The sequence below is a fragment of the Melanostigma gelatinosum genome (genome assembly GCF_949748355.1).
Source record: "Melanostigma gelatinosum genome assembly, chromosome: 18".
NCBI lineage: Eukaryota > Metazoa > Chordata > Actinopteri > Perciformes > Zoarcidae > Melanostigma > Melanostigma gelatinosum.
This window is the reverse complement of record NC_136651.1, coordinates 21272591-21416769: the sequence shown is the minus strand read 5'-3', so window position 1 is coordinate 21416769 and position 144179 is coordinate 21272591. Positions and strand designations below refer to the sequence as shown.

Genomic DNA, 144179 nt, shown 5'->3' with positions numbered 1-144179 from the left:
CCGGAGAATCTCAGTGGTTATATTGCTCCTGCAAGAAAGAGTCGCCCTATTGTGCCCTGAACAGCGGCAAATTTACTCACGGGATCTACCTTGAGAAAGGCTGTAAGTTTGAGTTGTCAGGACTTCCAAATCGGTAGCGGTTTTCTAACCACCTGTATTTAATACTTCTATGTTTGGTCATTCTTTCTATTGGTCATGATCACATTTCACATGATCACATGCCGGTAACATCCTTGAGAGCTCGCAGACCAACTGTTACAGTGATGTAGACGCTTATTAAGTATATCCAGTGTGTTCGGTTCCCTTAGACTTTCTGAGCCTAAGGAATAGTGTAGTCTGAATTTGAGCTTAAAAGCAACCTGAACAAATAGTAGACACATTTTTGTGATTAAACATAAACTTACGATTATCTTTGAGTTGTTTCTCAAATACATTGATACCTGTGTCATTAAAAAAACACCATCTACTAAAAAATGAAGCAAATAAGATGTGTCTGGGTTGTCTGTCTCAATGTCAGATCTTCCGGGGAAGCCTGAGAATCTGTCCTGTGTAGCCGTTCAGGAGAAGAAGGACATCTCTAGAATGATCAGCTGTAAGTGGGACCCAGTAGGACGTCAAACCGAAAACGTCCATACATCATACAAACTGTATGTCTCAGTGAACCCGTGAGTATACCCCTAGAAGCTTTTATGCCTATGTGGCAAAATAAATGTTTTTTGGTTGTCTGTCCGTCCGGTCCATTCTCAGGAACAGGATATCTCAGGAACGTCTGGAGGGAATTTCCACCTTAACTTAAAGATGATTAACGACAATATTTTATTTGACATAATTCTGCTCATAAAATGAAACACTGAGCAGTTTTAAAAAGTCCCTTCACTCAGTCTGTTAATCCTGCTTGCCCTGCCAGATAGTAGTGGCAACAAGCTTTTTCCACACCCTGTGCAGCAGTGATGTACCAAACCACTATAGCACCATTCTACATTTGAGCTGACTTTGGTTACAAGTAGGGGTACAACGGATCACAAACCTCACGCTTCGGTTCGGATCACGGTTCTTGAGTCGGGGTTCGGATAATTTTTTGGATCCGCAAAGAAAAAGGGAGGAGACAAATATAACTGCTTTTCATTTATTTATTTAAGAGCTTCAAGAACACTTAAAGCAAAGAACTTTGGGCTATAGTCTTACATAAAAACAAAGATGTTGAAGATGTCCAATGTGAAACAAAATGAAATAAATAACAAATAAAAATAAAACATTCAAGAATACTCAATGCTGATAAGTTTAAGTGCAACATGAGGTACCGTAAATTCTGGCATATAAGCCGCTACTTTTTGTCACATGCTTTGAGACTGCGGCTTTTACAACGGTGCGGCTAATGTATGGATTTTCATAGGCTAACTAGCTTTGCGCCGCCATAGTCGGATATGGATGTCTGTTAGAAAACATGAGCCCACACACGTGCTCGCTACTGGATTGGTCATTACCAGCCATGACGTCTCCGTCCCTGATTCGTCACACTCACTATCACGTGACCCGTACCCGGAAAAAAACAAACAGGCAGGGCGACCAGTAATTCATTTCAACATGGATAACTAATTACAAGCGTTGCTGCTAGCACAACAGCTAGCAGCTGTTGTGCAGTAAAAGTCTGCATTTCTGTGGAGGAATCAGCTGTTATTGGAGCGATTAGCGAGCCCCGTGACCAGCGGCGTCATCAGCCCTATTAAGCAGCCAAGCCAGTTAGCCGTAAATGCTATTCAGAGCTACGAGTTACAACAACAGTTATTGCCTCGTTGCTTTTAGATTACAATGAGAAGACACGCTGCTTCGTTTTACTTCTTCAGTTTGGTAGCCTTGAGAGACCGTAGTCTGTAAGTATGTCTGCATGAAAAGATGTACGAATATATATTATATTCGCTAATGCTAATCGCAGTTAGCATTTCCCCATTGGCGGCAGGGTAGGAAATTAACATATTTTTTTGGGGGCAATTTTTGCCCCCACTGACTGAAATCCAGGGGCATTTTCAAAAAATTGGGGGCATTTTTTGAAACTTGTGAAATAACATTTAACCTTTGTTCAAAATAATACATATACTTATTTAGGCTTACAGTATATGAGCAATATTGAGCAAATGGCAATAATAAGACTATTAGGCAGTAGCCTACAGTTTCAAAGTGTTTTCTTAGATTTATTTAACAAAAAACAAACAAATCAGACAATCATATTCAATTTTATTCTTATTTCTTTGTGGTTATTTATTGTTATTATTAAATGTTTTAAACAACTATTAACAAGTATTAAGTCAACGATGCCTTGATTACATATATATCAGTCATTGTATGGAATTATTGAGAAAAAATATTTTTGTAGCACCTCAAATATTGTGATATTACCATATGCATTAGTTATTGTGTGGAATTTTTGAGGAAAACATTTTTATACCACCTTAAAATTTAAAAAAATGTGCCATTTGAAGGTACAAATTCAATTCAGAGTTTTTACTTAGTAAAATATCTTAATTGACTGTCAGTCAGGTATTATTCATTTCCAGCAACCCTAAAATCAAAGAATAAAGACACTTTACGCACAATTTAGGTGTATTTTACCTTTAACTCACGAGATGCAGGTAGCATGTTTTGTACTTAATGTGAATATAATTCATTTAATCTAATTTGCATTATGCAATATGTATACTTTGTTGGCATCTTATTCTGAAAACCGGATGTTCGTCTTAAGACACCGGATGTTGTCTCACGTTAATCTTTCCGTTAACTTTCAAAGTCCTTCGATCGCTCCCGATTTGCACCGTTTAAATGCGTTTACCGTGAATGTCAGCATATAGGTGCACTAACATGTAAGTGTCTGCTGAGTTGACCGCAGTCACAGGTCTGATTAAGAAGCGCTCCATTTTTTTCGGGGGTATTTTTTGCCCCTCTCCTAGTGATATCAGGGGCAAGATGATATTTCTTAGGGGCAGTTTTGCCCTCGTGTATTTCCGACACTGATTGGCGGTAATGTTAAAATTAGCTTAGAAGCTAGCGAGTCGGACATGTTATGATGTTCAGAGAAGAAGACAACTTTAGTACTGTTAAAAGCATCTTGTCGTTCAACGGGGACACCTGCGGCTTATTTATGTACACGCTATTTTTTCTTTTAAAAATGAGCTGGTGCGGCCTATATACAGGTGCACTCTACAGTCCGGAAATGATACCCTCGTCCTTTGATCAACCACTGTTTCAACTGAACTGAACTGCTCGGCAACAACTTGGGTCAATGTTTACTTCCTGTCAGGTTATGTCATTCAAGAAGAAGAAGAAGAAGAAACATTGCTTTATTAGTCCCACAGTGGGGAAGTTATTCTCTGCATTTGACCCATCCCTGTGTATATGTAGAGAGCAGTGGGCTGCCAATGACAGGGGCCCGGGGAGCAGTTAGGGGTACAGTGTCTTACTCAGGGACACTTCGACACAGGACACGGTGCAGCCGAGGATCGAACCGGTGACCTTTCGGTTGGCGGACAACCCTCTCTACCCAGTAAGCCACGGTCGCCCCCAAAGAAGAAGTACAATTACAATTACAGTGCATTATAACTTAAATGCACTGTAATAATGTTACATTACTGTGAAATGGTCTACAACTTAGAATATCTGCATTGTCTGGGGAGAGGACTGTCTGTGGTGACTGGAATATTATTGGGCCTGTCTAGCTTCCACTCTACTGCGTCTGTCAGCACCTGCACCAGGTGTGTGTCTGTCTGTGTGACTCTCCCAGAGGGGGCGTGTCTACAGCACCGGACTATGAATCTCCCACTCCGCCGCGTCACAATCACGTAGCTCTCTGTGAAATCCTTTGTTTTCCACAACGGAGTATGGCCTCATGTCTGCAGCAATAAAGACCCCAATAGATGCTGTAATAGCTTTAGCCCGGTCTGATTCTGCCACAAACGCTTTCTTAAATGCCGCGATGATACCTTGTTGTTGTTGTGGCTTGGCCCCCGTCGCTGACAGACCGATGGTGGAGCTTCATATGTGTGGACATGCCGGATGTATTGCCGTTGTCGTGTCTCTCTCTTTAAATAACGCCTACATACCGTAACGGTTTTGTCCACCACCCTCATCCGTCATAAGTTACATGGAAGACAAAATGTTCCCAAACTTGCGACTTAAATGACGCCGGGAGCTTCTGACGCTCCTCCGCTCGCCATGACTTTCATCGTTAAATGCTTCGAACACGCTCCGTTCACGTGAACACACTACTGCTTTATACCTGTTCACTGACACTCTGCATTGATATTCAGGGATTTGTTACTTGAAAAGGAGCAGCAGCAGTAGAACTTAATTACACACTATGATGATTACACTGTAAAAAACTAAATTAATCCGCAGTTCACAAGTGTGATCCGAACCGTGAGGTGTGAACTGAATGGATCACGGATCGATCCGTGAACCGTTACACCACTAGTCACAAGTGCAACAGACCTCACCGTTGAACCCATCGAGGCCAGTGCAGCTATGTTTTTCCTTCTTCCAAAATCAAGTGTTGACGTGTGTGTGAAGGGCACATTACGTTTTCCGTTGAACAAAATTCTCCCCGCACTCAGCTACGTAAAAGGACGTGATGTCATAAATGATCAAACTCCGACAATAATTGTCAGTCAAGGCACAGAGATAGTTCAACTACAAGTTACATTTTACATTCGATCACTGCTGCAGCCAATGAGAGAACTTTTTATTTCAAGTCATCACGTTTGCTCTTGATCAACAGGCAGATGAAGCCAGCAGTGTTAGAGATTTCATGTCTGAGATGGACATATATATGTGTTATAGTGAGAGGGCTGAAAGGTTGGAACTTGGAATATGTAAAAAAGTGTTGGAAGAATTCCATTTGTATGTATCACTGTGTAAGCCTTGCTGTTGAGTCCTCTAAATGGTATTCAAATCTTTTATCAGCGGTCCTAAGCACTATAATGTGTCGACCAAAAACAACAGTGCCCAAGTGGAGTTTGAAGCCACTTTCCCCAATCATATGACGCTGGAGATCTGGGTGGAGGCACACAATAAACTGGGGAAAATACAGTCTGAGCATCTGGATGAGGATGCCGGCATGTTTGGTAAGTTTGCATCTTTCTGTCTGCGTGCTCTGACCTAGTCTGGTCTAAAACGTGTACATACCAGTCACAATGCTGAGATGTGACTAAGGACGACAGCTTGTTGTGTCTTTTGTTACAGTGAAAACAAACCCGCCATCAGATGTCAAAGTCATTTCCGAGAAGAGTTTTCCCACCTCCCTTCTGATAAACTGGACTCATCCTATTCCTAAAGAATATGTGAGATTAACATATAAAATAAGATTCTGCCAACATGGATCTCAAAGTTGGACTTATGTAAGTATGTTTTTCTCATTCGAACACTCAAATAAACTTATTTTTCTTCAGGTCCATATTGTTGTTATTTTCTACGTGTAGATGCCTGGTCAACTGACAAGTTTGCTGTTTGTCCTTTCTAATTATTAGTTGACCAAATCAATAAAAGAGTTGTGTTTAATGTCCTTTTAGGTACCTCCTAATGACACTGCCATGGACATACAGTCCTTCAGACTCCAGAACCTTCATCCAGACACAGTATATTTCACTCAGGTGTGCTGCAAAAACGCAAGAGAGGGCCACGGCTACTGGAGCAACTGGAGTACCAACGCTACCAAGAGAACACCAGAGGACTGTGAGTTTTATGATATGACATGTCAGACTGCTTTGACTAAGTAAAAGTGTTTGGCAAACAAATACAACATGGTGTTCAAAGACAATTGACGAACGTCAGATAAATGTATTGTCAAATATCTGTCATACCTGATGGACACAATAACTGTATTTGTAGTCAGTCACATATTTGGATGCACATTTTGAAGTACTGCATTAGAAAAGCTGTATGGAAACAGCAAAATGCTTTAAAATTCCTGAACTGGGAAAAAAGGTTGTTTGCTCACTTGAGGTAATTCGTGGGTGAGGTGCAGTGGTGTAGTAGCTAGCACTGTGGCCTGGCGACCTGTCCGAGATGCAGGGCTCTGCTGTCGGCGTCGCGTTTCTATTCTCGGCAAGACCCGCCCTGTGCAGTATTCAAATGCTAGCGTTGGCCACTGGCCGAGGTACCGGCAACATGATTTGTTCGGGTCCCATGCGCTGACCAGTGGGCTTTCCTGACCCTCTTATACTTGAGGTCAAGTATAATCCAATCATCTCATCCTCACCTTTCTCCCAGCAGCATGAAACATGTCCAATACTAGCTGACGTGAAAGACCTCTCTGTTTTTCTATCGTACGTGGCCACGCCGACTTGGTTTCCGCTTCGCAGTCTCTTGTTCTTCTACTATTTACTGATGAATTACAGCCATGCAGAGCCTATAGCTCCAACTACGATGTAGCGATGCGGTTATTCGCTCAAAACCAGTTGATGGAACCGGGCCTAATTTGCATTTCAAAAGTTTGTTTGAAATTTGCTTGACAATTGAATGGAAACACGGCTAATATGAGTCCTTGTAACGAAGTACTTGAGACCTTCCTTGCACTCGGTCAGTACTTAAAGCACTGATATTAGTGTCTGGTGTAGATTTGCACTGAATGGGGTTTGACTGCCACAAGGTGCAGCCTGGTAAACACAATTTGTGCAAAATGTCTTGCAGCCTCATTGATCACTAACCTTTAAGATGACAAACATATTTTAAATGCAAATTTACAGCGGTGAAAGGAATTGTTGAACCGCTGAATCTGCCGACTCTAATGTTGTAATGTAGATTTGTAAGATGCGGTGTCATGATTTTGAAATGTCATTTTGGTAAACGAGATATTTAAGTTTTAGTTTCCTTTTTTCTCTTTGTCCTAGTACCAGGTAAACCGGATGTATGGAGAATCATTGAAGGTGACGGCATAAACAACCGACGAGTGCAGTTTATTTGTAAGGTAAATAACCACATCACATTCAATTTAACTCTTAAAAACGGTCACACCTAATAATAGAAATAGCACCGTTTGCTTTGGAAAACATAGAACACCAAAAACACTGCAATGCCTACACATGTTCTCTACAGCTTTTTTCTATACAGTTCTATGAAGCTAAGCTTGGAGTTTCCCCCTACATATACATGTAATCCTACATGAATACAATGTTGATTTTTCCTAGCTTTCACACCTTGAACAAAACGGACGTCAGGTCGAAACCTACACTATAATGTAACCAAGGGTTATGACGGTCTTGACCACATTGTAACCCATAAATTGCGAAGACTTGCAAAAGCTGTTGTGAGACTCGCTGCCCGTCAACCTAAACGACTCAGAGCTCAATGTCTAGCCTTAACCGTTAGGGGTCACTGTCTAGCCTTAACCGTTAGGGGTCACTGTCTAGCCTTAACCGTTAGGGGTCACTGTCTAGCCTTAACCGTTAGAGGTCACTGTCTAGCCTTAACCGTTAGGGGTCACTGTCTAGCCTTAACCGTTAGGGGTCACTGTCTAGCCTTAACCGTTAGAGCTCAATGTCTAGCCTTAACCGTTAGAGGTCACTGTCTAGCCTTAACCGTTAGGGGTCACTGTCTAGCCTTAACCGTTAGGGGTCACTGTCTAGCCTTAACCGTTAGGGGTCACTGTCTAGCCTTAACCGTTAGAGCTCAATGTCTAGCCTTAACCGTTAGAGGTCACTGTCTAGCCTTAACCGTTAGAGCTCAATGTCTAGCCTTAACCGTTAGAGGTCACTGTCTAGCCTTAACCGTTAGAGGTCACTGTCTAGCCTTAACCGTTAGAGGTCACTGTCTAGCCTTAACCGTTAGAGGTCACTGTCTAGCCTTAACCGTTAGGGGTCACTGTCTAGCCTTAACCGTTAGGGGTCACTGTCTAGCCTTAACCGTTAGGGGTCACTGTCTAGCCTTAACCGTTAGGGGTCACTGTCTAGCCTTAACCGTTAGAGGTCACTGTCTAGCCTTAACCGTTAGGGGTCACTGTCTGGCCTTAACCGTTAGAGGTCACTGTCTAGCCTTAACCGTTAGGGGTCACTGTCTGGCCTTAACCGTTAGAGCTCACTGTCTAACCTTAACCGTTAGAGGTCACTGTCTGGCCTTAACCGTTAGAGGTCACTGTCTAGCCTTACACCATACACTTCATCACAACAGAGGTTAGAGCAATAGGTCTAAAATCATTATTCTCCTGTGGACAGAGTTTCTTAGGGACCGGTATGAGGATTGCCTTTTTCCATTGTGTTGGTACAGTGCGAGAATCTAGGGACCTCTGGAAAATGGGGCACCAGGCAGGTGTCAATTCATCTGCACATGTTTTTAATAGAAAAGCAGAGATACCATTTGGACCTGTGGCCTTGTTGACATTCATTTGCTTAAGGACCTTGTTGACGGATTCATGGTCAATCTCTAGCCTGTCAACATCATCAATAGCAATACCATCAAGCACCATGTCACATTCAGCAGAGAAGTCATAATTGTCAAACCGCTTGTAAAATACATTCAGCTCATTTGCTTTAGCCAGTTCATCTACAACATATATGGATTTTGTTTGTGGGTTTCATGTTGGTGGCTGTTTTCATGGAATCCATAGTTGTTTTTTTTAGTTTTTTTTTTTAGAGTTGATAGCCTGGAGGTTTTCCTCTATTGCCTCCCTATGGCGTTCCCGAGCTTCTTTCAGCCTCTGGTTAAACTCCTTTTGTACAGTTTTTAGTTGTAGGTGGTCGTTGGTCTTAAATGCCAGTTTTTTCTGTTAATACAGTCCTTTACGTCCTTTGTGATGTAAGGTTTTTTGTTAGGGTAGACTTTTATTGTCCTTTTTGGAATCACAGTGGCAACACAAAATTGTATGTAACTTGTGGTAACTTCTGTGGCGTTGTCCAGGTTTGGCTCTCCAGAGAAGGTATCCCAGTCTGTACATAGAAAGCAACCTTTCAGTGTTTCTGTGCTGTCATCTGTCCATGCATTGATAGATTTAACCAGAGGTTTACTGCTCTTCGGTGCTGTTTTGTATGTGGGGATCAGGTGAACGGTGTTATGGTCAGAGTTAGACAGGGGTGGTTTAGCTATGGCTGTGTATGCATGTTTTACATTACCATAGCACTTGTCTAAAGTCCGATTCTTCCTGGTATCACATTTAATATACTGTTCAAAACCTGGCAATGCAATGTTTACGTTGCAATGATTAACATCTCCCATGATGAAAATCGGGGCGTTTGGGGTGCGCTGTAGTTGTTCGTGTCTGCCACCTGTGCCGCAGCCCTCGAGGCATTGCCATTGGGAGGTACATAAACGGAGAACGGCCTGAGACTCACACATAACAGTTCCACATCAGGGTTTCAGATTTTCTTCCGGACTGTGTGCTGTCTGTACCACTTGTCATTTATGTACAAGCAGAGCCCGCCCCCTTTGCTTTTCCCTGACAGAGCTTCTGTCAGAGCGAATGTGTGAGAACCCCTCTATACCAACACAGCAGTCAGGGATCTCGGGGTGTAACCAAGTCTCAGTGAAAAGCATGATACAGGACTCTCGGTACTCAAAGCATCCCCTTGTCAGGAGTCGGAGTTTGTCCATCTTATTCCTCAGCGACCTTACGTTACTCAGAATCATAGATGGCAGGGGCGGTCGATTGCCTCTTCTCCGTAGCTGTTGTCATAGGCCTCCTCTCCGGCCTCTTTTCCGCAATCGCTGCCGATGTGCAGCTCTAATATCTTCCGGCACATTTTTGAGGAGCGATCCGAAAGGATCTGCTGTGAGCTTATCTCCATAGTGGCATAGAGACAAGAGCGCTTCCCTCGTGTAAGATAGCGCCTGGTTGCTACTTGCCCAAGCCGGTATAGCCTTGCAGGTGGTGAAACGTTTGCAGGAGCAGTAACGTCACCAGAAAAAAACCGATCGTTCACAAAAAGCCAAACAAACAACAAACAAACAGCAGCACAGGCACGTGCATCCGTGTCGCCTGCAGAGCAGCGCCACAAAGTGCTTCTTTCAAAGGTGTTTCACCATAAACTCCACTCACTGTGTTGAATGAATGTGTTTTTTGTTTGGAGGACAACAGAGTTCTGTTGAACAAAGCCTTAACCTTTGAAGGATAAGGGTAGTAAAGGCCTGAATACACAGCGCACAATGGCATCACAATAATAGTAACCAAAACAATGTTAAAATGTATGCAGTTGTATTTCTGAGTTGATGCAGAATAGTAACATACAGTGTGTGACTTTGTTTCTGCCAGGATCCTGTGTTTGCCAATGGGAGGATAACAAGATTCAATGTAAAGATTCAAGACCCAAAGGATAAAGTGAAGAATGGGAGTTTGGAGTTGGGGAGTTTCGCAGTCAACAGGTCAGACAGCGGCGCTATCACTGTCCTTCAACAGATTCACCTGGCTGACAAGAAATCTGTTAAAGTGTACGTCTCTGCTGTCAATTCTGTGGGGAAATCTGCTGAGGCATCGTTGGTCATCTCAAAAAAAGCACATGGTAGGTGTTACACTCTAAAGGCACACGTACATAGTATAATCTAAACCGCTGCATTTATTATTAATGCTGTAACTCTGTACTCCACTGACATGTACATAAAGCTGTTTTATTGTGTTTTCATTTATCGACTTCCCGGTCCAGCGGGTCAGTTTTTATCGGACTTCCCAAGAACCTATTGATCAGTGATCATAAATGTATTTTCTTTCATCTCTCTGTAAATGCTGACCCCTTGTGTCTTAGACAAGCACTTGGTCCCCACATTGTTACTCGGTAAAAAGTACAGCTGATCAGTTCTCAATGCATTTTTGCTGTGATATTAACACGAATCTTAATGTTGAATTTTTTATGCAGTCTTTTAATGAGCATTTCACCACGTTGCTGGACAAAGTGGCACCATTTAGGGATAGGACTAGGGCTATCTGCAGCACTTCTCCGTGGATGACAGATGCTGTCTGCAGCCTGAGACCAAAGTGAGGCAGGACCGAGCGGCTCTGGAAAGCCACTGGACTAGAAGTGCATCGCACATACCTCAAACATCTCCGAGATTGTTTTAATGCTGTATTAAAGGAAGATAGAACTGCTTACTCTTCAAACTTAATTTCTTCTTCAAAAAGACGTCCTAAGATTTTATTTAACACTATTAATAACATTGTTTCACCACCACTCTCTACATTACAGTGTTTTTCTATAGATGATTGAGACAAGTTCCTTACCTTTTTTATTGATAAGGTAACGACTAGGTCCAGTATTCATCCTGGGACTTGTTCATAAAACTCTAGCCCCTCTCGTTGTCCTACTGTTCTGTTATATTAACAAGACAAAAACCTAATCCAGGTCAGTACTCCAAATTCATTTATCCTTAAAACTGGGCTACGTCGTCCAATCGGTATCTTTTGACTTTGGACATGCAACAAAGGTTCCCAGCTGGAACAGAACCCAGGACGCTGAGTTTCATGGTTGCTGCCTCAACCTCCGAGGACAACTATTTCTCATAAATGTCTTGAAATCTGTGTTAGTGAGAACCTCTCCTTTGCCAAGATAATCGACCTAACAGGTGTGGCATGTCTCGATGCTGATTAAAAAGCATGTTTGATACACAGGTGTGTCTTGGGCCACTCTAAAATGAGTTGTTTTATCTAGAAAAGAAGACTTTGAACGATGGATTTCACATGACTAGGGCAACAGATGTGCATGTTTTGGGTCACACTGGATTCATTCATGAAGAGATTGCATCCAAAGTGCCAGATTCCATCGAATGTGAGCCGTTGCCCACTGAAGTCGGTTACGACAACAGACTGCAGTCAGGTCAAGACCCTGCTGACTTGTTGCATCGGCTCTCCTGGTAGCTATTGTCAGACGATGTTACAGGTGAAGAAGCCGGATATGTAGGTTCTCCTGTCAGGAGGATGGATTATCTTAACAAAGAGGTGCTCACTAACTAACATGATTTTAACAAATGTGTGACAAAGGTTGAGTAAATAATCCTTTAATGTGCATAGAACAAGTCTTAGGTCTTTATTTTTAACTTGTGAAAAATGGAAAAAAACAGAAATGTTGGGTTTATTTTTTAGTTCAGTGTATGTAGTCCAATTGACATCCAAATATTCTATATGACACAATATGATGTGCTGCTGCACCACATGGCCGTTGTTTTTTTGGAATGTAATGAGCTGATTCGCGAAGCCTCCTACAACTTACCCTCAGTCCAGAGCAGAGACTCCAGCTGTTTATGGAACTGCAGCCGAGATCTCAGCTGCAGGCTGGACTGTAGTCCGCTGCTGCTTCTGGTCTGACCCTGTGCACACAGACGCATGCTGCTGCACAACACAGCTAATAATTACATTTTCTGAGTGTTGTGAATGCTCAAAGTAACAATGTGACATTGTATGTATGTATGTGTGTGTGTGTGTGTTCCAGAGCTCGCTCCAGTTGGAGAGCTGAAGGTGTGGCCCCATGGGGGCCGTCTGTGGTTGCAGTGGAAACCCCCCAACAGCACAGCTCTGTCAGAGTACGTGGTGGAGTGGGTCAGTGGTGATCAGACGGACTGGCAGAGGGAAAACAGAAACACCAGGCACACTGCCATTAAAGGTAACCCTTTTCCTTTCCAACGTGCCATCAAAGTGATATTTCATACAAAATATGTCCTCATTGAGAATGAACTCATGGTCTATACAGTAGATAGATAGTTATTAGGGGTGTAACGGTACGCGTATTCGTATTGAACCGTTCGGTACGAGGCTCACGGTTCGGTACGCATGACGAACCAAATACGTTTGAATAAAAAAAAAGAATTTTTTTATTTTTTTTTTAAACCTTTATTTAAGCAGGTAGTCCCATTGAGATAAAAAAAAAATCTCTTTTGCAAGATGTAAGTAACAATACAAGATGTAAGTAACAATACAAGATTTAAGTAACAATACAAGATGTAAGTAACAATACTACATAACATTAAGGAGCAGTTTTAGTTTTTTATGCTTATGTGTTGCTAAGAAGACACCCCTGAAGATGAGTCACTCAGGTATAGTTCCATCATTGTTCAAAGTCAAAGAATAACTTTATGATATTAGTTGTAATGAATAAATATATTTTAAAATCAAGTACATTTCTCTGGCATTTATAGTTTTCTACTGTACCGAACCGTGGCTCCACTGTATCGTACCCAACCCAACCGTGACTTTTGTGGTGTGATCCAGTCAACATCAAATCTGCATTCATATTCAGCATAGTTATGTAGTTTCTGTGCAGATTACTGCACTACATTATGTGACGATGTGTAAATCCAAGCTGACATGGCTTTTCTCCAGCCACCCTTCAAGCCCACAGGGTGTGTCTTACTGTAAAGCTGGATCACTTAATTGATACTCTGCTTTATTCTAATTACATGGTTTCGACAGGCCTTCCTTTAAACTAACATTTCTTTCTGAAATCTAGGCAACCTTGAGAAGTTTGTTTGCTACAATGTATCTGTGTATCCAATATACTCTGGACGGACTGGGAAACCAGCAAGCACAGCAGCCTATCTGCAGCAAGGAGGTACGATAACACACACACTCATCAGTGACTCATTGTAAGGAGTGAACCATTGTATTGTGAATATTAAAAGCAGCAAGCAGAGACATACCATTTACAAAAAAGTGAGACAGAAAAAAAGCCACATACTTTGAAGCTGGTAACTGTGGGGTTTATAGAAGGTACACGTTGTTGTATGAGTTTCCTTTTTATGTTTGCATTTTGTCATATTTAAATGATAAACATCCGTTCAATAACTATTGATTTTTCTTTAATAACTCAATGAATGTTTTTCATTGTGACATGAATTTTCACCACAAACAAAGTGCAGAGGTGTAACACATTTCAGTGTTGTCCAGCCAATAATACTGTACATGCACTGTGCAGTGGAGATGCTCCTCTTCACGTTGCTTCCTGTGTTATGTCTCAAGGAACAAATGGTTGTCATTGAACACCCAGAATGTGAGCGTGCCCACAGAGCAGTCACAGGGGCTGTGGTCGGCCTGCCATCACCTTCACTACTGTGAGGAAGAGCCTTTCTTGTCTGTGTTTTTCACAGCCGGCTTTAGGCTCGTTAAGTTTAGCAGGAACAGAACCTCTGCTGCTAACTTATCTAATCTTTTTACTCCCATAGGGACGTTAAGAAACCACGAGCAAACAGACACCACACAAGCAGATGATGTCACATTTGACGATACACGCGCAGTCCTTTAGAAAATGAGCTCACAACATTGTTTCCAGGGGACCCTACAAAGTGATACACACGGCTGGAAAACGCTCGTTGCCATGATGTGTGACTTATGAAGTTGTTGAGGTCTGCTATCCTGTCATGTGATTGCATGATTCAGATATTATAATAATGAGCTAAATGCTAACGCTAGGTTAACAGCAGATATATGCGATCATATCTGAATCATGCCGTCACAGTGTTAAAATAAACCAACAAAACATCAACTTGAGGTCATTTTCCAACACCAATGGCCGTGTGCATCGCTTTCTTGTTTCCCCTTGATACTTTCCTTGCGCCACTTTTTCATAATTGCTGTGGATGTGTCTCCAAGTTGGTGAAGATACTTCTTGGATTAGTGCTGGCTATTAGGCTCATCTGAGATGAGCCGGTCCTGTGCAGAATCGATCACCGCACAATGCATGCAGGTTAGATTTGTTGATGAACACGTGGGCAATGAGGTGAAGGCAGTATTTAGAGCCAGATGCCGCAGTTGCTGTCCACCAGACTGCAAGACCCAGGGCATGATGGGAAACGTCTGATTCAAGAGTTGATTGGCTCTTAGTTTTGACAACAAATGCTACGTTTTGTATAAAATCCTATTTTTCTCTGTAATAGTAATATTTAACGCTAGATTGTTGGCTATTCGTCTCATGTTGTGGAACAAAGGTTTAATCTAAAAACATATCTTGTGTGGTTGATTATAATAAATCTTCTTCATACAACACTTATCAAAACGAGCATCAAAGTGTTTCCCAGGTAGACATTAAAAGAGCAAAGGATAGAATATTATACCAGATAGACGCACATTTCCACATAAATCTATGTTTACATACTTGTATAAATAAATCTGAACGAGGTCTGCAAACTCTAACAGGATGTTACTGTTTCTTTGACTTCCTGTTTTCGCAGCATTCAGTGTTAATGAAGAGGAAGAATACAGGAACTGTATGCAATATTCTGAACGAATAATGGGCCACGATTAAAACGATTTAGTTTTGTTAGACTTGATAAAAGGACAAATTTCAATTCTCAAGTTTTTTTAAATTTCAACTAGTTCCTCCAGAGATGTTGCCACAAATCATCAGTACAAAGTCAGGATGTATCTGAATCCAGTTGCATGATTAGCTACACGATGATGTTGCTGTGTTGGTTGCAGCTCCGGCGGCAGCCCCCGCTGTTAGATTGAACGGTAAACCGGGACATAACAAGGCCGAGCTGGTCTGGAAGGAGCTCCCCCAGAGCAGTCGGCAAGGCTTCATCACAAACTACACCATATTCTACACAAGTGGAACCGAAACTCACGGTACGTAGCTCTGCCATGAATAGAACGAGACGGCTCTCTATTTAGTGTCGGACCACAGGAAGTGTTTTCCCTGACTGTACCCAAACGCCACTCTTATTTGCTCATTTCTATTTTGCTCATTTTCAGCAATAACCGTGCCAGCTGACACCACCTCATACACTCTGACGTCACTGACAGGCGACACCAAGTATGACACTTGGATCAAAGTCTCAACCATCAATGGCTCAGCCACCAGCATCTGTCACTCATTCACCACTCTAAAATATGGTGAGTGGAAACCTTGGTGGCTGTGATGAATGATCCCATGATGATTCAAAAATGTCCCAGAGCCAATTTCGACTTTTCCATAAAAAGATTAGACTGTGACACAACATACAAACACACACACAGTCACAGCCAAAGTTCAGTTTAGACATCTAGCATACTGATACTGTTGATACCTTATTGACACGGCCTGGTTCACAAAATCCTGTTTTGAGAAGAGGCATCATTAAATTATGAGAAAAAACCATTCAGGATTCATTGATAATGTGATGAAGAAGTTGAGGATCTGTTGAGGTTATATGACAATATAGTTCTTACCAGTGGTGGCTGGTCAATAGAGGGCTATGGGGCCTGGCCCCACCATGAGCCACACAAAAAAATGTATTATAATAATCATAAATTATAGAAATTGTCAATATTTGTGTTTTTGAATGATGGAATGTACCCAGTAATGTGTGTAAAATATGCTATCTGCGCAAAATATATGCTTTTCCTGCTCGTCCTCTCCCCCTGTGTGCTCTCTGCTCGTGCTCTCTGTCTGTGTGCTCGACACTCTGAGAACGCGCAGCTTGGGGGGCCTGATCGTTTTGGCCCAAAAGAGGCGGGTCTATGAAGCAGTTTAGCCAATTGCTGATTGAAGATATAAATGAGTGACATACAATTTAGCCAATCAGCGCCTTCAAATAGATTCAGTGTGGGCCAGAACGATCAGGCCCCCCTCGCTGCTCGTTCTCGTCAGGAGAAGTCTCTACAGGCGAGCGCCAGCGCGAGCACTCCTCCTCCAAGACCCGTTTGAGAGGAGAACTTTGGCGGAGATTCTGCAGCCAAAGAGCTGATATCAGATCAGCCTGACCTCACAATCAGACAGCAGACTAGTGGGAAAGGGAAGCAGTACATGAAGCTTCTGTACTAGCTGTACACCAGACAGGTTTGGCTAGCTGGATGACGTCATGCTAATCATTTATTTAGCTTTTTAAAACAACGGGGACGGATCCAGCACGGACAGTTACAGGAGTGAGGGATGAGGAGGTAAGGAAACATGAGAACACCAGGGTAGGGAGTGAGGGATGAGGAGGTAAGGAAACATGAGAACACCAGGGTAGGGAGTGAGGGATGAGGAGGTAAGGAAACATGAGAACACCAGGACACACATGAGAACTCTGTCAAGCTACATATTAGACAAAGTGAACATCTTTTCTTCTACATAGCTGTCCTCAGTCTCATCTGCTTAACTTGGTCATGGAGGCATCAACATGTAATAGAGATGTTAAATTAACAGTGAAAACTCATCATAGCTTAATTTAACATCAGTATTCATAATTACACTTCATGTTTACTTCTCCTGATCTTCACCTCCTATAACAAGGTCCATAGGGGCATCTCAATAAATGAACATGTTATATTATATTATATAAGTGTTATTTACTGATTGTTTTCGTGTTGTAATAAATGTTAAATATTTAACTGCAAAGTAATAATGCTTGTTTGATAATTCATTTTTTTTGCATTAAATCATACTGGGATGTTTGCTGAAATTGACAGGATGGCCCTACCTAGAACATGTTCCACCAGCCGCCACTGGTTCTTACACATTTAAATGGTACTCCCTCTCGACTGCCATTGATCTATTTCTTGCTAGACATGCGCAAAGAAATGGCATGAGATCTTATTTAGCTGCACATGAACTGTGACTGGGCTCATTTGCATCTGTCGTCTTTGTAAATACCCCGATGACTCAAAATATTGCCGTGATACTATTTTTCAATCCTAATAATTTGTGTCATGCTCAGGAAATTTTCCTTTGTATGTTTTTTGTAGATTATTTTTTTCCATTCCTCAAACATCAAGTTTAGATTTGATCTCAGGCTTCTGACTCTGCACTTTAATATGTTACCAGCGCTGACAGAAAACATCCAGCAAAGGCTGCTTTCACAAGAGATAAATAACTGCACATGAGGGAGGGCTTTGTTCGCGCTCTCTCACACACACACACACACACACGTACATTGATCAGCTCAATTTATTTCCTTCATTGTGGAGACTCGACCACAGCTGGACTGCTATTATGAAGTCTACTGACGTGACTGTTTCTCTCTAGCTTGGCTTGTGTGGTTGTTGGTAGAATGTGGTGTTCTCTGTGTTTCCCTCAGCACCAGGAGAGATGGAGGGCATTGTGGTCGGAGTGAGCCTTGGCTTTCTGTTCATCGTTGTCGGGACCATGCTGCTCTGTGTCTACAAAAAAGATGCGTAAGTCTGAACACCTAAGCCGCTGCTCTCAGAGCCGGGTTTGATGCAGGGTCCCCATTTAACCCTTGTGTTGTCCTGGGGTCATTTTTGACCCCAGAGGACGTTTAAGGTCTCTAAATAAATGAGACATCATATTTTTGGCTTAATATTTAATGACTTTTCCTAATTTAATGGGGACAACTGCGTAAACACAAACTCAACATGTTGATATGTAAAGTGATATTTAAAGCCATTAAAACACCCAAAAAATATCTCTTTCCAACTTTAGGTCAATCAGTGAGATTTGATGGTGATCTGCATATTTCTCCAAAGTCCCATAACAGGGATTCTGGATGTGTACGGGTTTGGGTGCCGGGGGGGGGGGGGGGGGTTGTTTTATTTAAAGGGCTATTTAGGTAGTCAACAAAAAACTAAGTACCTGACACATAAACTTTGGTTGCAATTTTAATTCAAATAATGTTCTGGAGGTTCAAATTGCTGGGGTCAAAAATGACCCCAGGATAACAAGTGTTAGTAAATTTGAAGGTAACAGGAGGCTTAAATGTTGCAGAAATGAATGTTGACATGTTTTAAATGTCAGGTAATGAGTTGGAATAAAGTTAAAAGACTGAGGAGTTGAAACACAGAGGTGGGTGATAATTTATACTGTATGCTTTATAAACAGTCAAACCAGACGGGGTCATTTTTGGCCCCAGAGGACAACAGGCAGTGGTGTGTAAAGTACCCAAAAGCCATACTTGAGTAAAGGTAAAGATACCTTACTGGAAAACTACTCCAGTAAAAGTCACCTATTAGAATACTACTTGAGTAAAAGTCTCAAAGTATCTGATATTTATTGTACTTAAGTATCAAAAGTAACTTTCTGATATTAAATGTACTTAAGTATTGAAAGTAAAAGTACAAGTAAATGCTGTGAATAAAAAAGCAAAGGGTCAGAATTTTGAGAATGATGAAGTTTATTATTTTAAGTGCTGTGGCACCATGACCAAGGACATGGAGCTGTGTTGAACATAATTGGGTTGCTGTGATCCATCCAGGAGCAACAATGTTCAACATAATATATTGTACATAAGTATACTTTTGCATCGGCTATGAACTTATCATCATAATTCTCCGAAAAGCAATATGACACTATGAAGGAGTTGTAACAGTGCGTTTATAAGTCTGCTCATTAGACTAGAGGATGTAGAGGACCAATGCATAATATTATGTTCAGCAAAACATATCCACTTGATGCATCAGGTCAGTGTTGTGAGAAAGGACACCTGCCTTGTAAACTCCTATGGGCCTGATTTGAACACAACAGACAAAGGTTTTGCTCAAGCTGAATCTGCAATTGGGCGACTGCTACCATCATAACTCCATCTGATCATCCACAACATGACTCAAATATCAAAACATGATCAATACTAAAGCAGCACCCAAAGTAACAACCCAGTCATTACTTGAAACTGAAACATGTCCTGTTCATCTTCAGAAGACAATTCTATTAGAATGTGAAGAAGTTACAGTGTATTAGAATGTAACTTCTTTACATTGTATTAGAATGTAAAGAAGTTACATTCTAATAGAATGTAAAGAAGTTACAGTGTATAGAATGATTCTATTGAAGTTATTCCTTTTTTAAATGTTTTAGACGAGTCACTAATTACTTTAAAAGAGTGATTATAGCTGATTTAACTTACAGACATGAGATTGGTCTTCTCATGTCACTCTCTTTATACAATGATATAAATTCATCCCCGTTTTATTGATGTCTTATGAAAAGTTACTCCTCATTTTTCGTGCGTTTTTCCTGCAAACGTCCAGCAACATGAGTCTGTTTTCACTTGTTACATGCATTCTGTCTTTTCAAAATAAACTTCCATCTTCGCAGGAAACAACTAAGGTTTAGGCGATGAAACTACTTAGTTAGGTTTAGGAAAAGATCGTGGTTTGCGTTAAAATATCTACGGAAGTGGTGTTGCTTAAGTACGGAAGTCACGTCACAAATAAATCAACATTGGCTTCTCGTTTCACACACGGCACAAACTGCGGCCTCCTGGAGGAAACACAGTGTTAGTTTGACCATCCCCCTCCTCATCCCACCCGTCCTGAGTGGAATTATACTCATGTAGTCGCTCGCTAGCTTATAGCATGTAGCATCCTGGCATCACTGGGAATCACAACACCGCGGCTTTGAGAGCACTTGTTTGCAATTGTGCATTAACGTGATTAACCAATGATTTAACTTGCTGCTTGGACCACTGATTCACCAAACCTGCTTGCTTGCAGTCTGTGTTCCACCGCAGTCCCCGACGCTGCTCTCATGATTCATTTTGTTTCTAAAGATAGATTTGATTTTGTAGCGAGTAACGAAGGTTTCAGGGGAAATGTATCGGAGGTAAAGTATCAGTTTTCTTTGCAAAATGTAGTGAAGTAAAAGTAAAAGTCAACAGAAATATAAATAGTAAAGTACAGATATCCAAAAAATCGACTTAAGTACAGTAACGAAGTATTTCTACTTCGTTACTGTACACCACTGACAACAGGTGTGATTATGTGCTGCCATTCGAAAAATTAAAATGATTCAAAAACAGCATCCTCACTAAACTTGGATACATACCTCTCTGTGATCAGTCAAATAGTTAAAGTAATATAAAGTCAAAATAATTCATTGTTTCATTGTATTTTCACCCAAAAACAGGGTGTGCTTTTATGCAAACAAGGTCTATTAGCCCTAAATTCCAAAATAAAGGGAAAAATGTGTGGTAATGGGTTGGACTGAAGTAAGACTAAAGGTGTAAAACAGAATTGATTGACAATTTATACTATATGCTTTAAATAACAGTCAAACCAGGCGGGGTCATTTTTGACCCCAGAGGACAAAAGGTGTACGGCAATCGGGAGGACATTACACAAGGGTTTTAAACAAATGTGCCTCTTAATGATGGCAGGCTTTTCATCACACTAGTGTGTGGTCATTCATAACAGCTGTAAACCCTCCAGTCCTCAGACGTGGACCGTCTTATGAACTGGTCCATCTGAGCGTACCCCGAAGAAATAATCGCTGAACCCCATTGCTCAGATACATAGTGAATGAAAGTGTTTGAAAAGATCTTATGTGGATCCACAGTCGCTAAGCTGAGACATAACCCTCAGTGTTTCCTCTCTTCCTACAGGATCATGGAGAACTTTTGGCCCCAGATTCCAAACCCTGGAGAGAGCACCGTTGGAAACTGGTCTCCTGATTGTCCTTTGAAAGTGAGGACTCCTTTTGAACTGACACACATGAGGGTGACGGCATGTATAGTATTCAATATGCGACAAATCAACATCCTATAACAGTCGGACCCGTCAAAGGTTCGCTTGCACAGAGCAAATCTCTCAAGCTCCGTGTTGTTTTCCAGCTCTAGCCTGCTTTCATTCTGCAGTGGACCAGTAACACTGGGCGGGACCACTGGGGAGGGACCACTGGGGAGGGACCACTGGGGAGGGACCACTGGGGAGGGACCACTGGGGAGGGACCACTGGGGAGGGACCACTGGGAGGGACCACTGGGGAGGGACCACTGGGATCAGGAATATTCCAAAAGAAAAGTTTATGCTTGTTATTTTTATGCCCACTGATAAGATGACTAAGAAGTGTCCTTATTCTCACCACGCCATCACTGCTCTCACTAGTGAAACTAGAGGCCTTAGACTCCAGTCACTTTTCAGTCTGATCATAATTAGACTTTTCTTTTCAACTTGTCCTCTACAGACAGAGACACCAAAGGAGAACGGTCTGTGTGGCGTCAGCGTGCTCGATGTGGATGTGTGTGATGGGAAAGGCATGTTCGAGGAGGACAAGGCCAGTCTGGCCCTGAAGAAGGACAAGTATCTGTCCGAGGAGCACAGCAGCGGCATCGGTGGCTCCTCCTGCATGTCCTCTCCTCGCCAGAGTGTGTCCGACAGCGACGAGGGTGGCGACATGGCCGACACCACGGCCAGCACCGTTCAGTACTCCTCGGTGATGGCCTCCAGTGGTTACAAGGGTCAGACCCCGAACTCCCAACCCCAGCAGGCTGTCTTTTCACGGTCCGAGTCCACGCAGCCCCTGCTGGACTCTGAGGAGAACCCAGACACGTTGCTGCAGGAGGGCAGCAGACAGTCCCAGCGTTTCCCCCGCCTGCCCTGCGCCACACACACTGACATCATGGAGCAGCAGGAGGTGCTGGAGCCTCTGGACTTCTGTCCCCTGGAAGAGGACTGTGAGCAGGCGACACCGACAGACGGCCAGTCAACATCGCCGGCCTCCAGCTACATGCCTCAGCTGGGTGGCTACAGGCCACAGTAAGCGCAGACGAACCTAGAGGTGTCATCTATGTGAATGCTTCTGTGCCTTTTGTTAAAGTGGCAATGGGCAGGATTTTAGCTTGAACTTATCATTATGAAGTAAATGTTGATAGCACGATGTACTGGCTATAGAATATTGTTTCCATTGATTCCCTATAAGCCTGGTTGTCACTGTGCAGTTCTATCTGCCACCGGGTTTGATCTCCAGGGAAGGTGAAGGCTTTCGACAGTGTGTCGACAGCTCATTTCCAATGAAAGTAGCTAGCAATAGCTCCAACGTCATACCAAGCCCCCAAGAAGAGCGCAGACTTTGAGGCAAATTTGACATAGTGGCCAAACAACTTCCGTATCCGTAAATTGAACTCTCCTCCCTACGATGGCCTTCAGGTAATGTTAAATTACGTATCTGTAATTTAACTCATTCGGTCCTAGAGGTGCTAAACCTTCCTCGGTTGGTGTGAATAAGAACGAGGCAGGGCCTGGAGGCGGGGCTAAAAGCAACGATAGTGTTCATGCTCTATGGATCCAGTGATGAGGAAGATTCACGTATTTTTACCGGAACTCTATACTCTCAAGTCAACATTTCTTTGCTTCATGCGCCACTCTGCAACTTTTCATAGGAATGAACGGCGTGCCAGCTCTCTTTATACATTCATCATTCTCTCATTTGCATACCGGTGACATCATGGTGCATTCATTTGCATAAAGTGTACCCCGTACTGTTGGCAGAAGAGCCTGTGATTACTCTGAGCTGCACTGGGATTGAATAGGGTTATGTATTTGAATATGTCTTGCTTTTTTCCCTCTGATGGTCGCCAAATTTGTTGCCAGTTGTAATCTCGGAAGAAAAATGAAAGCGATCCTGTTATCTTTGCAACAACAACAGCAGCAGCAACAATAATAGCATTTGGAAACGCTAGGGGGGGAATTGAAAAGTTGTGTATTGCCACGTTTGTCACAATGTTCTTTTCAAGTCTTTGAAGCAGTGAAGAGTCTTTCACGCGTAACCAAGTGTGAATATTTCCTGATGCTGTGTGAGAGCACTCTTCAATGTGAATTACAGCTTGTAGGGGTAGTTTACCAGCTTTGCGCTCACATAGAAAACTTCCACAGCCACATCTTTACAGTAGATAATACCCAAAACATACTCACACATGTATGTTTAGGAAATGTCACATGTTTAGGGAGTGATCGGTGCTACAGCAGGCGGACTGAGGATGAAGCTGTTTCTGACTTGTGTCTCTGTAGCGCCCTCATGTGGACGGGTTTACCTCTGCAGGGATGTTACAGTTGATCACCTGAGCATTGTCACTTAAAATACAGGAAGTGTATTCTCGGTTTAAGTACATACTCTGTACATGAATGTAATCAAGTAACAAAAGATCACACTGGCACGTACGTGTTGTCAGTGCAGGTTCAACAAAAAAAGTACATTCTATAGTACCAGTGTGTAGGATTTTCATATCTACATCAGAAGCAGGTCCCCTTGGAGTCCGCCATGTTTCACTGTCATGTTTCTACAGGAGCCCAGAAAGGACAAACCAAACACTCGCTCTAGAGAGGGACATTTAAGTTGTTACGTTACCTGAAGGCCATCGTAGGGAGGGGAGTTCAGCCTCTCCACTAGATGCCACTAAATCCTACACGCTGCTGCTTTAACTGCCTTTGGAAATCAAAAAAAGGAAGTGAAATAAATATTTTAGTAATGTACAGTTTGTAGCTCACGTGACAATTATTTAGTTTGAAGAGCTGGTTACAGTCGGCAGTGGCAGAGTAAGGTCAGTCTCACGTTGTTTACAGTGGTCATGACAACTAGGAAAATCCACAACTGAGTATTATATTTTTTACTTTTTTAAAGCACGATTTCATTTCAATGCAAACTGTCGAAAAAGGGTTTTGCATTCATTACCTGCTGACGAAGTTTAAGGGTTTCTCTGTTTTGAAACGCTGTAAATGATCATTATGAAATAAATGTTTTAACTAATGTGTTGATGTCAGCTGGAAATATGCACTCGCATGTACTATCGTGCACTCACATGCACTAACATGCACTCGCATGCACTAACATGCACTCACATGACTTGTAGAATTGTCTGACAAAGGATAAAGAAAAAGAATGAAGATTCCATTTTGATACTGAGTCCAACTGTTTACTTTTGGTGTGGTATCTAGTAACATCTCATCGAATTCACTTAACGTGTTTTATTTCTCTCATGCAACTCGTTTTTTTCTTTCTGCCGTAAATGGGCTAGTATAGTAGTGTAGTATTGTAGTATAGCTGTGAAGTATAGTGGTGTAGTATAGTGTAGTAAAGTATAGTAATGTAGTAAAGTATACTGGTAGTGTAGTGGTGTAGTATAGTAGTGTAGTAAAGTATAGTAATGTAGTAAAGTATAGTAATGTAGTAAAGTATAGTGGTAGTGTAGTATAGTGTAGTAAAGTATAGTGGTGTAGTAAAGTATAGTAGTGGTGTAGTATAGTGTAGTAAAGTATAGTAGTGTAGTAAAGTATAGTGGTGTAGTAAAGTATAGTAGTGGTGTAGTATAGTGTAGTAAAGTATAGTAGTGTAGTAAAGTATAGTGGTAGTGTAGTGGTGTAGTAAAGTATAGTGGTATAGTAGTGGTGTAGTATAGTGTAGTAAAGTATAGTAATGTAGTATAGTGGTAGTGTAGTGGTGTAGTATAGTGTAGTAAAGTATAGTGGTGTAGTAAAGTATAGTAGTGGTGTAGTATAGTGTAGTAAAGTATAGTAGTGTAGTAAAGTATAGTGGTAGTGTAGTGGTGTAGTAAAGTATAGTGGTATAGTAGTGGTGTAGTATAGTGTAGTAAAGTATAGTAGTGTAGTAAAGTATAGTAGTGGTGTAGTATAGTGTAGTAAAGTATAGTAATGTAGTATAGTGGTGTAGTATAGTGTAGTAAAGTATAGTAATGTAGTATAGTGGTGTAGTATAGTGTAGTAAAGTATAGTAGTGTAGTAAAGTATAGTGGTAGTGTAGTGGTGTAGTAAAGTATAGTAGTGTAGTAAAGTATAGTAGTGTAGTAAAGTATAGTAATGTAGTATAGTGGTAGTGTAGTGGTGTAGTATAGTGTAGTAAAGTATAGTAGTGTAGTAAAGTATAGTGGTATAGTAGTGGTGTAGTAAAGTATAGTAGTGTAGTAAAGTATAGTAATGTAGTATAGTGGTGTAGTATAGTGTAGTAAAGTATAGTAGTGTAGTAAAGTATAGTAGTGGTGTAGTATAGTGTAGTAAAGTATAGTAATGTAGTATAGTGGTGTAGTATAGTGTAGTAAAGTATAGTAATGTAGTATAGTGGTGTAGTATAGTGTAGTAAAGTATAGTAGTGTAGTAAAGTATAGTGGTAGTGTAGTGGTGTAGTAAAGTATAGTAGTGTAGTAAAGTATAGTAGTGTAGTAAAGTATAGTAATGTAGTATAGTGGTAGTGTAGTGGTGTAGTATAGTGTAGTAAAGTATAGTAGTGTAGTAAAGTATAGTGGTATAGTAGTGGTGTAGTAAAGTATAGTAGTGTAGTAAAGTATAGTAATGTAGTATAGTGGTAGTGTAGTGGTGTAGTATAGTGTAGTAAAGTATAGTAGTGTAGTAAAGTATAGTGGTATAGTAGTGGTGTAGTAAAGTATAGTAGTGTAGTAAAGTATAGTAATGTAGTATAGTGGTAGTGTAGTGGTGTAGTATAGTGTAGTAAAGTATAGTAGTGTAGTAAAGTATAGTGGTAGTAAAGTATAGTAGTGTAGTAAAGTATAGTGGTATAGTAGTGGTGTAGTATAGTGTAGTAGTGTAGTAAAGTATAGTGGTAGTGTAGTAAAGTATAGTAGTGTAGTAAAGTATAGTGGTAGTGTAGTGGTGTAGTAAAGTATAGTGGTATAGTAGTGGTGTAGTATAGTGTAGTAAAGTATAGTAATGTAGTATAGTGGTAGTGTAGTGGTGTAGTATAGTGTAGTAAAGTATAGTGGTGTAGTAAAGTATAGTAGTGGTGTAGTATAGTGTAGTAAAGTATAGTAGTGTAGTAAAGTATAGTGGTAGTGTAGTGGTGTAGTAAAGTATAGTGGTATAGTAGTGGTGTAGTATAGTGTAGTAAAGTATAGTAGTGTAGTAAAGTATAGTAGTGGTGTAGTATAGTGTAGTAAAGTATAGTAATGTAGTATAGTGGTGTAGTATAGTGTAGTAAAGTATAGTAATGTAGTATAGTGGTGTAGTATAGTGTAGTAAAGTATAGTAGTGTAGTAAAGTATAGTGGTAGTGTAGTGGTGTAGTAAAGTATAGTAGTGTAGTAAAGTATAGTAGTGTAGTAAAGTATAGTAATGTAGTGTAGTGGTGTAGTATAGTGTAGTAAAGTATAGTAGTGTAGTAAAGTATAGTGGTATAGTAGTGGTGTAGTAAAGTATAGTAGTGTAGTAAAGTATAGTAATGTAGTATAGTGGTGTAGTATAGTGTAGTAAAGTATAGTAGTGTAGTAAAGTATAGTAGTGGTGTAGTATAGTGTAGTAAAGTATAGTAATGTAGTATAGTGGTGTAGTATAGTGTAGTAAAGTATAGTAATGTAGTATAGTGGTGTAGTATAGTGTAGTAAAGTATAGTAGTGTAGTAAAGTATAGTGGTAGTGTAGTGGTGTAGTAAAGTATAGTAGTGTAGTAAAGTATAGTAGTGTAGTAAAGTATAGTAATGTAGTATAGTGGTAGTGTAGTGGTGTAGTATAGTGTAGTAAAGTATAGTAGTGTAGTAAAGTATAGTGGTATAGTAGTGGTGTAGTAAAGTATAGTAGTGTAGTAAAGTATAGTAATGTAGTATAGTGGTAGTGTAGTGGTGTAGTATAGTGTAGTAAAGTATAGTAGTGTAGTAAAGTATAGTAGTGTAGTAAAGTATAGTGGTAGTAAAGTATAGTAGTGTAGTAAAGTATAGTGGTATAGTAGTGGTGTAGTATAGTGTAGTAGTGTAGTAAAGTATAGTGGTAGTGTAGTAAAGTATAGTAGTGTAGTAAAGTATAGTGGTAGTGTAGTGGTGTAGTAAAGTATAGTAGTGTAGTAAAGTATAGTAATGTAGTATAGTGGTAGTGTAGTGGTGTAGTATAGTGTAGTAAAGTATAGTAGTGTAGTAAAGTATAGTAGTGTAGTAAAGTATAGTGGTATAGTAGTGGTGTAGTATAGTGTAGTAGTGTAGTAAAGTATAGTGGTAGTATAGTAGTGTAGTAAAGTATAGTAGTGTAGTAAAGTATAGTGGTAGTGTAGTGGTGTAGTAAAGTATAGTAGTGTAGTAAAGTATAGTGGTTGTGGTGTAGTATAGTAGTGTAGTAAAGTATAGTGGTAGTGTAGTGGTGTAGTATAGTAGTGTAGTAAAGTATAGTAGTATAGTGGTATACATACGTAGTATAGTGGTATACATACCTGCAAACTTGTCACTTCGGTGAAATACACCGTTTTGAATCAGAAATATATCATAGTGTAGTATAGTAGTAAAAGGGGCCATCTACTGAAGTGTGAATGAAAATTGGTACATTGCACATTTGAGGCAGCACTCACACACCACCTACGTGTAAAGGTTGTTTGGGTCGTGGAGGTTCCGTTGCTGCTGCTCTACTTCCGTGGCGCTCAGCAAACGTATAAATGTTTTTATGAATTGTTAATTAGCTTTAATAGTACAACAACCTACAGAACATCTCATATGGCGCTAACCAGTGGGGCACGCTCACATGCACTAAAAGGCACTCGCATGCACTCACATGTACTAACATGCACTAAAATGCACTCACATGCACTCACATGAACTAAAAAGCACAAACATGCACTAAAATGCAATCACATGAACTAAAGAGCACTAACATGCACTAAAATGCATTCACATGAACTAAAGAGCACTAACATGCACTAAAATGCACTCACATGCACTCACATGAACTAAAAAGCACAAACATGCACTAAAATGCATTCACATGAACTAAAGAGCACAAACATGCACTAAAATGCATTCACATGAACTAAAGAGCACTAACATGCACTAAAATACAATCACATGAACTAAAGAGCACTAACATGCACTCACATGAACTAAAAACCACTAACATGCACTAAAATGCATTCACATGAACTAAAGAGCACTAACATGCACTCACATGAACTAAAAACCACTAACATGCACTAAAATGCATTCACATGAACTAAAGAGCACTAACATGCACTCACATGCACTAAAAGGCACTCGCATGCAAGAGGCCAGCTATGTGAACAACACACAGAGGCAGAGGGACTTCCCTCTCTGCTCAGGGAGACATTACTACACTAGATCTTTACACAGATGATGGTTATTGATGATATATTAATGCTCTGAATGTGAAATACAGCTCATTCAACCTGTCACCCTATTTGCTCATTGATCTTCGTTTTTGTGTGACTTGATGGACAGCTGTACCGTGTTAATGGTTAATACACCTGTGTAACCATTTCCATATAACAACAGTGACTGTCTGCTGATTAGAACTAACAGTGGATTTATTTGATGGTGGAAATGTATTCTTGACTTTTTACAAACTGTGTGAAACAAACAAAGCTACGCTCAGCAGACATGTTTCTTACTCTTAACAATGGCCAAACTCCAAATGACTCCTGGGTCACATTCACCATGTGTTTCAGTGTTTGTGGTAGTTTAAACACAGATTTATATAGGACTACAGGACAAGTCACCAGTATTGTTTCATAAGATGATGCACTTTTTGATTTGCAACAAATACAATTTTTCCAAACAGATGGCACACATTGAATATGGGGCTGTGTGGGTAACAGATGAGAGATTGTATTACCTGTCGCCAAAGGTTGGGGGAACACTGTATCTAAATCATGTAGGTTTGACCTGTGTTGATTTCATTATTTGACTTGAATATAATATAATATAATAATTGTCTGCCAAAAATGTGAATTATGTGATTAGTGCATTATGGTGCACTTATTCTTTATTGCTGGATAACTGTTACATTTTAAATAACTAGGCTATTATGAGTTGCTTTCAAAGCCATAATTACGAGACTATAAGCAAACTATTTCATCTTCCACAATGGGCTCATTATTAGGGGCTGGCCGTGTGATCTGAGGCATCTTTTCCTCATAAATCGATATTCCTGTTCATAATATCTGCGGACTGAGCTCGATGCAGCTGAGGCGAGTGTGTGAGAACCACAGCGTGTCTCTTTAACTGAGGTATTCTCAGGACGGGTAAGGGGAGGAGGAGGGGGGATGGGTTCATCGGGTTCATGTAGTATTGGACGCCTCCTCCCATTTCAGGTTGGCTGCTTCCCTGGCTGCCTCGGTGAAATGGGTAGCTGTGAGGAGAGTAGGTGATGGAAACCGATGGAAGTTTGCAGTGGAAACGGTTAGATAGCCGAGCTTGACCTTTTATTCGGGACACAGACTCGATCAGCTGGTGACACCAGACGAGCTGCCATTTTTAGGTCATTCGAGGCATCAGGCTAACTTGTCTTGTGAAAAAAAACAGCCTGCTTTATTCGTCTGTTAGTCGCCCACTGGGATGGGGGGGATCGCTTTGTCCTGTGCTGTCTAGTGGCGGAATATAAATCATGATGGCTGATGGATGTTGCAGAGGGATGGAAAGAGGCAGGGGTAAGATTGCATCAGATTCTGTACCGAGACCCACATATTCTCAGCAATATGTGCAGACCGGACCCGTGCAGCAGCAGCAGCAGCAGCAGCAGCAGCAGCAGCAGCAGCAGGGCAATGACATCCAGGAGTTAGCCTCCAAACGCGTCGACATCCAGAAGAAGCGCTTCTATCTGGATGTCAAGCAGAGTGTGCGCGGGCGCTTCCTGAAAATAGCCGAGGTGTGGATCGGTAGAGGCCGCCACGACAACATCAGGAAGAGCAAGCTGACGCTGTCTATGTCGATGGCTCCCGCTCTCCGCTACAGCCTGGGAGACTTCATAGATTACTACGCCCGAATCGGACTGCGGGGGGGCCTCGCGCCTCCGCAGATCGAGGAGCACAGCGGCGGCAGCAACAACGGCCAGGGCCGCGCGCACGACTCCCGCAGGAGGGCGCAGGAGCCGCACGCGGTGCCGTCTCCCACCGGCTCCCCGGTGTCCGACGACCATGCCCACCGCGTCCTCAAGAGCGAATTAATCGAGAGAGACAACAGGAAGTACTTCCTGGACCTGAAGGAGAACCAAAGGGGTCGGTTCCTCCGCATACGGCAGACTGTCAGCAAAGGACACGGCACCATGGGCTACTACGGCCAGGGCATCGAGCAGACCATCGTGCTGCCCGCGCAGGGGCTCATCGAGTTCAGAGATGCGCTGTCGCAGCTGATCGAAGACTACGGCGAAGAGGACAGCGACGATCGCGGGCGAACCGGCTCCAGGAATCACGACGACAACCCCGAGCTTCCAGAGGCCGCGTCTTTCCGGGTGGACAACAAGAGGTTCTACTTTGACGTCGGCTCCAACCGGTACGGTGTTTTTTTAAAAATCAGCGAGGTGCGGCAGCCGTACAGAAACACCATCACGGTTCCCCTGAAAGCCTGGTCCCGGTTCGGAGAAAATTTCGTCAGGTACGAAGAGGAGATGCGACGGATTTTCTCCTGTCACAAAGAGAAGCGGATGGACGCGCGACAGGACAGCGAGGAGCAGGAGGACTGACCTTGGCAGCAGGCTGGCTTTGTGCATGTATTCTAGGGAGCGTGTTAACGAGAGATCCAGACGTGACAGCACCCTAAATACCCCCATGACAGCGTGTGTGTGTCTGCAGCCTCCTGCACGAGACGCAGTGTCCACCTTCACTTTTTGGCTCATGTCACCAAAGGGCTGGTAAACCACCAATGAATAACTTGCCAAGAAGTCATCCATTCACAGCCCAACGCCTACATCTGTTTCAGTGAGAGAAGAAAATGTCATTGTCAGTGCTATTTAATCCACTTTAGCCGGGGACCACCCGGGGATAATGACCCCCCCCCCCCCCCTCTTAAATTGAAGAGATTATAAATGACAGCATTGTTTTCGTTATGAGTTCCATTGAAAGGTCACAATGGTGTGCTAATCCACTTGAATCATTCAGCACATTGGTAATCACTTGTATGACGTGCACATGTGCAGAAAAGCACAGCTGCTCGCTGAAAGTCAAATTATCTTAATATGTGTCCATTATAGATTGTGCAAAAAAGAAAACAATTATTTTCATCTTTGCAACTGAAAAGGAACAGAAGACCTCACATGTAGATTTGTAGAACAGACGCTGTCGACATGCAGCACACTGCTGGTGTCTGTTGCCCTTCAGTGGACTCCAACTACCATTACTTCCTACACAGGAAATTTATCGTTCATCTAAAGAATTACAATGTTTATTCCAGTTGCCACTGCAGAACACGCACGCACGCATGCACACACACTAGGTGTTGCCATGTAATATATGTCATAGAGGTTCGCATTTCACATCATAAATGATCTGCTTTTGCGTTTGTTTATAATGACACAACAATGGAAGAATGTGCACATGACCGGACCAGGTACCCTGCAGTGATGTAGCATCGTGCTGATCTGCTGCTTTCCTCTGTGTCATCGAGACGAGGGCGGAATGCCAACGTGCTGTGGAGTCCAGCCTCAAAGGAGAACCAGGACTGGTTTCTGATAAGCCTTTAGACTGGACTTGCTGCGTGCTGATCCTTCACAGCCCCCCCCCCCCCCCCCCGCTCTGTTCTGCCGTAGTGCTGTCAGCAGGAAAGCGCCAACCAGTTTACAGCGGTTAACCAAGTTGGCAAAGGAGACAGACATGAATCCACACATTTATTAGTGAGTGCAATACATCTTCTTTATATCCAACACAGGCACTTAGTCCACAAACACAGGGCCGTGTTAGTCTTATCTATACTTGTGTCGCATTCAGATACTATTTGATTTCTTACTTTCTTTGGACCTCAAACACTTGAAGAATAATTGACTTGTGGCATTCATAGATCTCTGTATGAATATATCTTTGAAGAGATGTCCTCTCTCCATCCAGGAACGTTGTGTTGTTGCCACATTATTTGTACGTTTTGGTAATTGTAGCCAAACAGGTGAGACTTACATACTCTGTTTGCTGAAGGAAAGGTACTTTACATGTGTTCTGCTGAGCACACAGGAGATGAGTACAGGGTGCTGGTCTTCAGTGGCCCTCAGTGCGGCGGCACAGTCATGACAGGAAAAAGAGCTGAAGCTCCGGGTGGCGGTACCACCAGTACACAGTCACACCACAGAAACGAGCTGAAACACATCCATCACAGACGAGGCACGGAGCTGGAGGCAGACCTAACATAAATGTTGCTTTCCATTTGTGCGTCATCTGTCACCACTTTTGAACAATTATCATTTTGTTTTGTGATCACTTCACCAAAGATGTATTTCCTTCTCAGATTTCTTTATTATTGATTTTCTTTTTCTTTTTGCGGCATGAGGAGGTCCAATTTTCAGTAAAAAGGAAGAATTAGAGCAAAGTATGGAAAAAATGTCTTACAGAAATATATATATTTTCTATAGATTGCTTTTCTATGCTGTTAATCCTCTTATGAGCCCTCACAGACCGAGACGGTCCAAGTACCAGTTGCATAGTGATGCCTTGAAAACTCTTGTGGATACTTGAAACATTGAGAATTATATTTCATATTATTTTACTACATGCCCCTTAGACCATTACTCACTGATAATATTTGTAATGAGTTATTTTCTCATGTTATACATTACACTAGCTCCAAGGTCTTACTACTTAATGTCTGGCTGAGTAATGGATTTGATTCTGGAATGTGTGGTGCTATAGAAATGTGTTCATACGCTTTCTGTGTGTCGTATGAAGTGGTCTTTTGTCCTCTGTGTTTTCAACATGTCACACAGAGGGGTGATGTTAGAAAGCAGACTTGTGTCCTTGATGTCAGTGAACGCCTCCCTGCTCATTGGTACAGCGGGTAGAGAGCCGGGTGGTAGCTCAAACAGGCCTTTCAGACGCACCGATATGCTCGTCTCTGCTGAACCCTGTATTTTACCTTTCCCCATTATCTCCTCATGAGGAAGCGGTGACGTCTTAAAGTGTCCACGTCTTACTTGTGTGTTCTTTTTTGGCTGTGAGTCCCTAAACATCCATGAAGTGCTGCCTCCACAAGAGCTTGCAAGAGCTCAATGGTTTGCTGTACAATGAGCTCAATGGTTTGCTGTACATTGAGCTCAATGGTTTGCTGTACATTGAGCTCAATGGTTTGCTGTACATTGAGCTCAATGGTTTGCTGTACATTGAGCTCAATGGTTTGCTGTACATTGAGCTCAATGGTTTGCTGTACAATGAGCTCAATGGTTTGCTGTACATTGAGCTCAATGGTTTGCTGTACATTGAGCTCAATGGTTTGCTGTACATTGAGCTCAATGGTTTGCTGTACATTGAGCTCAATGGTTTGCTGTACATTGAGCTCAATGGTTTGCTGTACATTGAGCTCAATGGTTTGCTGTACATTGAGCTCAATGGTTTGCTGTACATTGAGCTCAATGGTTTGCTGTACATTGAGCTCAATGGTTTGCTGTACATTGAGCTCAATGGTTTGCTGTACATTGAGCTCTGTGTTGTGTGAGAGCTGGTCACCAACGACAAAGAACCCCATTCAGACTTTGACTTAAACCTTGGATCAGTACAAGATGGTCCAAGGTCTTCTGTGAGATCATTCTGGAAGCAGAATCAAGGACTCACAACCTTTTCCTGATGTAACGGAATAAGCGTTCCACACATATACAAAGTGTAATTTAATGTACTTATACAAGGCCAGTGTTGAACTAGGAACGGTTGGTTAACCTAATGGTTAATTATCCAGAGCATAAACTCCTTGGTTTGCAGACACAGTGCCACCAGCGTTTTTTAAGCCATGGCCATGGAACACACTTGTTCTGATAGACTGGCTGGTGTCCATTAAGATGTGCATATTGAGATTTAAACATAGTTTTGGTTAACTGTATAACCACCGATCTAAATCCGTGTGCAAGGCGTCTTCAACTGCAGGTTATCATAGCAGGTAATCAAGTAATCAACCATGGCCTCAACTGATTCCAGATCAACTTTTAAACAGTGTTTGACAAACCTTTTCTGGACAGCCGCTTTCTTAAAATGACAAAACAATCATTTTGAAGAGATAGTTTGATAAATCACTACTTTGTTTTATGTTAAATACTTTATTAATGAGACAGAATTAATGCATTTCGGCAGAGTCAACAGACTCATTATTTTCATTTTCTCTCATCAATCAATCAAACAGAATGTACACTCACCTTTCATATGAGATTCAATGTTCTAACAACTCTCAGAACAAAAAGAACATCCAGGTGGTTCAAAGGTGTACTGCAGATAGAAATGTGAAGTCAAAGACTGGAAGAAATTCTGCTCATTTATTTGGCGACCCTGATCAAATGTCCTACGACCCACCTGTGGGTCTCGACCCGGTCTTTGGGAAGCACTGCTTTAAAAGATGAAGCGATGAGCACTTTTATCAAGCTGATGTGTAACGATTCACTTTGAGGTGTCCTGAGTGAGTGAATGAATCCTGTGGTTTGTAATGTAGCATTCTTGTACTGTGCTCCCCTGTGGTTGGATAACACTGAGCTGCAGCACTGAGGTTGCAATTGAGTGCTCTTGTACTTATTCATATGATATGCAGTTGAAGCAACTACTGATTGAAAGGCAGTGTAAAATGTAAAAGAAATCATAATGTGAGTCCACTTACTGACTAGTCCATGTCTGAACAGTAGCAAGACGATTCGGGTCCTTTGTCTTCGTGTAGCTCGACTGCGTACTGACTGCGCTCAGTGTAATGGTGTCGACATGTAGTGACATGACTGATATTGGTGTCGGAGGCAAAAACAAATGTAAAAACAGTTCTAAAATATTTGTATTGATGGCAGCCAGTTCTTGTGATGCCTTTAGGTGCATTAAAGCACAGGACTAGTGTGTTTGGTGTGTTTGTTGTCTGCTGTAGGGCATGAAACGTATTGATCTCGTGAGTTGTTTTATTTTCATATGAATGGCAAAAGTTATATAAAGCAGTGTGGGAGTATAACTCCAAGCACAATATATTTCAAAAATGACGTGCAATCAGAATATATATCCAATTCTTTACATTGATTTGATTCACCATTGATAGCCAGTGCATTTGGCTAAAGAGGCTCATTTTAAATCTTTCCTCAGTCGAGATATAAATAATTATTATATTATTATAAAGACGTGATATTTATTCTCCTGAAAGTAGAATGAGAATTCCTTAAAAGGTATGAAGTCATCCGTCTTTTGTATTCCAAATATCACTCCAAAAAGCACTTTAAATAAAAGCTGCACTTTGCTAATCCGCTGACGTAGAGGGACCATTTCTATCCATGCCTTTGGCATGAAGTGACAATCATGGATCCCTGCTTATAGACTCTGATGAGCTGCAGCTAAACACAACTCCCATCATGATCTGTGTCCCTTTTCACAGCTTCTCATCAAGATGACAGTCTGGAGTTGAACATCCTGTGCAAACGCCATATTACAAATGCAAACGCCATATTACATAATCATTGTCAATGTTCTCAGACACTAAAGTCTCACTGATTTTTGTGAAATGAGCACAACATTTGAAGCACAGATTTGTGGACTTGAACGACGTGAGAGAAAGTAGCATGAACGCTGTTGCTTGGCAACAGCACACGCTAAGGCTGATGCTTTTTACATGAAATTACAAACTACAGGTTCAAAGAATTTGAAATGTTCAATGTCTAGTCATCTTCTTCAATTCAAAATTCACATCTTATAAAGTCAACAGACCTGGCACTGCATCAGGGGACATCTTGTAAAGTGCACGGTGCATCTGATCGGTGAGCAGCTGTCAGCAGACGTACGAGCTGTGCTGAACTCATTCACACGGCAGCGCAATGAACCAACATTTATACTACCATGTGGTTCAACATTAGATTACATTCGGACAAATGGAAATGAATTAGGTGTCAGTTCTGATTCGAGCGCAAAACAGGACGTTGTACCTCACATAAAAAAAGTTCAATGTTTTTTTGCATGGATTCTTTTGGTTTGGTGCTGATGACAACTGTTGTATCACACATCTAATGTTTCCAACCCTGACGCCTTAAAGCACCTTTACAAGTTGACTGTATCTTTGCTTTTTGCAATTGTGTCTTTTATTTTTAGCAATTGAGATATGATAAAAAGGTTCAGTGGTCAAAGCTAACAGAAAACTAGTTCTCATAGGATTGTGACTATACATCTGGAGGATACACTCACTGATGAAAATGATCATTTTCATCAGTGAGTGTTCAAAGGAATGAGGTGGGACTCACCTTGACAAAGTGTGTGTGTATATCTGTGGTTGTGCAGGTAGAGTGATGTGAATGTGTGCACACTGAACAAGACGTTCTGGTTCTGGAGGGAAATATAGAGATGTCCATGTTGGCTAATCATTTAAAGATGAAAAAGTGTATATTTACATAAGTGTAATGTAATACATTAGTGTGTCCTGTAGGGTAACAACAAAAAACAAGGAACTATTGTACTCTAGCACTTTCTTTGATGTGTACTGTATTCGTTCATCCTCTACATGTAAAGTACTGTATGAATATTCATTATTTGCCTTGTAATGTTTGAGCCATGCTACGTTTAGAAATGGTAACCAAGAAAACAAAGTTTTAGAGTGTATGCATGCCAATGGTTGGGTCCCAGTATAATAGGAAACTATATGGTGCTATGTTATATTATATAAAGGTGCTTTTATGGACCCCAGCTGAATGCATGCTAAGAGGAACTATCAAGAGAAGAAAAAAGAGAAAAGTGATCAAATGAGTGCTGCCTCCCAAAGATTTTGGAAATTTGGAAATTCCAACTTTCAATTTGTTAAAATGCCGCAAGTTAGTATTCCAACTCTGGTGTACGATACAGAAGTCTGACAACATGTCAGCAGGCTCTGTAAACCTGAGCACACAGTGTTTCTTCATCCTGTTGAGTGATGTCGGTAATTACTATCTGCCAGCAGGGAATTACCGACTGAAGATTAGAAATGGAACACATAGTAGCAGAGATACCTGATCACAAACGGCAACGTCTAAGTGTAAATGTCATCATAACCAGCATCCACAGCTGTCAGACGTACCAGAACCAGGCTGCAGGCTGAATGTTTGTAGCCCTGAGCTATTGACCAGTTTTATGAAGGCAATGTAAAAACCAATCGTATTTCAAACTAAAGAAGCATGTCATGTCTATTTACAGTTACACTGCCTTGTGACAAAGGTCTAAAAGATCTCTAGACAATCTATGACATCATTTTGTACTCTTAATTCTTCAGATGTTTATGTGTTTAAATATGTTTTTCATGTAGCAGAGTTATAGGACAGCAGATATCAATATAGTCTTTGAAGGGTCAAAGTTGTTTGAGTTTAGAAAACGTGCTGATTGTTGCTGGAAAAGAATTTGGAAAAAGAAAATGTATGTTTATTGGTTGTATTGATCATCTTTATTTTTATGTTCATTAAATGTTTAACAGGATTATCAATGCTTTCATTTGTTTTTCATTTTAAGGCTCCAGCCAGTACCATACCATACGAATATACTGTACTAATATACTGAACTAATATACTAATATAATAATATACTAATGTACTAATATACTACACTAATATACTGTACTAATATACTGTACTAATATACTAATATAATAATATACTAATGTACTAATATACTGTACTAATATACTAATATAATAATATACTAATGTACTAATATACTGTATTAATATACTGTACTAATATACTAATATAATAATATACTAATGTACTAATATACGATACTAATATACTGTACTAATATACTGTACTAATATACTAATATACTACACTAATATACTGTACTAATATACGATACTAATATCCTGTACTAATATACTGTACTAATATCCTGTACTAATATACTGTACTAATATACTATACTAATATCCTGTACTAATATACTAATATAAGAATATACTAATGTACTAATATACTATACTAATATACTGTACTAATATACTGTACTAATATACTAATATAAGAATATACTAATGTACTAATATACTATACTAATATACTGTACTAATATACTGTACTAATATACTAATATAATAATATACTAATGTACTAATATACTACACTAATATACTGTACTAATATACTGTACTAATATACTACACTAATATACTGTACTAATATACTGTACTAATATACTACACTAATATACTAATATAATAATATACTAATGTACTAATATACTATACTAATATACTGTACTAATATACTAATATAATAATATACTAATGTACTAATATACTATACTAATATACTGTACTAATATACTGTACTAATATACTATACTAATATGCTGTACTAATATACTGTACTAATATACTAATATAATAATATACTAATGTACTAATATACTGTACTAATATACTGTACTAATATACTATACTAATATCCTGTACTAATATACTATACTAATATCCTATACTAATATGCTGTACTAATATACTGTACTAATATACTAATATACTAATATACTAATGTACTAATATACTATACTAATATCCTGTACTAATATCCTGTACTAATATACTGTACTAATATAATAATATACTAATGTACTAATATACTATACTAATATCCTGTACTAATATCCTGTACTAATATACTATACTAATATCCTGTACGAATATACTGTACTAATATACGAATATAATAATATACTAATGTACTAATATACTATACTAATATACTGTACTAATATACTGTACTAATATACTATACTAATATCCTGTACTAATATACCATACTAATATCCTGTACTAATATACTATACTAATATACTGTACTAATATACTATACTAATATGCTGTACTAATATACTGTACTAATATACTAATATAATAATATACTAATGTACTAATATACTATACTAATATCCTGTACTAATATCCTGTACTAATATACTGTACTAATATAATAATATCATAATATATTAATGTACTAATATACTGTACTAATATACTGTACTAATATACTGTACTAATATACTGTACTAATATACTAATATAATAATATACTAATGTACTAATATACTATACTAATATCCTGTACTAATATACTGTACTAATATACTATACTAATATGCTGTACTAATATACTGTACTAATATACTGTACTAATATACTACACTAATATACTAATATAATAATATACTAATGTACTAATATACTATACTAATATACTGTACTAATATACTAATATAATAATATACTAATGTACTAATATACTATACTAATATACTGTACTAATATACTGTACTAATATACTACACTAATATACTAATATAATAATATACTAATGTACTAATATACTATACTAATATACTGTACTAATATACTAATATAATAATATACTAATGTACTAATATACTATACTAATATACTGTACTAATATACTGTACTAATATACTATACTAATATGCTATACTAATATACTGTACTAATATACTAATAATATACTAATGTACTAATATACTGTACTAATATACTGTACTAATATACTATACTAATATCCTGTACTAATATACTATACTAATATCCTGTACTAATATACTATACTAATATACTATACTAATATGCTGTACTAATATACTGTACTAATATACTAATATACTAATGTACTAATATACTATACTAATATCCTGTACTAATATCCTGTACTAATATACTGTACTAATATAATAATATACTAATGTACTAATATACTATACTAATATCCTGTACTAATATCCTGTACTAATATACTATACTAATATCCTGTACGAATATACTGTACTAATATACGAATATAATAATATACTAATGTACTAATATACTATACTAATATACTGTACTAATATACTGTACTAATATACTATACTAATATCCTGTACTAATATACTATACTAATATCCTGTACTAATATACTATACTAATATACTGTACTAATATACTATACTAATATGCTGTACTAATATACTGTACTAATATACTAATATAATAATATACTAATGTACTAATATACTATACTAATATCCTGTACTAATATCCTGTACTAATATACTGTACTAATATAATAATATCATAATATATTAATGTACTAATATACTGTACTAATATACTGTACTAATATACTGTACTAATATACTAATATAATAATATACTAATGTACTAATATACTATACTAATATCCTGTACTAATATACTGTACTAATATACTATACTAATATGCTGTACTAATATACTGTACTAATATACTGTACTAACATACTAATATAATAATATACTAATGTACTAATATACTATACTAATATCCTGTACTAATATACTGTACTAATATACTATACTAATATACTATACTAATATGCTGTACTAATATACTGTACTAATATACTAATATAATAATATACGAATGTACTAATATACCATACTAATATCCTGTACTAATATACTGTACTAATATACTAATATAATAATATACTAATGTACTAATATACTATACTAATATCTTGTACTAATATTCTGTGCTAATATACTATACTAATATACTATACTAATATCCTGTCCTAATGTACTGTACTAATATACTAATATAATAATATACTAATGTACTAATATACCATACTAATATCCTGTACTAATATACTATACTAATATACTATACTAATATACTATACTAATATACTGTACTAATATACTAATATAATAATATACTAATATAGTAATATACCATACTAATATACTGTGCTAATATACTATACTAATATACTGTACTAATATACTGTACTAATATACTGTACTAATATACTATACTAATATACTGTACTAATATACTATACTAATATACTGTACTAATATACTATTGTAATAATATACTAATGTACTAATATACTATACTAATATCCTGTACTAATATACTGTACTAATATACTATACTTATATACTGTACTAATATACTGTACTAATATACTATACTAATATCCTGTACTAATATACTATACTAATATACTATACTAATATGCTGTACTAATATACTGTACTAATATAATAATATACTAATGTACTAATATACCATACTAATATCCTGTACTAATATACTATACTAATATACTAATATCATAATATACTAATGTACTAATATACTATACTAATATCCTGTACTAATATTCTGTACTAATATACTATACTAATATACTATACTAATATCCTGTACTAATATACTGTACTAATATACTAATATAATAATATACTAATGTACTAATATACCATACTAATATCCTGTACTAATATACTATACTAATATACTATACTAATATACTTTACTAATATACTGTACTAATATAATAATATAATAATATACTAATGTACTAATATACCATACTAATATACTGTGCTAATATACTATACTAATATACTGTACTAATATACTGTACTAATATACTGTACTAATATACTGTACTAATATACTATACTAATATACTGTACTAATATACTATTGTAATAATATACTAATGTACTAATATACTATACTAATATCCTGTACTAATATACTGTACTAATATCCTGTACTAATATACTGTACTAATATACTAATATAATAATATACTAATTTACTAATATACTATACTAATATACTGTACTAATATACTATACTAATATAATGTACTAATATACTGTACTAATATACTGTACTAATATACTATACTAATATAATGTACTAATATACTGTACTAATATACTATACTAATATACTGTACTAATATACTGTACTAATATACTGTACTAATATACTATACTAATATACTAATATAATAATATACTAATGTACTAATATACTATACTAATATACTGTACTAATATACTGTACTAATATACTGTACTAACATCCTGTATTAATATACTGTACTAATATCCTGTACTAATATACTGTACTAATATACTATACTAATATCCTGTACTAATATACTGTACTAATATCCTGTACTAATATACTGTACTAATATACTGTACTAATATACTAATACAATAATATACTAATGTACTAATATACTGTACTAATATACTATACTAATATGCTGTACTAATATACTGTACTAACATCCTGTATTAATATACTATACTAATATACTGTACTAATATACTGTCCTAATATACTATACTAATATACTGTACTAATATCCTGTACTAATATACTGTACTAATATACTATACTAATATCCTGTACTAATATCCTGTACTAATATCCTGTACTAATATCCTGTACTAATATACTGTACTAATATACTAATATAATAATATACTATACTAATATACTACACTAATATACTATACTAATATACTGTACTAATATACTATACTAATATACTGTACTAATATACTATACTAATATTATGTACTAATATACTGTACTAATATACTGTACTAATATACTGTACTAATATACTATACTAATATACTGTACTAATATACTGTACTAATATACTGTACTAATATACTAATATAATAATCTACTAATGTACTAATATACTATACTAATATACTGTACTAATATACTATACTAATATCCTGAACTAATATACTGTACTAATATACTGTACGAATATACTATACTAATATACTGTACTAATATACTGTACTAATATACTGTACTAATATACTGTACTAATATACTAATATAATAATATACTAATGTACTAATATACTGTACTAACATCCTGTATTCATATACTGTACTAATATCCTGTACTAATATACTGTACTAGTATCCTGTACTAATATACTGTACTAATATACTGTACTAATATACTAATATAATAATATACTAATGTACTAATATACTACACTAATAGACTATACTAATATACTGTACTAATATACTGTACTAATATACTATACTAATATACTGTACTAATATCCTGTACTAATATCCTGTACTAATATACTGTACTAATATACTGTACTAATATCCTGTACTAATATCCTGTACTAATATACTGTACTAATATACTAATATAATAATATACTACACTAATATACTATACTAATATACTGTACTAATATACTGTACTAATATACTATACTAATATCCTGTACTAATATACTGTACTAATATCCTGTACTAATATACTGTACTAATATCCTGTACTAATATACTGTACTAATATACTGTACTAATATACTGTACTAATATACTATACTAATATCCTGTACTAATATACTGTACTAATATCCTGTACTAATATACTGTACTAATATCCTGTATTAATATCCTGTACTAATATACTGTACTAATATCCTGTACTAATATTCTGTACTAATATACTGTACTAATATACTGTACTAATATCCTGTATTAATATCCTGTACTAATATACTGTACTAATATCCTGTACTAATATACTGTACTAATATACTGTACTAATATACTGTACTAATATCCTGTACTAATATACTGTACTAATATACTAATATAATAATATACTGTACTAATATACTACACTAATATACTATACTAATATACTGTACTAATATACTGTACTAATATACTGTACTAATATCCTGTACTAATATACTGTACTAATATACTAATATAATAATATACTATACTAATATACTACACTAATATACTATACTAATATACTGTACTAATATACTGTACTAATATACTATACTAATATCCTGTACTAATATACTGTACTAATATACTAATATAATAATATACTATACTAATATACTACACTAATATACTATACTAATATACTGTACTAATATACTGTACTAATATACTATACTAATATCCTGTACTAATATACTGTACTAATATCCTGTACTAATATACTGTACTAATATCCTGTACTAATATACTGTACTAATATACTGTACTAATATACTATACTAATATCCTGTACTAATATACTGTACTAATATCCTGTACTAATATACTGTACTAATATCCTGTATTAATATCCTGTACTAATATACTGTACTAATATCCTGTACTAATATTCTGTACTAATATACTGTACTAATATACTGTACTAATATCCTGTATTAATATCCTGTACTAATATACTGTACTAATATCCTGTACTAATATCCTGTACTAATATACTGTACTAATATCCTGTACTAATATCCTGTACTAATATACTATACTAATATCCTGTACTAATATACTGTACTAATATCCTGTACTAATATACTGTACTAATATACTGTACTAATATACTGTACTAATATCCTGTACTAATATACTGTACTAATATACTAATATAATAATATACTATACTAATATACTACACTAATATACCTTACTAATATACTGTACTAATATACTGTACTAATATACTATACTAATATCCTGTACTAATATACTATACTAATATACTGTACTAATATACTGTACTAATATACTATACTAATATCCTGTACTAATATACTGTACTAATATACTGTACTAATATACTGTACAAATATCCTGTACTAATATCCTGTACTAATATACTGTACTAATATCCTGTACTAATATCCTGTACTAATATCCTGTACTAATATACTGTACTAATATACTGTACTAATATACTGTACAAATATCCTGTACTAATATCCTGTACTAATATACTGTACAAATATCCTGTACTAATATCCTGTACTAATATACTGTACTAATATACTGTACTAATATCCTGTACTAATATACTGTACTAATATCCTGTACTAATATACTGTACTAATATACTGTACTAATATACTGTACTAATATCCTGTACTAATATACTGTACTAATATCCTGTACAAATATCCTGTACTAATATCCTGTACTAATATACTGTACAAATATCCTGTACTAATATCCTGTACTAATATACTGTACTAATATCCTGTACAAATATCCTGTACTAATATCCTGTACTAATATCCTGTACTAATATCCTGTACTAATATCCTGTACAAATATCCTGTACTAATATCCTGTACTAATATACTGTACAAATATCCTGTACTAATATCCTGTACTAATATACTGTACTAATATACTGTACTAATATCCTGTACTAATATACTGTACAAATATCCTGTACTAATATCCTGTACTAATATCCTGTACTAATATACTGTACTAATATACTAATATAATAATATACTAATGTACTAATATACTATACTAATATCCTGTACTAATATTGCTCAGTGAATCACTCCTAACCCGGAGGGAACAATCAACCGTTTTCTGGCAGAGAACCATGGCCATAGATTTGGAGGTACTGACTCTCATCCCGACCGCGTTACACTCGGCTGCAAACCTCCCCAGTGCTGCTGAAGGCCACATTCTGAATGAGCCAACAGAACCACATCATCTGCAAAGAGCAGAGATGCAATTCTGATTCCACAAACCGGACACTCTCTTACCCCCGGCTGGGCCTTGAGATCCTTTCCATGAAAATCACAAATTTCTAGAAAAGGATCTTATTGATTCTTCCACCTCGAGTTACAAACAGAATCTGAAAACTGGCAACATTTGGACAGGGGCAAGCTGTTTCACCGTTATTAATGCACATAACAGTCTCATCTGGCTCTATGTTGTTATTATAATGTTGTGTTGGTGCTTGCAGATGCCAGGCTATTTGGAGGGGAGACATTTCAAGAGAAAGTATAGGAGAAGATAAAGCAGTTCATTTGGTTTGAACTTTTCAAATTTAGTTCAATGTTTTCTGTAAAGAAAGAAGAAAAGGCAACAAAAAAACAGTAGAAGAAAGAATGAATAGCAATTTGTCCACATAACATGAAAATAATGTATTCGTCAAGTCTACTTACAGATAATGCTAAGATGGTTAAAAGAGAAGTAATGGGGAGCTCATACCATATAACTGAAGATCATAAATTAATAAATAAGCATATTTGATTTAGGTATTGTGTTATATAGCTCAGTATCTAGCAATGTGCTAAAAAAGCTGGATGTTTTTCAAAACCTGGCCCATACATTAATATCTGCCAATTCCTATGTGAAAGAAGCAGATCTCTTCCAACTTTGGAAGAAAATTGTGTTCATGAAATACCCCTTCAGCTTAATAAAAAAATAAAAAATAGCTGCAAAAGTGGTGGAGAAGTACTGCGTTGTTTGTGCTGGTAGTTCTGTTAGCTGTTAGCCAAACACACTGCAAACTCTTGTCCTTTATTATCAGCAGATACTGGGGGGTGTAGATGCTCTCAGCTCTGTCATCACTAGTGGCCCCTACCAGACGGGGGCCTTTAAGAGTAGTGAGTGATGAGCAGCAGGCAGTCAGTGGCAGTATACAACTTGTTCTGTGAAAGTGTGAGTCACATTAACCACTAGAGTTCATGTCAGTCATTGTGTTCATTACAACTTGTCAATTACATTAGCATAATTAGAATTACATTTTTAGTTAAATTCTTTTCTCTTTTTTTCAAATTTTCACACCATGTTATTTAGTAAATATAGAAAAAAACAGCTGCATCAGAGGGTAATAATAATAATACAGATACAAATGACAAAACTAAAACATTTGGTGACAGTTATCTTCAGACAAACATCTTGAAGTATATTTAGGCATTTCTTATTTGTTACAAATTTAAGAGACTCAAAATAACCTTCAATTGAAATGAAAAACAACCTGAAACATGGGGTTGAATTAAGAAATTTACTTTTATGAATATGAAATGTCCCTAATATGATAAAAAAGTGAACAATATAACGAAAGTTACGGACGTAACTACGGTTCTATGAATCCTGGATGACCGCCAGAGGCAGTGCTTAACACTGAATGTATTCCGTCGCGCGCATGCGCAGGTCGAATATTTATATCAACAAAGTCACGTGTGACCTCGGATGACCACCGTCATCTATAAGTTCCGGTGTCATCCTGAGCTCAGTCCTATGGAATCTTCTCGCGAGTTCACGGGATTCCGAGTGACCAAGAACTCTGGCGGTCATCCAGGATTCATAGAACCGTAGTTACGTCCGTAACTTTCGTTCTATTTCATACTTACTGACCGCCAGAGGCAGTGCTTAACACTGGATGACTTATACCAAAAGAGTCACGAGGAAGCACAGTAACTACCCCTTATAGCTCCGGCAGAGAAAATTGGCCAAGAACCCTCCCCAGTGGGTGAGGGCCGGCAACGTTAACTCTGTAGTGTTTGGTGAATGTGCTCGGCGATGCCCATGAGGCCGCCCCACATGTATCCCCCACAGGCACACCACTCAGGCTTGCCCTCGGTGTGGAGACACTCTTGGTAGTGACCCTTCACCCCGGATGGCCGAGCGCAGCCGCTCGCCTTGTATGTATCGGCAATGGCCTCCACTATCCAGTGGGACAGGTGCCGTTTTTCCTTTTTTTCCTTAAAAAGGAGCACAGCCCTTCTTAGGCTCACCATAACTGACTATGCAGGCGGTGGCTGCCATATAAGCTCTGAGGGCCCACACTGGGCACAGCAGCCTTGACCTCTCCTCTCCCGATGGGGGAGGGGGGGGGGTCAACTTTGCCAGCTGGATAGGCCGGTTTATATGTGAACGTATCCACCCCCTTGGGAGAAACACTGCCTTAGGCCAGAAAGTGACACCCAAGCCATCTGAGTTCCACCTCAGACATGATTCTTCCACTGATAGGGCATGCAGCTCGCCCCCACATTGAGCTGAATTGACAGCAAGGAGAAAACCGTCTTGCTGATAGCCATCTAGGCTCCGCCTGTGCCAGGGGTTCAAAAGGACAAGCATAAGATGTCCAGTACCAAGGGTAGGTCCCATGCAGGGGAGACCGGCCCTTATCCAGGAGAGACTGTAGAAACTCAGTACAGCAGGCACGGGGCGCTGTACTGGGACCTTGTTCCGAGCCGCACACTAGTCGGAGAACAGCTTCCACCTGTTTCTTGTACTGCAGGCAGGTAGACCGCGCACTGGCATTCAGAATAGTCCGTCAGACTGGTTCTATGCAGCCACTCAGCATCCGGTCGGGCCCCCCCGTGACCCCTAATTGAAAGCGGCAGGGATTGGAATGCCAAATCCGACCCTCTAGTTGCGACAGGAGATCCCTCCTGTCGGGGAAGAACTCTGACAAGCTTATAGCAAAAGCAGAGGGACTGGTGGAAAGGCATAAAGAAGATCCTCTGGCCACGTGTGAGCCAGGGCATCTTGACCCAGAGGGCTGGTCCTCTCCGTCAGGGAGACCCAGTGGGGGCAGTGGGTCGACACGTCTGGATGCAGCCGCCACTCTCCTGGTGGAGGCTTGTAACAGAACAGGAAAACCACAACCTTGTTCCATTCCCCTGGTGGGTACATTGCCCACAGGCTGGTCAGGCGAGGGGCCTCCCAAGTCAGAAGGCCACGGTGATCCCCGTAGCAACTTCTGCAGATCTGGTGCCCCATCGATAGTTCATGGGAAATCACAGCAGAGGTGCTGTCCACCGGACAAGCACATGCTTTCCCTTCAACATGGAAGGAAGTGCTCAAGCGCTAGCTCTAGAACCTGGACCTGCGGTCTTTCAGCAGACAACTGCCCCCAGGCTGTCCCGTTCTGTCACCCTGCACCCGCCTTGAGAGGCAGGTACCTGTTGTGACAATCTCCTGGTGGAATGGAACCGAGCCCCTGGGGCTCGGTTCCTGGGACACTGTTCGCCAGATATGCACTCCCTCCATGGGGATAGTGAATAGATGAATAGACACTGTTTCGATAATATTATTGCCCTGTATCTGTGCCACTTGGCATCCAAGTGAAGGCTGTTCAGCCATCCGCACTGGGGCGACAGACAGGCCCTCATAGGGCCACCCTAATGAAGGTTATGCTCTGAGAAGGGCTCAGGTAGCTCCTCTCCATGTTCACCTTGAGGCCTACCGGGCCACGTGAGAGAAGGCGAGCAGTGTCCTGTGGCGCCTGAAGCCGGGACGGCACCTAGGTCAGCCAGTCGTCTAAGTACGGCAGTATGTTCACGCTCTGCGATTGCAGGGGGAAAGGACAGCAGTAACACACTGTGGACACCCATGGGGAGATGGGAGAGTCCGAATGGAAGCACCCAGGACTGAAAGTTGTGGTGACGCACCATGGGAACAGGCGTCGATAGACGTGAAGCACTCTCCCTTGGAAATCCGCTGATGGGAGAAAGAACCCTGACAGCCGGCCTGGAGACATCTCCTGGCACCCCTGCCGGGGGGGACGGGGATGTAAGTAGGGTTGTATAGGTAGCGGTCCGGCCTCTCAGCAGGACGCCGAGGCCTGTTGCGCTACTAGGGTAAGCTGGAGGCTGAGAAACGGCCTTGTGGGCCAAAAATGGGACCCCTAGGTCTGGGGGTGCAGGCATGTCCCTGCAAAGACCAGAGAACTGCTGCCAGGTCTGGCTAGCTCTAACAGTCCGCTGAAGCGCCTGTACAGCAGCTGACTCGAACAGCTCACCAGGCTCCACTGGGACAGTATGGAGGGTCCTCCTACATGTCTCAGATAGGGGTGACTGCGCCAGCCAAACCTGGCGGCGAGTCTGAACCAGGGTGGACATCATACATCCACGTTCCCTCGATATGAGCGCAAACGCCTGCAATGAAGCATCACTGAGCAGAAGCGTCGAAGTAGCCCGCTGCAGAGAATCTGCGAGGGAAAGCATGAGGTGGGAGAGGGAGTTGTCGATACGGTGCACAGCACTGCTGTGTCCTAAGCCCTGGATAGCAGGTCATCTTTGACCCGACATTGGGTCGAGGGCACCTGGTATCGGGCCTCAGAGTCTCCTCAGGGGAAACTGATGGACGCCATAGTCGTCTAACTGGCTGGCATACGTGCAAGGCCAGATTTGCCACCTCCTGCATGGTCTGATGTAAGGCGGGAGAGAGCCCTGGTGTCTCCACCATGCACGCAACTCCCTCAGATATTCCTCGGAGGGAGGAAGAAAAGGTGGTGAGGGCGGGAAGGTGCCTGAAGAAGGCACTCACAGGTGGATGTTCCAGCTGCTGTGTATGCCCGGCGTGCAAGCGCCATACAAATGACCAGGGTAGGTTGGTCTGGATTCAGCTGCCCTGACAGGGGGAGGTAGCCCTCCCGCATCAGGTGTTCCACTTCGGCCAGCCTAGCAGACCTTACTGCTCAAGGCGTGATGCCGCAGGTCCTGCCTGGGTTCTCCCTGCCAGGGCAAGAGGTCAGGGCCGTCCTCCGGCTGAAGAGGAGCTATACAGGTCCTACAGCCGGGAGAGTTTAACATGGCCGCGATTCTGGTGGAACCCTTGTCCCACTAGTTTATGCGGAATTCCAAATCAGTCCGAGCGGGAGCGCTCTGCTGAATGTTAAGAGAACAGGCAGGGGGCAGTCAGTGGCGAGTGATCCTTCGGACACTCTTCCCTTAGCCAGCCGCTGCGGATATTGGTGACCCACCAGTTAGCCTGAGCGAGAGCACTCTGCAACTGTGGAAACAGGTCAGGCAAAGTCCTTATAGTGAGAGGGGCGAGGGCACTCTCTAAGCCCACTCTCTTCACTAAGATAGTTGCTGCAGATATTAGTGTCCCCCCAGTTAGCTTGAGCGAGAGCACTCTGTCACCGTAAAAAACGGACAAAACAGAACACAGTCCGTACAGTGAGAGGGGAGCGAGGCCACTCTTCACTAAGCTAGTTGCTGCCGATATTGGTGTCCCACCAGTTAGCTTGAGCGAGAGCACTCTGCCACTGTGGAAACAGGTCAGGCAAAGTCCTTATAGTGAGAGGGGCGAGGACACTCTTCACTAAACTAATTGCTGCAGATATTGGTGTCCCACCAGTTAGCTTGAGCGAGAGCACTCTGCCACTGTGGAAACAGGCCAGGCAAGTCCTTATAGTGAGAGGGGAGCGAGGACACTCTTCACTAAGCTAGTTGCTGCAGATATTGGTGTCCCACCAGTTAGCTTGAGCGAGAGCACTCTGCTACTGTGAAAAACTGACAAAAAGAACACAGTCCTTACAGTGAGAGGGGAGCGAGGACACTCTTCACTAAGACAGCTGCTGCAGATATTGGTGTCCCACCAGTTAGCTTGAGCGAGAGCACTCTGCCACTGTGGAACAGGTCAGGAAAACAGTCCTCATAGTGAGAGGGGAGCGAGGACACTCTTCACTCGGATAGTTGCTGCAGATATTGGTGCCCCACCAGTTAGCTTGAGCGAGAGCACTCTGCTACTGTGAAAACGGACAAAAAAAACCAGAGTCCTTACAGTGCGAGGACACTCTCCACTTGGACAGGTGCTGTAACTCTTGGTGTGCTACCAGTTAGCCTGAGCGAGGGCACTCTGCTAACTGATATCCGCTACCGATATGTCCATAATGTTTACAACAATCAATGGACCCACCGAGTATTAGCTTAGTCTAGTTAGCCGGAGCGAACTCGACAGCCGTAATGCGTAAAAACCATCAATGGGCACAACCTCGATGTTGATTTAGTCTAACTAGCCTTCACCGAGTTAGCCTGAGCGAGCACATTCCGCTAACTGTGATCGTTGTAATGCTACAAAGTTGATGGCCAATACAAAGTTGATGGACGCAGTCCCAGCATCAGCTTTTGTTTAGCTAGTTTCCCACTGAGTTAACCTGAGCGAGGACGCTCTGTTAACTGTGACAGCTGTAAGGATACAAAGTTGATGGCTACAGCCCCAGTATCAGCTTTGTTTAGCTAGTTTTCCACTGAGGTAACCTGAGCGGGGACGCTCTGTTAACTGTGACAGCTGTAAGGATACAAAGTTGATGGCTACAGCCCCAGTATCAGCTCTGTTTAGCTAGTTTCCCACTGAGTTAACCTGAGCGAGGACGCTCTGTTAACTGTGACAGCTCTGTTAACTGTGACAGCCGTAAGGATACAAAGTTGATGGACGCAGTCCCAGTATCAGCTTTTGTTTAGCTAGTTTCCCACTGAGTTAACCTGAGCGAGGACGCTCTGTTAACTGTGACAGCTGTAAGGATACAAAGTTGATGGCTACAGCCCCAGTATCAGCTTTGTTTAGCTAGTTTCCACTGAGTTCACCTGAGCGAGGACGCTCTGTTAACTGTGACAGCCGTAAGGATACAAAGTTGATGGACGCAGTCCCAGTATCAGCTTTGTTTAGCTAGTTTCCCACTGAGTTAACCTGAGCGAGGACACTCTGTTAACTGTGACAGCTCTGTTAACTGTGACAGCCGTAAGGATACAAAGTTGATGGACGCAGTCCCAGTATCAGCTTTTGTTTAGCTAGTTTCCCACTGAGTTAACCTGAGCGAGGACGCTCTGTTAACTGTGACAGCTGTAAGGATACAAAGTTGATGGCTACAGCCCCAGTATCAGCTTTGTTTAGCTAGTTTTCCACTGAGTTAACCTGAGCGAGGACGCTCTGTTAACTGTGACAGCCGTAAGGTTTACAAAGTTGATGGACGCAGTCCCAGCTAGCATCCAAGTTAGCCTGAGTGAAGACACTGCTAACTGCGAATTACGTCAGATGTAAAGATTAAATCTCCATGTACACAACGCCAATGCGGACTAGTGTCTCACAAAGTTTGCCTGAGCAGGAACACTCTGCTAACTGTGATAGCCGTAACACTGTGAAGGGCGGGCCGACAGCGTAATTCTACGCTCTCGTTAGCGCGCCACTCGATTACTAGAGCGGAAGCGCTCTGCCAACCGTGGAACAAACAACTGTTATAGAAAACAATGTTAATCGATCTTACCGATTGCTGTCATCACGACTTAGCTGACCCTTATCAGACTGGTGACGACCGATGATAGGGGCGTCCACCAGTCCGGGGCTCGATGTCCGCACGGCGAACACACCGTTCCCTCCGAAGAGGGACAGCTCGTCGCAGCCTTTGGAGGGCGAGAGAACCGCAACTCCGACCGGTAGTCACAAGGCTACAGCGACGAGCTCTAATATGTCTTGATCGTAGACACATCCTTGTTTAAGCTACCATGGTAGCTAACCTGCGACGCGAGAAGAAAAAAGGACTGAGCTCAGGATGACACCGGAACTTATAGATGACGGTGGTCATCCGAGGTCACACGTGACTTTGTTGATATAAATATTCGACCTGCGCATGCGCGCGACGGAATACATTCAGTGTTAAGCACTGCCTCTGGCGGTCAGTAAGGATGAAATAGAACACATAACTGTCATCATAGCATTTAAAATATACTATTTTGACCTTTAATCACAATTGCTTTGTTTTTCACAAAATATAACTCTCAAAGTTTTTTTCCAAAATGTAATAAAATAATAATGATTGAATTATGCTTTCTTGTTCAGTCTGGCAGAAAGTACATTTGTTATCAATATTTGAAAACATTGAACTGTACATGTTTCTTAGATATATTTGGTGTAATATTTTCAGATGTGTTTCTCTAATTTGGTTTTTGATGCAGAATCTTAAAGGAACACGGCCTGCCGTGTAAGATGAGAGTTTGTGTTCTTTTCATGGAATTGTAGAGACATTTTCAGCTCTGTCTGTGCAGCCATTGCTCACAATATCAATACCATTTATACAGAGAGTGCATACAAATAGGCTCCTCTTGTTGCTTTTCATAGATTTGTAAAGCTAAATATGCTTGGTGCTCAAACAGTCAAAGTTGATGGACAATGTTTTCTTCCTGTTGAATTTTAATGTAAAGAGGTCGGCCATATGATCTGCCCAGAGAATTGTTTTTGTTGCTGTTTTTTACATTCCTTCTGATACAAATTCAAAGTTTTTATTTTGTATGTCATGTGTTTGTTGTGTTAGAAATGGGCTACATCCTTGTGTTGCATGATGACAATAAATTATCCTTGAATCCTTAAATTCTTTGATCGTGACACGGAATGCTTTCTCTTTTAGGAAAGCCGCATATCTCAGTGGTGGAACGGTGAGATTCATTATTGTATGAAGAGATTTCTCTCACGCGCGTTCCGCTTCAGTTCAGCAGGTGGCGGTAGTGCAGTTTAACGCTCTATGCAAACCCCGAGAAGAAGAGGAAACACCAAACGAAGGAGGGGAAGAAGAAGAAAAGGAAGACCATCGGTAATAACAAGAAGACAGCACAGCTCGTCCCTCATCAGTTGGAAGTAGAACCTCTGTCATTCCACTACCTCTTCATACGGACTGCGGACACGTTAGTTATCATACTGCGACAACTTATTCTGGAACAGTAGCTTACTTTACCACCCTCCGCTGTGTGTTTTATTTAATTTATTATTAAATGTTTAATCCACGTTAGACCAACTTGCTGGTTGTACCATTCGCTGACACGGCAAACCTGAGATGATCTGAAGACAATAGGAAGCACTTCACTGCAGACCTTGGTACGGATTTGAACTTCTGCTATAACGTTAACCTAACTATGCTAAAGTACCTGTGTGTCTCTGTGTGTAGTGTAGTGTAGGGGGGGGGGGGGGGGCTAACATTCACCTACTTTGGGTACGAAAATTGGGAAGAAAGCAGACAGGAAGTGTCTGTCCGGTGAGACTAACGTTCCACCTTCTAATTTATCTGTCACTACCACTAACAGCTGGTTTCTCACAGTAAGCTAGCGTTAAGTCAAAGAATTCAACAGAATATCTATCTGTGTGGTCACGTGCCGTCTGGTTTGACGCGTGAGGTGAGGTTATCTAACGTCACTGCTGAAGTGAGGCACTAGCTGTACGGCTGACTGTGGCTGGTGATGTGACGCTGGTGATATATATATATATATATATATATATATATATATATATATATATATATATATATAGATATAGATAGATAGATAGATTACTATATATATATATATATATATATATATATATAGATATAGATAGATAGATAGATTACTATATATATATAGTAATCTACAATAGTGTATGCCGAGTCAGTTGCTACGGTACCCCCCCCCCCACCTCATGTTACTTCAGCTGCGGGTTTATACATGACATTTGCTTAGTGCTGAGTCAGTACTTTGAATCATGGTCGGGCACTGAATTGCTTTTCCTGAGCAAGCATATGGACCAGTTTTAATTGCAATACCAGCAACTCTCCACATAAAATAGAACTAATAAACTAATTCTACCCCTATTTGTCCAACCATGTCCATCTCCCACAGTAGTACAGATGGTTTGGAGTTTCAAAGGTCATGGTTTTCTGTGTGAGACGTGGTGGAAGTAGCCTCCCAAAACTGCTTTATTAACTGACGTATAACTGCATAGTGTTGTGACTAAAAATGACAACCATATTGGCAACTATTTTTAAAAGTTAATGTTGAGCCCTGTTAAATAATATATTAAAGATGACAGTTAACTACAGTCATGGGATGGAGAGAAATTGTCTCTGTGTTAGTGAAGCCTTACTGCTGCTCACCATGAACAGGCAAATAATGTATATCAAGGCAAGACGATGTTTTGGTTCATGTCTCGCATCTCAAGCAACAATTAATGTGGCTTTGTTTGCATAAAAGTTAAAAAAAAAGCAATGTTGCCAAAGCATCAAATAAAAAACAAAGTGGGCACCCCTCTGGGGGCGAGTTTCAGCTGATTTTGCATGGTGCATATTTCTAAATGAATTAGTTTCAGCAGTCTTGGGGCCATGTAATGTTCCAAGGAGGAACGGGTCAGACCCAGCAGCTCATTTCTATCCCGGGGTTAGCAAGCAGGTTAAGATAGATAGATACTTTAATTTGTTTGTTTAATATGGTCAAATCTGGTTTTGCCTGCTTCCAGAGATTTAATACTAGCCTGTGACAGATAATCCAGTAGACATAATATTCACTCTTCTGGATTACCCAGTTTCCAAGTCTCTACAGGATAATTTTCACAGAATTCTGGAGTGAGTGGGAACCAGTGGCTACCTGGAAGGTAGAACAATACATTCACAAATCAGAAACACAGAGCTTTATAATGTCAACTACATTTGACTGCAGTTAACATCCGCACTTCACAAATATTGTTTTATGGTTGCCCTGTGACAGACACTGATTCGATTTTACAACATATTTGCTCCCAGTCAGGTGATGAGCGTTGAGAGGCTTTAGCTGAAAGTCAGAGGTATCATGGAGGACGACTACAGGCCTCTGCTGAGCCCAGAGCAGACTGGAGAGTGCTACTCGAACCGAGACTCCACAGACTCGCTGGACTTCAAGACTAAAAGGTAGATTACACTGAAACACTACACCAATCAATATGCAGTGTTTACCAGCACCACCCGTGTGTGTGCGTGACGGGAAAAATAAGTCTCTCCTGTGAGATACAGCTGCACACAGGTTCATGTTCAATAGATGTTAGAGCCAAATATGGTGTTGTAAATACAACTGTATTTCTCTATGTGTACATTGGGTGGCGCTGTATTCATGTCCTGGGCTCAGGTATATAGGTCCTGAAATTGCCGTGGTTGTCAGGAGTTTGACCCCGGAAGGGCAAAGGGTTTTGACCGCTATACGCTAATGTGATGTGTGAATGCAACTGGTGCATTTACTGTGGGTGGAAAGAATGGGATATTTTTTTCTGTTGTGGAACAACGTACAAAATGTCCCATTCTTTCCACCAATGCATATTAAGTGCAAATAGAAGATAGGCCACAATTCTATCAGCTTTACAGTATAAGTTAATAATAACTCATACAGTAACAGTAGAAGTTAATAATAAGCCATACAGTAACAGTAGAAGTTAATATTATATATATATATAGCTCCAAGTTTATGTATTAGGAACTTTTTGCTTGTTTGTTGACTACCTAAATAGCGCATTCAATTTGAAAAAAAAAGACACCCACCCCCTTAAACATCCGGGAATACCTGTTAAGCGACTATGGAGAAATATGCAGATCAGAATAAAATCTCACTGATTGACATATCATTTAAAAGAGATAATTTGTTGGTGTTTTAATGGCTTTATATTATCTCTAAGTACATATTTTTGTTATCTGTAAAGTTTGGAATGAAAAACTATTTATGTTATTAAGACTAGTAACATTCGTTATGTTCGGGGTCAATTTGACCCCAGGAAAAACAAAACCAATTTCCAACATTTTGAAGGATTTTATTTTTTTTAAAGAACATCATCAGAACATCAGTAAAGAACACATAACACTTCTGTATATACAAAAAAACTATAAAAAAGACATGTGTGCATCAGGGATTGTTCTATGCTACTAATGCGAATATGTATGTGCGACATAGTAAAAAACAAAGTTGCATGGTCACTAAAATTAGTTTGACAGAATACGAACTGACAGAATATGAACAGTATGTTATTTTTCCTTCAGGCCACCAGAAGGTACATTCCAGCCTGTCGTTTGCACAACTGTACACATGATGTGCAGAGAGTGCATGCATGTTCCTTGCAGATGTATTTCTTGCATTTCACACAGGTGTTGCTGGTCTTGGAGTCATTTCTGTTGGGACAGAGCTGGCACCTGCCACGTTTCTTGCCTCCAGTTTGAACCACTAGAGGAGTTGGGGTGTATGTCTCTGTTTGGATGTCCTTCACAACGGTTGCAGCAGCAGTTGATGCTCTTGGAAGGCACCGTCTTCTCTCGATATGAGGTTTCACCAAACGTGTAACCCAGTTGCTCCAGGAAAATCCTCCTTTGACTCAGTTTTCCGCTGTTCCAGTCCTTGTTCATTTCCCTCCATATTACAAAGGCATTGTAGGCGCTCACATCAATGATGTTGAAGAAAATTACAAGGGGCCAACGGGCAGTCATGCGTCGGCAGCTGTATGTGGCTGTGACCTTATCCAGGTTATCAACACCTCCCTTTGTCTCGTTGTAGTCCAAGACCATTTGTGGTTTTTTGTCTTCTCTGGTGCTCAGGACAGCATCTTTGTGCATGGTGCTCATCAGCAGGACATTTTTCCCTTTCTTGGGGCAGTAGGAGACGACAGTGGCTTTGTCAGTAAAGGCAAAAATTGAAGATGTTACCTTCCTGTTCTTCATCAAAAGCAGCTCAGTGGGAAGCTCTGGCTTGTTTTTTCTCACTGTCCCCAACATGGTAATCTTCCTTTTGAGAAGTTCTTCACCCAGGGCGTACGATGTGAAAAAATTATCACATATAATGTTGTGACCATTCAGTCCTTCAGCCATGTCATGCCCTGATTTTTTTTTTCAGGCGCTTCTCCAGGGGATTTACCAGTGTACACCTGCATATTCCAAGCATAGCTAGACTGTGCATCACATGCTGCCCATATTTTGATTCCATATTTGGCCGGTTTGCTCGGAATGTATTGTCTGAAGGGACAGCGTCCACGAAATGCAACCAGACATTCATCCACAGTCACGTAGGGGCCTGGATTATAAAGAAAGGGTAATCGTTGAACCCACTTGTCCCATACATCCCGTATTGCTGCAAGTTTGTCACGCTCTCGTCGGCCCTGCCTTGTTTCTCTGTCATCAAAGCCTATGACACGTGAGAAAACATGGAAGGTATTTAGAGACATGGTGGCTGGAAATATTGCCCTTCCAGTGTCAGCAGCCCAAAGGCTTGCTGTTGCTTCGCCTTTTGACTTGTACACTCCTGCCAAAATGAGCAGCCCAATGTAGGCTTGCAAGTCGGTCACATCCAACTCTTCCCATACACACGCCTGCCCTCTAAATTTGTCATCTCAAGTATATCCTTTTCAATTGATGGTGATATGAAGAGCTCAAATGCTGATTTTATGTCATTGACATGGCTGACAGCGTATCTGGTGGACCTGGAACCATTTTGATGACATTAGAAGCACTAAGTCTACCCTGTTGTTCAAGTGGGGAGACTGACCACAATAACTTTCCATTTTTGGAAGGTAGAGTGTTTGCTGGTGGTTGAGAGACAACAGGAGGGTCAACAATGAGTCTCATTCTCATCAGAGGAGGATGCCTCATAATCAGGGTCCTTCTCAACATCATCCTCTGTCTCAGAGACATTCTCCTCCTCTGTTACTTTCATGGTCAAAGAGCTGTGACAACACCTCACTGACAGAATATCTTTCTTTAGAAGTCATTTTCAGTTGAGAGAGAGAGAGCAGAAAGAGAGACTACCCAAAGAACCAAGCTTTTATAGCTCTCACAGTAGCACCATCTCCACCCCCACCAAACCCAAATTGGTTCAAATGTGTTACTTTGTAGATTGTTTGATAATATACCGCAGGTGCAAGTACTTGTGCTTGCACCTGCAGATTTTGTATCTGACCTGTGGATGACCTTATATGTTTTACATCGCTAAAACAGCCTGGGGTCAAATTGACCCCAAAAGTAACTGTGTGTGTGTGTGTATGTATATATATATATATATGTATATATATATAAACTATAGTTTGTTGCATTTATGAAAATATATAACAAGAATAAAGACAATTCTTTACATTTGTTTTGCAATTTTACCTGATATAACAATATCAAACTCTTATGAAGAGGAGAGTTTTCTGCAGCAGCTGAGAATTTGCTCTTCTCGCTCATCTCCAGCGTGACACTGTTCAGCACATGCTGTGTGCTTCTTCTGGAAGCATACAGGTAAGCCAGCATCGTTGGCAGTGAAAGCAATTTAATACGTCCACGCAGAGTTAAACTCTATTTTCCTCCGTGACTTTTCTTTTTTTGGATTTATCCATTGATTGTTTACCGAGGGTGGGGGTCTGAAAATCATGATTAGCCGTTCGCAGGGAAAAGCGCTTGACAGAGGTAGAGGATTTAACTGTGTTTAACCGAAAGTCCTGCTTGTGTGAGCTGACCTGGACTGGATCATGCATGTTCCTCATGTCTGGAAGGTTTATGTTATCTAACAAACTAGCTGCTTTCTGCATGTTAGTCCTGGAATTCGCTTAACAAGCAAATACTAAGACGTTGTGCTAATGTGTGTGTGTGTGTCTTTGGCACCAACCTAATATTAACAGTTTGTGTGAATTTTAATCCAGTTAGGTATTTCACAGTGACCGACTAGCTTTCTAGAAATAATGCATTACAAACACTCCCTTCCAGTAAGTCACATACATGTGTATGTTTTCTTTAGTGTGTACAAGTTCCTTCAGTCAACACGTGTTTCAGGTTCAAAACAAATGTCTTTATTTCTGTTCTGTACAATTGATATTTTGGGATGTTGAACTGTTTGAATTTTCTATTTCTTTTATAATTTTTTGATCGTCTGTATATAACAGGGGTCGGCAACCTTCACCAAATAGAATTTGTCTGGAGCCGCAAAAGCTATTTGATATCACATCTTATGAAGTTTTATATATAGTTATATTAAACATCGAACAAAAAGTTCGGAAATTTGTGTTTAGTAGACTATTTCTTTGTTTCTTTGTACAATGCTTCTTGGCAATAAATCTTATACCGTAGGAGAGAGTGATGAGAGAGTGCAGTCGCTTTGCTGCTTGCTCTTGCCTCTGCTTGCCTCTGCTTGCATTTTCTTGCTTCAATTTGCCAGATATTTCACATATATCTTTCCAGATATATCACATATATCACTCTTCAATGTTTGAGTGAAGACAAATCCAGAAAGTCGTCGAGCTATTTGGATTGTTGGCTAATGCTAACTAGCAGCTAAGTTAAAGCTAAGTAGCTGCAAGATGCCTCCCTTCTCCACGGATGACTACTACAAACTCCTACAGAAGATTGCAGTCTTGGGAACAAAAATCTACCGACTAGAAGTAAACGTGGAAGTAAATGGACTTTGTGGGAATGATACCACTCTACCATGGACTCAAAACACTGGACAAATGCAAGCTAAGACACAGCTAACTAGCATAACCAGGCCTACCAAGAAACAGGAGGAGAGAGCAGATAATGAATCTTCAAATGGTAGTCCTCCCTGGAACTCTCTCAGTGCAAAGCCGAAGAGAAAATATATGGGAGGACGACTAACAGACAGAGCCCAGCGCCCTGAGATTTGTGATGCGACTGGCTGGCCTGCACTAGCACACGGGCAGAACTCCTCCTCAACCCCTGCACCCAGATGGACAAAGCCAAGGACAGCTGAGGAAAGTAAAACCTGCAAAACACCTCCACAACAACCAAGCCTACAACTTCAAAACAGATTTGCTCCATTGTCGCAGGATCCTAAATCTCCATCTGATGACCTGGATAAGCAGCTATCTCCTCAAAGCGGGGTAAGAACTGAGAGTCAATGTGAGAGTAAAAGGCCGCAGGCAAAGCTAGTGACTGGGCCTGAGACTGATTGTTGGTGACTATGCTGTAAAAGATGTCAGAAAACTGTGCAGCAAGAACACCAAAATACTCTGCTTTCCGAAAGATATGGTCTCTGACATGAGAGACAAATTCCTGGACATCGTGGCTGACTATCCCACAGCGAAAAACATCATCGTGCATACAGGAAGCTGTGATATTGTGAAACAACAGTCTGAAGTTCTGAAGCGAGACTTTATTGATCTGTTAAACACGGTCAGCTCTGTCAAGGCTGAGGTGTTTATCAGTGGCCCTCTTCCACCAGTCAGAGGAGGAGATGAAGGATTCAGCAGGCTGTTTGCACTGAACAGATGGCTGTCAACGGCATGTGCTGACCATTGCGTACATTTTATCAACAATTTCTACCTTTTCTGGGAGCGCAGACATCTTTTTGCAACGCATGGAGTTTGCCTGAACAAGTCAGGGGTAAAACTGTTTACCTCGAACTTGTTTTTCTCCCTGCGTCACTCGTCTGTCCCTACTGCCAAGGACAAGATACAAGAGGAGTCTAAACAAGAGATGACCACACAGCATCGCCATGGAGACCTTACGGGAAGGATGCCCCCGCCTAACGACAGCCAAAAGGAGGAGTCTCCAACCTCATCATCAGGGACCGCCTTCGCCTCCGATCTCCCACTTTCCCCACTCTTCCTAGACGCGGAGTCTTTACCTCCCTCCCCAGCTATTTCGGGTCCATACTTTGGATCGCAATCCTCTCTCACACTCTCCCCATCCTCCCCCCACCTGGAGTTCACTGACAACATGAAAAAGCTGGTCATTGCTGGAACCAAACACACACCTCTTCACACTCCCCAACGGCTCTACAACCGTCCTCTGTCTCCCCTACCTGATGGAGGAAATAATTGATATCTTCTGGGTCCAGGCTACAAGGCTAATGATACCAATAACTCTCTCCAGGAAAAGTCGGGGCCCTGTATGCAGCTAGCAGTTTCAATTCCTGTCTTGCAAGTTTATAGAAAAAGAAAGATGAGGCTGCGAAGAAACAATAGTAAACATGCAAACTTATCAAACTTAGCATATTCAAAAATATTTCAAACTGCATGACTACTGATCTTTTACAAATTGTAAACACATCCCTTCTCTCAGGTGTCTTCCCACAAGCCCTAAAAACTGCAGTTATTAAACCACTCCTAAAGAAAGCTAGTTTAGACTCCGCAACGATGAAAAATTACAGGCCAATATCAAACCTCCCATTTTTAAGGAAAATAATTGAAAAAGCTGACCGATTTCTTGGCCGTAAATAACTGCTTTGATGTTTTCCAGTCAGGCTTTCGACAGCACCACAGCACTGAAACTGCTCTTGTTAAGGTTTTCAACGACATCCACTTAATCATAGACAATGGCAGAAGTTCAGTCTTAGTGTTACTAGATCTCAGTGCTGCATTCGACACGGTCGACCATGCCATACTCCTAGAAAGACAAAAAATCTGGGTGGGACTCTCTGGCACAGCACTTAACTGGTTTGAATCCTACTTGAAGGGCCGAGAATACTTTGTGTCTGTAGCTGATTACACATCAGAGCTGACTAAAATGACATGTGGTGTTCCCCAAGGTTCAATACTGGGGCCTCCTCTGTTCAACATCTACGTGCTTCCACTAGCTCAGATTATGGAAAACAACAAAGTGTGTTGTCATAATTATGCAGACGACACACAAATCTACATAACTATGTCACCAGGGGACTATAATCCCATACAAGGGCTGGGTAACTGCATTGAACAAATCAACAACTGGATGTGCCAGAATTTTCTTCAATTAAACAAAGATAAAACAGAAGTAATTGTTTTTGGTACCAAGGACGAACAATTGAAAATCACCACTCTGCTTCAGTCACTGATGTTAAAACCCACAAACCAAGCCATAAATCTAGGTGTAGTTATGGATTCAGACCTCAACCTGAACAGCCATATCAAGACAATTACAAAATCAGCCTACTATCACCTGAAGAATATATCAAGGATTAGAGGATTTATGTCTCAACAGGATTTGGAAAAACTTGTCCACGCATTTATCTTCAGCAGACTGGACTACTGTAACGGTGTGTTTACAGGTCTCTGTAAAAAATCCGTCAGAAAGCTGCAGCTGATTCAGAACGCTGCAGCTCGAGTCCTCACTAAGACTGTTCATCACTCCAGTTCTGAGGTCTTTGCACTGGCTTCCTGTCCAACAAAGAATTTACTTTAAAATCCTGCTGTTGGTTTACAAAGCACTGAATGGTTTGGGACCAAAATACATCTCTGATCTGCTGCTACCTTATGAACCATCCCGACCCCTCAGGTCGTCTGGGACCGGTCTACTTTCTGTTCCCAGAGTCAGAACTAAACATGGAGAAGCAGTGTTCAGTTTTTCTGCTCCACATATCTGGAACAAAGTCCCAGAAAGCTGCAGGTCTGCTGAGACCCTCAGCTCATTTAAAGCAAGATTGAAGACCTTTCTGTTTGCTGCTGCCTTTAATTGAACCACGTTCAATTAATATATCAATCAATTTCCTGCATTTCTGCATTTTACAACTGCATTTAATTTCTTACACTGGTTTTTAATTGTTTTTGAAATCTCTTTCTTTTGCCTTGTGTTTTGATGCTTTTAATGGTTTTATGTGAAGCACTTTGAATTACCTTGTTGTTGAAATGTGCTATACAAATAAATTTGCCTTGCCTTACCGTTGGAAAGCCTGTTTATTTCCCTTTTAAATGGAGCCACATTGTAAAGAACATGCATTTGTGGGATGAGGACATGAAAAATTTGCCAAATCTTCTCTGCCAATGCTATGTATGCGAAATATCCTCAGGCGAGTATTTGACATTTCTGTTTATTTGTTACGTCCCCGTTGTGTGAAGGCCTATAGGATGAAATGAACAGAGAAGAACAGCAAATCCTCACATTGGAGAAGCTGGAATCAGAGAATCTTTGGCATTGTTGTATAACTTAAAGGTCTCATATTATAAAATAGTGAGACTTTCTTTGTCTTTTTATTATAAAGCAGGTCAAAGTGCATTATAAAACTGTGAAAGTATCAAAATACTCAATCCTTAGAGAAATACACACAGCGCGTTTTCAGAAACTTTGCCTAAAAAGCTTTCAGGACTTCCATATGGTTATGATGTCCCAACTATACAATATAGATGTCACAGATTTAAACAAAACATTCTCAAAGTGTCTCCATGTATTTCAGTGCATGTGTATGTGATCGACATAGGAACTGGAAGTAAACATGGACCCCAGCTGTTGCTTAGCAACGCAATTCCGTTAAAACTTGCTAAAATGGGTGAATACAGGTGCGGTATGAGAGTTCTTTGAACATCAAAGCATTTTAACATGTTCTAGTATCAACCCAAATACAAGTACGAACGTGGAAATGAGCATGATATCCTTTAAACATTTAATGGATTATGAAAATTGTGTCATAGGTTGAATACTGTTAGAAATGACATGACTTTATGTCTGCTTCTTCTAGGCCTTTCCACGTTGAGCCCAGGAATATCGTAGGTGATGATCCGCAGGAGAGGGTCTCTGCTGAGGCTGCCATCCTCAACAGCAGAGTCCATTACTACAGCAGACTAACAGCCTCTTCTGACAGACTGCTGGTAGGTCCAATCACGACCTAGTTAGTTGTCACAGCTATGTACGGATTATCATGACCGTTGCACTAATGCTCTAAGGCAGCGGTTCCCAAACTTTTTAGGCCGCGCACCCCCTTCTACATCCCGACCGGGTTCGCGCACCCCCCCCCCCTTAATAAAAAAAAAAAAAAAAAGAAGCAACAGAGCCTTTTAAGCCTTCATAGCCGCATAAGAATCGGACCAATGAGAGAACAGTTTGCTCGCGCGTGGCATTTGTTTACAAGATTTAGTCCGCTGTTAAATGTTGCAGTGTGAACACAAACCGAACAAAGGAGCAACTGCAACAAAGCAAACGAACTGAAGGTGTGAAAACGCCCTGAAACACTGCAACAAAGTTTCAATAACTTTCAGTGACACAAGGCGTCACTTTTAAAGAGCAATACGGATGCGAGCACACACGCACAGGCTCAGAGGCAGATTATCACATTTAATTTACAATTAATGACCGACTAATGTAGCCAGGATGTCTTCGGACAAAGCATCGATGCGGCGCGACACAGTGTTGTTGGACACCGGGATCATGTCCAACTTTTTTGCTTCTTTCTCCCCAATCATACATTCCACCATCTCTCTGGCAGCTGGCAAGCTCACGTCTTCAGTGATTGTGTGCGGTAGCCCCTTTCTCGCTATTCTGTAACCAGATATGAAGCCCGTAGTGCGTCATTTATAGACCCAACACATGAATGAGACTCCAGTTGTTTTTGGCTGTTTTGTAACTCCTCCAATTTGGATATAAACAATGTAAGGGGCTTTTGACTTGCACTGGCATGCTTGGTGTTCAGGTGGCGACGTAAATAAGAGCTTCAGACTGTTAGCCAGAACCTCACTGCACACCACGCACTGTGGCTTTGGGGAATCTGCGTTGCCAATCCAAGTGAAGCCCAGACACAGAGACTTTTCATCATATTTCCTCTTTTTTTCCCAGTCTGATGCTCACTCTCGTTTCCTCTTTTTTCACCTTGACTCCGCGATGGGCCGATGTGCTCCCGATTTGTCTGTGCTATCCCTTCCTCCTTTTCGGTCTCCTCCGTCTCATCTTCCTCTGACTCTGGCTCGATTTCTTCTCCCGGTCTCTCCCCAACGCACCTCTCCGTTCCCCTCGCCTCCGATTCCTCTCTCTCTCTCTCTCTGTCCCTCTCCTCTTTTACGACTGATAGCTTCAGATGTCCCACCTGACAGTTTTTAAATTAAAATTACATTTTTTTTTAATATTTAATATTATTACACCATCAGACCGCCATTACACTTTTCCTCTCGCGCACCCCCTAGAGGCAGCTCGCGCACCCCCAGGTTCCCACTTTGGGAATCCCTGCTCTAAGGGTACCTTACTCACACACGACACATGGTAGCAATGGTCCAAATGACCTTGACACACACCATGTTCTGGCCTTTATTGCAATCACTGTATGTTTATTATTTTGGTATTAACCACATTTTTGTTCTGCTATGTTCTATGTATACCATGTACATCACACATTATTTATCTCAAATGTAGTACAGACTGCAACCAAACAGTCGCACAACAATGGTGAAATCCAGCTTTGTTCTGGCATCCTTATAAAGAGAAGTCATCAAAACTCCTCGACAGTTCAAATCTGGGCCATAAGCATGTTCAGGCATATTTATTCTTGTTTTTAATCACCGCATTTGCTTGCAAAACATCATCCCCTGTTCACACAATAGCGGTGCAACACGCTGCCATTTATTGTGAATATAATCCAAATAGTATTCTGACATCTCCTGTGATTAAAGACTGTCAAGTCTCCGAGGAGGAGAGTAGGAGGAGTTGAGAGAGGTTCAACTTCATGTCGATTTTTTTCCTGATATGTGGGAGCGACAATATGGATGTAACCAATCATGCATCTATTTAGTTCCCCGGGGAAGGCAAGCACAATAGTTGGCTGAAAAGATGTTAGCTCCGACTAAACTATGTAAAAGCATGTGGGAAAAGCCGTTCATCGCGGTCATTGGCTCTCCCATTAACAATGATATGATTTTATATTGAGGATCAACTGGAAGCAAAAGCCTGCTATTTTCAGTTTGTATGTGACAACAGCCTGTCATATACAGATACGGTGCAGTGTGTAGCATTTGGTGTCATGTAGCAGTGAGGTTGCAGATTGCAATCACTTAAAACCTCTCCTGTGTGCCAAGTGTGTAAGAGATCTATGGTGTCCGACACGAAAAAGTGGAAACGCAGATGGCCCTGTCTTCAGTGTTTTGGTTTATATGTTCTGGGCTACTGTAGAAACATGATGGCCGGCTCTTTATACACTAAAGAAAACATACTTATTAATATCATATTCTATACCTGCCAATACATCTCCCTAAATGCTACACACTGTTACTTCACGACAATGCACATGTCAAGAAATGTTGGCAGTAATCCACAACCCAGTCTTCAGTAGCTCAGATGGAGATGCACTCTGTTTGCCAGCTTTAATCGAAGACCTGTTTATCAGAGAGATCTTACATTTCCATCAGAAAGAATCCCACCAAACCGTGTGCCATCTCCTCTGTAGCAGTCAATAAGCCCACACTCTTGTGGGCACTGTTGACAGATCTACAGCAAAAGGCACACGTGCTGACTCATTTGTTAAACCTTGCTACCTGGTAAGGAGCTGGCTGTAGTCGAGGCACCTGGAGAGGTCTGTTGTGTTGGGAAAGATATTGTTGGCTAAAGGAGAGTTGGTAAAGCCACTGTGCAGAAAAGCTGTAGTCTAATTAGACTAGGGCAATCGTCAATGAACAAAATAACATGATTTCACTGTGATTGGTGACGTGCGGTGAGGTTCGTGGCTGGTGAGGCACTGACTCGATCTTTCAGAGTCCGATTTACAAATATATGAACCCAATATAGAGTATCTTAAATCACCATTCAATTGGCAGCTTGCACATTGACTACTGGTTGCTTTCCATATCAGCATTCTTTACACACACATAGGTAAGGTACATATTTGATTGCACCAGGAGCGTGTGTGCAGCAATCTGTGACCTGCCCCACCAACCTGTTTCAGAAGCGGAGCGAGCGAAAATCGCGAGATCCCGCCATAATCTGTGTAACAACCACGGATTTATGAAGAGAACAACAAACACATAAAAGGTTACTTTACCTGTCCGACGTTGAATTGCTGTTGATTTGGTCATATTTCCCTGTTTTTTGAGAATTGTTTAAGCTTAGATATTTAATCTTAAATGTTTGCGGTCAAAGCTAAATATAAGAAGAAGAAGAGAAGTGAAGAACAACAACGGCAGGGCAAGCATAATCCCGACCTGTGGGCTCTCGCACGCCCCCTTCATTGAGGCAGTGGTCTAACCCTCTGTCAAAACAGCAAGACTGAATATGTTCTACACATACGTGAAATATGGATTAGAAACTAATCAGTCGATATGTGGTTGAAGTTTTGCTGAAGGGGGCTGCAGTAAAAGGTCTGGCAAAGCATCTCAAGGGAGGAAACTCACTGTTTGGTGATGTTTATGATGCCAGACTTCAGGCAATCATTGACTGCAAATGATTTTCCTCAAAGTATTAAAAATAATGATTATATTCACAATTATGTGAGTTTGTCCAATTTACTTTTGAGCCTGTGTAGAAATGGCTGTAATTCCTAAACGGTTATTGTGATTATTTTGTTTTATCCATTGAATTAAAGCTGAAAGTCTACACTTCATCCACATATTGACTGATTAGTTTCAAATCCATTAGAGTGTGTAAAGAGGCAAAATTTGAAAAATTGTGTCACAGTCCAAATACTTATGGCCCTGACTGTATGTCATTTAGAACATAGCTACAGTAATATCTCTCAAAATGGTGGACAACATTGCTGGGGCAACAGTAAGGATGCTTTTAATGTGTTTGTTTTATTTACAGAGCAACTAATGTCAATAGATGTTAAAGCATAGGAAACGTGACCAGTGGTGATGCACATGCATTTGACAACACATTCCATCGTCAGACATGGCTCCATCTTCACCAGTGTTTACAGATAATTTACCAACATTTTCAACCTCTTTCATTTAACAAAAACAATGAGCATTAGTGCCCTGTACCTTGAAAGGAATGCGGTCAAATGGTGGTCGTGTTAGCAAGCGTTCAACAGTAAACAACAGCTCTTCTGGTTTGATGAGCTCATTTTTCAAAAAGGCTCATGTTGCGGTCCCTGTGAGGACTTCATCTTTAGTATCTGGCTGTTTTTTCCTCAGAGTCCACCAAACCATGTGATCCCTGGGCCGGAAGAGCTCTACATCTACAGCCCACTGGGGACAGCTTTCAAGGTGACAGGCAGCGACCCCTCCTCTAAAAACCCCAGTATCATCACCATGTAAGCCCTGTCAGTGAAACAGTCTGCAGTGTAATTGGGCAGGAAATCAACCTGTGCTAAATGTTGTCTTCGTACTTGTGAATGTCTTTAACTGCTGTGATTAATACTTTGCTTTTCTCTCCTCACAGATTTGCTATATGGAACACAATGATGGGCACATCCATACTCAGCATACCTTGGGGTATAAAGCAGGTGATTTGCTTCATTCCACACTCTTCGAGTGCTTGGCTCATTCGAAGCCACTTAAAGGACGAGCTCTGTATTGACCTCAGTTATTCTTGAATTACTGATTTGCAGTACCAATTGCTCATTAACTTTGCCTTCCAGTACAAATGTTGAAATATGAACAGTCAGTGGTGTCTTTGTCCCGATAGGCTGGTTTCACTTTGGGGGTCCTCATCCTCATCTTCACAGGCCTGCTGATGCTCTACTGTTGTTACATCGTCCTCAAATCCCCCAAGTCAATACGTAAGTCCAACAAAAACAGAACATTGAAACAAGTAATAAATGGGTATTATTCTTTTATTCTTCTTTCCCAGAACTAATTGACAGCAAGGCTCTGGACTATTTTTTGTGCGTGATCGAGGGATGTTAATAATATAACGTTCAACTGCCAACCTTCAATAGGAAATTTCACAGATTAATGCTAGCAGTTTAATGGTTAAAGTAATATTAAAATCTAATTTTAAAAGTTAGGCAAAATTCTTAACAGGAGAATAGCTGGTCGTCCTTAAAGGTCAGCCCACCTGAAATGAACCTGATTCGGAGTTGTTGCTAATGTCGAGGCAAACCTCCTTAATTTGAATCAGCTGCAGGTGACAAGTAAGACACGGAAGTTAACGTTGGTCTTCAGGAGTATTAGCATTTATTCACTGACAAATAAACACACTGCACTGCTACGTTCACTCACAGCTATAACGTTTCTGCTGAGTCATACTCATTGTCACACACGCTCTATCTCTCTCACTCTCTCGGCCGAACACTTGCTAATGTTAAGCCGGGCCTGCAGTACGCTGGTGTGAACCCTAACAGAGTATACTCCGTACTGTCGGCAGTCGAGCTGGTCACTGTGATTACTCTGAGCAACATGCCTGGGAATGAAAAACAATATAACAAGTCTCTGATCAAGAATATTAAATGTCTTAAGTCTTAAATGTTGCTTTTCTGGGTTATGTGCATGGGAGGCTGTGACGTTACTGTCTGTTCGTGGTGTAACGGACCACGGTTGATCCGTACGGAGCCTCCACATCCAACAAACCTCTGATGTTCAGACAGCTGGTGGGATATCAATGAAGAAGACTGAACATCTCTCAGCCTTTTTAAAGATGTGGCGCTGACAGAAGGCGGGGGGGGGGAAATAAAGAAGCCTCACTTTTATGACTCGGTGGTTGCCAGTCTCACCGAGTGCTTTCCGGACTCAGTAGACCTGGGATAGACCTGCTGTGCATAAGCTAAATGTTGTACAGCGATATGCAAATGTGGGTATGTCAGGTTCGAGTGTGTGTCGGGTTAGAGAGAGAGCGAGGCCAGTGTATTCAGCTTTACTTTAGCCGTGGCAATGCGTGTGCTGTGCAAAGCGGGTATAGCTTCTTGATTCTCTTGGCAGTTCCATCCATAAACTCTTGTTTTGAGTCTGTACAAGACTTCAACATAACTCTGGAGCATGAGGTCAGTGTTTTTTTTATTGTCTCTCTGCAAGGTGCTGATCCTGCGGTTGGGATCAGCTACAATAGGGAGCTTTCCAGGGTGCTGTCTGTCTCCTCCGCCCACAGAAGTGGGAAGATTTGGCCAAATAAACAGACAAAATATTCATTGTTCCTTATTGTTGAATAGCAGCAAAACAAGTACCTGTTCATTAAAGACACTTATAGGGGGGACTGCCACTGCCACCGGGTATTTCGCATACTGCGCAAAACTATCATAATCGGAAATATGAGACGTGGTCACCAGCTGCTGAACGATCGTGCATCTCAGGGAATACGCAACTGTTGTCAGCTAACCGGTACAATAATGAGTATAGTGAAAGTAACTGACACTATATTCTTTGCCCTCGTTAAGCCGTGGGTGCTTTAATATTATTATTTGTTTTTATTGTTTGTGCTGAGCGTGGAGGTAACCTTCATAGCTTTATCAATGACATTTGTTCAGGCATCGTGACGGAGTCAGCGTGAGAGCTGGCAACAATGTTGACGTTATGAGAGAAAGTATTTAGCACATTATTCCTACTGTTTCTCAGGAAGGGGAAGTGCCTCCATTGTGTGATGTACTGATTCAAATTAAAGGGGCTATGTGAAATTTTCCAATGAAAGTTTCTGTTAACATTCAGTGTTTCTTCATAAGTGTATCATTGAGGTCTAATTACAAGGCAGTTTTTTCTAATTAGTTTTAAACCTGCAATGTTAACATTCATTTAGACTTCTCCCCTGCCTTTGTTGGTGCACTGGTTTGTTTCTCGGCATGTTACCACCCACTCACAAAAACATTGCTCCGTAGCGTTAGTAGTCCTCTTTACAATAACCTGCTTCTGCACATAATACCATGTGTTCTAGTTTGGAGATAATATATATATACTCGTACATTATGCTTCGGTTGGTTCAGTGTGCCCCCATCAGCCGCTGTCTATTTCAAAATCTAACCTATGATCCATTTAGCTGTTACCATGTTCCAAAAATGAAGCTGATTTTTTTTAAAGTAAAATGAGAGTAGTGGAGTTGTGTTGGGTGCTTGCAGGTCTAGTTTGTGTCTATTGCACATTACTAATGGTAATTATTCTTTTATTAATAACCTCTAGTAGGTGTTTGTGATGTCTACATGTTCCCACAGAGGAGGGGCTCCTTTAGCATGCACTTGCCAACCTTTCACACTTCACAGCAGCATGCACACGTCACAGTTCTTAGGCTCAGTTCTTAGGATTATACTTAATCGTAGCTGAAATTCCTTCCTCCCTTCACTGCACATACAAGTGGTGCAAATATAAACAGTAAACATGTGTTTTACAAATAGGCAAAGTGGGAGAAGCTGCAGGTTGCAGAAGTAACATTTTTTTCACTGTAAAATCCACATCCAATTTCTGTAATAATGAATATCCTCAGCAGAGAGGGTCGGAGATCTCCTAGATCAGCGGTTCCCAAACTTTTTAGGCCGCGCACCCCCTTCTACATCCCGACCGGGTTCGCGCACCCCCCCCCCCCCCCTTGCGCGAGAGGAAAAGTGTAATGGCGGTCTGATGGTGTAATAATATTAAATATTAAAAAAAAATGTAATTTTAATTTAAAAACTGTCAGGTGGGACATCTGAAGCTATCAGTCGTAAAAGAGGAGAGGGACAGAGAGAGAGAGAGGAATCGGAGGCGAGCTGAACGGAGAGGTGCGTTGGGAGAGACCGGGAGAAGAAATCGAGCCAGAGTCAGAGGAAGATGAGACGGAGGAGACCGAAAAGGAGGAAGGGATAGCACAGACAAATCGGGAGCACATCGGCCCATCGCGGAGTCAAGGTGAAAATCCCGGTCGGGATGTAGAAGGGGGGGCGCGGCCTAAAAAGTTTGGGAACCGCTGCCCTAGAGGCAGCTCGCGCACCCCACTTTGGGAATCCCTGTCCTAGATCATTTAAGTTTGCGCAGTTGTTTTCCCCCTGTCAGCTTGGCAACATTACTTTGTTTCAAGTAATTAATCGCAAATGGAGATAAAGTTATTAATGATATCTGATATCGTCTGTGACATGACAGAAAGAATCCCACATGTATCTATTCATTCTCTGTGTCCTCTCCAGCCTACGTGGACGCATCCGACTGGGAATTCCCTGATGTTTGCAGGTACTACTTTGGCAAGTTTGGCCAGTGGTCCAGCTTGGTCTTCTCGATGGTGTCACTTATTGGAGCCATGGTGGTTTACTGGGTCCTCATGTCCAATTTCCTCTACAACAGCGGACAGTTTATCTACAGTAAGTCACAATACAAAGATGTCATTGTGTAGTTCTGTTTAGTTGATTATAGAATCAAAGGTAATCCCGCATTTTACAGCACGCATCCGAACACTACTCTACCTCGGCTACTTCTATCTGTACAATGCGTTTGGTTTGTAATTCAAATGACCTGACGCTGGGCAACATGGCTGATGTGTGTTGCCCTTTAGTCTGCCTTGCCATGTGCTCACCATTGAGTTCACTGTCATGTCTTCAAAAGTTTAGTTACATCTTTGGTAACATTAAGCCATGATCACAGTGGTAAATATATGTTCTCCACAACAGCGAGCTGAGGCTGGATGTGTTGAAAATAGTCAGTATATCTTGTCCCTATTTAAACAGACACCTAGCAAGGCAAGACACAATGACTGAACAACTGGATATTTGCAAAATCTTGAGAATGTGATTGTGTATTGAGCTGATATATAGCAGAGAATTCTAGTTCATACAGTCAGGATCCTAGGTTATTTGTCTGTTCTGTAAATATAATGCGAATACACATCAGTCTTAAGATTTTTCAAACCACTTTTGACTTGTAACTTCTATTTTACAAGTAGACCCTTTGGTTGTAAGGGTATGCATTCTTCTTGGCACGATAACCATCTCAGAAAATATTACGCCATCGTCATCGTCATCATCATCATCATCATCATTTACAATAATGTCCTGTGATTATTAACATGAACTGTAGGTGCCAGAGTGCTCCTGGCTAAAGCTTTAACTCTCACTCACTCACTCACTCACTCACTCACTCGCGTCAGTTTACCCGATACCGTCGATAAAGAAATGTGCACGTGATGATAACTGTCTAATTAAACACCGCAGTATACTGTGATACCGGAATAGCTTTAGAACAGCTGCTCGTAGATCATGGTTATTTTCTGCAGAGATGCTTCCAATAAAATGTGCTAGAGCTTTGGCTTTGATCTGATGGTTTCTTTTTCTGTCTCCAGACTATGTTCACAATGTCAACGTGTCAGATTCCGAGTTTGGAACAAACGGCTCAGATAAAGGTATGTCACTTACGCTATACAATGTTCAGCTCTGAATCTGTTGTACATGTGGGGTTTAGCAGGAGTCAAATTGTGAGAATTTGGTCCTAAATCTCTCACACAAAGAATGTCTTTGGTCCTCAAAGCACAGATCTAGGACCATTGTTTTAGACTGAGGACTACGTTTCCTCTCACGAATGTCAACTTTGGTCTGAGACAGCCCTGAATCACAGCGTAGAGGGGCCTCTAGTCTTGCTAAATTGTCTGTTGGCAGACGATGGCTAACATGAGATTCTAAGCAAATAGACAGGAACAGGAAACAAAATTGTACTGTACAGTTTTACAGCCTATGCATTTCATTATAATGCCGCGACTGGTTACTGTGCATGCCACGTAACTACAATGTCACCAGTTCGATTCCAACTTTGAGACCTTTGTTGCATGTCATGCCCCCTCTCTCTCCCTGTTTCCAGTCTTGCCACTAAACTCTTCACCAAAAATGAGAAAAAATCTAAAAATGAGTTATATTTAGAATAACGTTACAGTCAGAACAGGAACCTGACATCGCTGAACTTGCTTTGGTGCATTTACTCACATGCACACAGGCATCTGCTTTAGAGACAGTGGTGAAGCTGATGAAGTTGTTTGACTGTGGGGTTTATTTTGGTTACAGTAAGCTTTCATTGTTTTATGTCACCCTTTCATTGCTATGGTAGTAGTAGTTAAAGTATTATCACTCAAAATATAAGGTCACTAAAAATGTTAATCAGTCCTTTTTTAAATGATCTTATGTAGGTGAATGCACTTGTTGTGTTGTGCTCTGCACACTTCATATTATAAAAAATCACTAGCTGTTTCCTCAATCTCAAGTAGGATAAAACCCTTTTTCAGTTAGTAAAATGACTGTCCGGATGGTTGTTGTTGTTTTTTTACCAGTCATCTGTCCATTTCCAAACACTAACCCTGGAGGGAACTCTACCATCGGCACACTTTACCTTGGTAACAGTGGAAATGAAACTTCTGATGTCTCTTTTGATCACTGGTGGAGCAAAACCAACACCGTCCCCCTGTACCTCATCATCCTGCTGCTGCCGCTGCTCTGTTTCCGCTCAGCCTCCTTCTTTGCCAGGTTCACGTTCTTGGGTAAGCTAAGATCAATGATATGAAGAGGGTGTAGCAGTGTTGGAAAAAAAGCTCTTATTGTGACACCAACATTTCTTTCTAACTCCTTTGGTGTTTTGAAAGTCAACACAGCAGTGGTGTGGGGATCACAGTGGGCTTCTTTAGATCTTTCATTGTGTTTGAACCCTAGATAAAGATAAAAGCTGCTTTCATTGTTTGGCAGCCAGGCCAGTGTGTTGGATTCATGACTGAAACACGCTTCACTTCTGTTTCAAGAAACCTAACATCTGAGTGTGTGGGCTCAGCAAGCCAGCATGTTGAGGATAAATAGTAATCAAGTAATATATGCAGAGCTCTGTTCCAGTAAGCAGGTTTGTTGAGTTGAGGGAAACTCTTGTGTTTTCAATTTCACAAACGGAGATCACTTAAACTCTGGGTCAGTTACCGTGGTAACATGCGCTCTGAGCCTAACCTGCACAGCTTTTCATAAATAACCTGGAGGACACACACTGTCTCAGCAATATCCCTCACATTTAAATATCACAGACTGTGAATTCATTCTTCGCTCAGAATAAAATCTGTGCATTGTCTGTTTTGCAAGTTTTGTGATGATGTGATTCTGTGCACGTTGACAATCGTCAGTTATCAGTTCCTGTGCACAGACAGTAACAGTTACTGCACATTTCTGTAATAATCTCTGTTTAAATGAACCAATTTGTGTGAAGCCTTATGCTGCGTTCACACCAAATGCGTCGAAAATTTTGCGACTACACGCGTTGGACATTTCGCGTCCAACGCGCCGCCGGTCGTGTTCACACCGCTTGATTTGCGCGAGCCGCGCCGGAGAGGGGCCGTGGTTTATCGACCTGGATCCGTTCAACTGTCCGCCATTAACCATGGAAAAAATAACCTATATTTCTACATGTTGTAGAAGTCACAGATATCCCGGGAAACGGAACGCCGTCATGTCTGGTTCATAATATTGTTCAAAGGAGCTCCGTGGATTGTATCGAGCTGTATTCACTGTGTCTAGCAAGCCACCGGTCGCTGTTTACTACAGCTGTAGGAACACAAAATAAACTGATTTGGCTGTGATTCAACGGCAATAAACCGACAAAAGGAGACTCTGAAATAACTACGTAATGATGCCGATTTGTACTTGTCTTCTCCGACAAAAGGGGACTCCGAAATAACTACATGATGATGAAATGAAAGCACACATGTATACACATAGTTTGGTCCGGTCTCTGTTGATATGAGGTATCGTAGAGCTCTGGGTGAACACAGACGGCTACAGGATTTATTTCCTGATTCAACAACGGCAGGAAGCCAGTGATGACAGGGGGAGCAACTCAACGCTGATAGGCTATCGCGCCACAGCGTCACGCGATTATTTCACAGAAGTTGAAAAATTTCAACGCGATGGACGCGTCCAATGCGCGCACCATCGCAAAATCACGGCGCGCCAGTCTCATCGTGTCTGTGCATAGACTTTGTATGTTGTAATCTCGACGCGCGTCAAATTTTCGACGCGTTTGGTGTGAACGCGGCATTAGAAGCATACGACACTGATCTATGAATAATCATCTTATATTTCTCATCACACTTGGTCACACTGATTGGACAATTCTATCATAGTTATCATATAATATTAGAAATGATGTGAATATATCTCAATTAGCCTGATTGTGGTAACCTGAGCTGCCAGATAGTTTGTTACACAGAACCATTTGAGAAGGACGGGCACTTTCCTACTGATTATGCTGCACCATTCATCCATCCATTGTTGCATCATTCCATCTTGTCTAGGTACCATATCAGTGGTCTACTTGATCGTGCTGGTCACAATCAAAGCTGTCCACCTGGGCTTCCACCTGGAGTTCCACTGGTTTGACACGACCCAGTTCTATGTTCCAGGTAAACCTCCTGCAGATTGGAATGCTTCTTTCTGTATCTTTCTACAGCACCTCGCATGAGCAGCGAGCGGCATGTTTTCATTCAACTGAGGTTCGCTAGTCTTCACGCATCCAGGATTTTATTAATCCTTATTGGATCATTCAAATGAAGATCTTTTTTCTAAAGCCAGCCCTAATCGTGATATACATTGGGATATTGTATTTGGCTGATCAGGATGTTCATGGGAGAGTTTATTACTGTATCTGCTTATGTAGTTGTTGGATGAAGTGTTTTTGTCCTGCTGGCATAGGGATGGTGATATTGGTCAGTCCTTTGGTTGATGCCCAACTCTTCCAAACAGACACCTGTTATGGGAAAATATGTCAGAGTCTTATGCTTTAGGGTTAAAGCCAGGTGTCTTGTTAAGTCTTTAGAAGTGCAGGCACCAAACCTTGTTCATCTTGTTATCTGTTTGTTCCTGTGTATTGTTTCTGTCTTTCAAATACGGAAACACACAGAGGGTCTTGATTACGGTATTTCCTTTGATGAGCATTAGCGGAAGGGCATGACCCTCTTTAGGTATTTATGATGTGTGATGGTTCACAGGTTTATTCCGTCTCTGCATACTGTGACTTAACTCTTTGACCAGGTCACAGTGACATCAAAGGAAGCATCTGGCTGGGTGTATCCATGGTTTATTGTGGGGCATTAACTATTACTGACCCAGATTGCCGCAGCTTGATATTATCAGTTTTCTTGGTTCCCTCATAGTAAACTAAATCCTTACCTTCTCCCTAGCTCCACCATCTTGCTCCCTTGATGACTTTCATAATAATTCAGTTAAATGACATTAAATGTACTCTGCCCATGGGTGCTCCCCAGACCAAGAAACTTTTCCATTCTGTGCACTGTGTGAGCTTTCCTCTGGTGCCACCCTAGGGCCAAAATATATATTTTTGCATACAGTGGATCTCATAATCTGAAAGTTCTGTTTCTGTACAGTAGCAAATGTATAATTTCTGTCTTTCAGAGTTCAGACTGCTCTTCCCTCAGTTCACTGGTGTCCTCACTCTGGCCTTCTTCATTCACAACTGTATCATCACGTTAATGAAGAGCAACAAGCACCAAGAGAACAATGTGAGCCCTGTCCACCCATGTTCCTGCCCAGCTTCACAAACATATGTTTGGCATGATAGTATTCTAATGTGGTCTCGGCTGACTTTGTTTTTTTTGAAAGTTGTTTCTTGTTATTTTTGAGTGAATTATGCGAGTCCTCGTCAGTGCTTGTAACGTCCCTCCAGAAATGGGAAGGAAAGAGTCTTCACTTAAAATAGCAACCACATTCAGTCACAACATGTTTTATTGACCTGAGAATACAAAGTAAAGGTGGATGTGTTTTCAGGTGCGGGACCTGTCTGTGGCCTATCTTCTAGTGGGGCTGACCTATCTGTACGTGGGAGTGTTGATCTTTGCTGCCTTTCCCTCACCTCCTCTCTTCAAAGACTGCATTGAACCGGTGAGATTGATTTTTTATTATGGTTTTTGCCATATCAATTTGAACTATAACTTGTCCCTGGCCAAGAACAAGTGTATGCTGCAGATCGGGATCCAATAGTGCCACTATTTCACCATTTTACTTCTGTGTGAAAAGGAGAAGCAATGCGCTTTCTTTTTCCTGTATTTCATACATTTAGTTGTGCCTGGAAAAACCTCAATGGGTTAGTTGTGGCTCAGTGGTGGCGCAGGGTCGTCCTTCTACCAGAGGATCGACAGTTCGATCCCGGCTCCGCTAGTCCATGTCGATGTGTCTTTGGGCAAGACACTTAACCCTTTACTTCCGTAGGCTGTGTGGTGTATGAATGGGTGTGAATGTCAGATAGTGTGGCACCTTGCATGGTAGCCCCTGTCATCAGTTTATGAATGGGTGAATGATGACATGTATGGAGACTGGATTTACCAGACTCTCCTAATGTGGGATTACCCAATCCTGTAAGCACTTGCTTCAGAGTGCCGCTCTCTGATCTTCCAGTCTTTCGAAAAATTTGAAGGCTGTCCGTCATTTTTGTCATTATTAAATAAAATCCATCAAAAATATTTGGTACACACAACCTCTGCTGCATACTACATACTCAATCAGTATGTGCTGCATACTGCCTATGAAAAAAGCATCACTTTAAATGTTGTGTTTACCAGAGATGTGCTCATTAGTTTCTAAGAAATATGAGCATGAAATGAACATTTAAAAATCGCGTTAAAGTCATATTGTTACCTACCGTGACTAGCTTCCGTACAGATTCGTTACAAACTCCACTTTGCAAACTCTCCACCACTTTCTTCTCTCCTACAGAATTTCTTAGATAACTTCCCCAGCAGTGATGTGATGGTGTTTGTGGCTCGGACTTTCCTGTTGTTCCAGATGATCACAGTCTACCCCCTGCTGGGATATCTGGTGCGGGTTCAGGTCATGGGCCAGATCTTTGGCAGCCATTACCCCAGGTAGCATTGAAGGACATTATCATTAAAATCTTGTCATTTTCATGGAAGCGGACCTGCACAGCAGACTGATGATGAGAACTTTTTTACAACAATGTATTTATCTTAAAGTGTTGTAAACTATAACAGATTTACATCAAACAAGCTGGATGGGAATAACAAAACGGAACAAACGCCTAAATATGTGAAATTTGGCTTTCATAAACCTGCAGTTTGTTGGGATTACACTGGCTACAGATGAACTTGCTAACAGTATTTTCAGGCTCTCGTTTCCAATCTTCCAGAGTATCAGACGTTTTCACATTGTCTCTCTTTAGTTTCTTCCACGTTCTGGCACTGAACATCTTAATTGTTGGATCTGGTGTCCTGGTGGCCAAGTTTTATCCCAATATTGGATCCATCATAAGGTTTGTTTGAACTTGTTTCCCTATTCACATATCAGTATGACAGCAAATAATTCATTAATCAAATAGAATTAGTCCAAAAGATAGTTTTTATGTTCTTAAATAAACTGGTGTCTGACATTTGTATGTTGATCATGAACGGTATGAAAAATGTTTGGCAGTTGTGACAATATTTCTGCATGTAGATGATGTAGCCAAATCTAACTGAGCATGTCTTTAATACTCCTTTAAAAAAATCTGTGCAGCATTTCAGCATTGTGCTTCTGTAGATCTAGAGCAGCGGTTCCCAAACTTTTTAGGCCGCGCCCCCCCCTTCTACATCCCGACCGGGTTCGCGCACCCCCCCCCCCTTAATAATAAAAAAAAAAGAAGCAACAGAGCCTTTTAAGCCTTCATAGCCGCATAAGAATCGGACCAATGAGAGAACAGTTTGCTCGCGCGTGGCATTTGTTTACAATATTTAGTCCGCTGTTAAATGTTGCAGTGTGAACACAAACCGAACAAAGGAGCAACTGCAACAAAGCAAACGAACTGAAGGTGTGAAAACGCCCTGAAACACTGCAACAAAGTTTCAATAACTTTCAGTGACACAAGGCGTCACTTTTAAAGAGCAATACGGATGCGAGGACACACGCACAGGCTCAGAGGCAGATTATCACATTTAATTTACAATTAATGAGCGACTAATGAAGCCAGGATGTCTTCGGACAAAGCATCGATGCGGCGCGACACAGTGTTGTTGGACACCGGGATCATGTCCAACTTTCTTGCTTCTTTCTCCCCAATCATACATTCCACCATCTCTCTGGCAGCTGGCAAGCTCACGTCTTCAGTGATTGTGTGCGGTAGCCCCTTTCTCGCTATTCTGTAACCAGATATGAAGCCCGTAGTGCGTCATTTATAGACCAACACATGAATGAGACTGCAGTTGTTTTTGGCTGTTTTGTAACTCCTCCAATTTCGATATAAACAATGTAAGGGGCTTTTGACTTGCACTGGCATGCTTGGTGTTCAGGTGGTGACGTAAATAAGAGCTTCAGACTGTTAGCCAGAACCTCACTGCACACCACGCACTGTGGCTTTGGGGAATCTGCGTTGCCAATCCAAGTGAAGCCCAGACACAGAGACTTTTCATCATATTTCCTCTTTTTTTTCCCAGTCTGATGCTCACTCTCGTTTCCTCTTTTTTCACCTTGACTCCGCGATGGGCGATGTGCTCCCGATTTGTCTGTGCTATCCCTTCCTCCTTTTCGGTCTCCTCCGTCTCATCTTCCTCTGACTCTGGCTCGATTTCTTCTCCCGGTCTCTCCCCAACGCACCTCTCCGTTCCCCTCGCCTCCGATTCCTCTCTCTCTCTCTGTCCCTCTCCTCTTTTACGACTGATAGCTGCAGATGTCCCACCTGACAGTTTTTAAATTAAAATTACATTTTTTTTTTATATTTAATATTATTACACCATCAGACCGCCATTACACTTTTCCTCTCGCGCACCCCCTAGAGGCAGCTCGCGCACCCCCAGGGGTGCGCGCACCCCACTTTGGGAATCCCTGATCTAGAGGGCAAGATGGGTCGTGATGATATGAATAAGATAGACAAACAAATGTTTAAATTGACAATAAATGAAATCATTTTTAATGATGAAATGTATTCAATTATCTCTCACTATGTGAAGAATTTGCTAACTTTTTTTTTTGACTTTAAGTCCATAGTATGGGGCAATGTAAAAACACTGGATCCTAGATTTCTCATGATGCTACTTGATTAGTTTGATTCCTCCCGGCCTAAAGGTGCGTTCACACCAAACGCGTTGATATTTTGACGCGCCGCAAAAACGCGTCCAACGCGCTGCCGGTCGTGTTCACACCAAACGCCGCAAAATCGCCGGAGAGGGGGCGTGGTTTATAGACCTGGAGCCGTTCAACTGTCCGCCATTAACCATGGAAAAAATAACCTATATTTCTACGTGTTGTAGAAGTCACAGATATCCCGGGAAACCAAACGCCGTCATATCTGGTTCATACTATTGTTCAGAGGAGCTCCGTGGATTGTATCGAGCTGTATTCACTGTGTCTAGCAAGCCACCGGTCGCTGTTTACTACAGCTGTAGGAACACAAAATAAACTGATTTGGCTGTGATTCAACGGAAAATAAACCGACAAAAGGAGACTCTGAAATAACTACGTAATGATGCCGATTTGTACTTGTCTTCTCCGACAAAAAGGGACTCCGAAATAACTACATAATGATGCCGATTTGTAGGTTACTGGTCTTCTCAATGGAGCTCTGATGGATCGGTGCTAGGCTATGCTAACATCGTAGCAGCTCCACCAGCACTCAATAACGTCACGTAGACGTAAATACGGCAGCGTCTATTCATTGTTTGTACCGTATGGTTTACACACACACATGTATACACACAGTTTGGTCCGGTCTCTGTTGATATGAGGTATCGTAGAGCTCTGGGTGAACACAGACGGCTACAGGATTTATTTCCTGATTCAACAACAGCAGGAAGCCAGTGACGACAGGGGGAGCAACTCAACGCTGATAGGCTATCGCGCCACAGCGTCACGCGATTATTTCTCAGAAGTTGAAAAATTTCAACTCGCGCGTTGCCGATTTTGCGGCGGCCAACGCAAAAACGCAAAAACGCGCCATCGCAAAAACGCGGCGGGCCAGTCTCATCGCGTCTGTGCATAGACTTTGTATTTAAAATTGACGCGTCCGGTGTGAACGCACCTTAAGGCTACAGCCACACTAATACGTTTAAATCGATCTCCGTCCACACAGCGTCTCAGCATTTCAGTGGCGTTTTTGAAATGATCTCCGTCCAGACTACACTACTACGTTTCTAAACCTAAAGTTAGTAAGGCATGCTTTTTTTTCAGGCCTAACAACACAATATGCAATCATTATGCAGCTGTTTTCACTAGCTGAGGGGGACTAACCTGTAGCATAGGCTGAGAGGTACAGCAATGTGTGTTCAGGCAGTCCCTGATAGCCACACTGGCCATTCCAGTAGGTGTCGACCAAACGCACTGCAAACACATTGCGAACTGCTTCTTCAGACTCTCCATTCCATCACAAATCTGACAGGACGTCACAGTTGGGGAGCACATTGTGGCAAGAGATTATCTTTCATAAATTGTAAACACTGCTTAGGAAATGCACTTAAAACAATATTTCTAAGGTTGACCCAAATGCTTCGAAGCGTCGACCCTTGCCATTGTAATCAATGTCCAAATCAATATTGGAATGGGTGGTATTTGGAGGAGAGACTGACCATGGTGCTGAGGAGAGAACTGAAGGCCTTCCAGAATTGGAAAATGAAATGTGGGCCCTGGTCCTTGGCTGAAAGCAGCTTGGGTAGAGGAATGAAATGAACCATCTTTGAGAATCTGTCCACTACTGTGAGGAACGGAGCTCGTTGAGAACCCAGAAGCAGCCGGGGATGGAGCGGGCTCCGAGACCGAAGCCGTAGAACTTTCTCGCTAAGGAGGTTCTCTCCCTCTCTGCAAGAATAACATGTGTCGACCTTTTGGTGACACCATTTCTGGAACATACAGCCTCTAGTACACGCCCCGCCCAACCTGTTTGAAACATGAAAATCGTGGACTATTACTCAATGAATCTTCGAAGCCCCAAAAATGGTATTTGGGGCAGCACTAAATATTCCCATAATTTACGGCAGTTATCTTGGTGGACCTAATTGTAGTCCACTAAGAGAAGAGCATTAAATGTCCCTAAAAATAATATAATAAAACAAATGTTTTTGCAACAATTACCAAGTTCATGGTCTCAATCTCTAGTTTCAAGTCTTCTTCAATACAGCATGATGTTCATTTCGTAAATGATGGTCCATTTAGAGTAAAACAGACCATAAAGCCGGTTATTGACAGGTCTACCAGAGCCGTATGGTGTCTACGTCACTCATCCACAGTCCAAATATGGTAACTTCAGTTCACTGGTTGCAAAAAACCAAGATGGCGATGGCCAAAATGACGAACTTGAGGCTTAAAAACTGCAGTCCACACACAATGGTTGATATCACGGTGACCAAGTCCACTTCTTATATACTTGTCTATGATCACACCATTCAGTTCCATGTCGGGATCGGTTGTGATTTATTTCTTGTAGTAATAAAGCTTTAGTGTAATTCAACCTGCCATTCACGTTCATGTTACGCTTGCTCATAACTTTCTTGATGACATTGTCTTGGCCTGTAGATATGTCAGCCTTCCTCATCAGCTGGTCACATCTGTCCAATAGCACTGCGACACATTATCAGCAGCTGTCTCTTTTTAAATATCATTCTCTGCCTTTAGTACAATCTTGCTGCTGTTACACCCTCATTGCTGCTAAATCAAATAAATTCTACCTTAGAGATTGGGATTTTTAATTTATTTTTAGAATTGTCATGAGGATGCAAAGTCATCAAGTCATTTAAAAACAAATAAATAAACAAGAGGGCCTGTTGTAAACTAAATGCTCTGTACTGATGTCAACTCTCTGTCTCCCTGTGCAGGTTTTCTGGAGCAACATGTGGCTTGGCTTTAGTGTTTGTCTTTCCTGCCTTAGTCCACATGATCTCCCTGAGAAGGCAGGGGGTTCTCCGCTGGCCCTCTGCCCTCTTCCACAGTTTCCTGATTCTGCTGGGCATGGCCAACCTGCTGGCTCAGTTCTTCATGTAGAGATCTTCAGACACTCTTAACTATTTAGAAGCAAGATTAAAAGATGTGATTGAGATATCAGATGGGAAATATAGTATGTAGAATAGTGGAGTGCATCTCCAATTACACATATTTTATCCTCAAGATATGTGTCAGTTTGTCAATTAAGATTTCTTCAGTAATTGGGGCGCCCGGTTAGCCAAGAGGTTGAAGGCCTTTAGTACATTTCACTCCCCATCTCTTGTTTCAGCTCATCTCTCTACTGTCACTAAAAAGAGCATAAAATGTCCCTAAAAATAAAATAATAAAACAAATGTTTTTGCAACAATTACCAGCCTGTAGTCCTTTGTCATGGGAGCTATTTTACCCAAATTCTCATACTAGCTGTTTTTACTTGCCATTGATCATAGAAAACGCATATCTCTCGTTTCCCAATACGGTTTCTACAGATGAATTACAGACTTTGTTACAACACTTTTCTACAAATTCTACAAAAACTATTATTAATGTTAAATCGACTGTTAATGACTAACGTTAATAGTCGATAAAGTTTTGCATACAGTGGACGTTATCCTTAACCCATCAAGTCTGCACGGTAACGGAACATAACGGAACTTAAACTGTAACGGAGGGAAATTAAGACGCTGTAGACGGCTTAATGCTGATTGGCCAAGACTCGACACGTCAAAGATGTTTTATTGCAAAGATCACGACGTCACCTTTTCTCCTCGTCGCACTCCAATCTGAGAAACGCTGAAACCGAAAAGTGACAAGTTTGCTGGTATGTGTATGAATGTTAGTTACTCCTGATGGACAGGTGTCACCTTGTATGGTAGCCCCTGTCATCAGTGTGTGACTGGGTGAATGATGACATGTAGTGTTAAAGAGCTTTGAGAGGTCTGAAGATAAATACAAGTAGGCTGCAGTCCATTTACCTATCCACACACAGGCCCTATGGATAAAAAAAGACATCTTAGTTTTGAAACAACAGGTCAAAAATAGTCACACGTATCGCTCCCCATAATGTTTTTTGCTTTTTTTCTAGAGATAAATTAAGTTTTAACGTCTGCCGACACTACACACTGCCACATTCACATGCATGATGAACATGCACATATTAAAATACAGATGCTCAGAAAAACCCTTCTGACTCGAAGTTCACATACAACAGGCCATGCCTACACTCTAAATCAGAGGTCTTCAACAGGGGGTCCGCGGAATTTTTGGTTGATTCAAAAATTCAAAAATATATATATATATTTTTTTTCTCTAAACATGAATGTGTCCATTGTTTTAATAGTTGAGTATTGTATGAAGGATAACTGGTATCTTTATGCATGGCAGTGGCACTAATAGGCCATTACTAATTTTTCGGTTCCACGATTAAAATTAAAACGTCAATTTGAATAGCTTGTATGCATGCAATTGACAGACAATGTTGATATTGGCATTGGTATCAGCTGACACGGTATGTTTATAAAAGGCAGTGGCACGGCCTCCCTACTCACTGTACCTGTTTAAAATGAAAACATGAATATATGAACCTGTGTATTATTTGAATAGCTTAGTAATGAATGCACAATAAAGAGGTATGTTTATACACGGTACTAGGCCCATTTAATATAAAACAATTTTATACAATATATATGTATGTATATAGTCGGGGGTCCCTGCTCCATCTCTCTATCAGTTTGGGGGTCCTTGGCCTGAAAAATGTTGAAGACCCCTGCTCTAAATTATTTCACCGTAAATGAACGGTAACTTACTGGCAGCAGGGATGCCAGTAATTTACTGTTTTTGTTACGGTGTACTGCCGTAATTTACTTTTACGGTATCTTACCGTATACTGGATTATGCTACGTGATAGTAGGATAACTGGGTTTTACCGTGATTTTACGGTATATGCCAGAATGTTACCGTTCATTTACAAAGGGTAATACAATCCGTTACTTTTGCATTTAATTCCCAACAAATAAAAGAATAACAATAGACATTCAATACATAATTGTTGCAAATGTTAAAGGGACATTTGTATTACATCGCAAAACTCACAATGTACTGCATGTTTAGAAGAAAACTAATAAACCAATAAAATTGTTAATGACCACCTTAACTGAACTCATTAGCATCAGCAGTGGAACTGTTTCATAGCTTGTTAACAAGTATTTTACACATTTATAGTTAATTTGAACTCATGAATGAAAACAATAAAGAGAGAGTACACCTTGAAAGAGGACTTGACTGCAGCGTCTGGCTGGTATCCTCGATCTCTGATGACGAGTGACGAAACAAACAAAATAAAAACTTTAGAAACAATGTTCTTCTGGAAAGTTCTATGACATCCAGGATAAACACACTTAAAAGAAGCTTTGGGTGTGCAACTGTGGGTTTGACCGGTGCCTCACATGTGTTAACATATCAGTGCAAGTCTTTACAAAAAGCTAATACAATAATACCACCAGCACTCTCCAGTAGATGGCGGTAATGTGACATTTATGGCTGCTGCAGAGAAAAGCAAATGTATGGCTGGATACGTACATCCAACAGCTTATGTGCACACACATTAATGTTTGGAGTAAACATTTTACAGCATTTTATTACAGGGACAGTAAAGCTCAAAATCAGAAATACATATTTTCCCTCTTACTTAGAGCGCTATTGATCAATCTAGATTGTTTTGGTGTTATTTGCTGAGTTTTGGGGAAATTGGCCATAGAGAGGCATGTGTTCTCTCAAATGTAATGGGACTATATGGCTGTTGTGAACCACGATGGAAAGATGATGAAAGCTGAAATAACAACGTAACAACATATTATTGTGATAACAACGTTGACAACAAAATTTCTGAACTGAAATTTCTCATAGGACCCCTAGGTCCAACTAATTAGTTGGACTCTCAATTTACCACGTGCTTGTATAGACTCATAGCAGGCAAGCCACAACAATTGGGGGTCAATCTTGACACTCAAACCTATTTATGAAGTATAAGACCCCCATAAGGACTCAGCCTGCAAGGTTTTATGACCCTACCTTTCTCGTTTTACAAGTATCTACATTTCTGTGAAGCAGAAACTGAAACACATCCAGTTGTGAAAAAAGACTTAATGAAGGAAACCGAGTTTTGATGCAAAATAACATGCACCTTAATTAATATGTTATGCTGAGCTAACATATGTTTTGACCAGCCCTGTCTCCTAAAAATGACATGCCCGACGACAGCCTCTAACCTGCAGGGAGAAATTAGTCCATGCCTCCATCTTCCAACGGAGTACAGATCAGTCATCCAATCCCATCCTCGTCACCAAATTTGTTGTGTAAATTGTCCGTAGAAGTTAAAATCGCTATCTCAACCCAACCTGATCTAAACTCCCACTATTTAATTTTGGGTGGTGCCATTGGGTCCACAAAACTTTTTCAAGATCGACTACCGTACTTTTTTATTGAAACAAAAACTGGAACAGTTTATGCAGAGTGTAATAGAATTGGACAGCAGACTGTCAGTGTCAAAATCGACAAAAGCTACAGATCTGCAGATGACTTTCAATTTGCTGTCGACGCAAGAGACTGAGAAGTTACTTTTAAGACTGCACAGATTTCTTTAAGAGCATGGTGAGAAGGCAGGACATTTTTTGTCTCACTAGATCAGGGATTCCCAAAGTGTGCCCCTGGGGGTGCGCGAGAGGTAAAATATAATGGTGGTCTGATGGTGCAGTCCTGTCTCCTAAAAATGACGTTCCCCCAAAACTAAAATGCATTCTAAATTACGTTTCACGAAAAACGTATTTTCTCCCTGATTACGTTTGTGTTTGACGTATTACAAATACTCCCGGATTTTACACGCGGGCCTTTGTGGAGGTATTGTAGCCGCGTAATGTTCCTCGTTGCTCGGCCTGGATGAGCGCGTTTCTGCTGGAGACAGGCGGCGTGTTTTGGTGGTATCTCGGCCGACAACTCTGTGTTGTTCCCGTGCGTGAATGAGCGCATTTCTGCCAGAGACAGGCGGCGTGTTGTGGTAGTATTCTGAACCCGTAATAGGGAGAAGGAGAGGCGGTGGTGGAGAGGGAAAAAAAGGTTAAAGTGTCAACCTTTATAGCCCTAGGCCTCTGCTCGAAAATAGCATACCCATACCTTTTAGACTGTAGATCTGGAACTACAAGGTCTATTTTAATCATTTTGATGGTATAATACATGTAAAACCTGTGAGAGACTTGTTCACATGTGTAAATATTGTGTATATGTTACTGGTTAATAACTGATACACTTATGGCACAGCTCAAATTGAAAAGTTTCAGTTTTGCCTGGAAAAAAAGCACTTTTATTGAACGTTTAAAAACAATAATGCCTAATGAACCCTAAAATCACTCCACAGTCATAGCACAACAGGTTTGTGGTCTGTCCAAGCTAATTTTAGTTCGCAGGCCAGCATAAAATGAGGTCTGAGTACAGAATTTCAAACAAAATTCTGATTTTCGGAACCAGATTTTGCGCTGCTCTATTCTAATTTGATATACTATATAACTATATATTACCTATATATTCACTTGCTTTATCACTAAGAGTGTTCAATACATCGTAATAAAGCAGTTTGCAATCATTTTCAGTCATGTTCAGTTATTTCCAGATGTCATATGTCTGCTGTGACTCAGTGTCTTTGTGGGATTTTGAAGGCCTGTGATTGGTGGATTCATTCATACGACACGTTGCTAGGTCGGTAATAGTCCATTGAAAGCCGTCAGAGCTGTAATTTGGAACGTTGAGGGCGATTAGTCAGTAAAAATCTTGATAAGGTGGGCTCGACCCCCATGCGAAAAATAGGTTGGTCCAGGCGAAAGATCCGCCCCATTTTCACATGGAACGTCTCAGCGCATTGATTTCAATGCACACAGACAGACCAGGAAATGCGCTACAGCTCTGCACCAATTTTCAATGGAATAACTTTTTTTCCGGACGAAAATCGCCAAAAGGTATGGAGATTTTCTATTTTATTCATGGCCAGCAGTGTGAGGTTTCTCGCGGTTTGTGCTGTGACTTTTGAATGCTTTGTCGGAGGTCAGTTTGGACACGCTGGCTCGACTCCGTATCGAGCCCACATGCGAAATGATGTATGCTTCCGCCTTGGTCGAAGCCGGATTTGTGATTAAAGATGAATTTCGTGTGCATAGCTGGCGGATTTTTTGGACAAAAATCCTGATATTGTGATAAATCTTCTAGTGTCTTGAATTAGTTTGTGTATAACTGTGTATAATTGCATAAAATGGCTTGCATGATGATTTTGCCCGGACTATTTTTTTCCCGATATTTTACATGTATGGACCATTTTTCATATTTCTTGATGAAAAGTCCATTCGGAACCGGTACCAGAACCCATTTTGGGGCTCGCTCGGGCTAAAGAGGTGTTGATTAGAAACGGATTTGTAACAGTGGTGGGCCGTCAGGGCCTGCAAGGCCTTCTCTGCTGGCCTAAACAGAATCACAAAGCTATTTATATATATTTTTTAAAGAAAAAATAAAATAAAATGTATAATTTGTTTTATAATTTAATAATTTTTCTTAAATGCACTACATGTATTATAATTTATAAAAATATTTTTCCCATTATCTTATTTCCTCATTGCACAGCTACTGTCTTCCTCAGTTGCTCTCAGATCTCACCTCTATGTGTGTCTATGGAAGAACAGAGCCAGATGCCTGCAGACTCGGCTCTGCCGCAAGTGCAGATTAAAGTACATGGGGACGATATTGTTGATTGTCACAGTGTTCAACCAATCAGATCTTTAGTTTGACATGTTGGGCGTATTCTTTGACGTGTCAGCGGCCGCTAGCTGCCTATAATGACGTCAGCATTACCTGCAGCTCGTGTCCAGGTGCACGCGCTGCCGTGATGCAGTGTGCTGTGGTTGGTCAGTGGGCGAGCACGTGACTATCGTGAATCGAAACTTAACTTGCCAGCAGAGGTTAGTTGGAGGAGTAAGACTTCAAATTGAAAGATATGGAAGAAATTATAATATCTTTAGGGTCTGCCCTGCCTGCCCTGCCTCGTCCTGCCGGATTTCCCCCCTTGTCTCTTGTCTCGTCCTTGGATTCCCTGTTGTGTTCCGATAAAGATTCCTGTTTTGTTCGTGACTCATTAAAACCCTTTCTCACTGCATCAGACTGTCTGCGTTTGTGTCCTCCATCATGCCCCGTGACAGAATGACCTGGCCCAGAATGGACTCAGCAGACCACGGTTTGGAGTGCCGTCTCCCTGAGTGGTACGCACAATTTATGGGAACCAGCCTGGCCTTTGGAGGGCCTCGAAGTGTCCAGAAGGCAGGCCGTGACCTGATGGACATCCCTCTCAACCCTCGTAGGAGGCAGAGGAAGGGTCAGATTCCCGTCCCCGCTGGGCCGCAGCTAACTCCAGCTTCCCGTGTCCTGTCGGCGGTCCGGCCGACTCCTGCACCCCGTGTCCTGTCGGCGGTCCGGCCGACTCCTGCACCCCGTGTCCTGACGGCGGTCCGGCCGACTCCAGCCGCCGCCTCAGAGCCGCAGCTATCCCCGGACCCGGCCGCCGCCGCCTCAGAGCCGCAGCTATCCCCGGACCCGGCCGCCGCCGCCTCAGAGCAGCAGCTATCCCCGGACCCGGCCGCCGCCGCCTCAGAGCAGCAGCTATCCCCGGACCCGGCCGCCGCCGCCTCAGAGCAGCAGCTATCCCCGGACCCGGCCGCCGCCGCCTCAGAGCAGCAGCTATCCCCGGACCCGGCCGCCGCCGCCTCAGAGCAGCAGCTATCCCCAGACCCGGCCGCCGCCGCCGCCTCAGATCAGCAGCTATCCCCGGACCCGGCCGCCGCCGCCTCAGAGCAGCAGCGACCTCCAGCTCTGGCCGCCGCAGCCTCCAAACAGCAGCGACGTCCAGTCCCGGCTGCCGCCGTCTCCGAGCCGCAGCGACCTCCAGCCGTCTCCAAGCTGCAGCGACCTCCAGTTCCAGCCGTCTCCGAGCCGCAGCGACCTCCAGTCCCTGGGTCATCAGTCCATCCCCCTGAGCCCCAGTCTATGGACTCCTGTTATCCGGAGCCCCATCTCCGAGAGTCAGAGACCTGTTCCCCATCTGATCTCCAGCCACTAGAGCCCTGTTCCCCGGCTGATCTCCAGCCTCTAGAGCCCTGTTCCCCGTCTGATCTCCAGCCACTAGAGCCCTGTTCCCCGTCTGATCTCCAGCCTCTAGAGCCCTGTTCCCCGTCTGATCTCCAGCCTCTAGAGGCCTGTTCCCCGGCTGATCTCCAGCCTCTAGAGCCCTGTTCCGCAGCTGATCTCCAGCCTCTAGAGCCCTGTTCCCCTCCAGCCTCTAGAGCCCTGTTCCCCGTCTGATCTCCAGCCTCTAGAGCCCTGTTCCCCGTCTGATCTCCAGCCTCTAGAGCCCTGTTCCCCGTCTGATCTCCAGCCTCTAGAGCCCTGTTCCCCGGCTGATCTCCAGCCTCTAGAGCCCTGTTCCGCAGCTGATCTCCAGCCTCTAGAGCCCTGTTCCCCGGCTGATCTCCAGCCTCTAGAGCCCTGTTCCCCGTCTGATCTCCAGCCACTAGAGCCCTGTTCCCCGTCTGATCTCCAGCCTCTAGAGCCCTGTTCCCCGGCTGATCTCCAGCCTCTAGAGCCCTGTTCCGCAGCTGATCTCCAGCCTCTAGAGCCCTGTTCCCCGGCTGATCTCCAGCCTCTAGAGCCCTGTTCCCCGTCTGATCTCCAGCCACTAGAGCCCTGTTCCCCGTCTGATCTCCAACCTCTAGAGCCCTGTTCCCCGGCTGATCTCCAGCCTCTAGAGACCTGTTCCCCGGCTGATCTCCAGCCTCTAGAGCCCTGTTCCCCATCTGACGCATGACTGCTCCTCTTGACTTGTGAAAAATGTAAACTTTAGTTTAAAACCTTCATTTTAACACTGGAAAACCTAAAGAGATGATCATACTTGGAGCTGAGGGAGAATCTACCTCTTATATGAATAGATAATAAATAAACCAGTTTAAAATGTGAGAGTTCAAATGTCTTGGCACTATAATCCTGCAAAGTTTAAATGGGAAAGCTACATTAACAAAATCTCATCAGACTCTTTTTGGCATATGCTCCAAACAAAGTGCTTTGAGTGGTCGGAAGACTAAAAACGTACAGTCCATTTACCATTTTCAGTGGGTGTTTCAAGGAAAGCCATGGTCTAGTTTTACACATCTGTTGTAGAAACTGTGTTCTTCATCCAAGATTTTGACGACTAAAACAAATACATTAGAGGAAATGGTTGAGACTGCATCTAAAATGCCTCTTCAATTTATGAAGTTTGAAAGAGGAAATTTAGCATTTTTGTTATTTGAATACATCCCATTCATTTTTCACTCTATTGAGTACCATGTATAGCTGCTTGAGCATGTATAAACCATAATTGCATGTGCTTTGTTTGCTCTTGTAGTAAGTGGTTTATCTTAAACAAAGCAGTGCTTAAATACATGTTCCCAAAACAGAGGAAATAGACAAATGAGCATGATTAATATCAAATATTTCTGTATTTATTCATTTGATTCCACAAATGTATTTCTATTTTTGTTTCCTTCCACATTTATTTTCATGTTTATTTATTTCCACATTTATTGCTACATGTTTATCTCTATGATAATGAGGGATGGTGTCACACAAACTCATCATTGGTCTCCTGGCTCTCATTGACCGAACAGTCCGGGTTTCAGTGATCAATGAACAATGGTGGCATCATAGAAATGGTACAGGAGTAGAACGGAAAATTCCCAACTCAAATCACCGTTGAGGGTTGGTGAGACCCTTTTGATGTTTACTATTACAAATAACTTGGCGGGCTGCTTCCATCTAAGCTGACTTGCGTCAAATTTGGAAATATACTAATTAAAAAACATTTTATTTTTTGGAAATTTATTTTGTGAGTTCATCTATTTATTTATATTCTTTAAATCTGTCATGCTCATTTATTTATCTATTTATTCTGTCACTGTGTAAGCCCCCATACAGGATGAAAATGCTGAGAAGATAATCAATGCAGGTCCCTAATTCAGGGCCTGACAGGAAGTCCTCTCCCTCAGATACCATTACTGGTATTAATTCTGTCCGCGGATGGGAAAGGGTCACAGCAGTGTCACTGTTCAGTGTGGCGGTGACATGACCTTTGTGACTGTCTTCATCTTGTTTAAGCCCTGACTCCTCAAGAAGACGTTGGATTGTCCTGCTAGCCTATTAGCCTACGTGGTGGGGGGTTGGGCAGTTAATAGTTTATTGGCGGTCTGGGGGCTTTCTGTCACACTTGCACGCTATTAAAGGAAGTGTTAGTTTTGTGATCAATATCCCCAGTTTACTAAGTATATCTGACAAATTGGACATCAAAATAAATGTTGAAGTATGACTGACTGATCTGGCATATTTTGTGTTTATATTTGGATGTTTGTTATGTTTCATCAGCTGAAATGACTGGGCCTGATCTGTATTCTAGTTCTTTTTAGTAATTTCTTGGTCTTCAGAATATATTCAAAATAAGTTAATTTACCAATAAGGCACCCTCTCTGGTATTGATTTTGTCCTCCCAGCAGTGATAATCGACTATTGGGAGCTATAACAAAACCATGGCACTTATACCTTTATCTGTGCCCATATGTTCAGTTGCAACCATCTTGATTACTTTAGGCCGGGTTCGTAGCAGACATTTTGACTTGGCACAGTAGGTCAAGCACAGGTGTTACTAATAATGTTGGCTCAGTCCCAGTAAGTAATGACAATGTGAAAGTGAACCAGCATGAACAATACCAGTGTAAAACTGAAGCAGATATATTGAATTATATGTATATATTATGATGATGAAAAGGGATATACACACACACTATATATATATCCTTTTTCATTGTCATTTTCATCTGTGTTATTACACTGATGAATGCAGATACTTGAGAAGAGTAGAACACAATGGCTGCATCCTCTTGGGGTGGATCATATGTCTGTTTCACCGGCTCCTTCCCCTTGACAAAAAACACACCCTTTAGTATCAGCATAATCAATGGGGAGTGGTGCTGGAGGGGGTGGCTACAGCAGTTTGCCTCTCTGGGATTTGCTGACATGCGCTCTAATTGGATCAAGTAGGAACTTGCTTAGCTGGATGCTTTGTGCTGGGATTGGGAGCAGCCTGCAAAGAGAGCACGGAGCACCACCACCAGACAGGAAGAGAGGCAGGGAGGGAGGAGGCCAAAGGCTGCCCTGCTCACCACTTGGAAAAGAAAGACTGAGAGAGGAGGGGTGAGAGAAGAAAAAGGGGAGTATCCCGTCTTCTCTGCCCTTCTCTGCTACTGCAGCCCTCCCCCTCTCTATGATTCTCTTTCTCTCTCTTTCCCCTTACTCATCTGTTTCTGTGGCTGTGCTGAGAGGGAAGGGCACCTGCCGCTCCCTGGTGATTCAGCCTTTCAGCTACTTGGAGCTCCGCAGACAACACAGCATGTCCCTCCTGCCACTGCAGTGCCTGGCCGTCCTGTCCTCTGCACTACAGCTACTGCAGCTGGCCCATCGCGTCAACACCGCCTCTTCTGCCCAAGTGCTCAGGTGAGTGAGTGCTGCTGTTCCCCCACTGCTCTCTCGTAGACCATGCCAAACATTTAAGGAATCAAATTCTCTGGCAATCTTTTTTGTTTTTGTCTGCAGCCAATTTGACAGTTCTATTTTTAGACTGATTGCGTTTCCTGTGAGGGAGCATGAGTAAGGAGCTCCTTTCCTTCTTGCGCAGAAGGCTGTCTACATCCCTCCCAGACTGCTAAAACGGTTCAACTCACTCTGAAGAGCATTTGTACCTTCCTCTGACATCCCAGCTTTGACTCTGCTGCCTGATGATGGAAAACATACTCGAGGAGACTGGTGGCAGACAGCCACTGTGTGATGCTCTGAGTTAATAGCTGAGGTGCTCAGAGATCCTTCATCCAGCAGTTGGAAAGGATGACTGAGGGAATGGAGGACTTCTCTGCTGGGCCAGCTCCCCCTCCTGGATCAGTCACCCCTACAAGGTCCACTGTTGATACTGGACAAGTCCCAGAGGAGAAACCCGTAGAGACAGAAGCAGCTGGCCGGGAGAGTGGGGAGGAGGGCGCAGAGCGAGGTGGTGATGGGGAGCATTTGGGGACTTTGGGAATAGTGGCTTTGCCAGGGACCTGCTGTGTGTGTATAGAGATGGAACAGATTAACAATTGCCTGCACTCTGAGAAAATCTGCATTCTTCCCATCCTGGCCTGTCTGCTTAGTTTAGCCCTCTGCACAGCTGGCCTCAAATGGGTCTTCGTGGATAAGATCTTTCAGTATGAACCACCCACACACTTAGATCCGAAACGCATTGGACAGGACCCAATCATCATATCAGTTACCCCCACACTGGGACTAACTATGTCCATTCCTCATTCAAGTCCGTCTTTTGTCTCCTTGACCACCGCCATTACCCCAGGACGTCCTGACGATTTAATGGAAGAGAAATCTACGCAAGGGCCGTACATGCCTCAGCCTCCACGAGTGACTCAGTCTGATCCCTCTGTTACATTGAAATACAACGCTGAACGTCCCATCGTCACTCCCCATCCCCAGACAACACAGGCATTAAACGACATCATCATCCCAACAATCTGTAAGTACCCAACACTCAGTTCTGTGAAAGCTCTTTCAGACAGGATGTCCCTTTGTTTCAGAACTAGTCTCTAATTTCATGATATGGGATATATTTATGGGCACAGGGATACAAGCTGGAGTCCTGCATAACCTTGGACTGTGATTTTCATCTTTGCAGAGACAAGCAAAGTGTTTTTATAAAAAGGATTGAAATGTTTCTTTGCGTGTCTGTTTAATCACTGAGTTTGTAAATGGTGCGTTCTATCAACTGTGCCAGGAAGTGTCAGGACTTTGCCTGCAAGCAGACATGTTGTGACTTGCAGAGTGTAGCCCATGACTAAGCCTCTGAAATATTGCTACACAGATAGGCGTGCAGGAAATGATAATTCTATTCAAACCTACTTTACTTCTACAGTGGTTAAATGTATCATTTCTAACATTCACTCCTTCCTCTCAAAGTATTTTATGATCCATTAAATTAAACCACATGATATGTCTCACTACAATAAATGGATGATGTTAAGGTTTTATTATTTTTTTAAATTATTTTAGCTGGTAGGCAGCTTACAATATCTAAGATCCCGAAAATGTTTCAGTGCATATTTTCAGTTGTATGAAAAAGTGAAAATCAATAAATGATGAGGGACACAAACTGGAACTGCAGGCTGTGGTACAGGGAGACTTCCTGTTTTCTGTCTGTGCTCCATTTCAAGGTCAGAGCCTGCTGGAGGCTAATTGATGCCCCCTCCATCCCTCCGCCGCAGGGAAAAACAACCCACTAATACTATCTGTCTGCCAGTGGCTCGGCACTATGACATATCTGCTGTAGACACATCACCGTGTGCTGTTACACTGTTTCTGGGTTAGCTAATCTAAAGGGGGGGGGGGGGGACCCAGGGGGATCCAGGGGGATACTCCTTTGGGAAAATAATTTGATAAACCAGCATTATTGATGCTTTTTAAGGCGCTCGTGCACCTTATTTCCGATGTCTTAATCATTGACAAAATATAAAAAATATTAATAGTTGATAGTAATTAATAGTACTGATTAGAAACTGCAACCTTCACAACTTTATTGCCTAGAGTTGGAGAAGTTGGAGTTATAAATATATTTAATCTTACAATGGAATGTAACTAAGTAGATCACTCCACTAGATTTATCTGACAGATTTAGTTACTCTGCAGATTAACATTTTTAATACAAAATATAATTAACTTAATGATACACCAACAAAGGCAGAGAAGAAGACAAAAAAGAGTAGGTAGCACCTTCTATGACGCCCATTTCTATAATGCATTATAATACTGATACTGCCTCATAATCTGCATGTAACGCTATATAATTATATATATATATATATATATTACATAGTATAAGGAAATCCACTCACCAAATTTGTTGGACCTCAAGTAGAGAATTCTCCTGACGAGAATGCGCAGCGAGGGGGGCCTGATCGTTCTGGCCCCCCTCGCTGAATCTATTTGAGGGCGCTGATTGGTTAAATTGTATGTCACTCATTTATATCTTGAATCAGCAATATATGCAATGTCCTCCAAAATGATCCTAGTAGCCGAATCAACACCTCTCTGAAACAGATCAAATACTACATCTTAGATTGCTAGACTGCAGGGCATGTGCAATGTCCGTGAAGCGGACCTAAACCATCACTTTCCAGTAGTGGTTTAGTATTTTTGACTATTTTGAAAGAGGGCTCAGTTCTTTTTCCGGTCAATGTCAGCTCTGATGGGGTCTTCTTTCTGTTCTCACTATAGTCCTTCCTTCATCACTCTGCTGGTCATTGCTTTCCTCTTCAATTGCATGTTTTGGCTTGGTACCTTGGTAAGGCGGCAACCTCTGGTTCTGAAAAGTGAAGCCAATGCGGAAGTGCCTGAAACCTTTCTCTACTGGCCACCAGGGGGCGACTCCTCTGGTTGTATAGAAGTCTATGAGAAAATGAATCTACTTCTCTCTTGATTTATTACCTCAGTAAACATGAGTTTATGTCTCAATCTCTAGTTTCAAGTCTTCTTCAATACAGCATGATGTTCATTTCGTACATTATGGTCCATTTAGAGTCACACAGACCATAAAGCAGAGTATGCTTTAGGGTGGAGCTACTGTGATTGACATGTCGCTATCGCTACCAGAGCCATATACGGCGTCTCTACGTCACTCCTAATTACACCCCAATTTCACAATACTACCAAAGGCATGCAAACAAAAAGCCACTATATATACTATGCATCACTAAAGATACCTAGCCATACTTTAATGTCGAACCAGGATTCAAAGTTTAAAACGTAGACAAAACGCTGCACTTTATTTAGCCAAATTGACATTTTGATAGCGAGCACAGTTTTCATGAAGTCACAGATTAACTTTCAGGAAAATGTTGGGTCTGTTTCAGATTTTATAATGGGTGTGTATTGCGCAGCTCGTTAAGAGCTAGAGTGAGAGCATAACCGTTAGAGTGGAGCAGAGCAGGAAAATCTTCTGTGAATTTTACAAACAAATTGCTCCAGCTCCCACAATTATTATTCTATTGCGCTTGAGCTCACATTATTAAAACCACAAACATAAAAAACACATCAGCGCATTTGCCAGAGTCTTATCTCTCTCACGGTATCCATATTTTATTGATCAGTCTCATGGTTTTGGTATGACGGGCATGTTTGAAAATCACTGTTCACTCTCTCACTTAATTAGCCTCTAACACACAGGTGCTCCAATCACCAACATGCACCAAGCACACAGGTGTTTATATGAGCTCATTAGTGATGTTGATAAACACACAGAGGCACTGAGACACACGCACTCCTCTCCCTCTATCTCTATGTGTGTGTGTGTGTGTGTCTCTCATACAGTCATTCAGGTCTGTCTGCCTGTCTCACTCACTCTGTCTCTCTCTCTGTCTTTCTTTCTATGTCTGTATGTCTCTCCCCTCTCACCCCCCCCCCCCCATTTCAAATTAAAAGCCCCACAGAATGAATTCTAACTGGAATGCTTGTGATGAAGCCTCTTATTTTAGTGTCAAACATTATGATTCTGTCTCCTCTCCCCCTCTCTCCCCCACCCAGTCCCACCCTTTCAAAATAAAAGTCCCACAAATACAAGTTTCAATCCAAGAGTATGAATCTAAAATGCAGAAAAGAGAGTCAATTGAACCTGAATGACACTACCGGTAACATTGGCGTGTGTATATATATTGCGATTTCATCGGGCAGCAGAAGCCACACTGTCAAAATTTATTTAGGAATTTTCTAGTTGTAATTGCTGTTGCTGCTATAACTTTGAATTTCCATCTGGCGTTTAATAAAGGTGTCTCTCATCTTAATTAGAAAGGCATACAATTATCAATTGGCATTTCATTTGATAATTGTATAATATGTGTAGGCTATGTGTTGACTTGCTATGTGTAATGGCCATGGGCATCAACAATAACACTAAACATTAACAGCCAGAATTGATTACAGTGAGCAAACATAAGCAACATAGAAAATCAAAGGCCAAATTGACATGTAGACGTAGGCTCGCCTCAAGTAGATACAGTTGTGCAAATAAATTCATGTTAAACAATTATATAACGTTAGCTTAGTTCACATGTAAAATGCTGTGATTGCTAACAATCTGTCAGACAACTTCCACTGCACTGGCCAAACATGAATATTTCAAAGTATATTATAAAAAAAGATATCTGGTGGATAGGATTAGGATTTAAAAAATAATCAAAAATCGACTTGAGAAGGTGAAAAAAACCTTTGTTTACGTAAAAACTCAATTAATAATTTCATGAGTCTTCACGCAGGGTTTGTGATTTGATCTTGCCATCATCTGTCAAAGTCAAAAGTCAAAGTAGCTTTTATTGTCAATTTCTTGCATGTCAGGACATATAAGGAATCGAAATTATGTTTCCCACTCTCCCACGGTGGAACATAAAAGTGCAAGCACGACACATAAAACACTTCCTAGGCTAGGTAAAGACAGATATCCTAGTTAAAACATATACTATACTACAATAAGACATTCAATACACATAGGAACGTTCAATACACATAAAAACGGGAAAAGTGGGCAATTAATATAATAATTAATAATGTAGGGGGAAGTGGGCAATTAATATAATAATGGGAAAAAATGGGCAATTAATATAATAATGTGTGTGTGTGTGTGTGTGTGTGTGTGTGTGTGTGTGTGTGTGTGTGTGTGTGTGTGTGTGTGTGAAAAGTGGGCAATTAATATAATAATGTGTGTGTGTGTGTGTGTGTGTGAAAAGTGGGCAATTAATATAATAATGTGTGTGTGTGTGTGTGTGTGTGTGTGTGTGTGTGAAAAGTGGGCAATTAATATAATAATTAATAATGTAGGGAAAAGTGGGCAATTAATATAATAATGGGAAAAATGGGCAATTAATATAATAATGTGTGTGTGTGTGTGAAAAGTGGGCAATTAATATAATATAAATATAAATATGGATACATATTTACAGTACTTCTGTACTGGGGGGGGGGGGGGGGTGGGGTCAGCTTCAGCTTCCCGTCAGGCTGGAGGATATGATTGGGGGGAGTGAGGGGAGAGAGTTCAGTGTCCTGACAGCTTGGTGGGTGAAGCTGTTCTTTAGTCTGGTGGTGCGGCAGCGGAGGCTCCTGTACCTTCTTCCAGAGGGTAGGAGGCTGAACAGACTATGTGCAGGGTGACTTGGGTCGCTTGCGATTTGAGTAGCTTTCCGGGTGAGGCGGGTGGTGTATGTTGCCTGTAACGAGGAGAGTGGGGCACCGATGATCTTTCCGGCTGTCTTTACAATGCGTTGTAGTGCTTTTCTGCTGTGTTGGGTGCAGCTACCGCCCCACACAGTGATGCAGCTAGACAGGATGCTTTCAATGGTGCCCCTGTAAAATGATTTCAGCACTGATGTGGGGGCTTTTACTCTCTTCAGCTTGCGGAGGAAGTAGAGGCGCCGCTGGGCTCTCTTTGCCAGTGATGCGCAGTTGGTGGCCCAGGAGAGGTCGTCACTGATGTGCACCCCCAGGAATTTGGTGCTTTCTACTTGCTCCACAGCAGCACCATCGATGGTCAGTGGCGGGTGTACAGTGTGGCCTCTCCTGAAGTCAACAACAATCTCCTTAGTTTTGGTGACATTCAGCAGGAGATTGTTGTCGCTGCACCACGTGGTCAGAAGGTTGACCTCCTTCCTATAGTTGGTCTCATTGTTCTTGGTGATGAGACCAACCAGAGTGGTGTCGTCTGCGAACTTCACCATGTGATTGGTGCTGTATGTAGGTTCGCAGTCGTGAGTCAGCAGGGTGAAGAGCAGGGGGCTGAGCACACAGCCTTGTGGGGCCCCAGTCCTTGTATCAAAGTATTCGTAAACAAGACACTGAACCCCAGTTGTTCCTAATGTTTAGGCCAGTGCATGGAAGCTCTACTGACATTGATGTAAGAGTGTGTGTGGGTTAATGAGTATGAAATGATATATGCATAATAATAATTAATAAAAATGATTTATCATTTCATTTCTGACACAAGGCTGTAGAAGGAGGCTGCACTCCACTGACCCTTATCTCTGTGAAGACACTGTTCTGCTTGAGGACTCAGAGTGATGAAGTGAAGTGAAATGGCTTTAAGTTGATGTTTAAAAGTGTAAGCAGAAATCATTATTACTACTGATTAATGGATAATTTAAAGCTGCAGCATGTTGATAAACGGTGTCACTTGTAGTGATAAACCCACAGAAAATGACCAACTCTGCTGTAACCCTCTTTTACATCACTGATCAGATTTCACAGCTGCGTCGCACCAGCCTGATTTCCAGCAGCAGCAGGCACGTGTTTGCGAACCCATTCACCATGAATAATTTGGTAATTATATGTTAAATTGTTAAGGCTTGTTTCTTCTGCCACCAAGTGGCCAAACAATACGAGTAAGCATACTGAAATGTATCATGGTCAGTCCCAGCCTCAGTGAGTCGTTATGAGAATGTGTTGTCAATCCATATCTCTAGTTTTTACATTAGTGGTAAAACACATTGCAAGTGTTTTTTTTTACATTTTGGTTCTCTGTCTGTCACGGGAGTTCACAGGTAGGACCCAAACGCAAGACCACAGGAGACAGGAGTTGATTTATTTAGAATGTGTGTGTGAAGGTGTGGAGCCCGTGGTCCGACACCAGAGAGTAGGCAGATCGACGGTGAGTCCCGTGGCTCGACACCGGAGGGCTGGCAGCTTGACGGCGTGTGTAGTCCGTTTAACACCAAGGAGGGCAGAGCGGCGGCGTGTAGGAGGGTAGAAGATGCCGCGGGGTTGAAGCGGGTGAAAGACGGTACGTCCTGACAACCCCAGACTGCAGGACCAGAGTTTATATAGTGTCAGGTGAATCGTTAGTGGGACCTGAGTCTGGTGTGACAGGCTGCAGGAGGTGATCGGCTGGAGTGTCCTCAGCTGTGCACACTCAAGGGCGTGGCCATGGGAGGTGTCTGGAGGCAGAGGACAAACACAGAGCACATGACACACAATAACAAACAGGGGAATGACAGAACACATGAGAAGAGGAGATCAGGGGAAACACACAACGGGTCAGACAGGGATCCTGGATCCTGACACTGTCTACACAATGAAGCTGTTTTGTCAAATCCCCAACTAGAAAAGTCAAGATTCTTAAGACATGAACTGTATTAATGAATGAACTTCATCTGTTGGATGGACATGAGTTTGTGACAGAGGATTCTTCCCCAAGACAATGTGCATTGTAGTTGTGTGTGAGGGTGTGTAAGTGTTGATCATAGTGCCAGCTGCTGGATAGGATCAACTGGAAATTGTTCTTTTTTATAACCTATGCATTCAGCATTTTTAGTAATTGTCATGCTGGTGAGACTGCTGGATATTGTGAATTAATAACATTTTTCCAAGTTTTTGTTGAATTGGCAGCTGAACACAGAAGGCCAAAAGATTTTTAGAAATTAAAATCCTACAACGGTGTTCACAAAATGGGTAAATAAAATACAGTATTTGATTCACATTTAGATTATTTAGTCTGAATCTTTTTTCACTTTCACTGTGACGGCTGTGATTACAGGAAGAGAGATATTCCTGCTGGTGCAGTGCATCATGGTTTGTCCTTGACCACACTTGACAGAAACACCATCCGCTGCAGTTAACTGATTGCCCTGCAAATAGCCTACAATCCCGCTCTGCCCAAAGAGCCTGGACAGCAATGAAGTGAAGTGGCCTGGTGGCTAAGCTCCAGCCCTGTGTCACTGCCCACTGGTGTAATGTTTCTGATCTATAAGCAAAAACTAAGCAGCGAAATCTGCATGAATCTCTGTACTCCATCAGGCATGAGGCATCAGGTGGATACGGCTGCTCTGCTTTGAGCAGTGTAATGCTGGGCTACATTGTAACCTTGGTTCTCTGAGTGAAGAGACTATCTCTCCACACAGTTACATATTCCATATGTATGGGACTTTGTAAGACCCCTTGCGAGAGACATAGCAGATACAGCTCCTCAAGTACTCCCCAAAATTCCAGACACTGGTATTCGAATGAGACATCCCAACCACCAGAGTGCTCAAATAAACCCCTAATATACACTGTAGCGTCCAAACCTTTAGCAGAATGTAAACCTTGTTTCGTGTTTCTGGTCCTAAGCACATAGCTCACACCGACACCGCTCGTAGGTGAAAGCAATACGTGTTTTATTGATCCAATCTCTCTTGTACAACTTCCTTTCTTCCTAAAAGTACCCCGATTACCTCGACACACTTTAAGGATCCGCAGGTTAATCCACATAGCACGTTTCATATAACACGGTCGGAAAACTGTGCCGCTCCATTTTGCTCCAGATATTACTAACAACCGTAACTAACTGTCGCAAAGTGTCCTTAAAGTAACGGAAGTCTGTCACTTACGTGTATTTCTTACCATAACAAACGACAACATCACTGTAACATTCAAAGTAGAAACCGATGTGATTAAAGTTAAACATGTAAATACAAGTAAATATTTAACAGCACATTGAATTTGGCTCTTACATACACAATATAAAAACAAACACACATTCATCGGCTAGTGACACCACAGATCTGAGAGAGGTTGGTGCCCTACGACAAGGGCCAGGAGGTTGCTATGCCCCGTGTAGAATGCGCCTTGACTCCCACTGGGGCTGGTGTGCCCAACTCTTGTATGATTGCTGAATCGTTTCTACCACCCACTGAGACAGCTTAGAGTTGGCTGGCCCCAGAACTTGGACTTAAAGCAGCCAGCCTATTAGCCTCAACCTGAGCGGCCTTGATAGCTGCCACCATGCTCCTAAGGGTCGAAGGTGATTTAACAGCCTCAAGTAGTCCCTGCAGGCAGGGGCGGACTGAGGGAAAAAAGTGTCCCGGGAGTTTACTGTCAGACCGGCCCGCTCAATACACGGCGCGTTGCCCACTCAATGCATCGCACGTATCGACCAGTCAGTGGCCTACTTGGAAAAATACCCATACACTTAACATTACTTTGGATGATAACAAAGAAATTGCATCATATATGTTTTTTTTACAACATTTGGATCCACCAATTTGCCTGAATGGACACATTGAATAAAATGATACTGGCTATTGTAACACTTCAAGGTAGGTGTAGTTTGCTGGATGAATATGCTGAACTCTGGGCTCGTATCAGATGGTTATACGCAGTGGCGCTGGTGGAAAATGTTCTAGGTAGGGCTGTGCCACATACAATCAATTTCAGCAAACATCCCAAAATGATTTAATGCAAAACAATTAAGGTATCAAACACGTATTACTACTTTGCAGTTAAATATTTAACTTTTATTCCAACATGAAAAAAGCAGTAAATAACACTTTGACAAACACGTCAGGACATCTTATTTGTGTCACCCACACAAGGAATTCAGTATAATATAATAATATATAAATCATATAATAATATAATGACATATATATCATATAATAATATATATATGTCATGTATTAATATATATATCATAACAATATATATATCGTATAATATTCACTATAATATAAAACACACACACAAACACACACACATAAATATAAATATAAAAACATATATATATAAATATAAATATATATATATATATATATTTATATTTATATATATATGTTTTTATATTTATATTTATATTTATATATATATATATATTTATATTTATATATATATGTTTTTATATTTATATTTATATTTATATATATATATATATATATATATATTTATATATATAATTATTTATTTATAACGATATATCATGTCTCAGCAGGTGCTTCATGTCCCTCACTCCATAGCTGTCCGTGCTGGATCCGTCCCCGTTGTTTTAAAAAGCTAAATAAGTTATTAGCATGACGTCATCCAGCTAGCCAAACCTGTCTGGTGTACAGCTGGTGGAGAAGCTTTGCATGTACTGCTTCCCTTTCCTGCTAGTCTGCTGTCTGATTGTGCAGTTTCTCCGCCAAAGTTCTCCTCTCAAATGGCTCTTGGAGGAGCAGTGCTCGCGCTGGCCTGTAGAGTCCGGACTAGTCCGGACGGAAACGCACAGCGTGGGACAGAATCGATTCTGAATCGATTCTGTCCCACGCTGAATCGATTTGAGGACGCTGATTGGCTAAATTGTATTTCACTCATTTATATCTTTGATCAGCATTAAAGCATCATTGGCTAAACTGCTTCATAGACCCGCCTCTTTGGGGCAGATTGCATGCTGGGTGTGTGATTGTGTGTGTGTGTGTGTGTGTAGGGGTGCTGCCGGCTCACAGATGGAAACCATGAGTGTGAATACAGATCGCGAGGACTACTATAAATATCAGTCAGCGATTAATGACTTTAAGTAAAGAGTAAATTGAACGTGTTCTGTGAAGCATAGAATATAGTCGGGGTCGGCGATCTCAGAGCGAGGGCCGGTTGGTAATGGACAATGGATGTGGGCCGGTATTGGACCGGCGCCGGTATTGGACCGGCCCAAAGCCCCGTCGGCCTACCGGGGATTCCCCCGGTATCCCCCTTGGCCAGCCCGCCCCTGCCTGCAGGCACTGGAGCACCTCCAGAGCTGGACAAGCCAGTGCGTTAACTCCGTTAGCCCTGCACCATGATACAAAGAGTTGCCAGCGATACAAAATTTGCCGCTCTTGTTGGTGCTAGAGCACTCTGCATGATCTGAACAAGTGACAGTGCGAGCCCCATACTTAACAGACTGGCCCTCTCAGGGGCCAGGCCCAGAGTTTGAGCCCCTGTGTAAAGGAATGAAACAGGGTCCCCTGTGCCTGACTCAGAAGGTCTCGGAGACCAGGATGTTCCCATGTCCAAGAGAGGTGTCACCCCCGAGAACCATGTCATGCAAGACCAGTTCATCTCCACCACAATCAGCCCCGCCTCCTCCAACTCAGGAGACTGATGTTACATTACTCCGTTTCTATTTGGAAGCAGATTTTTCAAATAGAAACGATCTCTGTCCACACGGGCGTTTCAGCATCATTTTCGAATTGATCTGCATCCACACGGCAACCTTCGAAGAAGGACAGCGCGTGACCATTAACGTACACTGGGCATGCACGTGACGGTGTAAACAGGAAGTGGATTGGTTGCTTAGTTTAAAAAAAATACAGAGCAATAAAGTAGTCTTTAATAATGAAAGGTTGTATTTGATACTTAAGATCTTCCTCTAAAATATTCCTCTATAAACTCAAACAGACACAGTTCGTGGAAAGTTTTAGAAGTTTTATTTTTCAGAGTTAACGTTAGTTACAGCGCTGCGGGTCTCTCTCTCTCTCTCTCTCTCTCACACACATCAAATTTACTTTAAAATCAACACTTACACGTAAACATTTACTAGATTATGGTCCATAAATGTGGTCAACACACGTCGATCACTCGTTTCCTCCGTGTTGTTGTTGTCTGTTCTCACTTGTAGCTCTGAATAGCATTTACTGCTAACTGTGGCTTCAGAGGCTGCTCCATTGGCTGATGACGCCGCTGGTCACGCCGCTCGCTAATCGCTCCAATAACAGCTGCTTCCTCCACAGAAATGCAGACTTTTACTGCACAACAGCTGCTAGTACAGACAACAAAGCAAGCAACGCTTGAAATTAGTTATCCATGTTGAAATGAGGCTGTCAAACCCTGATCCATCAGAGACCTCAGCCTATCCTCTCTAGACTGTCAACCGATGCCAACCATTTATAGAGCCCAAACCAGCGATCAACACCTGATTGTGCCTGAAACAGGACTACCTATTCAAAGTCCAAAAGAAGAGGCACTGAGAAACACGCAGGCCAACCCCCATCCTCATCATCAAAGTGGGAGGCAGGCCCCTGATCGACCCAACGGAGACATGACTGCTGCTTACTCGCCTCCAAGACTCCTGGTGCCCCAGATGTAACACTTCTTCCTCTTCTGAGCGCTCAAGGCTGAGAACATTGATCTCCTCGTCTGTCTCAGAGGAAGGGCAGCCTCTACCCCCTACCTGACCCCCACACGACTCTATGGCAAGGGGCCATGAGCCCGAAACCTACTAGTTGATGCACAAGGCTCCTGTCATACAAATCTCTCACCCACCTTGAGCTTACTGCAATAGTGTTGGATGAGGGGCCACCATTGCGGGCCACACTCTGTACTACTGGAGCCTCAGTTCGAGGGCGCTTGGCCGACTGAGGTCCTTGAGCAGCAGTGGGCGGCCCGCTACCAAACAAATGGTAATGTCACCACTCACACGCTGTGCCTTATTGTTTGTAGCATTAGCAGCTAACTGCTTTTGCTACATTATTTGAAAACACACACCAATAGGGCTGCAACTGACGAGCATTGTCATTGTTGATTAATCTGTTGATTATAAGTTGTTTGATCTTTAAAAATGTCAGAAAATGTTGAGAAATGTCAATCAGTGTTTCCAAAAGTCCAAGAGGACGTCCTCAAACTCAAAGATTTTCGGCCCCAGTTAGAATATGAGGTCATAGTGTGTCCTTGGGCTCAGACAAAATGTGCCCTTTACAAAAACTGTAAAACTATGAAGTAAATGTGTCAACCATCAGCATCACAAGCGTGGTAGTGGTCCTTGCTGTCAAAGATAACTGCAGTAAATGACAATATCTGACAGGAAACACCTGCCGCTGACACAGCAGTGGGGCCAACACATAATTCTCACCGACTAGGTCAGCTTCGACAGTTGACAATTTGTTTGTTGCGGGCTATTCCTGCGGGCGTTAGTGGTCTTGCAATACGCTGGATGGTACCCCTCTCAATACCGCCTACTTCTCTTTTGCCTTCATAAACAAAGAAAGGTCACAGGTTCCTGTGTATCCGGGTTTACCTGGACCAGGTGTTGCCTCCTGCCGTGGTTGTGTCATACATTGAATGTGCTGTAATTACATTGAATGTGTTGTAATTCACTATCCTGTTCTACACATGACATCATTGCACTTCTGTCTATCCGGGGAGAGGGATCCCTCCTCTATTGCTCTCCCACAGGTTTCTTCCTCTTTCCTCCCCGTTAAAGGGTTTTTTTTGGGGAGTTTTTCCTGTTCCGATGTGAGGGTCCCGGGACAAGAGGATGTCAAATGTGTACATATTGTAAAGCCCTCTGAGGCAAATTTGTAATTTGTGATTTTGGGCGACACAAAAATAAATTTTATTGAAATTGAATTGAATTGAAAGGAAAACAAGAGTTACGAATGTGTGTAATGTAATGTTCTATAAATTGTGGATGAATGCCAGATGGCGGACTTTAGCACTCGATATCTTCATCTTGCATATGTGCAGGTTGAGTCATTATACCACCAAAGTCACCGGTGATCATGTGATGACGTAGGGTGCACGACCTAGTACAAAACCCTCATGTCATCACATAATCTGTTCCCACAGAAGCATCTGGAGAATATTCCAAGTGACAGACAACTCTGGTGGTCATCTAGAATTCATAGAACCATAGTTACATTTATAACTCTCGTGCCATTTCATTCTTCCTGACCACCAGATGGCAGTGTTTTAGCACCGGATGACATTTACCAGCAAGGTCATGAGAAAGGCTTACCTCACGAAAGGAAGGGAAGCTGTTGACAGGACAGCTGCTGACATAGCATGAGGTGCAGCCACATTGACACGGTAATAGTGAGCGAAGGTACATAAAGACTCCCAGGTTGTTGAAGCACAGATGTATTGCAATGAGACCCCTTTCAAGGCTTCCCAGGATGTGGACACACTCCGAGTGTATGCGGTTCACCCCTCTTACAACCCCCAGAGCAAACTAAAAGTTTGTCAGTCTTACGTTAATTGTCAGTGGCCTTCACATATGTCTTGAGTCCCCGCACCAGGCAAAATAGCTCTGACGGCTATTCTGTCCTCTCAGATGAAGCTGGTGGACTGAATGCTGCCAACTGATGGCTTGGTTTACATGTGAGGGAGGTACTCTCTTTGGCAGGAAGGATGGATCGGTAGGAGCGTAACCCCTGAATCATCTAGGTAGCAACGCACGCATATTTGGCTCACTGACAGGGCGTGGAGTTTCTCCACTCGCTTTGCTGATGTGATAACCATCTCTATTATTTTTGTCCTCACAGTTGAAACTGGAACAAACACAAATACCCAGACACAAATTGAAGTCGCATGATGGCACTACAGTGACTCTTGATGGTCTAAGCCTCTGTGCGCCCTTTAAGAACTAACCAGATAGTGTGACCCCACTGTCTCGCACATGCCCAGCTGAAATCGCAGCTACGTATACTTTCAAGGTCCATACAAATCAAACGCCATCCAACAATGACTTCAGCAAACGCAAGAGTGGGTCCTGGCTTACAATGACCAAACACACAGCATTGTGTGCACACACAGTCCCTCTAGCTGAGCGAGGTCTGGATTTCTTGGGAGGTGCCATGGCTCTCCACTGAGCAGGTTCAGTCACCTCCTTGAGGCTTACTTCCCTTTTTCTTTGAGGAATAGATTTTCACGAATCACGTGGTTTATCTGAAATGCACTTATGAAAGTGATTCATGGTAGAATGAAAAGAGGGGCACAAGCATAAACTGTTTATAAGAAGTGTATGTAGTCATTGTTATGTTACCCATTGGTTTGTGGACTGCCGTTTTGAAGCCTTGAGTTCCATGATTTGGCCGTTGCCATCTTGGATTACGGCCGTCGCCTTCTTGGCTTTTTGCAAACAGTCATCATTTCATTTCCCTTTATGCCTCTTGGCATGTAGGGCAGCAACAAAAGTCTTCCACTCCTGTCTGTCCTGGGCGAGTCGCTGGATGGTGCCCCATGAGTGGTTTAGGCTCTGCATCTCCTTCTCCACAGTTCTTCTCCATGTGTTTCTTGGTCGGCCTCTTTTTCTTTTTCCTTCTGGTGTCCAATGTAAGGCTGTTCTTGTAATATCAGCAGGATCTTTTCTCAACACATGTCCTATCCATCCCCATATTCTTCTCATTAGGATGGTCTCCATGCTCTCTTGTTGGCATTTGTCATACAGTTCTTTATTTGAAATGGTGTTTGGCCAGAAAATGTGCAGTATTCGTTTTAAACTCTTCGTGTGGAAGGTTGATAGTCTGTTGAGGTCTTCTTGTGTCATTCTCTAGCATTCAGAACCATACAATAGGGTGGATAATACAGCTCTGATACAATTTAAGCTTGGTCTTGATGGTGTACTGCTGTGACCTCCATATGTTATTCAGTACTTTGAAAGCGTTCCTTGCCTTATTGAGACGATTCTTGATGTCTTCATCTGTGCCCCCACCGTGTCTGACAGTGTTGCCCGAATATGTGAACTCGTCAGTTTTAGGGAGATCTTCTCCGTTAACCTGAATTGGTGAGGGATTGGGAATGTTCAGAGTCATCACTTCTGTTTTCTTTTTGCTGATCTTCAGGCCAATCTTCTGACCAAAATCACTGAGGCGGGATGTTTTCTCCTGCATGTGTCATCTGCATAGTCTAGATCTTCAAGTGATGAAAATAGTTTGCAAACAGTGAACAGAAGTTAACATATTTTGAATGCAGAGGAGTGACGTAGAGACGCCGTACAAAGCTCTGGTAGCGGCAGCAACCTGTCAATCACAGTAAGCCTGCTCTAAAGCATACCCTGCTTTATGGTCCATTCGACTCTAAATGGACCAGAATTTACGAATATCATGCTGTATTGAAGAAGACTTGAAACTAGCGATTGAGACCATAAACTCATGTTGACCATGTTTACTGAGTTAATACATCAAGTGAGAAGTAGAGTCATTTTCTCATAGACTTCTATACAACCAGAGTTATTTTTGCATCCAGAGCAGTCACCCCCTGATAACTAGTAGAGAGATTGCAAATTTTAAGACACTTCCGCATTAGCTTCAGAACAGGAGGTTGCCGCCTGTAATATTGCCCACTGTGTGCTCAAAGAAATGCTCTTAATGAGCAGCAACAAGCAACAGTCTGCAAAGCGCTGTGTCCAGCACTTTGCAGACTTTCCTACTCGTATCACCTCTCAGGCTACTTAATATTAAAACCTGCAAACCCTACTAAGGGCTGGAAAAAGTAGCCTACTCCCAACTGCATTTTTGGTGTAATATTTTCCCAAAAAGCTACTGGTCAATGATGGGAGCATAGTTTATAGTAAAGATGGAAAGTTATCTGTCAGAAAGTATTAGGTATCTATAAATGATCCAATTTTAGCATATATGAATATATATGAAAATATGTATATATAATTATATTGTGTGTATATATATATATATATAACACATGTACATATATATATATATATATGCATGCTGACTTCACTCATCATCATCATCACTTATTCATCACATAGCCTGCTTCTTCGTGGAGGATGGCAGCTGTAGTTAGGCTGGATTCACAACAGTTAGAGTTGGACTCCCACAGCAGTAAAAAGTTTCAAAATGTTTACCTAGTTCTGCAGCATAATGTAATACTACTGCACATGCTCCAAATACTATTTTCACCAAAGTATTGCTGAATGGCTTTCATTTCACACGTGTTCTTGGATGTAGTCTTGAAAAATAAATGAACAAAGCCCATGCTGATGACAACTGTGAGTGTTTGGAACATACTGAACATATGAATGTAGAATGTAGTGACATAGTGTTTTGCAATGTTTCAATGGGCATTTTGATTTTTTTCATTTGGAGTCATATTGAGTCTCGTTGTCTTGCTGCACTAATTGCGGGTATCTTCTGCAGATGCCACCAGCACCACCACTACAGCCAAGACCTCCAGTCATGTGACACGTTGCAGTGACAGCCAGAGGAACTACTGTGTTAATGGAGGGGAGTGCTTCACCCTTGAAATCATGCCAGGCACCACAAAGTTTCTTTGCAGGTATGACAGTAGGTTATAATACTGACTTTCATTCATCCGACTGAATATGCTATTAAGCAGTTACTGTGATTTATGATATCCCCTACATGCTGAGTAATGCCAACGTAATGTGATCTGTATTCCATGCATAAAACAAAGTAATTCATTATCGGTCTATAACTTCTGTGTAGAGATCAGGGATTTTGTGATTGGTATATGTCATCATATAAGACTTTAATCAGTGGCTAGGACAGAGACATTATCCAATCGGTCCAAACATATATTGTTAGAATCGTAAGCTGAAGTAGACACTAAATAGAAAGGTGCCCTCAGTGTGCAGATCTGCACCAGCCGTGTCTGCATCGACTGCTGCTGTATTGTGTGATTGAATGCCTACAACCCACAATTGTCTATCTCTGCGTCTGGACACCAATGGCCTTTGTAGAATACAATTCATTCTCACAAACTTAAAACAAGCAGCAATGTTTGCAGGCAATCGGTTTAAAGACATCCTGTAAGACATGCCATACAATCTTGCCAAAAAACAAACTTAAAACGTATCAACGTATTAACACGGTGTTGTTGGGGTTCTGGCGCCACCTCCTGGCTGGTTGAGTCCCTCACATGGGCCTCCCCTCCTCACAAATGACCTGGGGTCTGATCCTTGCCCCCTGGAGATGACCACACCTCCACCTTCGGTCCACCGCGGAGGTGGACCTTTCATTGGCCGACAAGCCGTCTCCCGCTGTGCGCAGAGACCCGCTTATAAGCGGCAACGCAGCCCAAAATCGCTCTCTTCGCTCTGGACTTCCGTCTGGTCTCTAAGAAGAATCACCAGAGGACCCGATCGACCTCAACACCCACTCATCTCAGCACGCACGTGCCATTTCGCTGGACGAAATCGACCACGTCTATTCTGAGTTTAAGGCCTTGGCCCGCGGAAAGCATCCTTCCTCCCACGCGCCACTCCCCACCTTCGTGTACACGCTATGGTACTAGGGAGACCAAACAATCTTCCTTCACCGACCATTACCGGGAGATACGAACCGACACGTGTCTCAGCCGACGTTGGAAACCACAGGCCCTCCTCTCTGCAGCGAGCCGGGCCGAAACAGCAGCCGCTCACCAGCGACGCCGAAACAGCAGCAGCCTCACGCTTTTCTTTTCCTCCTGGAGGAGGAAAAACCATTCATCGACAAACACTCTACATTAACTTTCTTTAATTGTTTTTAAATCTCCTTTTCTTTTGCCTTATGTTTTGATGCTTTTAATGGTTTTATGTGAAGCACTTTGAATTACCTTGTTGTTGAAATGTGCTATACAAATAAACTTGCCTTGCCTTGCCTTACAACCTTGCCACGAAGCATCTCATAGTAAGAGTCACGGTGTCTGGGCGTAGTTTAGCTTAAATTAACTTAAGTTTAATTCAGGCCATTCATTTATATGTTATTATTCCCGTGTTTTTGTCATTGTTTTCGTTTTGCTGAGAGATTGCGCAATCGTCGACGGAGCTCCGAGGCCCGTCGTACTGTGCGTTTCCTGTTTGACTGTTTGCTTTTGGGGATTATTTGATTTCATCTTTGTTCTTATTCTATTTCCTTGAATCGATTCTGTGAGTGAAGTGTGGAAACGCGACTATCGGGCATAAGTGTCGTCAGTTCGCGAAGCGACAACGGCAGCTTGTGTGAGATAAGATCAGCGATCCGCATTCTCACGACAACGCGACACCGCACACAGAAACTCTGATTCCTCTCTCTCTGCCCTTTTATTCCTCTTGTTTTCCGTAACTTGCACACACATAGAGCTCCGGATTGTGGGTGAAACTCTCACCTATTGTTCTAACACACGTGTGCGCCGACACACGCAACCACATATAGCTGACCCCCCCCCCACCCCCCCCATTCGCCATTTGGTCTAAGTCACTCGACTCCGCCATCTGGTGGTAGGTTTTAGCTATAACGCTTTAAGGCCCCTCCCTGTTTGTCTGCGTCACTCGACGCCGCCATCTTTGTAGTCTTTAGCGATAGCTTTAAGACCCACCTTCCTTTCCACACAGACCCACACACACACACACACACATACTTGTATTACATACATCATCACCCATTTTATTCATTTGTTTAGATATTAGGCACATACAATTGTATGATAGCGTTGTTGGTTGTGATATTAATTGATCTGATCACTTATTATTTCGATTTAATAAATTCTGTTATACTTTAAAGAGCAGTCGTTTGTGATTACTTGTGCATATTTGTGTAATAAGATCTGTATGTAGTAGTCTTGTGTACGAACTTAACCCTTCACTGTCACTTCGAATGTGTCGTCGCACCCGACTATTAACATTACGAGTGGCCACTAATTATGAGACTTAGTTTATCGTTTGGTTATTAGTCCCTGTTTACAGGGTGGTGCCCCGTTGTTATTAATAATCATTAATAATTGTTACTTACATTAATAATTCTATTGATGTCAAGAATTCAGTTTCTTAAATGCTGATAACCCAAACACGCCCCTCTACGTTCCCAACAGTGTGTTCTATGTACAGTGGTGATGTACTTAGCAGTGTGGGCTGTTAGTTCTGGTAGCTGCTAACTGCCAAACACACCGTGTAAAACAACAAAAGGGAGCAAACTGTTTTCCCCACTGTAGTAGTGGCTGGAAGTCAGCTGTGTCATCACTAGAGGCCCCTACTGGCTGAGGGATGGTTAAGAGTAGTGAGTGAGGAGTCAGCAAGCAGTATAAAAGGTACAAAAATGTATTTCTATAGCCTAAAATCACAAATTTGCCTTTGGTCTTCACAATCTGTAGAGCATTCAACATCCTCAGTCCTTGGGACACTTGCATCGGGAAAAAAAATAAAAACTCCCCCCCCCCCCCCCCCCCAAAAATTTGATGTGAAAAAAGAGGAAGAAGAATCTTTTGGACTAAGAGGAGGTTAGCCAATTTAGTATGATCTATAATATGAAATAGACTGGGTGCCGTATAATCATATTTTACAAACCTCACTTTGCATAACATTACTTCTCATTACGGCGGTGAAACACCATTAGCTAAAAGTCACAGTGGAGAGAGAGAAAGACAGACAATACTCATTATGCAGAATAATATATATATTGTTACTGTATTTTATTGATGCATCAATCTGTTCATCACTTTAATTTTGTAGCTGGTAAAGGTAAAACACGTCATAGTTACTTTGTATACTGCTTGGTAGTTTACTCTATAAAAATACATAATTTATTCGTTGATAATATTTTGTTTTAATAATCTGAGTCTGTAAATTAACTAAATCGATCAGATGAATGTTGTACATTAAAAAATACAATATTTCCCTCTGTGATGTAGTAGAGTAGAACTATAATGTAGCAGAACACAAACTCCTAAATGAAGTACTTCAATATTATACTTTTCAATGCATTTAATGTGTGGTTGCGCTAAATAAAGAAGATGCCAGTGATTCCCACTAGTTAGTTTCACTTTCACCCCTATATAGTCTACATGTGTTATGCACCCAGGATAGCATTAGCATTCTGCTGATCACCGCAAACTAAAATTCAACTGATCCAATTCAAATTGTTATTAGGACAGAAATATATATGTCTTTCATTTACGCAGTGGAACATATAGGCGTAGGTTGAAAATCCTGTGTTTGTTTTACTCACCCACCCTATGAGTATTTTTTTTTGGTCAATATTCTACGTCATCTCACTCCCGAAGCCTTTTCTCTAAGCATGACGTGCATGGGTTTACATAGTTACTTGTTGTTACTTGAAAGCCCAGTGCATCTCATACAAACCATAGGAGTGCCTTGTTCGATAACCCCATGCTCGACCATGGTGTTTGTTATGGCCAATCCATGACTAGCACAGACATCCAATAACAAGAGGGAGCTGAACCGGAAGGGAAACCTCTCGATTTACCAGTCCATCTCCGTTGGAGTTCGTACCCATACTTGTATCCATGGTCAAATGTTTTGGGTACTGACCCATCATGGATACAAGTGGAACTTCCCTCGTTGGGTGGCAGGGCTCAGCCTTAGAGAAGGGTGAGGAGCTGAGACATCCGGAGGGTACTTGGAGTCGAGCCGCTGCTCTTTTGTGTCGAAAGGGGCCAGATTAGGTGATTCAGGCATCTGATCAAGATGCCTCTTTGACGCCTCCCTTTAGAGTGTTTCTGGGCCATCCAACTGGTAAGAGGCCCCGGGGTAGACCCAGAACCTAGATATGGAGGGATTACATATCTCCTTTTGCCTGGGAAGCCCTTGAGGTTCCCCAAGAAGAGTTGAAAAGCCTCGCTGTTGAGAGAGACATTCGTAATACCCTCCGAAGCCTGCTGCCCTTGCAACCCAGTATCGCGTAAGTGGAAGAAGATTGATGGATGGGTGGATGGATGAATGGATGGTTTCAGATCAGGCAAGCCATTCGCCCCAATCACTCTTCTGAAGGTTTCGCCATCATTGTCCAAGTGGGCGCTCAAGTCCACAAGTAGAACCATAAAGTCAACTGAACAACTGAAAAGTTGGAAGTCCTGAAAATACTAGACAGTGACCTGCATGAAAGTCCTGAATTAGCTGTTGAAGTGAGAGAACTTTCCTAACATATACTTTGTTGCAGAAGTTTATGTGCAGATTTATGCCTATAAAATCAAAAAACTTTGAGTAAATAGGCTAGCCATAATAATTATATGGTAAATAGAATACAAATTTTATATTCACTTTGTCATAGTTATGTATTTTAATTGATTACTGTACTGTATTTAAACTCCAAATTCATTGAGAGGATTTTCAAACAAGTCTTTTTTTTACCCAGTGGAGAAAGGCTGAGTGTGATTTTAGGATTTTGGTTTGTACCTCAAAAAGATTGCTGAAAGCCACAAATTCCCTCATACGTAACACTTAAGAACACATGTATTTGCGCAAGTAGTTCTTGCATCAGGCCCATTGACTCCAGTGAGTCAAAGAAATGTCAAGAGCATCAAGCTCCATGCATGAATTTGGGGGAAAGTTTCATTGGGTTCATAGGACACCGGTGGATTTAAGAGAATGGAGGTTGTGGTGATGGGATTCTCAATTACCATAGAGGGCAGTCCTACACAGGGAATGGGTGCCATTGTATGGTCGAGAGCCCATCTCTATGCTTGATACAAGCTTCTGTTTTGCATGGCTCTCAAAAGACATATGTGTCGGTGGGCATTCTCAAGAGGATTGTCTTCCTTTACTCCTCAGCTCTCCTGAAAGCAAAAAGATATTTGTATGACAGCATCTATCTGCACTGTGCTCTGTAACACAAGTCTTTAACGAAATTTCCTAAATTAAACTAATTTAAAAAGGGAATACCAAATAGGAGCATGGGTATTACAAGTGTTTGCCACTGCAATCTTTGAGGACTGCTGAGGTGTAGATGAAGACAAACCTCTTGCGAATGTCCACTGACACATATGTGAGAGCCTAAATTAGTAAGCATGCAAAACATGGAGAGGGTCTTTGGGTCATGATTCCCAGTGTAAGAATACTCTGTGATAATGGAGAATCATAGCACACACCTTCCCTTCTCCTAAAAAGATCCAACTCTGTCTTATGGGGTCAAATCAGTCTCAGTATAAATGAATGCACACAGAAGGATTCCCAAATGTATTTTGTGGTTCATATATAAATAACTCTCCACAAAATATTTTAATGCAAACAAAAAAATTCTTATAAATACAAACGAAATCCACATATATAATAAGATGCTCAAACATATTTCTGATGCACACACAAACATTTATTTTTAAATAAATGTAATAGAAATCAAATAGTTTATTTTAGGATTTGCGTATTTTACTTTGACCAGTGCTTTTACATCACTCCGCGAGCAAAATTCTGTCTCGCGCCAGCAGAATTCACTCTCGCGCGAGTAAAAGTCGCTCGCGAAGCTTAAACCTGCCTTGAGACGGAATTTTGCTCGCGGAGTGATGTAAAATACGTGCGCGGCTGTTTGATTTTCGCGCGCTCATGGATCTCATTTGTGCTCTCGGATTTTGACAGTGATTTGCCTTCATACGACTGGTTGTCTTTGTGTTTGTGCACGTGTTCTCATGTCTTGTATGTTGTATGTCAGTACTGTTTATCTTTTTCCTTTCCATCAACCAGGTGCTTGGCTGGATTCACTGGGCACCGATGTGAACAAGCTGTGCTTAAGAAAGTCTCAGACCCAAAACGTATGTGATCACAGCTGTAATCAATCCCACATGTCATTGCTGGTGTTTCACCCGTCATGTTTTCTCCAAGAATTGGTGGAGAAATCCATGTTTCCCTTATATTCAGGGATAAAAATCTGATGATAAGCTAGGCATTATACCTGCTGTAATTCTGTTTCTGTGAGCTAAAGGGAAGCCCTTTAAACGAGTCTAAAGTCTCAAGCACACTCTCCTGTGGAGTAGTGCACTAAAATGTGCATGTACTTCACATCTCATCACACCCCATCCATGCTGTCTATGGTTGAAGATATGACAAACTATCTACTGCTCTTCCCATTCAGCCCCACCTCATCCGCATAGAGAACACTCTCATAACAGGTATTCCCTGCATCTCCGGGTTTTTTCAATGGTCCAGTACTAGACTGACCAACGTGTGGTTGGTAAATCAGTGATGATTTTGATGTTTCAAGTCCAAACTCAGTTGTTAAAAAACGTCTTACAACCCAATCGGTTCTCACTCCTAAATTGTCAAATACTACTTTGGCAATTTCCCTGTGGCATCGGAGATCAATGTATGGAGGCCCTCTCTAGCGACTCTATGCATTGCACTGGGCATTGAACTTACTCCAATGTTAAGCTTCTTGTGGCATTAGTGGACTGTAAGAGCATGTGACGTAGTATTAAGTGAGAGTCTGCTTTGGGTTGACGGGAGTGGTAGTGGATGGGTCAAACAAACACAGGACTTACATCCAGGCAACTGGTGTTTGTGTCAAGTGTGAAACTGAAAGTAAATATTGACATTTTCTCCCCTGTGTCGTTAAACATGTGAGTCGTTAGTGTCATTAGTCACGTGAGTAGCTAATCAAATGAGTCGTCAGTCACTCTGTGACGTGAGCTGCCAGTGAGTCAAATTAACGTCAACCAGGCTCGTTTCCTAAACAAAACTAACTGGTTGTTTTGCCTAAACCTAACTTCCTGTGAAGACGGTAGCCTATTTTGAAAGGACACTATGCATGTAATGAGCGTATATTGACATGCCTTCCTGGAATGTTGAAAACTAATGCTAGAGGGGTACCTAGCGCGTTGATCTCTAATGCCAAGGGGCACTGACCAAGCGACGCTATTTGACGAGTTGGGAGTGAGAATGTGTTGTACATACAGGAGACCGAGGGGATCACTGGCTGGGCTGCTGGCACATCATGACTAAGAGATTGCCATCCTGTATGACTGCCATGCATCTTGGTCTACCTTGCTATTTGGATGGGGTCATGACACCTTTTATATTGGTTTATATTTCAGGCAAGACTAGACTTGTCCTGAGTGGCTGCATTAGTACATGCAAATTTCAGTCGACTGCTAAGACAATATTTCAAAATAAAGAGTTTGATGGAGGGCGTGTGCAAAATAGAACTGTTTATCTATGTGAGATAGACACCCTAAACTGAGGATTATAATCCAATGTACATGTGTATGAAGGTCAGAGATGGTTGATAAACTCACAGACTATGGCTAGACATTTTGGTCTAGCTGGCCCTTCCTGCCAACACCAGTGATGACTGTCGTGGGTTTTGCACAGCTCTTGTATAAATTAACTCCTTCGCTCTTGTTGCTTGTTTCTTTTGTTTCCTGCTCAGGTGTCCAAATGAATTTACTGGGGATCGCTGCCAAAACTATGTAATGGCCAGCTTTTACAGTATGTATATTTCCTATTATATCTGTTATTGGATTGGAGCATGCTCAATTAACAGTTATTATGCTGTGTACCTGTTCTAGATATCTGTGATTTATGCAACCCAAAACATTTTGCATGTTAAAGTTTGTTTCTCTATATTATTTTTATGTTCAAGCTGCATGTGGTATTGTAGAAGTTGTATACATTTTATGTCCATTTTAAAATACAAGTAAACAAGCTTGTAAATTGTCTGTATGTTTAAATATATACCTGTAGTTATATATACAAAATACCTGATTTCTTTCTATTAGAACACAATCAAACTGGCTGGGTCCAGACCTTTGAACTCCACAGAGTTTGAGTATTCTGATTCGTCTGGCTAGTGTCATGAAACAGCGGTGTCCACTAATAAAAAGTAATCAACGAATAAGCACAATAGGGGGACTAACGATTAGCCAATCAGCACCAGGGGTGGGACTAAGGTCATAGTCAAGCTGGTGTGAAGTTGTTGTCAATCCGTTATTAAGCATTGTCAGCTGTGTGTAGTAATAATAACAACAATGGAGACCACTACAGATGACACTGACGCTGCTATCAAGGCTGTTCTAAATCAATGAAGAGTACCAAGCAGCACTCTGCTTTGATGTCTGGAAACATTCATTATTTACCTCCGTCATACTGCTACAAGATGACAGGTTGAGACTCTGGCACAGCTTTTTTTTAATCTGTGTTGTGTTTGTTGCGTATCACAGTCCCTCTTCTTTACTCTTCTTAGGCCTTCCTAATTTGTGTCTGTAACCGTAACGATACTCCAGCTACCCCATCTTTTCAATACATTGTGAATCTTCAACAAGTAATCTTAATGAAATATTGAATGGAATTTGATTTAAGATTTGAGTCAGGTAAAATGTATTCTGATGAACAGGTGGGCGAGTAGGCTGAGCAGTGTTCCAACTATGTACAGTTTTTGAGTGATTCTCTTTTACATCAGTGATTATTTAATCATTATCCGCATTTTCTTTTTGTTAGCTGGACCCCATTTATTTTATAGTGATTGTTTTTTACATAAATGAACAGATAGATATACACATGTGATGAATCAAACAAGGACAAATAGTGTCTTTGATACAAAGTACTTGTAGAACTGCAGTGCCAGCTGCTTCAGACCTGCATTTATGGATATTCAATTCCAGTCGACTGTGGCTCGCTCAGTGGTAGTCCGTGTCGATGTGTTCTTGGGCAACATACTTAACCTCAAATTGCTCCCATAGGCTGTGCCTGCGGTCTATTAATGGGTGTGACTGTTAGTTAAGAGTCCTGATGGGCAGGTGACCCCTTTGCATGGTAGACCCTGACATCAGTGTATGAATAGGTCCTGGGGTACTTCTGGCCCGATACGGGGCTACTTACTGACTCAGCTCTCTATTAAAAGATTGTCGAGCTGGTGTTCTTGCGAGGGAACTCGCCTGGCTCTTCTAACTGCCGTTACTCCCGACGTCTACCCTGCTTCCTCCGGTCTGAGTGCACTCGGTCGAGGGGCCACCCTGACCCCGGGCGCTCCTACCAGTTGCGTCGGTTATGGCAGCTTCCCTCTTCTGGATCCGTGCTCTTGGTAAATGCCAGGTTTAGGTTTTAACGGCTAGGATCACTTCTAAAACCGTAAGGGATTGTTAAGTGGATTCGGTCTTCTAGGATAACCTTACAGAACTCAGTTGTTAGACATACAATGGATTTAACTTTTTACTGCCACGAGGAACTTTTACTACTTGAGCAAATAAATGCACTTGAGAAATTTACTTTAAATGCAGATTAGATATTTATTGCAGGTTATATTTAGTTAGTTTGCAAGGGTTAAGCTACAGCTCACATAAAATGTCACTACACTTGATTCGTTACTTTAATTTTCTTCTTTAGATTATACTCATTGGTTTTAGATGTCGAGACGGCTCGGTTGGAGCTGGATTTCCAAAGGTGCGATGAAAAGGTTCTTTTGGAGTTGTTAGGAGCGAAGGTCTGGCCAGACCCTCGGACTCCTCCTGCTCTCGCAGCGGAGTTCGGCCAACAGTCCACAAGGCTCTGTACAAAGTCTTTCTAGGGCGGCGGCGTTCCTCCGTTGTTCAGTTGTTAAAGTCGAGCAGTGGGGAGAGGAAAATCTCCGTCTTTCAATTCTTTGTCCACGAACAGCGGTCTTCTTTCCGTGAACCGAGACGAAGTCCTCGAATACTTCAGTTGCGATCGTCCGTATCTTCTTCTCAGAGCGTCTGGACGGCTCGTGTAGAAATCCCGTCTTGCTGTTTGCAAGTTACTTCTTTTATAACACTTTTGGGCTGCCTCTCGCGTCTCTCCCCCCGCTTCCTCAACACGGCCTCCCTCAGCCCATGATTAACATGACATCATTGATTTGGTGCATGTGCTTCGAAAAGTACCTAACTTTTGTGTGTGTGTGCATGAGGAAATCACCCCAACTTCCCTGTCTGGGCGCTTACTTAATCAAGCTCTGCGCGTGTCTGGGTGTTCAACATCTGTTGTACTTCCCCTTTTCCTACACTCACACATTTCTAACAGATTAGTTATCATAATCACAGTTACAGTTGTTATAATCAGTTACAGTTGTTATAATCAGTTTACTGAGTACACATTTGCTTATAAAATGATTATTGATCTCATCCTTCATCATTATTGTGCTTTGTGTCTTTTCTTCTCAACCACCATTATTTCCCCATCCCTTGAAGCCAACACCCTGCTTACTTCCTCTTTCTCCGTACTTTCTACACTCAGACTGCACTATACTCAGATACACATAATTATTATTATTATCAGGTTTACATTTGTTAAATCACTCTGTGTATTAAACATTCGTTATGTAACGATCATACACTTTATCTTTCGATTACACTTTAACTATTGATTTCTGAGTATATGCTTTATGCTTTTTATATCCTGACCTTCCCCTGAACGTGTATGCATGTATCCAAGGCGGCTTTCTCTGTGAGCTCAACTCTTCTCGACAGTGTGAATGGGTGAATGATGACATGTAGTGTAAAAGCTCTTGGAGTGGTCGGAAGACTCGAAAAGCACGATACAAGTACAGTCCATTTACCATTCCAACCTATCAGCGAGAGATATAACAGTAGCAGTTTAGAACTGCAGGGTTAGACATGCCATTATGTGCCATTTTAATAAATGTATAAAAACTGCTGCAATTTACAACACGTTGAGTGGTAAAAAGAGGAAATGAGGTCAGTTTGTCTTGAACTGTTCAGTCAGCTGTAAGTCCCAGAAAACAATCAAGCACACTCACACAAATAATTGTTTTAATATCATTTAATTATTGTGATATCAAAAGCAACTTTAACTACAGATGACAAATCAAGCTCTGTATATTGTTAAAGTGTTTTTTTCTAAATCATGTCCCAAGCAGTAAGTGACGAAACCAATTGCTTTATTTACATTTTCTGAGAGTTTAGCTGTGGTTTTACTAAACCTGTGCTTATTTTGATTCTAACTGACCTCTGTCCAGAGGGCCAAATAGGGCTGTACAGAGTTTAACTCAAGGGATAGATAGCTGGCATTTAGGGGCTATAGGAGACCTGGCGATGATGAAACTGACATGGATGTGGTCGTGTTTGTCTTTAGTCGAAATGTATGTGTGTTGCCCTCAGTATATGTGCTGTGATACACCTTGGCAGTTAGGCAAACTCCTTCCTGACATCACAACTCTGAAGACAGTGCCCGTTGTCCACAGGTTTAATGACGTAAGAAAGAGTAAAACTAAAACACACAAAAGGCATAATGAATACAAATAAAATGATTTCTCTTTAACCTTACACATACACACACTGATTCTTCAATGAAATACATTGCTTTGTTTTTAATCGCTGCTTTTTATGTATTTACTGCTGATATGAACTTTAACAACAGTCATAGCGGAGCTATAAATGACTCGATGGAGTTTGTGCATGGAACTTCCCAAAACTAAACATTGTCACAAAAATAATCATCTGCGATCATAAGTAACAATAAAACAAATCAATACATACCAATGATGCTATCAAAAGGCATAAGATGCAGGCAGACTCAACTGGATTGGAAAACTACCGAAAACAGCGGCTCTGAGCCATGCTCTTCCCTCACTTCCTGACTATAAGTCACCTGACAAGTTACAGGGCATTTCCTGTTTCAAAATAAAACGTATAACACACTGACTTAACAATTGTAACAAAACAGTATGCAACAGCACTAAAAAACACAAGCTCAGAAGCATCACAGAATAAATGCAGATGGGATTCTGAGGGGGCTGTGTCAGAACAGGGAGGCAGATGACAGTGGGGAAAGTGAATGTCACAGAGATTTTGCAGCTCCAACTCCCATACTTGCCATTTCTCCTGTTTTGATGATGTTATCCAATCCTCTTTCCTGCTTCCAAAGATCCCGTACTAGGATATCTGCACCTGTTGTGAAAGGGGTTATATAGCTCAGAGGATTATATTGGTTTGCCAGCACCTTGTATATATTTTGCGTCAAGGCTGATGGTAAATGATCGATCTGTTCTTTTAATCCAGCATGTCTGTGAAGCAGTTCCATTGTAGGCCCAGTGTTTGGGTCTCCATTTTTTGAGAGCCACAATTCACTGGTTGTGGAGTTTGCATCTAGTGGGAGATGGTTTATTAGAGCTGGATCATTACTAGCCCGTTGTCTGATGAAGCAGAGGTCTCATTTTGCCAATGAGGGACTTGGCTCTATGAGAAGAAGTGAAACTTAAACATCAACATTTATCAACATAAAAAAAATGTTAGACTGATTAAAGGACCTCCTAAATTCCATCACGAAGATCTTGGACATGTTTGTGAATTGCATAGGTGGCACAGCATGGGCTACATGTTGTTCCAAACGGCAAAACTTGCCATTCATCAATACTAGGCTCGTGGTTTTCTGATTAATGGGATTCCTGCACAAGTCTGCCTATGTCCTGATGTAGGGAGCTCTTAGTAGCAGAGTAGCACAGTGCATAACACCATCTATATCTACTCTAAGATAGGGATGTGAAGAAGATGATGCAGAGCCACTTTCAGGGGAGCAAAATGTGAAGGTCTTGGTATTTTATAAGCAGAACAGATCCATAACATTAGGGGTTTGAGAATGTGGGTAAACAGATTGTGACTACTGGGATGACACAGCATGCACTGGAGGTAGATTACCTGCCAGTGAAAGTTGGCTGTCCAGAACAAGGCATGGATGCTATACAATTAGGGGCTTGGACCGTGGTGCAGGTACATGGTGAATAGAAAGGGAAGAAGGTGTGGTCCATGAATACTCTCTTCCTGTTCCCTGTTTGCTACCTATAATTTGACATTTTATTAGGTTTCTAAGCCACATCTTATGCTACACTTTTACATCCTGATTGCTTATGTTGTTTTAACAGAGTGAAAGATCTTAGTCATCACGTGCTCAGATTTAACTTCTCCCAGTCCAGTCAGCCCACCAAGGCTAGAGGTTAATAAAGCTTGTTTTCAGCTTTTAACTCTGGGTGCTATAGCACTGTAAATTAATTTTACATAACCACAATATCTTATACACTTAACAAAATTATATTTCCCCAATTCTTTACGATGACGACATCATAAAATACAACAGACAGTCAAAACGTCATTCGAAAAGCTCAAGCTTTGTTCGAATGTGAAAATGACATTTGGAACAGTCCTTTCAACAGACTTCATTTCACTGAAAAGACACAATTTTATTGATGGTAAACACATCAAATTTAACAAATAATAGGCTACACTAAACCACAACCACAATCTCATCCCTTGTAGGCTGGGGAGGAAATCCCCAACCTCATTGTTTTGTGAGTTGTTGAATTAGAAGAAACTTTGTAAAATTTGGTATTGGTAATGGTACCCTCATATTTTAAACAATACCCAGTCCTAGACAAGAGTGATTGCAGAGTCATTCTTGGCCAGATTGTGCTGTAACGATTCTGTGTTAAACAGAGTACCGGAGAGGTATGTTCAAAAAATTATAACAGATAAACTAATAAAGATCACTAAAAGATTATTAAGCAAGAATGTCTTCAAGTCCAATGGCTCTTGACACCGAGCCAGAACATTACAGGTGAGTGAATCTTAGGTGGGTTAATCTTAGCCTATTTTAACAGACATTTCAAAAAGGAAAAACTGGAATACAGTTACACACCTGACACAATACCATTGATTTTTAAAATCTTAACAAAGAGTACTATGTTTGTGTTGGGAATTGTGCATGATCGTCATAGCATGCTAAATTTAGAGTGTTGACTGGTGAGTGTATCCTTATCTAACTGATTGTCTGTTGACTGTTTGGCATGGTGGTCAAAAAATGCAAGCGCACTGATGGAGGTGCATGCACTAAGCCACACCATTGCAGTAGTCGTGCCTTATAAGTGGATACATAATGCATGATTGTATTCAGTTCATTATAGGTACCTTATTACAGTACAAACATTTGTTAAAAAATAATAATTTGTATGAGAATACATACTTTCACCAGCATTTTAAAGGTACAGGAAACTCAAATTTTCAATTTTGTAATGCACTAGGTATTAAGCACTGAAAGAAATGCCATCAATTCTTTTTAACATTCTCATATGTTGCTGTTTTAATTCAAATTTCCTGGATCATTTCCTGGGATTTAAAACGGTTTGGCAGTGTTCATCACAAACCCCAAAAAGGTCCAGGATGTCTCCTTTAATGTGTGATTGACACTCATCAGTACCCATGCTTACTTCTCTGAACTGTTGCCCAGTGAAGGATTATTAAATGTGGATTTTTCACCATAGCATTTTCAAAGTTACAGAGAAAAAGTAGTATTTGTGTGTAGAGGGAATTACAGTCAGAACTGGATGCAAAACAAACTGAGCTGACAATTTAGTGCAATCGGAGCTCTGTTGTTGGAATATGTTAAAGCCTGTCAAAGAGAGCAATTTGTTTCCAAACGAAACAGATATAAATTATAGGGGTGTAACGGTTCACAAAATTCACGGTTGGGTTGGGTACGATACAGTGGAGCCACGGTTCGGTACGTTTCGGTACAGTAGAAAACTATAAATGCCAGAGAAATGTACTTTATTTTAAAATATATTTATTCATTACAACTAACATCATGAAGTTATTCTTTGACTTTGAACAATGATGGAACTATACCTGAGTGACTCATCTTCTGGGGTGTCTTCTTAGCAACACATAAGTATCAAAAACAAAAACTGCTCCTTAATGTTATGTAGCATTGTTCCTTACATCTTCTCCATCATCATTTTAGTATGCACAATGATGGAACTAAACCTGAGTGAACGTGGCTCTTCATCTCCCATTCAAGTTTTTCTTTGGTGGTGGGCGTGTCAGAGAGCACGCTGTCCGTTACGTCATGTGGGTTGCCAGTTTGAGAACAGTGGCTCCACCGAAAACATAATATTTCCCACAATTTAAGCTTCTGCATTTTCCAAATGCACTATTATTATACGATTGCTATTATTATATTATACTCGTATTATAACTTTTAATTTATTTTAACTTGTCTTGTTCTGTGTTTTTGTGTCTAACTATGTGTTTCTTGTGTTGCTACCTGTCTTGGCCAGGTCTCCCTTGCAAAAGAGATTTTTAATCTCAATGGGACTACCTGGTTAAATAAAGGTTTAAAAAATAAAAAAATAAAAGTTTTTTTTTTTTATTCAAAAGTATTGTTCGGTTCGTCATGCGTACCGAACTGTGAGCCTCGTACCGAACGATTCAATACGAATACACGTATTGTTACACCCCTAATAAATTAAACATTTTACTGTAGCTTTGAGCAGACTTGTCCAATAAAAGGCAAAAAAACATTTTCAGTTTTGGTTTCGGAAAAATATCATGGTTATGTTTAAAATAAGTAGGTACCTGCGATTACCATCCAATATTGTAGTAAACATGAATTTAAAAAGGCTGGCATTGGATGCAAAATGATTGCAGTTGTCCAATATCAACTCTTTTGACCGGCAATGGGGTTGCAAATAAACAGTGAACACTGCTGCTGTTCCTTTTCAAGTAACAAGTCCCCAAATATCAATGCAGCGTGTCAGAGCTTGTTTTGTCATTCATTGGGTTGTTTACATTTTTGATGTATTATTATTATATACGGTGTCATTCCTGAGGTGCAGCATGTTGATAGTAAATCAGTGTTTAGCACACACAATCTCTCTATTTGGTTTGCTGTTGTGTTAAACAGTAAACTGGTTTACTGGTTGTTAAACTGGTTTGGGTTCAGGTTGCCAAAAGCTTATTTCGCTCAAACTTACAGTTTATTACTGTGAGATTCCTGTGTTTTCATGTGTGCCATGTTTATGCCAAAGCAACCTACGCCACGTGGCTTTGTCGTTCCCGATTTTATTAGCATCTAATAGAAATGCACATATCACACTGGTATCAGGAAATCTTTGTGAAAAGTCTGTATAAACCTTTTTATACATTTTGAGACATTTTGGTGTTGATTGTTTCCTGTACCTTTAGGATAGATTTGAGATACTTAATGTTTATACAAGTTCATATAGAAAGTCTAAAGTGCTTAATGTGTGTATAATAACTGTGTTACCCTTAATCCATCAAGTTAAATCTGACTACATCTATTTTACCATAAATACTGTGAGAACTACAAATATTATCCTCTCATCTGAAAAATCAAATTTTCTTTTTTTTTTGTCACCTTTCTGCACTGACAGAACAGCTTGGGATTGAATTTATGGGTATGGATTATTCCTTCCTCCTAGTTTGCAGATGTAAGACTGTAAGCTAAAACCCTCTACTAGAGCTAGTTTTCTCCAAGGTGAACGGATCATACAGCGTTGACCATCAGCACAAATCACATATAACATTGAATACATATTTTAGCAATCAAAATAAACAACAACACATCAACATTATTTAAGACAAAGCACTGTGATGCAGCTCCAAGCTATTATTTTCACGTCAAATATCACACGTGTTTTGATTCTGGTTAACAGTCCAAATGCTGCTGATTCATTTGAGTACATAATGAAAGCCAAAGAGGCTGTATATTTCTAATGCTGTATGTTCACACCCCTTCAGCTATCCATTCCTGCATCTTCTGTTACCACCAGTGTTCAGCATGAGACAGTAAAGCAGCATCACTGTCCTGCTAACTTTACCCATCTCCTTCCATCTGCCTTCCTGTTTCCACAACATGGTCTCACTCCCAACTCGTCAAATACTGATCAGTGCCCCTCGGTGTCACTAGGCTTTCAACTAACTGCAAAGTAAACTATCCCGCATTATAATGAGATGATCAGAGCAACTGACACAGTATAAATTGCGCAATAAACTGCTAATGGGGAGGCTGTGGCTCGGAGGTACAGTGGATCATCTTCGAATTGGAAGATTGGCGCTTCAATCCCCAATTCCTTCAGTCCGCATGTCAAAATGTCCTTGGGCAAGACCAGGGGCGTTTCTAGGATTCAAAGAAGGGGGGGCTTAGCCCCAAGGGGAGGGGCATGTTTGCGCCGGCAGCGCGCCGCAATTGGTTCAATCAGAAAGAGTGTGATTTTGCTGTGTAGTTTTGCTTGCATTCAGTATATGATAACACAAGAGACAGAATTTGAGGATTATAGTGAAATTTGACAACACAAATATGAACTTTTCTCAAATAAAGAGAGAGAAATAATGTTCCTGCTCGTAAAGGAAAGACTGATAAACTAGCTTTCATGTCCGCGTCACTCCCAAATCCTAATTCTTAAAGGGACCGCACACAATGGATGGAGAATGGACCTGACAGTGTCAACTTTATATCGTTAAGTATGATGATAGGCTGTTGGATTGTAATTTGAAGGGGGAGAAAACATACAAACCAGAACACACGCACATATGAAGCATGTTAGAGTTATAAATAACTTGTCCATGTGAGAAACAATAGTTTAATTTAATGACATCACGAAAATAAAAAAAAATTAAAAAAGAAATATATATATATATTTTTTAAAGCCAATAATGCCAAATTATTTAGAGGGGCTGAAGAACATTTTAGGGGGGCTTGCCCCTGGGCAAGACACTAAACAATAGTGGTGTCACGGATCGATCCGTGATCGTTTCGGATCATCCCTCACGGTTCGAGATTGTTTTTACATTGTGTAATGAAGTTTTACTGCTGCTGTTCCTTTTCAAGTAACAAGTCCCCAAGTATCAATGCAGAGTGTCAGTGAACAGGCATAAAGCAGTAGTGTGTTCACGTGAACGGAGCAGGTTAAAAGCATTTTTAACGGTGAAAGTCATGGCGAGCGGAGGAACTTGAGAAGCCCCCGGCGTCATTTAAGTTTGGGAGCATTTAGGCTTCCCTGTAACTTATAATGATGGATAAGGGTGGTGGATAAAATCGTTATGGTATGTAGGCGTTGTTTAAAGAGAGACATACGACAACGGCAATACATCAGAAATGTCCACACATTTGAAGCGCCAAGGTATTGTAGCGACCCTTGCTCAGGAAAGCTACGAGACGTTAGTTTCTTGTGGTCCTTTATTTGCAGACAGTATACAGGCTACTGTGGGCCGTAGCCTACGCCAACAAACAGGCAACACTGTTAACGTTCTTGAACATCTTTTACCATCAGCTCCCGGTCATAGCCTATAACTCTCCCTCGTTCCAGCACTCAAAACACAACATCCCACAAGGCATGAGGCCTTCACGACCTCCGTAATTGCAAGAACCAATCTTATATAACATCTTAGAACACTTCCTGTAAACACCATAACACCTAACATAACAGGTTAACATTATATGTCCTCAGTCCGTTACAGTATCATCACGGCATTTAAGAAACAGCTTGTGGCAGAATCAGACCGGGCTAAAGCTATTACAAAATCTATTGGGGTCATTATTGCTGCAGACATCAGGGCATTCTCCGTTGTGGAAAACAAAGGATTTCAAAATATGGTTAACGTGCTTGAGCCACGCTACGAAATCCCCTCAGGCACCCACTTCAGTATGAAGATCGTTCTAGGCCTCTATGAAGAGGAAAATACTGAGACAGCTCACTTCATCACGGCGGACTGGAGATTCAAAGGCTGGTACTGCAGACACGCCCCTCTGTGAGGGTCCCACATCTGGCACTACCCTTTCCCCAGGCAATGTAGATATTCTCATATTTTTGAAACTGAATGTCTTAAATATTGTGGTTTTCATGTAAGACTATAGCCCAAAGTTATTTGCTTTCTGTGTCCTTGAAGTTATTTAAACTAATAAATGGAAAGCTAATTATTTGTCCACCCCCCCCCCCCCCTTCGCTGATCCAAAAAATTATCCGATCCGTGACTCAAAAACTGTGATCCGAACCGTGAGTTTTCTGATCCGCTGCACCTCTACTAAACAACCAATGGGTGGATGAGTTTTGAGTCCTGATGGGCAGGTGGCACCTCAGTATGTGAATGTGTGTGTAGTGTACAGCGCTTTTAGTGGTCAGAAGACTAGAAAGGCACTATACAAGTTCATTTACCATTTAGGGTGGGGTGGTAGTGTCCTGTGTGAAACAAAAAATCTAAGCTTTATTCTGTCACGTCATTCATTTGACTCGCTAGTCATTCGTTAGTCACGTTGTTGATAGCTGATCGTCACATTGATAGACTCATAGACTCATTAGAGTACTCGCTAGTCACGGGAGTCCTTAGTCAGTCAAAATAACGTCAACCAAGATCCTAATTTAATGGTTATGTTTCCTAAACCTTTCTTTCTGTGAAGTTCATTTTGAAAGATATTATGCATTTAACGAGCGTTTATTGACATGCTGTCCCTGACACTTCCAAAACAGACGCTAGAGGGTTACCTAGAGCAGCGGTTCCCAAACGTTTTAGGCCGCGCACCCCCTTCTACATCCCGACCGGGTTCGCGCACCCCCCCCCCCCCCCTTAATAAAAAAAAAAAAGAAGCAACAGAGCCTTTTAAGCCTTCATAGCCGCATAAGAATCGCACCAATGAGAGAACAGTTTGCTCGCGCGTGGCATTTGTTTACAAGATTTAGTCCGCTGTTAAATGTTGCAGTGTGAACACAAACCGAACAAAGGAGCAACTGCAACAAAGCAAACGAACTGAAGGTGTGAAAACGCCCTGAAACACTGCAACAAAGTTTCAATAACTTTCAGTGACACAAGGCGTCACTTTTAAAGAGCAATACGGATGCGAGCACACACGCACAGGCTCAGAGGCAGATTATCACATTTAATTTACAATTAATGAGCGACTAATGTAGCCAGGATGTCTTCGGACAAAGCATCGATGCGGCGACACAGTGTTGTTGGACACCGGGATCATGTCCAACTTTTTTGTTTCTTTCTCCCCAATCATACATTCCACCATCTCTCTGGCAGCTGGTAAGCTCACGTCTTCAGTGATTGTGTGCGGTAGCCCCTTTCTCTCTATTCTGTAACCAGATATGAAGCCTGTAGTGCGTCATTTATAGACCCAACACATGAATGAGACTCCAGTTGTTTTTGGCTGTTTTGTAACTCCTCCAATTTGGATATAAAGAATGTAAGGGGCTTTTGACTTGCACTGGCATGCTTGGTGTTCAGGTGGCGACGTAAATAAGAGCTTCAGACTGTTAGCCAGAACCTCACTGCACACCACGCACTGTGGCTTTGGGGAATCTGCGTTGCCAATCCAAGTGAAGCCCAGACACAGATACTTTTCATCATATTTCCTCTTTTTTTCCCAGTCTGATGCTCACTCTCGTTTCCTCTTTTTTCACCTTGACTCCGCGATGGGCCGATGTGCTCCCCATTTGTCTGTGCTATCCCTTCCTCCTTTTCGGTCTCCTCCGTCTCATCTTCCTCTGACTCTGGCTCGATTTCTTCTCCCGGTCTCTCCCCAACGCACCTCTCCGTTCCCTTCGCCTCCGATTCCTCTCTCTCTCTGTCCCTCTCCTCTTTTACGACTGATAGCTTCAGATGTCCCACCTGACAGTTTTTAAATTAAAATTACATTTTCTTTTTATATTTAATATTATTACACCATCAGACCGCCATTACACTTTTCCTCTCGCGCACCCCCTAGAGGCAGCTCGCACACCCCCAGGGGTGCGCGCACCCCACTTTGGGAATCCCTGACCTAGAGCATTATTTGAGGAATTGGGAATGAGAACGTGGTGGTTTCCACCTTCATCACATGTATGTTTTCAACTGTTAAATGTTATATTCCCTTTTACTTATAGCATCTTTCTAGTTTCTGCCTCTTTTCATCACAGTGTCATGTTACATCAAGTAAATTGTGTAAAAATGCACTAAAGTGTGTAATATCAACCTGCCCAAAGAAAGCAGATGACAATTTTCCTTTTTTGCTAAATCTGGCACATTACAAAACAATATGTTGATATAGATCAATATATCAATATTATATCAATATTTATTTTCTCTTTCAATAAGACCATTTAATTTAAGTGGAATGCAATATATTCTTAAATTATGCTAACACCTGGACAGTTGACTGATTTAAAAAGTACTGCATAGAGCCTGCTGGGACCTTTCCGGTTCTTCATCATGGCTGACCACACTAATCAACCAACACATTCATCAAACCGTTTTAGGCACAAGCACACATTTAAGAAATCCTCTTTTCAGCTGCTTTATGAAACACTGATCTCACAAATAAACTGTTTATTATCTGATTGCACTGGTAAATTGCATGCAGCTGTGGCAAGAAAATGAAGCCACACTCCTAGTTTCCCACTTCATGGATGATTTATCTTGGTGTGTTAAATCTGAATAAATGTATCAAAAGATATAGGGATTCACCATAATTACTGGCCTACATGATACAGTTAGCTTCTGTTCCTCTGTTTTATTTTGAAAATACCTCTTTGTGTGCAATATGCAAATGCACTTTTTATGAGCAGTGTGTTTGTCACTTTAAAAAAAATCTCTGAATATTTGCTTGCTAAATACAGTTGGAAAACAGGACTTCCAACTGTCCCAGAGAGAATCAACATAAAGAAATTTAACGAAAATGAAAACTTTTATTTGAGCTTCTGACTTGACAACAGAGTAAAGACAAACACATTTTACAGAAAAATGCTGGAATTCAAACTCAGTTCTACTTCGACAGCATTGATGACTAATGGGGGACAATTCTAGAAATTAAGAAAAGTGAAGCGAAACAGGCTCATGGATGTGAGTTCACCTTGGAGAGATCATGTGATATTAAAGAGTTTAACATTATAATTAGCACCATCCCTGAAGAGATGAGGTTTTTAGGACAATAAAGAGAAGCTGGTATCATGGTTGAGCGCTAGATTTTGGTGTATTGCATGTTAGAGTCATTTGTCTTTGATTGCTGACTGGAGCCCTATAGATACAGGATTCATGAAGCCAATACCAGTCTCAATATTTAAGAGTTATGAATAAATTATGTAACGATGATACATCGCCTGATAATCTTTTTTAAACATAAAGACAAATATTTCCACCGAAATTAGTTTTTTAAATAATTGTGACTATCATGGAAAGAGAGACACTGTTTCTAAATGACCTCAAACATATAGACATTTCTGTGCTGTTACTTGACTGCACTGATACAAATGCACCTGCATAAGCTTAAACAGGGCAATGTATTGGCTGGACTGTCATTGTTAAGGGCCACTGTGTCTCCCAGATCAGTGGATTAGATTCCAATCATGTCTATAGTAGAAAATGACTTCTAATTTCTTTCTTCTAAGAAGTATTTGGACTTTTGATTGCTGTAATTGTAAAAAACCTCCCTGCAGAACATTTTCTTATTGTTTGGGTTTATGGCTGGAATGGTCTTAATGTATGTGTCTGTCTGTGTGTATTGTATTCCTGAAGTTTTAAGATTGTACTGTCCTCTTTTTCAGAAGCTGAGGAGCTGTATCAGAAACGTATTTTAACAATAACAGGAATCTGCATTGCACTCCTAGTGGTTGGAATCATGTGTGTGGTTGCCTACTGCAAAACAAAGTAATTCATGTCACATTTTCATATTTCATTTATAATTTAAAGGTACACTCCACCATTTTCTTTTAGTACCCAATAGTCCCTCAAGTCCCCAAATCTCCTTTCAAAAAGTAAATGAATTGCCTGCAAAAATGTCTAATAGGTGTTAGAGATATGGAGAATGTTCCATGTGAGTCAGGACAGAAATAGCAAAAGACCTGAACTTTTATCTTGAACTTGAACTGAGAGGCCCAAGAGGAAGACAGTGAAGCCAGAACTGGGGTTGATTGACTGACTACTTGCAAATGCGTTACAATTTACACACAAATGCCAAGTAATATGACCATTTGTTAAACAATTTTACTAATGCACACATAACAATGTAAATTAATATTAACATTTTTATCTTCAACTTCAAAGACATGATCATGTTCGCCTTCAAAAAGCTTACTTTGTATACAAATTCCTGTGTAAAAAAATATACGTGACATTCTATTGTATTCATTTATAGACTGAGATTCTGATGAGTGTGTTTGTAAAACTTGTTTCACATGTGCTCAAAATGCTTAGTATTTTCATGTAGATTGTAACACGCATTTGTGAGTACCAGAAATTACACACAAATCGTTGTACACATTTGTAAATCATATTTTTTGTTTGTAGATCATGTAAAACTGTTTTTATGATCATTTTGAGACTAATTTAACTCCAAAGCCAAGTGGCCGAATGTAACAATTCAAATGTTTGATTGGGGTAGGGGGTTGTAATCTAGCTGCAGAAGACTGTGAGACATCCAGACATTGACCTCCTTCAGACAACTATGTAAAATAATTAGATTAGAACATTTCCAGGGTTTCACAGATAGATAAGAGATACAGCCAAACCAAATGAGGTGAGACGTTTGAGGACTTTGTGGTACTATTGGAGGCAATTACAAAAATTTAAATGTATTTTGTACTGACCTCAATATGTAAAAATCAATTACCATTACGACAGTCAATCCATAAAAACATCAGCTGAAATTGGGGTAAATGTATCTCTTTAACTACATTTGGAACTTTCCCGTCTCCTGTTTCTTCACAAACAGGAAGCAGAGGAAAAAGCTCCATGACCATCTGAGGCAGAGCCTGAGGAATAAGAGGACCAACAATACCAATACTGGTATTGGCTCCAACCTGGCAAACTCAGCTAGAGGACGTCAGGTTTCTAACTTGCCTCTTCAAGATTTGCAGCTCATCGATGTATGTTGTTACCTGTTGCTATCAAATAAAACCTGTTAAATTTGTACACGTAAGTCAATTGTCAATTTGTTTTATGCTCCTCTTTTTTATAGCATTGTAATGGGACAACTATGCAGCATGCAGCTGAGGGGGATACAGAAACCAACTTCTCCACAAGCAAAAAGGCTTTATTGGTGCATGAACCTACTACATTCACTGACATCTCTAGTATGAGGTAAGGAATAACGTAAAACATTTTGTCAGTTTGGTCAATTTGGTTTGGTTTTAAGCAGATGCACCACATTTCAGATCACAGGTTTGGTGGTGATCCGCCGTGGTGTCCATAGCCCTTGTTTATTGTCATTGTTTTATTATAATTGTCTAAGTTTTGTCCTCTTTACTGGATAGCTGAGGCTATACTGAGGGAGAGGGTTACCGGTATATTTTCTGATAATCAGTTTTTTGTTCGGGCTGCAAATGTCTATCTGTAGCAGAATGTACTGTTGGTTTGGTCATAAGGGCTTGTGGTGCAGTTCAAAACCAGGGACGTTGCAATGTTGTTCCATTGTATACGTTGACACTGTAATGCCCTTTATTTTCCAGCCGAAAGGTGGTCTTTGAATTAATAGTTATATCATATCACATTATCACATTACCCTCCTTTGCTGAAAACAAACATTTACAGTAGCAGGAGTTTTAGCTGAGTAATATGAGACCGACGGCTCGGTCACCACGTGTCTTAAATGGTGTGCGTGGGACTGACAGAAGACCTAGAGCGTTTGACCTGAGAGTGCACTGTACAATGAAGAAAAAATAGCCCAAATAAAAATAAATATTGAGTCATAAAAATGTATCAGGTTAGTGTACGGTAATGCCTCACACTTAGGCTTTTTTTGCACCACAAGTACAGATATGAGATTATGATATGAGTGAGATAGTGGGATGATGAACAGTCAAAAACGGTCTTTACAGATGATCAGGAACCTTGATTATATAAGAACATGGATATTCAAAACACTGATTGCCAAGTTGTAAGGGGAAGCAGCAATTTTGCTTTAACTGAGACATTACATGGAACCAGTTTCAGCCTCCGGATGTGCAGCTTGTGGATCTTAGTCCCGTCACAGCTAAACTCCAATGAGACATTTCCTGGAAATAAACTGATAGAAAATCCAACATGCTCTATCGCCCCAAAAAGCACACAATTTTCTGTGCATTGCAGCAGGATGTCTGTACCTGGAATCCCATCCGCTGGGTGTTTGCTGTGCCTCCTGTGCACCAAATCATCCATAACTGTATGATTCAACATTATTACAATTATTATAATTCAACAGAAAAACCATGCTGTCTCATCCATCAGTGAAGAAAAAGAAACATAACTACTACAGTACTACTTTCTTAAATTTTGGGAGGCTCAATACTGATTGGCTGAACATATTCTTGCAGATTTGAAAAGAGTTCCAGTAGCTGACGATATAATGAACTGCTGTATCAGTGAATAGGACTTTGAATTAATGCAGACTGTGAGAACACTGAAATGAAATACACTGAAAGACACAAATTTGACCCGCAATATAATTATGTCATGGTCTAGAGGCCTGTCTGAAATCTGTCTCCATCTAAACGACCCCCTCCCTGTCTCTGCAGCTGGACTAATGACTGGAGCAACAGTCTTCTGTCTGACACTGAGTCTGTCTCAGTGATGTCATTGCCGGAGAATAGCCAACGTGCCACACAGGGCAGCCGAGGTCGTCTGAATGCCACTGGTGGCAGCAGAGACTTAAGTGCTCATTCAAAGAAGTGCTGAGACACACCTACCTCCAACAGGGCCTTGCATTAAAGTACAAGGTAATTGGTGACTTTGCGTCACAAATAGAAAACCAAGAGGCTCATGAAACTGACAACAATGCAACAAAGACTCTCAGGTACATCATTTATATAGCAATTAGAATTTGATCTAAAAACATGTCGGCTGGATATTTATGTATAATAGTATATGCCACTGTCTCTCACAATATGGTCTCCACCAAAATGCTACACTATTGGGGAAAACACATTATGAGGAATAAATGAATGCATAAATAATTAGATATGTTGTTAATAAGCAATGTGTAGAGCAAATTAGGATCACATAAATACTCCTCAGAAAATACATCTGCAAGAATCTGATCTCCTGAAGTGATATTACCCTCAATTCGTACATTTTTGTTTATAATTTAACACAGTAGTTTCTGAATTATAGTTCACGACAATACATCATCCACACATCATAATAGACCCAGTAGGGTGGCATATGATTATAATGTGGTTATCAACAATACCGACTAAGCACTTGTTAATATGGCCCAAATACAAAGACATCATGAATCTCAGTTAAGATAAATCAAACAATGTTGTCAAATCTCAACTTTTACAGTCTTCAAATATAGTCTTATATGAATGACTGGGGCCTCTGCAATGGTAATTACCTTACATATTTTTACACACGTATACTCTATTGTTATCAGTGATCATGCTCCAATGTAACTTACATTGAATTAAGTTAACTAGTTAAGTTATGTTTGGGAAGTAGGCCACGCCTCAACCACACCTCTAATCACCTGTCAACCCTGATTATACCTGGTCAACTTGTCCTGTACTGTTTGTCTCAGTTGTCTCTATTCAGACCATGCTTCACACTTTTTCACACGCATCCATCAATCTAAAAGTAAGACATACACTAGCTTTGATTATTTTAAACATCCAGCTCACCATGGATCCACACTGCAGACAATTATCCATCAAAAGTGTTTCTCCTCAAGCCATGACATTTCCCAAGCAGTCAGGTAACAGACAAACTTCCCGGCAGTTGGGCACACATTGTATTCACCAGCTTCTCCATTACATCTACCCTAAAAATAACTCTCAAACTCTCAATCGCAGGCTTCTTCAGGATCGTCACATGTGACGTCACTGAGGCTCTATCTCCTCCAGGGCCACAGCCAGTATCGCAGTTTGCATTTCCACCTGTGCCTACTCTTTCTGTGTCTTACATTTTTGAAGTCACTTTGTCATATTTTTTATTCCTGTGTTCACTGACTTCACAATATGCCCAAGTCTTTCATCCCACCACCCCTTTCCCTACCCTTCCTTCAACTGCAAAAGGCTTCCGCTCCTACAAATTTGTCTCTTGACAGCGATCCAAAAGCCCCACCTAGCCACCAAAGGGGCCCCACCACTGGCTAACTAAATTGGTTGTCTGCTTCCCCCTACATTCATTCTATTTGTATTGAATACTATACTATACTGGAGAACCCGGAATGTGAGAGTGCCTTTCTGAGACCCAAGACAAAAGTGTTGCCAAAGTGATGACGTTCCAGGATTAGGTGGAGAGTTCGGATACAGAGTGAGAGTTTAGGTTGCTCACCGCAAACAGAATCTGCTGCTAGCACCAGCTTGTTTTTAGCCAGAGTAGCTATCTGGCTAAAGGGTTACTGCAGAACAGATCTCTTCAAACATGATTTCCTCCATCCAAGTCATGAATGATCTTGTCTCTTTTCTGTGAACATAGAACTCACGCTAAAGGCCTGTAAACCTTTTACCAGCAATAAGCAAGCTGTCTGTTCGTGCCAATACTGACATTCTTAAACTTGTACTTCTTACTGTTAGATCTCTAGCTAAAAAGACTTTCATTGTTAATGACATTGACATGTCCAGGGTGTATCATGCCTTCACACTATGTCAGCTGGGATTGGCTCTTCAAAGGTGAACTCTGTCCTGCAAGTCCACAGGTGCTGGCTGGAGATTGCAGCAAAACAAAAAACGCATTCTTGGCTTTGTCTGTGAGCTGGCTTCAATAGAAGTACATTTTGATGGGATTGTAAATTGGTATAATGGAAATGTAATGTGACTGTACCTTAACAGTGTTTCATATAGTACTTACAACTGAAACAAATCCCAAAGTTTCCTCTCAGCTCAGTGATGTTTTGAAACGTAACCCAATTAAGCTGTAAAATTTTGAGATTTGGGGTGTTTTTGATGCTGGAACAAAACCAAAGGAATGTGCAATTAAGGTCAAGTTGTTATGACGGAGCTACTGGAGAGTGCTTAAGTGGTTCAAAAATTGATTCTTATCTGATGGGCCACTATATCAGGAATACAATGAATCCATATTTTAGGAGCTGTGATGGCTCAGTGGTCTGCACGTCACCTCACCAGGGCTCAAATCCTTTTCTGTGTGGAGTTGTTCTGTTGCGGCATAGGTTTCCTCTGGGTGATCTGGTTTTCTCCCACAGTCCAAAGACATGCTGGTTACTTTAATCTATAGCTTTAGAGGTTAACAGCATAGCTATGGACCCTACACACATTTTTGCCGTAGCTATGCAATAGCTGATGTGCGTCTCCACCTGGAGACAACAAGAACTGTGATTGGGGTTTCTAATTGCATTGGAGATTGTTGTGGCATCAAGACAACATGAAGCAATTTTTAAATGCCTTAGTCATTGTCTTGTTTTCCTGAAGACACATCCAGCAAAGTCATTTCCACTTCACACCCTCTGCTCAACGTGGTGACACTGTTCTCTATCACAACAAGTAAAGAAATGTGAACACTGTATTTTCATGTGAATGAAAATTGTAATGAATGATAATAGAAAGTAAAGCATGTAATCACCAGCTAACAGATGATTCATCTGTCTATTAATGTGGTGGTGTCAACTCGTGAAATCAGATGTTAAACTATAAATCAAAACCTACACAGTAGGAGTCCAGTCAACCCCTCACGTCACGTATAAATTAAGTTTTAGGTGAAATGAATGACTCTAAATTGCTCATACATTTGAAAGTTTGGGACTGTCAATTTGAAGAATAACTTTTTTGCCTTCTGGTTTCTCTTGAGAGAAGAAAAAATTGTCCCTATATCTATGCATAATACGCTCATAAACATGCATCTTTCTCTGTCCAACGAGAAATACTGTGGTTATATATTTGTGTGATTATTGATGTCATTGAGGTAAAATAATCTATGTGTGTTAGCCATGTGATAGACTGGAAGACTTTTCGAGTTCTTAACCCAACATATGCAATAATAGTTTCCCAAGACCCCTGACCTTCAACACAGGTATGTCAGTCAGAAAATGAATTGATGGACTTATTGTCCACAGCCTCGCTGGACCTTTATATTTTTTTTACGAGCAGTATCATTGGCAATTCAACTCTCAATATATTTGAACCTGTATTTTAATGTGTATCAGACTCAGACAACGATGTTTACTTAAAAATGTTAAATGTGGTCCACAAACATTGACGTGAGCATCTTCCAAGTAAATGTGTAAACAAAGGTGTTGTAATTGTACTTCTGTTGTAGGTGTGTACCTGCCATGACAACCCAGACTCAGCTGTCTCTCGTGTCCCAGACCTCTCCTGCAACACCAGGGTCTCCTCCATCAGAGATGTCTGCCCCCCTGTCCAGCCTGGCAATCTCTGTCCCTTCTTTGGCTTTAAGCCCCTCTGGTGAGGAGGAGCGCCCCCTGCTATTGTCAAACACACCTCAGCCATGCAAGACTTTGAGCCGAGATGAACAGAAGAGGACATCTGCCCACTACAACCATGGCCATGTAGCACATAGCTTACCACCTAGCCCACTGTTTACTGTGGAGAATGGTTACTACATAGGTGACCATGACAACGCAGCTGGCAGCCATATGTTCTCAGCATTACCTGAGAAGCTACTAAATACAAACAACAACATCAACAGCTGCAGCACCAAAAGAGTCACCAATGGCCATGTGCAGCAGAATGTGGAGTCCAGTGGCGATAACATGCTAGTGAGGGAAAAAGAGGAGCGTCGGGGGGAACGCACATCCTTCCTTACTACTGATAGCACTACAACCCTGCTGCTCAGGGCTATGGACAGCAGCAGGACTAACCTAGCATCACCAACTAATGACGTAGCAGACAAGTCATCCAGTTCCACCACCAAACTAAATCCAGTTGCTGTGTGAAGTCAAAAGAAATTGCTGAGAATCCTTTATGTTGAGGGAAAAAAATGAATAGTCACTATTAAACCTTTATTTTCTATAAAGTATTTGCTTTGTAAAGACTTTTAAAGATAAATGCAAATGAAACTTTTATTTTAGTGATGTAGTAAATAAAGAGTTTTATAAAAAGAAATGTACAAATGTGTTCATGTCTTGTAGGTAAAGTGCCATACACTAGTATGTAGCAACGGATGACAGTATATTTCTGTGCAGAAAAATATCAATGGTGCCTTTCTATTTAATATGCTTAAGGGAACTGCAACATTGCATACTGGGACATATATTCACCAACTTAACAATGCAAAATAACTTGCTGGCTGCTTTTGATGTCCTGCAGTTGGAAGTGCCCGCTGACACAACAGTTTGCTATTATATTCATACAAGGTGCATGCTATGTCCTTGAATGCTGTGACGGAATGCACAGTTCATGTGTTTTCCTCTCCAGTCATTTGACCTGGTACTAAACTCCAACACCTGGACTGATGTTCGTGAATAAATGATCAATCAGCTCATAATTAGCATTTGATGAGAGATGGAAAAGATGGTTGAAATCATAATGGTTTTATTGATCATCGTCTCATCCGGAATCCTGCTGGTGAACAATTCTCATAACTGATAGATAAAGATGCCATTACTAAAAACTGGCTCTGTCGTGTTACTAATACTGTCACTTATATGCTTAACGTAATCCTGTAGATATTTAAATTCATTCAATTCTATGTTGTGATTTGATTTACACATTTCAAGTTTACTATTAATGTGTTAAACAGGTGCTGTACTGGTGTAGTATTGCACTTACATAATGTTTAGATACTGACAAAGGATAGATAAATAAATAATAAAAGTACATAAAGATGCTCATTGAGACATCAGAGGCCTAATATCCTAACTTACGCTAAATGCTGGATCCTGAATTTCCGATAATGCTTGAACGGGTCTTCATGAAACGTTTCATGTCTTTCTATGCTGGCATGTATCCACATCTTTACAGAGTGCAAACTGACTCAGATAAGGTGGTGCCATCAAAGAAAATGACTCGCATGAAGAACAGCAATCTTTTTCTTCAAGAGAACACTCAAGACTGGACAAAGTGCAGTAACTTCTCTCCCCCAGCAAGGTCATCCTCCTCACTGAACACTTTGTCCAGTCTTGTGTCCATACTTGTGTCCTCCATCACCAGTATGATATTGCTGATGGCATCTTTAAATGCAAGAATATCTACATCGTGTGTACT

General features: G+C 41.1%; 4 protein-coding genes across 10 annotated transcripts in view; all 4 read left to right on the top strand.

Annotated features, from left to right (window-relative positions):
* il6st (interleukin 6 cytokine family signal transduce) overlaps positions 1-24438 on the top strand; it is a 26593-nt gene extending 2155 nt beyond the window's left edge. For both annotated transcript variants that reach the window (XM_079290078.1, XM_079290079.1), the window contains exons 3-16: positions 1-102; positions 518-665; positions 4951-5111; positions 5230-5384; positions 5556-5718; positions 6876-6952; positions 10226-10472; positions 12390-12560; positions 13404-13505; positions 15368-15514; positions 15641-15781; positions 17929-18025; positions 21187-21268; positions 21767-24438. The exon at positions 1-102 is cut by the window's left edge and continues 198 nt beyond it. In XM_079290078.1, the coding sequence (XP_079146204.1) occupies positions 1-102; positions 518-665; positions 4951-5111; positions 5230-5384; positions 5556-5718; positions 6876-6952; positions 10226-10472; positions 12390-12560; positions 13404-13505; positions 15368-15514; positions 15641-15781; positions 17929-18025; positions 21187-21268; positions 21767-22342 (2369 nt within the window). In that variant the 3' untranslated portion in view covers positions 22343-24438. The remainder of the gene's footprint in view (positions 103-517; positions 666-4950; positions 5112-5229; positions 5385-5555; positions 5719-6875; positions 6953-10225; positions 10473-12389; positions 12561-13403; positions 13506-15367; positions 15515-15640; positions 15782-17928; positions 18026-21186; positions 21269-21766) is intronic.
* A 5479-nt stretch (positions 24439-29917) lies between these two features.
* purg (purine-rich element binding protein G) lies at positions 29918-31484 on the top strand (the record flags this gene model as incomplete). The annotated part of the gene is made up of 1 exon (XM_079288941.1): positions 29918-31484. One exon carries the CDS (start codon positions 29918-29920, stop codon positions 30989-30991), a length of 1074 nt encoding a protein of 357 aa, XP_079145067.1. The 3' UTR covers positions 30992-31484.
* Positions 31485-54394: 22910 nt separating this feature from the next.
* Positions 54395-85324, top strand: slc38a9 (solute carrier family 38 member 9). Of its 3 annotated transcripts, XM_079289896.1 has the most exons (16): positions 54395-54682; positions 56138-56206; positions 56355-56498; positions 64981-65110; positions 69350-69468; positions 69597-69660; positions 69843-69936; positions 73237-73407; positions 74382-74441; positions 75357-75563; positions 77352-77459; positions 78469-78575; positions 78841-78954; positions 79786-79934; positions 80249-80338; positions 84861-85324. In XM_079289896.1, the coding sequence occupies exons 3-16, from the start codon at positions 56401-56403 to the stop codon at positions 85024-85026; spliced, it is 1677 nt and encodes a 558-aa protein (XP_079146022.1). In that variant the 5' UTR covers positions 54395-54682; positions 56138-56206; positions 56355-56400; the 3' UTR covers positions 85027-85324. The 3 variants fall into 3 exon arrangements, with proteins under 3 accessions (XP_079146022.1, XP_079146023.1, XP_079146024.1); XM_079289897.1 differs by lacking the exon at positions 56138-56206; XM_079289898.1 differs by lacking the exon at positions 54395-54682 and having other exon boundaries at positions 55377-56206.
* A 9981-nt stretch (positions 85325-95305) lies between these two features.
* Positions 95306-143353, top strand: nrg1 (neuregulin 1). Of its 4 annotated transcripts, none has more exons than XM_079289779.1 (8): positions 95306-96115; positions 96455-96631; positions 112788-112926; positions 120720-120778; positions 135630-135732; positions 136796-136949; positions 137042-137163; positions 142273-143353. In XM_079289779.1, exons 1-8 carry the CDS (start codon positions 95956-95958, stop codon positions 142907-142909), a joined length of 1551 nt encoding a protein of 516 aa, XP_079145905.1. In that variant the 5' UTR covers positions 95306-95955; the 3' UTR covers positions 142910-143353. The 4 variants fall into 4 exon arrangements, with proteins under 4 accessions (XP_079145905.1, XP_079145906.1, XP_079145904.1 ...); XM_079289780.1 differs by adding an exon at positions 138576-138776 and having other exon boundaries at positions 95306-96631; positions 142273-142370; XM_079289778.1 differs by having other exon boundaries at positions 95306-96631; positions 136796-136910.
* The last annotated feature ends 826 nt before the right edge of the window (positions 143354-144179 follow it).

Excerpts from the sequence above, each read along its gene's own strand:
- slc38a9 (XM_079289897.1), top strand. The coding sequence starts at position 56,401 with ATGGAGGACGACTACAGGCCTCTGCTGAGCCCAGAGCAGACTGGAGAG. Across the intron at positions 56,499-64,980 it reads CTGGACTTCAAGACTAAAAG|GCCTTTCCACGTTGAGCCCA; the intron begins GTAGATTACACT and ends TGCTTCTTCTAG. Across the intron at positions 78,576-78,840 it reads ACAAGCACCAAGAGAACAAT|GTGCGGGACCTGTCTGTGGC; the intron begins GTGAGCCCTGTC and ends ATGTGTTTTCAG.
- nrg1 (XM_079289777.1), top strand. The coding sequence starts at position 95,956 with ATGACTGAGGGAATGGAGGACTTCTCTGCTGGGCCAGCTCCCCCTCCT. Across the intron at positions 112,927-120,719 it reads ACCACAAAGTTTCTTTGCAG|GTGTCCAAATGAATTTACTG; the intron begins GTATGACAGTAG and ends TTTCCTGCTCAG. Across the intron at positions 135,733-136,795 it reads GTTGCCTACTGCAAAACAAA|GAAGCAGAGGAAAAAGCTCC; the intron begins GTAATTCATGTC and ends CTTCACAAACAG.